The 144179-nt window shown below is 42.2% G+C and overlaps 2 pseudogenes across 1 annotated transcript; one reads left to right on the top strand and one right to left on the bottom strand.

Moving 5' to 3' along the window:
• Nucleotides 1–36890: 36890 nt before the first annotated feature.
• On the bottom strand, nt 36891–91870 carry LOC148015082 (short-chain dehydrogenase/reductase 2-like; annotated as a pseudogene). The gene is made up of 4 exons (XR_015688416.1): nt 91716–91870; nt 91308–91590; nt 90338–90511; nt 36891–37643 (listed from the first exon to the last, which is right to left on the bottom strand). The product of XR_015688416.1 is annotated as a short-chain dehydrogenase/reductase 2-like (transcript).
• On the top strand, nt 66281–67212 carry LOC148015083 (uncharacterized; annotated as a pseudogene).
• Nucleotides 91871–144179: the final 52309 nt, after the last annotated feature.

The following is a 144179-nucleotide window of genomic DNA, read 5'->3' on the forward strand; positions in this document are numbered from 1 at the left end:
GCAGCATAGTACCTGCGAAGTCCAACGTCAAGATTGAGGAAATTAATGTCACGCAGACTGAAGAGTCCGATGGTGGTGATGAGTTTATACTTGCAGCTAGTTCTTCTGATGCTTCACACTTGACTGAGACACCTAGTATGTATGCACAGTGCTGGTTATTGGATTCAGGTGCGTCCTTCCATGTGACGCCTTACCGTGAGTGGTTTCACTCTTACCGTACTGTATCTGGATCAGTCAAACTTGGAGATGACAGGTCTCTTGATATTGTGGGCTGTGGAGATATTCAGTTGCAGTTTTCCACTGGCAGTTCCTTTTTGCTCAGGGATGTACGTCATGTACCTGCGCTTACGCGTAGTCTTATGTCTGCAGGACAGTTGGATGATGCAGGATTTCATGTCTGTTTTGGGGATTCTACCTGGAAGATTACCAAAGGCAGACTTGTGCTTGCTAGAGGCGCCAAGGCTGGCAGCCTCTATCCTCTTGTTGTATCTGGGTCTTCTGTAGACCATGTTTTGGCAGTGGGCTCTATCCCACATGTATCACTTTGGCATGCCCGTTTGGGGCATATGTCTTTGAAAGGAATGAAAATGTTATCTGGTTTGCAGTATCTTCCGCCTTTGGATTATGCATGTTTTGACTCGTGTGATCATTGTCTTTATGGTAAGCAGAATAGGTCTACGCATAAGAAATCGGGTAGGCCACGCATGAGTGAGCCCTTGGCATTGGTGCATTCCGATGTTTGTGGGCCTATGCCTTGCATGTCTATGGGTGGCGCGAAGTACTTCGTTACCTTCATTGATGATTTTTCTAGGAAAGTGTGGGCTTATCCCATAAAGCAGAAGTCCGATGTCTTGGCAGTTTTTCAGAGATGGCTTGCTCTTGTTGAGAACCAGACTGGGTATAGGCTGAAATGCCTTAGGACAGATAATGGGGGAGAATATGTCTCGCATGCTTTTGAGCAGTTTTGTGATGACAGGGGTATTAAGCGTCAGTTGACCGCCCCTTACACCCCACCCCAGAATGGTTTGGCTGAGCGCATGAACAGGACTATTCAGGAGCGTGTGCGCTCTATGCTTAGCCATGCAGGCCTACCCCCAAGTTTTTGGGCTGAGGCAGTTAGTACGTCAGTGCATGTCATAAACCGATCGCCTTCCAGTGGATTGGATTTCCAGGTTGCAGATTAAGGGCAAGAAGGCTTTGCCATGCAAGTGGGTGTACAAGCTGAAAAGTACCCCTGGACACCCCAAGCCGGCATACAAGGCTAGATTGGTAGCAAAGGGTTTTAAGCAGGAACATGGTGTGGACTTTGATGAGGTCTTCTCTCCTGTGGTTAAGATGACCACCCTGCGCTTAGTCTTGGCTTTGGTTGCACAGCTTGACTTAGATCTATATCAGATGGATGTCAAGACGGCTTTTCTACATGGGGACTTGCATGATGAGATCTATATGGATCAGCCTAAGGGCTTTGCAGAACCTGGCAGGGAGCACCTAGTGTGCAAGTTGAAGAAGAGCTTGTATGGCTTGAAGCAGGCACCTAGGGAATGGTATCATAAGTTTGATGCCTTTATGCAGTCACAGGGCTACAGCAGGAGTGCTATGGATCCATGTCTTTACACGAAGAAAGCCCGTGATGGCAGTTTGCTTATCTTGGTACTCTATGTTGATGATATGCTGATAGCAGGGAAAGCTCATGATGAGCTAGATGCTCTTAAATCTCAGCTGAAGAAGAGCTTTGAGATGAAGGATTTGGGACAGGCCTCACATATACTTGGGATGCGCATTAAGCGCGATAGGCATCAGGGGCTTTTGTATCTCTCACAGCGGGAGTACATTCATAAACTCCTTGAGCGCTTCCGCATGCAGGACGTAAAGCCTATTGGCTGTCCATTACCTTCTTATGTGAAGGTATCACAGGCCGATTGTCCGCAGACAGATGAGCAGAGGGCCGAGATGGCCAAGATCCCTTATGCTTCAGCCGTGGGCAGTTTGATGTATGCCATGATAGCCACTCGTCCAGATATTGCGCATGCAGTTGGTGTTGTGGCACGCTATATGGCTACACGTGGTAGCAGACATTGGGATGCCGTGAAGGGTATCATGAGGTACCTGAAGGGCACAGCAGATATGTGTATTTGCTATAACAGCCAGGATACAGGGGTCGTGGGGTACACTGACTCCGATTATGCAGGACATGCAGATAGTAGGAAGTCCACTTCTGGCTATGTATTCACCTATGCTGGAGGGGCTATCTCTTGGATGTCCAGGGTTCAGAAGTGTACGGCTTTGTCTACCACTGAGGCCGAGTATGTTGCAGCCACTGAGGCTTGCAAGGAGGCCATATGGTTAGGCCGTCTAGTTGCTGACCTTGGGATTGATGCTACACCTACACTGCATTCGGATTCTATGAGTGCCATTCAGTTGGCTAAGAATCCGGTCTTCCATGCGAAGACGAAACACATTGAGGTGAGGTATCACTTCATATGTGGTGTCGTGGAGGACAGGTCTGTTGACCTTGTCAAGATCTCCACTGACGAGAATCCTGCAGATTTGCTCACGAAGAGCCTCACTACTGAGCGCTTTGCCTTCCTCAGGAGGTTGATGGGCGTTGGATGAGATGTCACCTTTCCTCAACTATGTACATTTGTACTGTCTTTTCTTTTTCTTTTCTCTCTCACTAGGGCAGATTCGCCTTTAAGTGGGAGGTTGTTGGGGGTAAAGGCGCCTCCGCCGTGCCGCCCCGTGTATTACTACACTGACAGTACCCGCCACTGCACACTGCAGGTGGCGGGCGCCCGTCACGTCACTTTATTCTTTATTCTTTTAGTGACAGTTTGAATAAAGGAAGGCCCGGTCACACATTGTGACTGTTGGAGTTCCCATTTCTTGTCTCTCTCTTTCTTGCTCTTGCTCTCCCGCCATAGCTCGCGTGCAAGCTTCGATCCTTCTCACCTTTCAAATCCATCTTCATTTATGTGTAACTCCTTGGTTCTTGTGTAGACTCTTACACTTGGCAGACACTTCTTTCCCCCTTCGTAACTTGTATTGCATGTACTAGATATCCCCGTCACAGTGCTCTGATCACCCCATTAAGTGATGCACTAGGAATACTGGTCTCTAAATGATCTCATGGCCATGCTAGATCATCATCAACACTTAAAGAAAAGTGAGTCATTAATTTATTGACATGAATTTATTAAATAGAGAATGCGTAATAAGCAATCAATTTAGTGACACTTAGCCATCTTGAATGCAATTCTATCTACAATAAACATCATTAACAAAAACAATGATAATGTTTGATTTTGGTGTCCAAACAAGATGATTTATGTCTTGAGACCTTGATAATATTGTCCCTACTCCTCTTTAATACTCTATTTTTTGTTAGAAAATCTTTTATTGACCCTACAATCTTTCCACAATAATCCAGACACTTGAATATGCCCTTTTTATACCTATACATACTCTTGAAATTTATCTTAAATGTACCAAATTTGAATAACCCTGAAGTACACATGTAGGGTTCCTTAGATATCTTATACCACTCCAAAAGTGGAAAAATACTTGCTAGTACCTATGTAAAACTTGAATTCCCTTATGATTTTCACTTTTTATCAGTGTTTAACTAAGAACCACACCTATAAATGGCTAAATTTCAACCCTAATCACTTTCCAAATGTCCTTTTACTCTTGTGCACACCTGTATCCTACTAATGAATGGTACAGAAGATTAGAATACCCTGTAATAAACATGTAATTCCCTATTTATGCCCTATTTTAGTGCCAATGATCCCAATGGTCTTGAAATCTTTTAGTGCCAATGGATCCCAATGGTCTTAAAATCTTTTCCACTCTATCCCAAGTGGTCCTCTGTGGTCCACCACTTGTGGTGAGGGATAAAATGGTGGACCAAGCACCTAAATGGGCTCTGAAACTTTGGAAGGTGTGCAAAGTTCCTTTCGAGCTAGGTTGTGTATCCCTACAGAGTTTTAAATATCAATGAAGAGTCGCCTCTCTTTTGTCTTGCTATCTCATCTAACTTCAACCTTTTTTCCTAATTGATATGTAGACATGGCAGTGCTAGTGTTCTAGAAAATAAGTATGCTATGCATGATTGAAATAAAGCTTTGGGCATTCAATGATATGTACAAATTTGAAAGCTCAAATAAAGTAAATGGAGTGAGAAAGGTTTACCTTTAGTAAATAGTGACTCACTAAATTCCTAAACTCGTCTTTTACAATTTCTTGGGTATTTTCACTCTAAATGTTCGCAAGACAAAATTTAGAGATTAGACAATCCCATAGGCAAGAACTCATTGAAATCTTAGATTGCAATATACTAGCATGTATGTTTCAATCATGAAGAATATCAATGATGAAAATCAAGCTGAGGGGCTAAATTATCATTCACACAATGATAGAAATTCAATCAACAATGAGTGGCCACTAAATTTCAGGACAGGTTGATTGAAATTTTGAATCAAGCAAAGAAGTTATGCCCAATTTAATATCTCCATCAGCAATAGGCTATGCTTCAATACTTGGAATTGGAGAGATTAGAAAAGGGTGAATGAAATACCTTTCTCATTGCTTGATGTTGATGAAGTATGTTGAGATTAATGGTGAATTCACTTGAAGCCTTTATCAATCTTAAACCAATGTTCCTCTTTATCTATCTTCAAGAATACCAATCTTAAGCCAATGGTCCATATACTGGTTGAAGAGTGATCAAATTCCCATAAATATGAGTCAATTCCTTGAAGTATAGTTGAAAATTAATCCAAACTTCACAAGAATACTTCAATCCTTGGTACAAGCTTGGTTGTTGAAATACTTGAAGCAATTCTTGTTAAATGCTTTTTATTATCCCTGTTCAAGAGTGTAGGACACAAGAATCTTTCATAGTTCAACAATATTTGCCAAAATTTTGTGGAATGGATCTCCTCTTATGCCCCTAAAGTATTTATAATGAAGGCCCTATGATTAAGAGCATAATAATCTAAGATTTTACAAAGATTTGATGCTCTACTATAATGGTTGTCAAGAGAGGATAAATCCCTTCAAACTTTGAAGAAATTGATGAAATATTAGATGATCCTTGAGATATATTATTGAAGAAGTACTTGAAGTGTTTAGAGGACAAAAGCCCCTTGATATGACCAATATTTAAGCAAAAGTTCAAAAGATTCCTATGTTGCCCTATTTATGGCAGCCACCATTGAAGGTGGATGAACAAGCTTTAATGGTATAGAAAGAGGGAGAAACTTAGAAGAAGGCTCAAATATGCCTTAAAGCTTGGGAGAGCAAGCTTGAGATAACTAAGGATTCTTTAGAGATGAAATTTCTTATTGCTATCTTGAATCTCAGCACAAGGAAGCAAGAGAGATCCTCCATTACTCACCTCAAGGAGCTGAAAGATGTTCAAATCTTGATGGTCCTTCAATGTAGAGCATGAAAACCTCCATTTTGAGCCTTGTGGTGAATCATATCTTTCAAGAGAAGCAGGCAGAGAGTAGTAACAACTAGTCCAAAAAATACGGTGCAATCTGTACTAAATAGCCAGTTGTCCATGTGGCACCAAAGGTAAGAGATATGGTGCTTGGTCCAATAGCAAAAGCTCTGTAAGCCTTATCATTAGCTAGAAGCAAGGCAAGAAGATTTGAGGCTCAAACCATCCATGGAGATTGAGGAAACTTGAATAAGAAGAGGGAAGTAAGGGTTTGTAGGAAAAGTAACCACAATTATCTCCTCCAAACTCTAGGAGTATCACTTTGTCCAAGCTACCTCAAAATGGGTCTTGAATGGGGTCAAAACCTACTAAATTAGCATCTCGACCACCATTCTTTCCATGTCCATGTCAATGGCCACCAAAATTACCTTTATTAAGAGTAATAAAGCTTGTCTAACTATAGATATGATGTACCACAACCAATAACCAAAAATCTAATTGCAATACCTTTCCTTGAATTGATTGTGACTAGATGTAGACATGAATTTGACCATCTAACAAGACCAAATCCATCCTTTGATACCAATGTAAAAGAGGTAGTTACTTAGTTTCAGGAAAACATATAAAATGAATAAGAAGCATAAATAAGCCATGATCAAAGCAACTATAGGTGTGATTCTTTGATTTTTATGGAAAGAAAGAAATGTAAAAAATAGCAACTCATACATTTCTTGCAATACTGGTGCAAGATACACACCCTTACAATGGTGGGAGGTCCAAGAGTAGGAGTCCTCAACAAAATTATTTGATTAATGGCAAAAAGATTATGGCCATGTAATTCCTGTGACTTTGTATACCCACCCCTCTTGAGTAGTAAGTCCTTGATGATTTATTACACAATTGTGAAAAGATATTCTTTCTGGGAAGAAGAAGTGCACTTGACTCTTTCAGAACACAAGTCTATGTTTGGAGTTGAGGAGGTTTTGTTTATGAGCCATACATGTGGACCCTATGGTAAGACGCCTTCACCAGCAAGGATATATGGTATTGGCAAGATATAGGATATTTGTGTGCTAGTGTTTCAGATCTTAGAATATTTTTGGATGCATGTGTATTTATGTTATATGGATCCCTCATTTTGCACATGTGGCTAATAATCTCTATCAGCTGAGGAAAGGACACAAGTTCCATTGGGGTCAAAATTGAAGATGTCAAGATTGTGGGAGAGAAGGAAGGAGTCTCACTTGTAGCTTTCTTGCTTGCACAATGGGGGAATACACACAAGGATGGAGGCTGAAAAACAGTTTTCCTCTTCTTAGTTGTGTAAGCCAAAAGAACTCACATACAAAGAAATAGAAGAACCCTATATATGGGTCTCAAACCAAACTCAACTAACTAAGGTGGCATACTAACTGAGCCACGAACTAGAGTAGATAAGGATAGCTGTCATGTAGCTATTATTCATGGGCAGTGTACCAACCGCATCTACAACTGACAAGTCGGTGACATAAATGCACAACGGTCACCCTGTCATATCACGAGTGGAGCTCGATATCTCAACACTCCCCCTCGAGCTCAATCCCAATTCCTGCACACCAAGCAGGTCTCTGAACTTGTGCAGCTTCTCTGCGCGCCCAATGCCTTCGTGAATATGTCAGCTACCTAATCCTCTGTGCTGACATAAACTAGATCAATAAGACCTAGTAAAACCCTCTCCCGCACATAGTGATAATGCACCTCAATGTGCTTTGTTCTAGCATGATAGACTGGGTTATTTGCCAAGTGTATACTGCTCATGTTGTCATAATAAATGACAACTGGCCCATCTGTAGGCTGATGCATATCATAAAGTAGCTTATGCAACCAAGCTACCTCACATGCAGCCATTGCTGCACCCCTGTACTCGGCCTCTGTGCTCGACAAGGCAACTGTAGGCTGTTTCTTGCTGCTCCAAGTGACTGCAGCACTCCCAAAAGAGAACACATATCCACACCGGTAGATCGTCTATCAGAAATACTACCAGCCCAATCAGCATCACTGTATCCATCCAGCTGTATCTGAACCCCAGTCTCATAAAATAGTCCATACTGCAATGTGGACTTCACATACCTGAGTATGCGTCTAGCTACATCCAAATGCGGTTTCCTTGGAGCCTGCATAAACTGACTTACCAATCCAACAGCATAGCTCAAATCTGGCCTGGTAATAGTCATATAAATCAAGCTTCCTACTATGTGTCTGTACATAGTAGGGTCTTCCAGAAGCTCACCTGCATCTGCGTTCAGCTTCACATTCTGCTCCAAAGGAACTGAAATAGGCTTACAGCCTGTCATCCCATATTTGGACAGCATGTCCAATCCATACTGCCTCTGCAAGAGCTGTATCCCACTTGGTGATCTAATCACCTCAATGCCCAAGAAATAACGCAGCTCTCCCAAATCCTTCATCTCAAACTTTTGCTTCAATAGCATTTTCACATGAAGGATATCTTCATCACTGTCACCTGTCATAATCAAATCATCAACATAAATGACAAGTAGCATAATACCTTTCTCTGTTTTTCTCACATAAAGTGAGAAATCTGCCTTGGAAATCTGAAAGCCAATAGTGACAAGATACTGTCCTATCTTGTCAGACCATGCTCTAGGTGCTTGCTTCAAGCCATACAAGGCTTTCTTCAACCTGCAAACAAACTCAGGATGAACAGCATGCACATAACCTGGTGGCTGCTCCATATAGACCTCTTTTTGCAAATCACCATGCAAGAAGGCATTCTTTACATCCATATGATGTAAAGACCATCCCTTTGATGCAGCCATAGCAATGACTACTCTTACGGTTGCCATCCTTGCAACCGGACTGAATGTTTCTTCATACTCAATGCCATATGTTTGTGCATACCCCTTGACTACTAATCTTGCCTTGTATATGTTCACAGAACCATCTGCATTGTGCTTCACCTTATCAATCCGTCAATACCAGCACGTTCCTGGCGGTGAAGAACCCCCTGTTGCGCATTCAAATCGCGAAGGACCAGCCTCTACAGGGGCAGAGGAACACTTGAGAAGTTCCTTTGCTAAGTCTTCTTCTTCTCAGAAAGAAGAGGCAAGAATTTTAATCAAGCTAGAGTTTATGAAGCTTAACAAAGCTTAAGATAAGCTTAAGCTCTATAAAGTTTGATTATCGGTGGCGGCATGTACTGAAGGTCATCATTGTCGTCAAAAATCTACCGACGTCCTCACGCAGTTGATCAGATTAAGCAAAGTTTTTTTTTTTTTAAAGCTTAAAGCTTTAAAGCTAGTAAGGCTTAAAGTTACAAAGCTTCAATCTTTCCCATAGCAGGAGTTCATACACAGCAACTCCTGAACCAGTTTTCGACCTCCCTGTAAGCCCCTATTCGCACTTGTGCTCTGATGAGATAGAGCTAAGTTCCAGCACACAGATTGCTATACACAGTCTACACGGATGTCATATCCTTTTGGAAAAAAGCCAACATTATTTTCCATAGCTAGGAAGAAGAAAGATCATCAAAAGCATTTTTTTTAAAGCCTTGTAATCCCGAACTTGAGCTATGCTCATGCCGCTAACAGGGTTTCGAGTGTGTGAGGTTGTTCGAAATTTTATAGGATAACCGATCAAAATATGGAAGATTTTATGGCCGAAGGTGATTTACCAGAACCAACGATGGAGCAAAAACTGAACCTAATTATGATGCAGCTTCAAGAGAAACGAAGAGCACGTCAAACTTTGCAAGTTCAATTGGCCAGTCTGCAACGATCTACTACCGATCATGATGGGCCACAATCTAAAGATACTATACGACGTATGATTGATACGACACCTGAAGCATAATCTATTCGAAAAGAAACAAATATAAGTAAAAGAAATTTCAAATTTCGTACTTTCAATGGGTCACGCGATGGAAAGACTGTACTTGCTTTTATCAGCTAGTTTGATGATTATTTCCATGAAGAATAGTATGCCAAAAAAGATAAAATTAAGTGTGTCACTAATCATTTAGTGGACAGAGCATCCTTATGGTGGATTTTTGTCCGCAAAATCATTGATTGTCCTACTACTTGGGAGACTTTCCAAAAGAAATTTTTGCAGAATTTTCTTCCACCCCAATTCCACAAAAAAGCAATCAAACAGTGGGATCTTCTGCAACAAAGAGATTGCAAGCCTATTTCCTAATATACCAAGTGTTTTGGGAATGCTTTATTGCAACTACGAATGCTCGAAGATGTACCTGAGGCCACTCATAAGCACAAGTTTATGTCTGGGTTACTTGGTCACTTCTATGCGGAAGTGAACATGTTTAAGCCAACGACTCTCGAAGATCCAATTTCCTTGGCCTATGATGCTGAAGATAAAATTCGAGGACGAGAGAAGCGACCACAACAATTTTCAAACAATGGTAACTTTGGTAAAAAACAATTCAATTATTATTTTTGAAGATTCAATCAAAACCGTTTCCTTCCATCTTCATTCTGTAAATCTTGGACACGACCCCTTGCTTTACCATCAAACACAAATCCAAATCCTAAGCCATCTCTTCAGCCAAATCCCTCTAATCCAAAATGATTTAAGGTGAACCAATAGGAGAGCGGTTGGTGTGGAAATTTTGTCTAATCCTTTTCCCATTATGGCCCACCAAGCCTGGTTCTTTTTTAGAATTTTCAAAAAAAAACTTCAATTGAGTTGTAGACATGCCATCAAGGACACGGTTTGAGGATGAAGATGGCATGATGATGCTAACAAAGAGGCTGATCTTCTTAGTGAAAATTATTCTATTATTGCTAAGGTTGAATTGGAAGCTACTAAAATTCCAGGTACAATTACCATTAGTGTAGGGACAACATTAGATATAGCAAGGATAATAATTGAACTGACAAGAAAAAGTGTTTGAATAGTGAATACAACAATAGATAATGTGAATGTAGTGATGGCTAAATCTTGGATAACAAAGGAAAAAAACTTTCGATGTTTTGTATTAGCTTTGTAGGTGTTTTTGGAAGACTCGTATGTAAGGGACTAGTTGAAAATAGGGCAATACCTTAGCATAGTATCAAAGAGAGAAGAATGGTTTGAAGAAGAGTATAAGAGCATTAAAAGAAAGTTTATAATGTCCCCATTACTTAGTTTATCTTAATAAAAAATGTGCATATACATTCCAAAAATTGATTTATGTTGAAAAAAAAATGGTAAAAATTGTACATTTTTAAAACTAGCTCTAACTATAATTGTTATTATTAATGAGGTATTATATGCCAATTCATGGAAGGAAGGCTTGGGAAACCCTCCTAAGACAAGCATATTAAAACTATGTTTTTATTATAGAACAACAAAAAGAACTAGCCTAGTGGATAGTCACTTGGCAATTAAGTGCACTTGGGTGATGACACTACCGTGATAGGTGACCTCCGGGAAGCTTCTCCTACAAGCTAGTGGGAGCTTCTCACGTGGAGCCACTCCATAGCCACAACGGCGCCAACGAATCCTTCATAGCCCATTGATAAGTATGCCAAGGCTAAGATGCCAAGGTCTATCCCTTGGTCGCCACCTTAGAGTGATGCCCACCCGACGACGTGACGTGCGGTGCTCGCCCATATATTCGTAAATTTTTATCTTTATGCTACAAAAATGGAGCCCCCTCTCTAATATCATCAAAAAAGTCATTGAAGAAGCTAAAAGAAAGTGTTCTCTCTTTATCATTGATGATGTCATCAAAAATCCTAAAAAGTGAGCATGCTCTCTTTACCCCCCTCCGATTACTATATAAACAGGGGTGGAGCATCACGTCAGAAAAAAAACCATGCAGAAGTCTCTCTTTTGATCGCAACAAAGCTATGCTTCTGCAATCAACCAAGCCTCTCTCTCTTCATACCTATGCGGAAGCACTGCTCAAGTCCATCAAGCTTCCTTCATGACTCCCAAGAGAAGTCAAAATGCTGAGCCAGGTCATGCTCGGAGAGCTCCCCAATGTGAGAAAGTAGTCGCTACTGAGGGAACTCAACATGAAGCTAAAGCACAAGTGAAAGTTAACCCTGAAACCATTCAACCCGAAGGACTGGTTATTCCACGATAAACCGAGGTTGTGGCCATAACCTGTAATCACGATGGATGGCTTAACGGAGATAATCAGGTTTAGTACAAAAGAAAATGATTACTTTTAAGCTATCTATAACTTCCTAATTTTTCTATTGCTTTTTTGCATCTTACGGCGATAAAATGAGGGATAAGTTAGTAATGTTAGAAAAGCCCATAGGATAAGTCTGTTACATAGATTATGATTAGTTAGAACGCACTTAAACTTACAAAAACATGTTAGTGTTATCAATTGATTTTTAAGAAAAAATATGGGAATTGATGAGGGGGATAAATTCTATGTATCGCATACATTGACAAGTGTGTTAAAAATGTTTTATGATTATAACTCCTTTTAGATTTGTGAATGATGAATTATGTCTCTTATGATTCCGTACTTGCACAACTGGACGAGTTGTGGATTGTGGTGGTTTAGGACATTGGGGTCCCCAACCCAATGCTCCCTAACACACTGCGGAGTGTGGAAAAACTCACCTACGAGTGGGGATCCTATGCTCCTAAGGGAGATAGGTATTTTTGGTTTTTGATCACTCGAGCACTTGAGAGGGCAAAGGGTCGAGTGATAAGTGCCCTTGTTATGTATGACGGCTCCTGAGGCTCAGGGAAGCTTAGAGGGACTCTGAGATAGTAAATTCCCTGTTGACCGCGACGGAGCGCAATCACATACAACCCAATCTCGAAGGATTGGAAGGTCCTATCCTAGGATGGATTGTGTATTTCTATGAAAAGATGGTTTTATACCACTCTACAGAGTGATGGTTTTGCTTGTTATTATGAAATAAAGTATCTAATTTTTGAATTGTTCATTATGTGCTAAAGATTAAGTTTAATGAACCCAATTTAAGGTAGTAATAAAACAAATTTATTTTTTATATGTCCAAACAATGTGGTAGTATGCTTTGCTAATTAAAAAACTAAAGCAAACCCAATTGAGGAAAGTGGGAGGCTTCGATCCTAACGATCGAACACCTATGACTGAGTGGACCCGATAAGTCGGTAACTTTTCAACACTAGATAGAGCTGATTAAATCATGACCCTTTCAATATAACGGTAGGATTAGTTTCCAAGTTTAACATTGTTTTAGGGAACCAAAGTTGAGATTTTATCTTATGGTGGGTAGTGGGATCGAGTTACACTCTCCCTCGTCTCTCACTCTCTTTGAACCAAGTGTGGTGTTAACTGAGCTCTTGCCTTTGATTAATTACAAATTGGTCTTTCTTAGGTGGTCATTACATTGCTATTAGGGGTGACTTGTCCATGCTTGTCAAAGTGCCCATAACCCTTGTGTTAACCCCAGTTCAAAGAAAGCAAAAAGAAAATTTAAAAGGCACAGGGCAAACGAAAAAAGGCAGCCTGGCTTAAGAAATAGAAGTGGAGCCCCAAGAGGAACACCAAGGAAAAGGGAATTCTCTTGCAAGAAAATCTATCTTGTAACATCAACAAGCTTTTTTATTAGGGTTTATATGATCACAATGAAGAAATGAACATCAAGCACAACAAATCTTCAGTCTTCTCTCTCAATCTCTCATATACAATCACAATGTTTTAGTAGAATTGGCTATCACTGACTCTCTCTCTCTCTCTCCATCAATAATACATCATATCCTCACTACAATCTCTCATAATCACTCACAATAATCCTTCTTAGGTCGTGGATACCCCTCCCAAGAGGTGTGTCTGATATGAAGAGGCACCAGAACCACTACAGTGTCCTTTCGTAGCTCACCACTGTCACTTCACTCCAGTCTTTACTTGAGTCTTCAGCAGCTACTTCTTTCACTTCTTTTAGATCTTTTGCACTTGTATTCACCTCTTTCCAAGGCTAGAAAACTTTCCCAAGCTACACTCTCATCCATCAGAACACATACAGAAGTATACAGAAGGTCTACAGAAGCTCACTAGAAGCTCATCAGAGAGTTATAGAAGGTCAACAGAAAGCATCAGAACCACATAACTCATACCAAAACCATTCCAAACCATCAAAAATAACTCAATAAGCTTTTAAAAAATCTCAAACCCTTTTAATCAATACTCCATCACTCCTTACAGAGAGAAAACAAAACAAAACAGAACAAAACAGAAGCTCAACAGAACCAATCAGGACCAATCAGAACATATCAGAACTTCATCAGAACTTCACATCTCTACTAATAAACATCATGAGCTTAATAAAACCATTCCAACCTATCCAAAACACTCTCAAACCACTTCCAAACCAATCAATCATCTCATAAAATCAACCATTCAACTCTTGAAAACAACAAAAATCAGCCAAAAAATAGGTCATTTCAACACTCAACATATCCCCACACTTAATAAGGAAGCGTCCTCGCGACCCAGGAAAAAGGGAATACAAGTTCATTCAAAAGCTCAACTTTGATCTTCAATAAATCTTCAAAAACAATCCATCCAACCACGACCCCAACTTATCACCTATATCTGATATAAAAATACAACGAAAGGAAAACCCTTTATACATTAACACTTCTTATCAAACTGGAAATCACAACAAACTTGTAAAGGATATAAGAGGTTTCTTCTTCTTCTTCATCAGTATCTTCAACTATCCAACCAGCAACACTATCACCACAATTCTCCAAAATGTAACTCGCACGAAAGCAAATCGAATAGGCAACCACCACGATCTTATTACATCAATTAACCCACAACACAAACACTACACACAACACAACCATCTGAATGACTCCTCCAAAAAGAGAGATTTATCATTAAAAATCATCCACCATACATGGCAAAGGTATCAATGAAGATGATCCCTCTTGAAAGATTGGTGATTTCGAAAACGATCCATAGACAAAGATTCATCTACAAATGTCTTGGAAGGATTCTGAAAAAACTGAAGGCAGCACATCCTTTCCAACAAGACAAGGTATCTGCTAGGCAAATAGAGGGCATGAAAGTACAATACATCTAATTGCTGGGAATCAATGCTCACATTGACATTCATGCACAACTTTGGAATAGGCTTTGAATCATTATGAGAATGCCTATGCATATACGCCAGGTACCAAGCAAAATGAGCAGTTAAGCACACAGAAGGATCTGCAAGCTGAGAATACTACTGAGCAAAATGCACATAATTCTGATAAGCCTGACTAGCACTTATCCATTCTCCTGGGATCAATGGCCAATTGATTTGAAGTCCAGTAAGGGAATCATTTGAACTCCAGCCTCTTCTTCGAAGAATCTTCTGATCAAATCCTGGATACCCACTAACCAACTGAGGAGGATTAGGAATAGAAGTGTTAGGAGACGGAAGGGGGACTAATGAAAGAGGATGAAGTGATGGATAGGAAAAATTATAAAATGAAGAATGGATTAAAGATGGATTGGCTGAAAATTGAGGAGATTCTGTTAAGAAAGGTGTTAAAAGATAAGGAGGAAAAGTTGATAGAATATCAGGGGATGGGGAAGGACAAGGATCAAGAGGTAGAAAAACTCTATCTTCAATAAAAGAACAATGCGTAAAGATAGAAATTTGAGGAGATCCTTGAGGTTGGAAAAGAAGGGGTAAAATGACTTTTGGGTTATATTGAAAAAGGGAAATATAAGCATCATACCTATGAGCCATTTGTTGATAATGAGTTAAGCATGGTAAGGATGGACCTAAAGCTGATCTACGATGATAGGCTTCAAAGAAAGAAGTATCAAATGGAGGTTGATTGGAAAGATAGGCTAAAAGATCCACCCTCAGTTGGTTAGTGTTCTGAGCATAGGTAGGGGCTGTGTTCTGTCTTTGATTCAGGACCACAGAATCAATCATGGTATGCCAGGAATTACCAGGGCAAGTAGCCACTTTGGAGGAGTAACTCTGAAACATGTCATCTATTCGCAACTCCAAATGGTTGACATAAAAAACAGCTTGTAAAACCACGTCTCCCACATACTAGGCCATATCCACTTCATCTGGAATCAACAAGTCTCCTTGTAGATACATATAGGACATCAACATGGTATCGCTCGTGGACAGAATCTTCAAATACCATACAGACCACCTCTGTTAGCAACTCAGGAGACCAAGCCCCACTCCAACCATCCTTTGGAAGAGGAAGATCCATCGTGGAAAGCTTTATATAGAAGGCCAACTTCTGTTGTTGATAATGGACAAAAAAGGAATGATCTGGTGGAACATAGTCTTGATACTGCTCAAAAGAAGACCATAGCAAACCCATGCAAGATTGCAATCTTTCCACCTTGACCTGGAATAAGGGACATAAGGTATCTTGTCTCTGAAGAGCTGCCAAGTCTGCGGGGGATAAAAAAGAAACTGGTTGCATAGGACTCTGTCTATTAGACCGAGACTGAGCCAACTGATCTTTGAGTTGTTGGATTTGAACATTGCTCTGGTCTAAAATAGCTGTGGTGGATTTCAACTGCTCTGCTTGGGCAGCTATCTCCTCCTTCATTCTTGACTCTCCTTCTGTAACTTATCCCTCTCCTCTGTTACAACAACCACTTGAGACCTAGCTTCTGCCAACTCAGCTTTCAACTTGGAAATTTCAGCTTTCTGAGTATCTACTAGCTTAATATGCTGCTCCATTTGCATACAAAGGTCAGAGAATTTCTCCTGAGCAGAGGCTAACTCAGTAGTGGTCTTATTCAGTTCCTCCTTAGACTGCTGAACTTCATCATAAAATGAAGAATATAATTGCTGGATACAGGCAGTCATCGAAAGTTCAATAGAACTCTGGATATCCTTGCACAGGAACAGAATAGCATCTCCTATTACCAGGCGGAGAACAGAAGGAATAGTAAGGTCGAGCATCCCATCTCTATGGGCTCTGAAAAGATTTGGCGTCTGAAGGAATGCAGGCAAGCTACTGCAAGACTGGGCAGGAATTATCACTGGAACTGGAGGAATAGGCACTGAATCAGCCACCCTCTGAGGCGTTTTCTCTGAATGACCAGGGGAGGAGGAGAATCATCATCCTCAATTATCACTTCATCATCTTCATTATGAGATGGAGGAGGAACTTCTGGAGGATCAACTAGAGGTAAAGGAACTTCCTTTGTAGGGGCAGCATGTAGCAAGAAGAAGAGAAAGGACCCAAATGTAACATTAGTCACATTGCCTCGAGTAGCTCGGATAAAATGGTGATCCATCTTGGAGAGGAGGTAGGTACTCCAATCAATGGTTATGCCTTTCAAAATCATTCGGGAAGCTGTAAACAACTCCTTGCAAAGATAATGAGATGGGGATTTTGCAGGCATGAACCTGTCTTGCAGGAATTGGCAAATCTGTTTCCATAAGGGATTGGAAATCATGGAAACACCCACTCCTGACGTGGTAATGACCTTCTTTGGATCAAGAACATCTTGAGTCTGCTTCTACAACAGCTTCAAAATATCATCATTGGTAAACAATTGTCTGGCAGCAGGGACAGATTCCCCACGATATGGCAGACCAAGAGCCTTGCCTAGACTCTTCGGTTTCAGAAGAACAATTGTGCCATGGACTGGACCAGACCTCTTGCTGTAAGAGGTTAGAAACTCGTCACAAAGGGAAGGATCATCTGGAACCAGCGGGAAAGACAGGCTCACGAACTTGGACAAGCCCGCTTTAACAACAATGTCCGAATCTAGTAACAAAGAATAATCATGGACAGCCAAAGGAACATACTGAATCGGGGGAGGAGTACGAGAGGGCGCCATTCAGATGGTTACACACACACCACAAACACAGACAAACAAAGAGAATGCCTGCAAAGCAACAGACAAAAACCAAGGATAAGATATCAACCAAAGTGGTAAAACGTGACTCGACCAACTATCCCCAAGCAAACCACAGCCTAGAAAAAATTCGACATGACCTCTACACATATGCGACCGAAAGCTTCATGCTATGTAACATGCAAACACCCAAATCCCCGTATCAGGCAATAAAGAAAAAAACTACACACCGTACCCTTAACCGTATCAAATAAACTGAACCAAAACATAACAACAACCCACACATATCAAGATCACAACTCTGATAATCAGGTCTGACCATGGAGACAACTCCGAAGACTTCACGTACCCATCCCACGAAACGAGTTCATTAAGAAGGGAAAATAAGTGCAGTGAGGGGGAATTAATTTAAATGAAAGGTTCATTTTAATAAATTATTAAGAAATGGGTGAATTTTTATTAAGTGATAAACCTTATCAAGAAAATGGCGGTTCCTTCTTAAAATTTTAATTACCAATTATTAGATTAAAGCGGTACTTTAATCCGAATCTCGAACTTCGATACCCAGACTGGGTCTCTAAATGCAAGTTCATTTATTAAAAATTAAGGTGATGTGAAGCGCTTTTTTGCCAACGCGTGCTCTTGTGACGGCTGGTTCATTTTTATTAAAAATGTTAAAGTGCCTCTTAGGCGCACTTAGCGCGTGTTAAGTGAACGGCGGGTTAATTTTTATTATAAAATGGTGTGTTTAGCACGAGCGCGCGTGCCATGGTGGTGTTTAGGGTTCATTTTAAAAATTAAACGTGAATTTTGGGGTAGCGAAAAAAAAAAATATATATATATATATATATATATATATATATATATATATATATATATATATATATAAGGAAAAATACCTGGTAGTGGGTGTATGTGAATGCAATGAATGCGCTCTTTTCAATCCAAAATATACGTCAGCAATCCAAAAAGAACCAAGGTATCTGGATTTTTCTAGAATTTTCAGTTTGTGTTTTGAATTAAAGAGGTTTTTTTATGAATTTAGCATTTAATGAAGTAGTTTTACCATAAAATAATCATAAAATAAAATGACACATCATTTTCAACTTAGAAAATCTTCCAAAAATAAGTAAAAATGTTAATGGAATTTTTAGGAATTTTTTGGCAATTAATTTGGAATTTTTTACCATTTTTAATGAATTTTTTCTCATTTTTGGGTATTTTTAAAAGAATTTTTAATTTTAAAATGGTCCGATTTATTTTTTTTCTGAAATGTTCAGTTTAGAAAAATAGTGCAATTTACTGCAAAAAGATTGGGAATTTTTCAAGATTTTTTGTTTTTTTTTTTTGAATTTTCAGTTATTTTTAATGTTTTTTTTTTTAATTTTCAGTGATTTTTAATTTTTATTTTATTTTTCAATGTATTTTGAAGGTTTTCGGGTTTTGGAATTAAAAATCCGGGAATATACCCAGAAATAGGCTGCGTATCAGCTGCGTGTGAACAGCCGGCTGCACACCACCACACGGACCAACTATCGCACGTCCCTGCGCGTGAACATCCACTAACGGACTCCGGCACATGAACACGAACAATCAAACTCTCACGAACAGCCACGTGTGCGTACGCACACCTTTGCGGGTGGGGTGATCGTGGACTGAAAATGGTAGCTGTAGGTTTCTGCGTGTGTCGGCGGGTAACAAGGGGGCTTATGGGGGGTTTTCTGCGGTTGTCGCGAGTGTCTGCAGTTGGCTCGGGGGGGAACAGGGGCTTGGAGGGTGGTTTCTGCGGTTCTACGGGGTGTGAGCAGTGCTTGGGTGGGGTTCTGCGGTTCTGCGGAGTGTGGGGTTCTGCGGCTCGGCGGGTGTGAACAGTGCTTGGGAAGGGGTGGTTTTCTATTGTTCTACGGGTGTGCGGGTGTGAACAGTGCTTGGGAAGGGGTGGGGGGGGATTGTGTGACTGTGGGGGAAGGGGGGCCTGTGTGGGGGTAGGGGGGGTTTGGTGTGTGTTTGGGCCTTGGGGGGGGAAGGGGGGCTTGTATGGGGGTGTTGTGGGTGGTTGTGTGTGACTGTGGGGGAAGGGGGGCTTGCAGGGGGGTAGGGTGGGGTTGTGTGCCTTGGGGGGGAAAAGGGGGCTTGGGTGGGGGTGTTGTGGGTTGTGGATAGGGGTAGGACACGTGGAGGAACTGTGGGGAGTGGGGCGGACAGCGGGCACGTGCTTGGACAGAGGGCTAGAGGGGCGGCACGGGGCCACAGGCGTCACGGCGGCCAGGCAGGGCCACGAGGGCCACAGGGCGGCGGGAGCAGCGGGCCAGAGGGGTGTGAAGAGGGCAGCGTAGAGCAGGGCGCCACGAAGGAGGCGCAGTGGCGGCGGGCCAGAGGCGCAGGGCGGCAGCAGGGACGAGCACACGGCTGTGGGCCAGAGGCGCAGGGCGGCAGCAGGGCGACACACGGCGGAACGCCAGGCGAGGGCGAGGCACCTCGTGATGTCGGCGCGGCGGACAGGAGGACCACGGCGGGGCAGGGCATCCTGGCGACGTCAGAGGCGGGCCCAACGGAGGGCACCAGAGGCGGTGGCAAGGAGTGCAGGACAGGGCGCCACGAGGAGGGGGGCAGGGAGGAGAGGAGAGGGCCACGGGCAAGGGCGAAGGAGGTGGCAGGCGAGGAGAAGAGGGAGGGGAAGGAGGGGAAGGAGAGGAGGAGGAGGGGAGAGAAGGAGGAGAGGAGGATGAAGATGGGGGGGGGGAAGAATGCACGCAAGGAGAGGGATGGAGAGAGGTAGTTGGGGGGGGGGGAAGGGGTCGGGGAGAGAGAAAGGTGGGAAGGGATAGGGGAGGGTGCCTGGGGGGTGGGGGGGTGGTCAAGATGGTGGGTGGGGGCCCATGGGAGGTGCCCAAGGGAGGAAATGGGCCGAGTGCCCATGGGTTAGAGGTGGTAAAGGGCGCCCGAGGGTGAATGGGGGGGGTGCCCGGGGGGAAGGGTAGGGGTAGGGGGGTGGGTAGGGTGAAAGGGGGTGGGGGGGTTGCCCATAGGGGTGCCCATGGGAGAGGATGGGCGGGAGGGCCATAAAAGAAAGGCATACCCCCGTCCCGCGCGCATGCGCAGGGCGGGGTAAAAAAATTTGCCATGACGGGATCGAAATAGCGTCGGGATGGCGGTACAAGGCACGCGGACGCGACCGGGGCGCGTGGAGACGTGTAAAATCGAAAACGGGCGCGTTCACGCGCGGGACGAGTCGTGCGAAACACGTATAAACAAGGAAAATTTAATATCTCCCAATCCGGGCATCGAAACGAAATGCCGTAAAAACAAAAATTGGGCAGGACGGCAGGGGGAAGACAGGGAAAAAACGCAACGGGGGTTCCGAGGGGGTAAAGGGCGTTCACATGCAAAAAACGCAAAAAACGGCCCCGAAAATGCAAACGAAAATTAATATCGAAAGATCCGTGCATCAGAACGAAGTGCAGGAAAAAGGAAAAATATGCAAAAAGACGTGCCCGACAATCCTATCACGTCAAACATAGTTCTGACTGAGATAAGACGCATTCACGTGGGAAAAACCCAAAAAACAGACCCGAAAATGGAATCGGAAATTAATATTGGATGAACCGCTCGCCGGAATGTCATGCAGTGAAAAGGAAAAATGTCCGCATGAAGGGGGGGTACAGGATGGTCATGTCAAAACGCAGTTCCGGCGGAAGTAAGAGGGGTTCACGTGCGAAAAACACCAAAAATATGTCAGAAAACACATTGAAAATTTAATAATTAAAAATCCAGAAGTCGAAAGAGGGTGGAGGAAAAAGGAAAAAGGTGGGGGAAGGCACGATGGACACGACTGTCAAATCAAACTGGAAGTCCGACGCAAACAGGGCAGGCTCACATGGAAAAATGTCAAAAAGACGCACGAATTGGACAAACCGTGCATCAAAATGACACGGAGTAAAAAGGAAAAATATTAGGGAAAAAGTGGTTGTCAGGGCTATGACGTCAGATCACGGTTCCGAAGCAAGCAAAGCACGTTCACATGGAAAACCGGCTAATGTGCGCAAAATGCTTCAAAAATTAATAACTCGAAAACTGTGCACCGGAATAGGGGTGGGTAAAAAGGAAAAATGGTCAGTTCAAAGGGAGGAACAGGGCTATAAAGTCAGATTGGAAGTGGACTCCGGTGAACGTAGGGTACGTGCACTTGGCAGAACAACAAAATCAGGGAATGAAGGAAAACTGCAAGAGAACAGTCCCAAGGGTGGGTGGAAAATGAACGAGTGGGTGGGAAGGGACCCCATTAGGGTAAAAGCAAGTCATGGCATAGAGGCATGAGCAGGTGGAGGCATATGCAGAGGGATATGCAATGTAGATGCGCAGGGACGCGTCCCCACACTTAAAACCTTAACGGATAGGGTGAACCGAGCAACAGGGACCTAGGACCACACAACAGACCATCCACTAACGTCCCCACACTTAAACATGAACGTCACTGAGAAACAGAAGGTGTAGGGTTAGAAAAACTTGGCCCATATTGGTAGAGAATCAAGGTTGATTGTCGATGGCACTTCCACTGTCGTTGTCGGCTACAGGAGGTACCAAGGCATCTTTACAGCACACGTCCTTCATGGCAGGGACCACGCGGCAGCACCCAGGGAGGTAGCTGGTTGAAGGAATCGCAAGAAATTCATCGATGGTGGCGAGGGATATTGCACTCAACTCACAGTCACTCAAATAGAATGAAAGAACTGTGACTCGCCCCATGACTAATATCACTCGAGGAAGAATGATTGAAACCCATATCTCGTACCCGGTTTAGAAATCGACAGGGGAATGGTGCAGAGGAAGTATGCCAGGGTGCACAGTTGATGGTGCATTAGTGCGTCCAACCCGTCTAGTATAAGTGCAAGGAGGAAGGCAAGGGAGCCTTATAATGCAGTGTACAGAACAGGGTGGCGTGTCCTGTGATGACGGTAAAGACCCACCCCGTGGGGGCATAGGGAAACGGGAACATACCTGACTCCAAGTGTCGTAACGTCCTTCAATCTCACCTCTCGGTAATTGATTGAAGAAACTCCAGTCACACTCAGCCCACCCTCTGTCTCATGCTCTGTTGATAGATACAGGAGGGCAGCCCTTTCTTGAAACCCATTGATGTAACCATCACGGTCACTTGTGCAAAGGTTGTATGCCTTGTGCGCATTTGATGGTGCAACTGTGCATTCCGCCGTGTGCCGGCATACGATGCGAGAAGAAAGGCCAGGGAGCCTTATAGTGCAGTGCACGGAAACAAATTGTGCTTTGTGCATTGAGAGGCACATCCCGTGCGTGCAACACTGCATTCACACTGCTCACCTCTCATTTGATTTGAAGGGAAAAGACTGGTCACTCGCCCCACCCTCTGTTTCACTCTCTGTTGATAGTTAGGGCAGCCATACTCACTTCCCCACCCAGTTAGGATGAAAGCTCGCGTCACTCGATTGTTTGTCAATGAAGATCACGTCGTCAGTTGTTGAAGAGGCATACCCAGGGAGGTAGCCATCAAATCGAACGTTGTGTTGGATAGGAACATGTCGTCTACTAGAGGACAGTTAGACGCTCTGCAGAAAGACCTAGGACACAGCGTACCAAGGGAGGCAGCTTCGGAACTGGATCCTGGGGATATCAATTGATGAATCCACTTTCTGGTGGACTGCTGGGTGTTGCCACCTTTTCCACAGCCAGCTTCCCGCCCAAGGGTGTTGACCACCTTTTCTTGGAACGAGGCCTGCTATGACAGGGAATTTCTTCCTTTTCTCCCATAATAGATTTGTTTTTCTTGGTTTTTTTTCTTCTTTTTTTTTTGTTTTTTCTTGTTTTGTTGTTGTTGTTTTTTTCCTCCTATTCCCGAGGGTGTCTCCACCTTTTCTCGAAGAATAGGTCGGCATGACAGGGACCGAAGTCCTTTTCTCCCATGACCGATATGGTTTTTTTTTTCCCTTTTTTTTGTTTCTTTTGAATTAAGCAAGGGAATGGTAGAAATACCACTTGTCAGAACCAACCTCGCCACTGCCGCTGGTGGAAAATAGAGGATAAGAGATCAAGGCTGGAAGGTGGGGCTGAGGGGACAGAGGGTTGTGTCCACTTCATCAGGAGTGGCTGAAGAACTGCTATCAGAAGTAGCATCATAAGAGTGACAGTGCCACACCAAGGGGGAAAGGATCAGGTGACCGTGATTGTCAAGATCCCCAAGGAGGGAAGTACTTCTTCAGGCGATATCCATTAATTAGGAAGGGATCATCAGAGGCATCAACGGTCTACACTTGGACAGAGCCATTAGGGTTGACAGCAAGTACCTTATATGGGCCCATCCACCGATGTTGAAGCTTGCGAGGAAACTTGCCAAATCGTGAATCATAGGCTAGGACCAAATCACCTTCTTTGAACTCCTTGTGCTTGATGAAGCTGTCATGGTAAGCCTTACGTCGAGCTTGCGTGGCTTCCATGCACTGTAGAGCCATCCTGCGAGTTTCGTCCAAACGTTCCAGGTGTAGGAGACAGCATTGCAGTGAATCATCATCCCCCAAACGCTCTTTGATAGCCACTCTCAAAGAGGGCAATTCCAGTTCAACAGGGAAAACGTCTGTACCATACACCAGCTGGAAGGGTGTTTGTCCTGTTGCTGCTTTATGGGAGGTTCTGTACGCCCAGAGGGCCTCTGTAAGTCGATCATCCCAATCACGATGATGTGCAGCAATTGTTCTTGTCAGAATTGAGCAGAGGATGCGATTCATGACTTCGACTTGGCCGTTGGCTCTGGGGTAATAAGGAGTGGACTTGTGATGGCGGATCTTATACAGCTCTATCAACCCTTCCATGACTTTATTAATGAAATGAGTGCCTCTGTCACTTACCAGCTATAGGGGACTGCCAAAACGGGTGATGATATTCTCGTACATGAACATGGCCACGCTATTACCATCGTCCCACTTTAGGGCTTTAGCTTCACACCACTTTGTGACATAATCCGTACATACAAGGATGTATCTGTTCTGCTTCCTTCTGGTAGAAGGATCGATTGGGCCTACGAAGTCGATTCTCCACTTCTCGAAAGGCTTCAAAGGAAGGATAGGTTGCAGTGGCATGGCACTTGTCTTGGTAGGTTTCCCCATTCTCTGACAAGCATCACATCTTTTACAATAATCATAGGCATCCTTGTGGATGGTAGGCCACCAGTATCCTGCTAACAAAGCCTTCCTGGCTGTGGCTTCTCCTGCAAAGTGGCCTCCACATAGCTCGCCATGGCAAGCCTTCAAAACAATCCCAATCTCATCTCCTGCAACACATCTTCTGAGCACTTCATCTTTGCCTTTCTTGTACAGTGCGTCGCCTAGCAGTGTGTAGGGGGCTGATTCTAACATAAGCTTCTTCCTTTCCCGATTAGAAATACCAGGAGGGTACTGTTGGGTTGCCAGCAGATTGGCAATGTCTGCATACCAGGGGGTTACAGTTTCGACTAGGAATAGGGAAGCATCAGGGAGGTCTAGATCATCCTGCTCCTTGTATGCAGTCTGTGGGATACGCGATAGATGATCAGCCAGAACATGGGAATGACCAGGTTTGGTAATTACCTCAAAGTCAAACTCCTGAAATAGAAGGAGCCATCTCATCATGCATCCTTTCACATCTGCTTTGTTCATCAGGAAGGACAGGGCCTCATGATCCACAAAAAATTTAAAGTGGGTAGACAGGGTATAGTGGCGAAACTTCTCCAGGGCAAACACCATTGCCAAGCACTCAAGCTCTGTCACTGTATAGTTCCGTTCCCTATCAGTGACTTTTCGGCTTGCATAATAGATGGGTTGATCCAGCTTCGAGGAACCCTTCTAGCAGAGAACTGCGCCTAAGCCTTCAATTGATGCATCAGTGTGTACATGGAACTCCTTCGTCCAATCAGGAGGTTGCAGAATGGGTGCCTCAATCAAACACTGCTTCAGAGTGTTGAAGGCTTTGTCACATTCTTTCGTCCAAGTAAACTCTGCATCTTTCCTCAGAAGCTTGTGCAAGGAGGTTGCTTTTGTTGCAAAATGGGCTATGAACCTTCTGTAGTAACCCACATGGCCTAGGAATCCCCTCAACTGTTTGAGGTTGGTGGGTGTTGTCAGAGCTGCGATCTTTTCGATCTTTGCAGGGTCTGTTGATATCCCTTGTGCAGAGACAATGTGGCCCAACAGAACTCCAGAAGAGACCCCAAAGATGCATTTGTCGAAGTTGAGGGAAATCCCATACTCCCGGCATCGGTCAAAGCATTGTTCCAAGTGTCCCCAGTGTTCTCGAATCAAACTATAGACACAGAAGTCATCCAAATATACCTCAATAAAGTCGTGCAGATGATTTTGGAATGCGGCCATCATGACTTGCTGGAAGGTAGCGGGGGCATTGCAGAGCCCAAATGGCATCACTCGATAAGCGTAGGTCCCCCATTCTGTGGTGAAGGTTGTTTTGGACTGGTCCTCTTCTGCGATTTGCACTTGGTTGTATCCACTGAATCCATCAAGAAGGGAATAAAGCTCATGTCCTGCCATTGTGTCCAACAATTGGTCTGTGAAAGGAATCGGGAAGTGATCCTTCTTCGTCTTGGAATTCAACTTACAGAAATCCACACATATACGAAGCTTTCTATTCTTCTTGGGTACTACTACGATGGGTGAGACCCATTCACTATTTGCCATGGATAGATGAACTCGGCTTCCAGAAGCTTTAGCAGCTCTGCTTTCACCAATGTGGAATAATTCAGGTTCATTCGCCTCTGTCGTTGCCGTACTGGCTTGGCATCAGGCTCCAAGTCAATATGATGCTGACATATTGTGGGATCAATCCCCTTTAGGTCTTTGTAGGACCACGCAAACACATCCAAATTCTCTTTCAACAAGTTGTACAAAGTTGACAACTCCTCTTCTGGTAGGCTGCTACCCACCTTCAAGTGGCGTTCAGTGCCATCTACATCCACAAAAGTTAACTGCCTTTCACCTTCTACTTCACGGATGAAGGTCCCGCGGACTGCTTCTGGATACAGATCCGACTCCTTCAAGAGAGAGGTGTAAACTTCTGATGTCCCACTAGACCCAACTTCTTCTTTTGGTGGAGACTTAGGTTGCTCCTTGAGATGTTGCAATGGGATTAGAGCCGTTTCGGGTTTGGTTTCAAGATTATTTACCTCTTGGCTTGAAGACTCATCTTCTGATGACACATCCAGGAACGTCACATAACAAGGACCCTCTGATGCCTGTTGGGTTTGTGAGACTGGTGCTTGTTGGCACGGTGCATCATCATCATCTTTTCTTGGCAAAGGTGGGTGAGGGCGGCATGAGCCACTACTGAAAGACGGCTTATTCTTCTTAATCCATTTCTTATAAAGATTTTGCATATGAGAAGATCCATTTACCAGACCAAATGGTACCATCGCCATTCTGTCCCACAGCATGAGCTCGTCTGTTTATGATGCTTCTGGAACTTCTACTTCATATGTATCCTCTTCAGGTGAGATAGAATCTTCCATCTCGCTTTCATAACCCTCTTCTTCCATATCATCTCCTTCCTCTCATGTCTCTCTCTCTGTCTCTGTCTTTGTCTCTGGCTCTGTCTCTGTCTCTGTCTCTGTAGGAGCTCTGTAAGAGAAGAACAGATTCTCTGTTTCATCTTCTGCCTCTGCCTCTGCCTCTGCTGTGGCCATGTAACAGGGAGAGCAGTGCATCCATGCTTCTATCTCACTGTCAGAGGTGATTTTGGAAATCATTCCTGGTTCAGGTAGGAAGTATTCACCCATTGATAATGGCTTTGCATCTTTTGGGAGTTGGCTTACAGTATCCACTGTTAAGGAACGTGCCACTGTTTTCTTGGAAAGGATCTGTTTGACAGCATCTTCGTCTGCTGATGTTCCATCTGTAGCCTCATTAGGGGAGTCAGAAGATAATTCCAAGGAGGTGGATCCATGTCCTTTTTTAGCACCATATAGCTTCAACACCACTTTATTAGGTCCTCTACCCAAGGTCAAGGTTCCTTTGAACCAATCCGTCCTTGCTCTGGCTTTAAAAAGCCATGGTTTGCCCAGTAATAGAGAGTAGGATGTACCATAAGAGTTTGGCTTCACCACCAGATAGGTTAGCCAATAATCTTTTCCAGCCACTGTAGTCTTCACATATGGGAGAATGCCCAAAGGCTTGATTCTGCTCTGATCCGCCAGTTTGATGAGCCATTGGGTTGGTTGCACACCTTGTAGGCCTAGATCCTTCATTGTCACATCCGTCATAATGTTCACTGATGAACCACCATCAATCAGTGCATTTGCAATAAAGCAGCCTTCTATCCACACGCCAGTCTCTGGGGTACCCGGATCTAGGAAGGTGTTAGCCACGTCCACTTCTTTTACAAGCTCTGGAGCTTTGTTGGACTTTGTTGCTGTTGAGGGAGCAATCCTTAAGCCACGTCTTCTTGTCAGTATACTTTTGAACCTTTTTTGGCAATTGGGAGACAATACCAATAATTGTCAGAATGTGAGGTTTGGTTTAAAGGTATCTAGATCTCTAACCAGATCGTATTCCTTAATAGGATCCACTGGCTTCTCTAACCGGTTAGGGAATGGGGCAACACCCATTTTCATTTTCTTTTTTTCTTCCAACAGGGGCATCATGGGGACTTCTTCTACCACTTGTGGCACTTCCTCCTCTTCTATCTCCTGGACCTCTGGTCCTGTCTCTGGAACTGTCTCTATGACTCTCTCTGGCACTGTGGTGCTCTGTACGGCACTGTCAGGCTCTGTTCTGTTCCATTCTTCTGGTGGAAGATTGAACTTCACTGTTCTGACAGGAGGATTATTTTCTTTCTGGATAGGTGGTTCCTTCTTCTTTGCACGCGTGATGGCAACAACTTCCAATTTCACTAAATTGGAGGTAGGCTCTTGGGCCTTGACCGGACTATCAGTAGCATTGTTTTTCACTGGGGCTGGGCTTGGACAGTCTTTTACAGTGTGGCCTTCTCCTTTGCATCGACTGCATAAGGGCTTATAATCCACTGACCTTCTGGGATTTGGACAATTTGGTGAAATGTGTCACTTTTCTCCGCATTTGTAACACTCCACTTTTGATCTCTGACCACCGCCAGACTGTCTTCCTCTGTAACTTTGAGAGGGAAACCTCCTTGGACCGAAATTAGGACCAAACTCTCTAGGCTTGGGTCCAATATCATGTGTTGTGATTTTGGATTCCAGCAAGTTGAATCTTGCGTCTTCTTCCTTCCTTCTCCTATCATGCATCTCCTTCAAAGAGTAAATATCCTCTGTATGGTTCTTCCGCAAACAGTAGGAACAGAAAGCTCCAGGAATGATTGGTTTTCGTGTACATTCAGTGGCTAAATGGCCTGCTTGATGACACTTACCACACCAAGTATTTGACTGTATCACATCTCTTCTTGCTCTTCCTGCCACATTGGATATGCTGGCGGTATTCACTTTCAGCGTCTGTAGCTGCTCTGTAATCACATCCATCAACTCCTTTTTGATATTTGCAACTGAGTTGAATAAGTAATCCTTCAAGCTTTCTCCTCCTGAGGTATTGGCAGTAGGGTTTTGAGGAGTCTCTGTAATTACTGCATAAACAGGTTGGGCTGGTGCAGAGGGATCTCTGTTCTGGTTCTAATTCAGAGCTCCTGTTTGAACTGTTGGTTGTTGGCTCCAGTTGGTAGGGTTCCACTGTTGCTGCTGATTTGGTATTGGGAAAATTGTTTGGGACCATTGTTGTTGTGGTTGAACCATCATTTGAGGCATTGATTGTGGCCACTATGGATTTGTACACTGTACTGTGACTAGGGGCATCTGTTGGTAGGGGTAGGGGACTGTCCCTGGGACTGCATTTGGTGGGTACATCATTCGTGGCATCAGAGGAGGTAGGACTCCTCTTCCTGGATTCATCGCCAATCTAGCTTCCACTTCATCGTACAGTCTTGCACCTTCGGTTGCAGCTTGCAGTGTGGCTGGTCTTTGCAGCTCCACAAACTTACGGACTTCTGGTTGTAATCCTCTGAGAAACACCCCCTTCTGAATGCCATCATCTAGATTATGGTTAGTCCATCTCTTCAGGATGGATTCCATTCGTGAGACATAAGCTTCTACTCTTTCTCCAGAGGACTGACTTAGGTTCATAAATTCCTCTCGCATCCGTTCTTCAAAACCTTCACGCCTGAATTTAGTGAGGAAGGCCAACTTCAAGTCGTCCCATGTACCAAAAGTTACTGCTGCTTGTCTCTCATGCCACTGAAACGCCGCGCCCTTGAAAGTGGCGGGGAATATTGCTAACAAATGCTCAGGGGTTCTGGCATTGTTAGCCACACATGCTACCATAAACTCTGCTACATGAAGATCAGGGTCTTCTTTGTACTCTCCCTTAAAAACTGGCAATGGGACTACATTCGCTGGCCTGTCTCATCCATATTTCCAGGACAGATCTGGCTTGGAAGTGGACCTCCAGCAGGAGGAGGAAGGGCTTGATGTGCCATTGGGACTTCTGTAAAGAGTTCTGCAAGGGCGTCAAAGGCGGCTTCTGCTGCGAGCTCGTTCTCAGCTTTGATTTTTGCTTTCTCTCTTCTCACGTACCTCTGGACTCGTTCTAATGCTTGCCTCTTTATTGTGTCATTCATCGGGGGGTTGGCTCCACTATGTTGTTAATGCTCCACAGAGGGATAACAAAAGGCTTTAGTCTCTGGAGGACTATCTTGCCAACATTTCTTCTACTTCTTCCTTTTCAACGTCTCTGAATTCTGCTTTCATGCCACTGCACAGAGGAAGGTATTTGGTTCTAAAGGTGTCAAAATGCATACATCTAAGCATTGTGGTGGTGCCATCATCATAGTAATGCCAGCTTCTGATGGTTTCAACAGTGTATGTTGTGAAAAGCACTCTATCTACCAACTTCCAGTGGGTTGCTAATTGAACAAACAGAAGATTATCAGAACACCAAGCATCCCACGTATCTTGCTGTTGAGCATCCACGAACAAATTCCAACTCTTTTCCTTCTTGTCTTTGTGAACCTCTACAGACCAAGACTCCTAAAGCTTCTTCACAATCTCCCACTTGATGATGTCTGGAAACTTCTCAATGAATGCCAAATCTTCCATGTATGGTCATTCTCTCTGTTTCTGCTCTTCAGTTTGTTCCCAAACAGTTTGCCACCAAGATACAAGTTTATGCTGCTTCAACAGGAAGATGAAACTGTCCACCACATAGAGCATGCATCATGATGGTGATGTGTTTCCGCCATTGTGGGATGAACTTCTTGTGGAAAGTGGCTTTGATTATGAGAAATTCCAACTCTTCAGTGGAAGAAGGAACTTTACAAACATCCATTGAATTATTCTCTTCTTGGCCATGCCATTTCCTTCATTTTCAGCCTCTTCTGGTGCTTGTTGATGGCAAGTTTCCCCGGCTGCGCACCAAAAACATGGAGCCCCAAGAGGAACACCAAGGATAAGGGAATTCTCTTGCAAGAAAATATATCTTGTAACATCAACAAGCTTTTTTATTAGGGTTTATATGATCACAATGAAGAAATGAACACCAGGCACAACAAATCTTCATGCCGCATCATGTAGATCTCCCACGGATTTGATAGAATCAACCATATTCTTCAATATCTTCACAAAATCCATCAATATAACAAAGAAAGCAAAGGAATACACCATCTTTGAATGGAAATACATCACATAGTATTCATCTTCAATATCTTCATAGTCTTCTCTCTCATATACAATCACAATGTTTTAGTAGAATTGGCTATCACTGACTCTCTCTCTCTCTCTCCATCAATAATACATCATATCCTCACTACAATCTCTCATAATCACTCACAATAATCCTTCTTAGGTCGTGGATACCCCTCCCAAGAGGTGTGTCTGATATGAAGAGGCACCAGAGCCACTACAGTGTCCTTTCGTAGCTCACCACTGTCACTTCACTCCAGTCTTTACTTGAGTCTTCAACAGCTACTTCTTTCACTTCGTTTAGCTCTTTTGCACTTGTATTCACCTCTTTCCAAGGCTAGAAAACTTTCCCAAGCTACACTCTCATCCATCAGAACACATACAGAAGTATACAGAAGGTCTACAGAAGCTCACTAGAAGCTCATCAGAGAGTTATAGAAGGTCAACAAAAAGCATCAGAACCACATAACTCATACCAAAACCATTCCAAACCATCAAAAATAACTCAATAAGCTTTCAAACAATCTCAAACCCTTTTAATCAATACTCCATCCCTCCTTACAGAGAGAAAACAGAACAAAACAGAACAAAACAGAAGCTCAACAGAACCAATCAGGACCAATCAGAACATATCAGAACATCATTAGAACTTCACATCTCTACTAATAAATATCATGAGCTTAATAAAACCATTCCAACCTATCCAAAACACTCTCAAACCACTTCCAAACCAATCAATCATCTCATAAAATCAACCATTCAACTCTTAAAAACAACAAAAATCAACCAAAAAATAGGTCATTTCAACACTCAACAAGAAGGAAAAAAGGCCAAAAGAATAAGGACAACCTTAAAGGTTCAAGGCAAGCACAAAAGAGAAAAGGTGCATTTTGAATATAAAATCTCACTTTAAATCCTTGTAAAAGAGTGCTTCAGACTTGAACCACCCTATTCGGACCATCCTAATCGAAGACTTGCTAATCAGACCATCTGAGGAAGATAGTTGTCCACGACTTGGACCCAAAACACTCAAACAACCAAAATCGAGACTCAACCCCTTGGACTCAGATCATCTGAGTCGACCACTCAAACAGAGCCAAAATTGGAGAGTCTGATTCTGGGAATCTGACGACTGATACACTCAGACACTAAAAATAGAACTTGAGAGCTATATCTGTTTAGTGTATCTATCTTAGTAGCAAAGCAACTCAAGCTCTTACCAAGATCGATCATGGTTTAGCTAAATTTAATTCCAAAGAAGCTCTTATCTCTATCTATAGAGACATCCAACTACTTAAACAAGCACAAGGCTTACTAGCCCTTTTGATTTCAATGTCAAAAAATAGCTAACAAAGCTCAAGATATCTCACCAAGATCACAGCAAGGGTATCTAAGTAATCTTTTGATGGACATTATTTATTATTCCTTCCCAAGTTGATATTATACTGAAATCAACAAGTGACCTATCTTCCACAATAAGTTTAAGACTAACTTAGAATTGCATTTTGCTAGATAGGAGCTCTCATCTCATTTCTATTCACAATAATCCTTAATCATTCGAGGCTTCAATCCTACCAATGAAATACAATTGATTTAGAGGTAATGCCCCTTAACATCGTTATTGTAATTGCTTAGTAGATTGAAGTTTTAGCAACCATAAGCCAGCTCTAATCTTTAATTTATGGTCCACTACCTTTTGTAGAAATTTTCCTATTGGTCTAATTTCTAGTAGTTGAACAAAAATTCCACACTTGATGGTAGTTTCTAACATTGCCAACTCATCATCATCAAAAGCTTTGACTCCTTTCAAGCCTCATAATCATGAGTTTTTTTAGGCACAAATTCAAAAAATGAGGTCATTTGCATCACAGTTAACAAGAGTGAGATCCTCTTTAATTATCACATGAACATTTGATCTTTGGATCTCCCTAAGTCTTCAGTCAAATTCCCAGAGATTACAACAAAGTTCAAGAATCTATGCATAACATATGCATAGACATCTCACATCTAGATATTCTATCCATTTCTTTACATCTAATCTAGGACAAGGATTAATTTTCCTTTGTAGGAGAAAGCATCTATTATTCTATTAGTTGAACCCATAACTATGAGCATTTTCAAATATAATTTAAAAAACAATTGTTATACATTAGACCATGTAGAAGTTCCTTGAAACTATAAAATTTGAGCACCATAGAGGAAATGTCAGATTTACTCTTTTCCAATAATTATAATACCGTCACAAAAGGTCCCCACAAAGGATCTATGCTAATGAAAAAAACATATGCATCATCCAAATGTTACTAGAGCATTCATAAGCCCAAATGGCATCACTAGAAACTTATATAAGCCAAAGGTTGTTTGAAAATATATCTTGTGCACTTGTTTCCACGTGTTTTACTGATAATGCCCACTCTTCAAATCTATCTCATCGGTAATCTAGATACCCTTCCAACCTATCAAGATATCATCTATCTCAATGGTAATCTTTCTCAAGGCATAGCAATCAATGAACATATGCCATGAACCATTCTTTTTTTGTACCGAAAGAAAATTTGAGCAACAACTAAATGAGCCATGCTAGATCAATCCATGGCCTAATAAGTCTTTCTATGTGTCATAGTTTGTTCTTCTTGGGCTACTTTCATTCCTATATGGTGGCCAGTACACTTCACAATACTATATTAATTGCATGATACTCAAGCTACTTGAGTAGAAATTCTCTAAGCAAAGAGTAAGAAAAACGTCCCTTATATTGTTACAAGAAATCGGTCCTATCTCTATCCAATTATGTTGAGAAATATGCAATCACACCCATGTGACAGCCTCTTTGTATGGAGTAGTGGGCTAGGAAAATACTAGCAGTCTAGGAAGAGGTCCTGAATCCCATAAGCAAAGTGGTGCAGAATGCTACCTATGGAGCTTCTGTAAAGCATTGTACTTGACTACCACTTTCACAATGAGTAATGTAATATCATGATGCTTTCCTCTTTCAGTTAGTGTCATTGTCATTGTTAGTCCATTACACAAGATTGAGTTCCATCTTGGAACCTAATTCACTTGTGTAACAGTTGTCTACTCATTGTCTATGTCAACATGAATCTAGCCCTCATCTTCCATACACCATAGCTCCTACCATGCTCTAGGTCCGTGCTTTCAACATGGTATCAGAGCTCAGTTGAGCATGGCATAACTCCCTTCTCTGCTCTCTGCGTCCCTCTTAACCTTAGGTCAGCTCAAATCCAACTCATGGTTCCATTTCTCACTTCCATCACTTGACCTTGTGGCAGCCATATCCAAAACAATACCTACCTACCTTGGAGCCTCTACAAGAAATCAAGTTCACAAAAAGATGAATTTTCATTACATTGGAAAGAGGGATTGATTCTCTCTTAAGATTTATGTTTAAAACAACTTTTTCCTATGATCTAAAGTAATATTCTTATTAAAGACATCCACCATCCATGAGCCTTGTGGTACCAAGACACACCCAATAGAACATCACAACCCTCTCAAGTGGCATGCTATAGAACTCCTTTGTATCCATGTTGCTCTTATTATGGATCCTTAGCTTGCTAATGATAAGCATAAGACACACCCAATAGAACATCACAACCCTCTCAAGTGGCATGCTATAGAACTCCTTTGTATCCATGTTGCTCTTATTATGGATCCTTAGCTTGCTAATGATAAGCATAACATGCTCAACATCATGAAGGCAAGTCAATCTTGCCTCACTCATGGGCCCCATCTCCTTTGTGTGAATGGCTTATTTTCCACCAACTCAGAAGGAAAAATGTATGCTCTTGCTTCTAGGTCAAAGAAATCAAAGCCCTCTAATCTCTTACTTTGCTGCAATTCATGCACAACTTTGTAGCATTGGAATTGGACTTCTCATAGACCATAACTGAAACCAAACTAATAAATTGTTTCAACTTCTTGCCTTTTTTGGTCCTGTTTCTTATCGTTTCCATGAGCTTCCCTTTTCTTATTGGGATACAATGGGACCCTCCTCTTTACAATTAAAGCACTTCTTAGTAGCCATTAAAGCATCACGCTGGTCTCATCCCTTGGAGTTTCTACCATTTCATCCATACTACTTGTTGATAATCCTGACGCTCATCTTTTTTGTGAGCTACCCTTTCTTGTCGTTGCACTCGCTGCACGCGACCCTACTCTTCATAATTAAAGCACTTGTTGGCATCCCTCGAAGCATCGCACCCTCTAGTCTCTTAGAATTTCTATTTGAAGTTCTTGCTACCATTACTAGACGTGTTGGTAACCCTCAAAGCATCACACTACTCTAGTCTTTAAGAATTGCTAGCATTTCATAAGCACTTACATGCTACAAATTTGGAGTTCTTGCCACCATTATTGGGCTTAGAGAAAAAAGAGTCTTCTGTTTGTTTTGGTCTTATAACTAATAACTACTCCATGTAGCAATTCATCAACCACATTAGCATTCTCTATCAAATAAAAGATGTTATGCACTTTGGTGTTTCTACAATAATCATAAAAGTAACCTCCTTGTGAGAAACAAGTAGCAAAGCCTCCCATAAACTTTTGTTGTAGTCCTCTAGATTTTTTCAATGGAATGTCCTCAATTGATTCATGTGGTCTTCACTTCCATCTCTTGTGGTCTTTACTACCATCTCAAAGATGCTAGTGAGCCCGGTGCTACAAAACTCTCTTGAAGCATACCCAATATCCTAAATTAGTGTATCCTACTACCTCCCCTTTATCGGGGCTAAAGAATCCAACAACAAAACAAACTTGTGATATTTAATAAGTTGAGTTAAAGTCTAATTTGTACTAGAAAGATAAGTAAACAAATCGATTGCATTAAGTAATCATACCTTAGACAAAACATCAACATTTGCATCAATCCTACCATGCCCCATACACTCTAAACCAATATCATCCATAACTGACCCCCACATACCACATGACCAAATCTAATCCCTCATGTACAACATTAGCATATTGAGATACATCTAATGCAAGAAATTCTAGTCCTTCAAAAAAAATTATTGCATCATCCATTGTGAGAAATCCTGACTGCTTTTGCCTTTTCTTCATATTTAAGACTTAAAAGTCAGAGTTGATGTCCAAACTTCAACAACACAACATTGTCCTTCAATAAATCAAAGGATAGTGGACTTTAACTTGCAAGCACTTGGTGTGATTTTTTTTAAAATTTAATCTAGAATGCCCCTACATCTAGACACAAAGAAAGATTGACCCCAAAGCTTGACACATCTTATGGTACTCCTTTCTCAATACTAAATTGCTTGTACAACTATTACTGCTCAATAATTCTTACTCCCCAACTTTCCCAACTCACCCTTGGCAGGCCAATCTAATAACTCACAAATTTGCAATGCTCAAGTATTTATCTGTAGTTGCTCACACCAACTGAGACCAAGAACACCAAATTAAAGTGAAACAACTAAGAATCCATGGTCGAAGACTGATTTGCCCAATATCAAATCTCTACCATAAAGACCATCTAGCAAAATTATATTGTGATATGTCTCTCCAAAAAGCCTCAAACCATTGCCAAACAACACAAAACTACTCCAAAACCACTTGAAAGGACCCAAAATATGTCTACTTCATGCCAAACCAAAGCATTACCCTAAGTTCTAAGGTTGGAAGGAGTTGATGTATATCAGAAGATGGTGTTGAAATATCTTGATTTCATTGTCTGCCCAACAAGTTTCATCACACCCTTCATCCTAGATTTTGCAAGGAGAACAAATGTGGCTTTTATGCCAAGATAGAGACAATTGCAGGTAACCGTTGCTGGGAAAGGTGGTTGCAAATCGAGTCGTGTCCATTATTCTTAAGACAATGTGTATTCAATGACAAGGTGGTCGCTGGGAAAGGTGGTTGCAAATGGAGTCATGTCCATTATTCTTAAGACAATGTGTATTCAATGGCAGGCAGCTATAAAAAACTAGAAATGCACCACTACTTAATTGAAAATCTTGCCAACTTGATATATGTTTTGCAATGAATTGGGAGGGACAATTCCATTGCAACTTCACATAGGTTCAGGAGTGTTGAAGACTGTAGCATGTCTCTGGCAGCTGAAGGATACTCCAGTATGTAATAATATGTAGTACGTAATACTCCGATGTTAAATTACATATCAACATATTCACAAAAACTATGTAGTACTAAAATTTGTGAGTAAGGAGTTCAGATCCTCCTGTATAAATATGCACATCAGCATATCCTCTCCCGTATGAAAATGCATATCAACATATCCACAATATGATGGACTACTAAAATTTGTAAGGACGCCTCTGGTAAAAGAACTCTCCTGTAGGTAGAGGAGCAGGCAAAAGAGCCAACCAAACAGCAGTATCTGTACCTTCTTCTACCGACAAGTGACCTCGATGGTTGTTCATGTCAGTTGCAACAAAGCCTGGATGCATACAATTCACATAGATCTTATGATCTTCATCTGGGCAATTCAACTCTTTGGCAAGCAGACGAGTGAAAGCATTCAATGCTAGTTTGGAAACACACTATGCAGCATATTCCCCTGATGGCCAACCCTTGTCACCAGGATTACCGGCCTGTACATCTTGCAAAAACTGATGTACAAATATGTCTATTTTCTCCTCTGTGAGATCACCTGGATTGGCCATTTCTTCCCTCAATGATGACCCCACCATCTGCAAAAAGAAACCAGTCAACAGTGAGTTCCTTCCTCCCCCCTCCTCCCTCCCTCCCTCCCTCCCTCCCTCCCTCCCTCTCCGCCCCACCCCTTCCCCACCCCTTCCCCACCTCCTTTTCTCCTTCCTCTTTCCTACGTTGGATAAGTTGGATGGGCCCACTTACATGGTTTAGACTCTACTGGTGGACATATCTGACCTGGCTTAAGCTTTGGGCAGAACTTAAAGCTCAACCGGAAACTTTAACAAGATTCACCAGTCACACAAATCTACACCAGTGGGAGTACATAAAAGGTATTCAATGTGGAAACGTGCCGAGGATGCTTCCAATCGGTTGCACATTCTCCCCTAATCCAGTCTTGGTCCATACATTCATGTCTACGCAATAGGTGAAGTGCATGCCACTGCTTTTTGGCAAATTAGCACATGTTTTTTACATTAGCATTTTGACATGTAGAAAGTCAACATCTGAATAGACACTCACTCTACAGATGTTTTGCTACTTTTCAGAATTCCTCATTTCTTCAGTTTGAAATGTCTGCATGTATGCATGTTTAAGTATTAGAAATCTCTGCCCAGCTTCATTGTTTTTAAAGATTATCATAATTTTGTGAAATCTTGATCCTTCAGTTTAGAATAAAGCAAAGGTCTTGTGATTCTCCGCTAGCTTTTAGGTTTAAAACTTTGGAGGTTATTACTGGTGGAGACATAAATAAATACATGGATTGTCAAAAATTTAAGAGCACAGAAAAGGCATAATTGCTACTTTGAAAGCAAATGATCAATTAGGAAATTTCAGCTAGCTATGCAGGGGCCACAAATCAGTTCATAAGATTTTCTGAATACTTTCCATTTGGGGACCGTGCGTTGAACCCCTTCAGTTGAGTGTTTAAAGAGCAAGTGCTTCTAGCCCCATCTTCCTGTACTGTGTTAAACTTCCGTAGTATGATCTCCAAAATGGCACCATCTTCATAATGCACTTGAGCACCGCACACATACACATGGTCGCAGGCCAAGAAGGCGATGGGACGGGCAAGGGAAGATGACATGGCAAGAAGCGGCATGGCTAGCGAGGCCATGGTAGGCTCTGGTCATGGCAAGCAGCTATTGTGAAAGAGAGACGAATGCATGGGCAGCCAGCAGAATCTGAAAAAGCAGATCACAGCATTTGTAGTGTGTTGGGCTGTTGTTGACTCTTTTTGGCTGATGTGAAAATTAATGATTAGAAGTCAGACCTTTTAACATTAATATTGGCACGGAAATTTTTGTAAGATGTGTGTGAAACGGAAGAGGAAACACGAACAATGAGAGAGAAGGGAAGAGAAAGACTGCAATGGAAGAAGAAAATCTGCACCAAACTCTTAAAAAATGCTGAATACAAGGAAGACTAATAAGTCCCTGCATGTGGCCCAAGGCATCAATGAGGGCACAGATCAGGCTGATAATGGAAGGCAACACTGGAAGACAAAGGAGAGTCCCAAACATCAGAGTGTGCCGAAACCTACAAGACAGAATATCTGAATGATCTGCCCCAAACTAGGAGACAGCTATAGATACCCAAAAGTGGCTAGAACTGGCCGACCAGCAGCCGGGAAATAAAATAATGCAGTCGGCCAGTCATAAACTGGCCGAGGAGCCTGCTTGGGGAGCAAAAATGCTGACATCAGCTCGGGAATAGGCCGCCCTGCTCCAGTTGCAAATATCCAAGCTCTTAACTGCTAGAAAAGTTTGAAACTGTGCAATGCACAATGTGAACACACCTGACACTCACTGAAAAAGAAATGCAACGTAATGCATGCTCTAGGAAGAGCTGCCTCCTCCATCAAAACACATGACAAACTGAATGTCAGCTCCTAATGGCCCTATCTGACAGGCAAGAGATGACTGTGCATGGCAAACATGATTGCTAACAGTTTTTGACATGCTGCAAATTTTCCCATAGGGTATAAAAGCAGCCAATTGGTAACTGGCTAGTGTGTGCTGGACGACCACCGCGCCGGGGGGGAGCAGCAAATGCAACCTTCTCCTATTCATGCCTACTACAAGGAGCAGCAAAGTGACATCTTGTTGGCAAACTGGAGTATTTTTGAGATCGAGCAATCTAGAGTGGCTGAAGACTAATTGAGGATGAGCACGCAAGCATTGAAGGGCTGTCCCACATAGGATAATGAAGTGGCTTCATGCATTTAAATTGAAGGTGTTGACTCATGCTTGAGCTCTAGGAGCCATACCTATACAAATCTCTACCTACTATGTAACACTTTTAATAAAGATTTGAGGATCTTATCAACCATGTTTGGGTTCTCTCATAAGTGGTAAACAACCTAATTAAGTACTAGTTACAGCAAGCATAAAATACACAAATTTAGAAATACACACTTTACCGCTTAACCTTAGACAATGGACACATTGTTGGGCCAAAATTTGGTGCCCCTTGCAGTATTTCTTTAACTTGTATTGCTAAAGATTGAAGTACACAGATACAGCTTGATGTCCTTCAATCTTCAATACATCTCATGGAAGTGAGAAACGCCCTGAAACACCTCTTGGCAGAACCCGAAATAACATAAGGAGATGGACCCAAAACCCATTTCCCCAATGGAAATATTTTCCCTTCAAGAAAACAATTGCCACATGGCGTTTCAACTTGGGGAAACATTTTGGGTTCACCCATTTTCCCACATGCTCCAAAGGGTTTTTTTTAATGTGTTAAGCATTAATGTTTAATGTTTTTTGAATTTTCGTTTTACGTTCTTAGCATCTGGCAGGGCAGCAAAAGCTGACAAACACTAGAAATGCACACAAAACAGAGAAGAAAACATGGTCAGAGCTCCAAATCTCCCTGTCAAACTCTAACTAGGGGTCACCACCAAGAGATGACAGACTAACAAAATAAGGCAGGCTAACACCCCCTCTCAGATCCTGGGAGTGTCTGAAGACCCAACAATCTTATGTGATGAAGCATAGAAGCCATGGGCAAAAGGATTCATGAAGAGATATGTCGCATTGTCTGCCATGGGACAGTAGACCACCGCTAACTCGAAATCCACGATCCACTCTCGCACTTAATGATATTAAACCTCTGTGTGCTTTATGCGAGTATGAAACACAAGTTCTTTGCCAAAGCTAAGGCACTTTGGTTATCCATGCACAATTGAGTGGTGCCTATCTGCGAAAATCCAATCTCCGTCAACATCCGATAGAGCCAAATCGCCTCCATAGCTATACAACAAAGGAAATGATACTCAACCTCCATAGAAGTGCCACATTAGGCTACTTCACGAGATAGCTCCTGGTCCAAGGGAGAGAACATAACCTATAGTGGATCATCTTTAATCCGCATCACTTGTCCAATCCTTATCACTCCATCCAAAAAGAGTAGTCCCCCTCTCCATACATGATCCCATAGGATCAAGTCCCCTATAAATAGCGCAAAACATGAAAAGCGGCTCTCCATTGAGCCTCTGTAGGAGTCTTCATGAAAGAAGACAACAATGCCAACCCAAAGAAAATGTCTAGTGAAGTGTGAATAAGCCAGATCAATAAACCAACAAGGCACCTATAATGAGTGCATCTAGAAAGGAATCTTCAGTCGTCAAAAGCTTGGACTTTGGGTCCATGGGGCAAGAAATGGACCGACACTCAACCATACCAAACTCTAAAAGTAACTCGAAGATGTACCTATGCTGGGATATGAAGATGCCTTGTGCCATCTAATAGATCTCCAAGCCAAGGAAGAAGTGTAGGATCCCTAGATCCATCATGTCAAACTTTTATCTCAAGATCTTCCAAGTCTGATCAACCTCTTGTGAGTCACTCTCGGTAATAATCAAGTCACCCACATACAAGATGATAAGCACACACATGTCACCCTCAACGTTATAATAAAGGTTGAGGCCATAATCTAGTTGATGGCAATCCTCCAATACCTTGCGCGAGGAGCTTACTTCAGGCCATAAAGGCCTTCCAAAACCTATAAACATGGTCCTCCTTTCCTTGCACAAGAAAACTAGGAGACTGTGAGACATAAATCTCGTCCTCTAGGATGCCATTCAGAATGGTAGGCTTTACATCCATCTAGAAAACTAGCTCATGATAATGAGCTACAAGAGCCAAGATAGCTCGAATAGTAGACATCCGCGCTATAGGTGCGAACATAGTTGTCAAGTACGAAAGGTATGATACAGTACTGTACAATAAAATACAGTACTAAATGGTACCTTAAGATTTTATAAAGTACGGTACGATACTAGTATGAAAATAAAAATAACTTGATCATTTTGGACTAAATATAATAGAATGGATATTTCAAGTCTAAATAGCAATGCTATTAGAGTATAAATAGCAATGCTATTAGAGTATATAAGATGAGTACATGAGGATAACATGACAAAACCTAATGCTGCATGGGCAACATGCGCTACTGCTACCTACAACTTATAACTACATAGATGGGAGTGGGCACATCATATATGCATGATCATACAAATAAGAGAAGTGTGGGCTTGAGAGAGAGAAGGTTGAGAGAAATTGTTTGAATCTCAAATAACCTAATCTCATGGAAGAATCATATTAATATGAGGAGCATTTAGCTAGTCCCAAAGTGCAGTTCGAATGGGAAATATGTATCCATTAAGTTGGTACCTTATGATACCAATATGTAAGGTATGGTACCTAAAGTATGGTATAGTATGAAACCTTTCGTATATGGTACTAGTGCAACTATGGTTGAGAGAGGAAGAGGCTAGAGAGAAAGAGAGAGAGAGAGAGGCTTGGGGGAGAGAAATAAGAAAGAAAAAAAAAAGAGAAAGAAAAAAAGAAAGTTTAAGGCTTGAAGGAGAGTGGCCAAAAAGTGCCTATTTTTTCGTACTACATTGTACGGATACATGCCGTACTGTACCATACGGATCAGTCCGTACTACGTACGGAGACAACCCTGGGTGCAAAGGTCTCAGAGTAATCAAACCGTGCCCTTTGAGCAAATCCCTTGGCAGCAAGCCTAGCCTTACACTTGTCTAAGGATCAATATGCAAGATATTTGGTCTTTTAGTCCCACTTCATACCAATCACCTTTTACTTCTTTAGATGCGGAATCAACTCCCAAGTTTGGTTACGCTAGATAGAATCAAGCTCCTTCTGCATAGCACGATAGCAAATATCCTGTGCAAGAGCCTCATCAACTGAAGTAGGCTCACGATCCTAAAGAATGTGTGACATAAGGACATAGTTCACGCAGAGTGAACCATCCCGCTAGGCTTGCAATCTATTTGTATCTATGTAGGCCTATAGGAGTGGCAAGAAAGTAGAAAACTCCTAAGTCCTACATAAGCTGCCAATACCACCATGGAATGGTGATAGACTCATTCTACCACGAAGAAGATTGAGTAGCCTTCGATACTTGTAATGCACCTATTTGGGATAGATCACTAGGTAAAGCTAAATCCCCCTCATCCGAAGAGGAAGGCTCTCCTTCTAACGCCTCAATACCCCTAGAAGAAACGTGAGGGGATAGGGATGCAAGAGGAATACTCTTAAGACAAAGTAGTAGAAAAGAAGGAGTCGTCAAAGGACGAAGGAAAGCATAGGGAGAGGGAGAGGGAGATGGAGAAGGAGGAGTCGCAAAGAAAGAAGTACAGATAGGTAACCTAGAAGGAAGGGGAGGGGCTGATGGTGGGGAGGGAGGGGGAAGATCAGTCAATGACGAAGAATGACCTACAAAAGAAGAACCATAAACAAGATCGTCAGAGGCCGAAGCCTCATCAAAGATCACATCCCTACTCACCTCAATCTTTTGTTTCTTTGGGTCGTAGAGCCAATAGCACTTTGTGGTTGTGCTATAACCCACGAAGATAAGCTTCTTTGACTTGGAGCCAGGTTTGCTCCCTCTCTTCTTCTTGTTCACATGGACAAAAGCATCGCACCCAAAGATGCAAAAGGGAAAAATGGACGCCTCAAAGCTTGAAAGATGTTTGCATTTCCACAAACACCTTCCAATTGCAGAAGTTGAAGTATGCCTCGCTTTTGTACTCCAAAAAAAGGCCACACATAACAATTGAAGTCATCAATGATCAATATCAAAATATTTGGCCTTCCCAATGAAGACCGTGCTCATAGTACTGCATAGGTTAGTCTAAACCAACTCTAGCCATGTAGAAGCCTTGCAAGAGGCAACCTGTGGATGGGGCTACCTATGTTGCTTGCCCCTTAGACAGCTAGGACATAGAGTGTGAATGGGATGGAAATCAATAAGTCCCTCCACTATCCTCTTCCAAGAAGCTCGCCCCTGATAGCATCAAAGTTTAGGTGCCTAAATTGGACATGCCAAAGCAATCCTAGCTCGTGGAAACTCCTCGCCATAACTGCATCCTGCATGAACACAAACCTAGATACCTAGCGTCACAAGTGGATGCAACAATGGAAGCATAGAAGAATACTGCAATAAATTGCTTAACACGAGAAAGAAGAGAAAGACAAAAAACAACGCAAGAATACTACAAAGAGAACTCACAAATATGCTCGAAAAATGGAATCCATATACTAAACACGAGACAGTCACATACAATACTAAGTCACTAACTGTGTGGGCATAGGCACTAGCTTCCTCTCTCCAATAGGACCTTGCACTGGAATCTGCAAGTGGTGAACAACTAACTATGGAGGAGGGAGCCTATATATATAAAGGCAAAAAATATGCCAATAATGTGATTAGGTTGGTCAGCATTTAATGTTGGTTGGTGAGCAATAAATGCCAAAATAATGATCATGATGACTTAAAAATACCTAAAATATTCAATAATAACTATCCCACTAAGGCACATCCCAAACTCCCTCATGAGCTAACTACTCTACTAACAACCTCTCTCAGATCATGGGTGATCTAATACAATACAAGGATACAAGGATAATGACCCAAAATAGGACCATGTGTTGGGAATAAAGGCCCTCATGTCTTTTAAATGTGCTCGGGTGTGAACACACCCTTAGCACTTGTACTTTCATATATATATATCTATCTAAAAACCTAAAGTGGTATACTCGTCATTGTACCCAAAAAGATCGTGCTCACTCTTACTCTGTCTCTCTCTCTACTGCTAGCAGCCACTGATTGTCTCAATCCTCGCGCTCCCAACCACTACAAACTGGTATCAGAGCTTCGGCTAAGGCGTTCGTACTCCTCGAAGTCCATGCGAGACATCTCTAGTGTTTCCCTCGCGCGAAATCATCAGGTCACCATTGATCTCATGGACGTGTGTGTGTTGCACTGTCAGTGGACAATCTAGAAACCCCAACAGGTCATTTCTTAACCAGGCGACAGCAGGCGTTGACCTGGCAGGTAGTTGGCAACAGTAGGTGTGACAGGTAGCAGCGGGCAACAGCCGCAAGCAACTGGACTTTGTGACTGGCAGCAACAGACGTGACGGGCAGCCGCGACCAGGCCCCAGAAGGCGCACGTGGCCAGACGCGATACGCCACCTACCAGCTAGGCACGCGACGGACAGGACAAGCGGGGCTCACGGACGCCAACTAACGGGTCAATAAACACGTCATCCTTTTTTTTCTCTCTTCAAAACTTTTTTTTGGAAATTCCTCTTTCCCTACCGAGGGTTCACGCATGGAGACACAACTTCCAATTTTCGTGCAATCTAAGCCTAGAAATTTGGGGCTTCTCCAAACTGAGTACTATTCATGCAAAATTGTGGCATCCATGTCAGAAATTGCAGACATTGTGTCCATTTCAATTGGGAATTTCGCCAAAAATATTGAAATTTTGCTCATTTGAGTGAAATTTCTCAACATTGGACCCAGAAAATTTGGGGCTTTTACTGTATTCGTGAATTTCTGTTCAACTGAGTCAGATTGTGATGCCAGGAGGCATATTCCACGATGGATTCCGTAAGGTTTTCGGTGGATTTCGTAAAACTAGAGCCATATTCCACTGTGGATTCCGTGAGGTTTTTCGGTGGATTCCCTCAGGTTTTTCAATGGATTCCGTAAAACTATATGTATTTTCCGGGGCTCGTACACAAGGTGGATTCCTTGTGCGAGAAGTTGATTTGCAGCTGAAGACTACTAGGTATTCACTATTGTTTGTTTATTTTATTTATAAACAATTGTGAATGCTTCAGTTGATGTGTAGAGCAAGTAGCAGTGGCTTTGGGTAGCACTGGGCATTAGTCTAAGTCCAAGCGTAAATTTCATAATTGTGATTAGTTACCTTAAGTATAATATATAATATTATGTATTTATATGATATTATTACTCTATTTGTAAGTTATAAGTTTAAACTTCTTTAGTAATAATTAGATCATTGTCATTAGTATTATTAATTTATTTATTTTTTATATATATTATTTTAAAATATGAGATTTAAGATATGCTTTTATTGAAATAAGCTTTCTTTATGGAATACCTTGCTATTTTCTTAATGTGGCTAAGTTTAGAAGGCTTTTCTAGCTTTCTTTATAAAAGCAACAGGATCGCACGCAAAGCAAGAGAAGAGGGGCGAAAACTTGGTTTTTTCGTTTCTCCCTTATGCGGAATCGAAATTCAAAGCTTCAAGAGTCGTTTTGGGGGTTTTGGCACGCTCCGGATACGATGGTGATGTCAAAACATCAAGATTCAGAGCACAGAATTTTCTGCAGCAATTGTGACATGTTACAGGATACCTCTTGACTCTTAAAACTCTGTATTTCAATTTATATTTGTACTTTCTTTGTAATTATATGTAAGATATGTATGCAAATATCCATGTAAAACTATAATATATAATTAAGGATGGCAAACCATGGCTTTTGCCATGGGGGAGGTTGGGCCCAATCGTGTGTTTTTCTCTTGTCTTTCTCAATCTATTGAGTTATTCAAAACCTCTTATGTATTATAATGTTGTTTGTATTTAATAGTTGAGATGTTTGATTTATTAGTTTTTTCTACTAAATTCTTTGTTTATGATTGAGATTTGATTTGCTAGATTTGCCATGAGCTCCACTTTGCAGCATGGGTATCAGAGCTTGGCTACACTCCGAGTTTTCAATTGTATGATATCAGTATATAAAGGCGAACACCGTGGAACAATCGCAATCTACAAGACAAATCACTACAGATGAACACTGTAGCTGCATTTCTCGTGTTTTGGATAGCCTTATATCCACAGTTTATTGACTCGAATTGATCCAATTTGTTCTTCTCTGAATTTGGATTATAGCATGGACTTGGCTATGCAAACATGATGTTATAGCCAAAAAGCTTTTGAAGTTTATTTCACAGCTTTGTTTTATTTTATAAAAGTTTCAAGTTTAAGCATACTAAGTCTTTATTTATGTTGCAGCCTATATAGAAGAGGCACTTGAAAGTAGTCTAGCTATTGCATATGCTTCACCATAAAAATCCTATCGAACAACTATTTTTCAGGTAATGTAACTTTTTGTTGATTCATATTTTGAGGATGGTGTAAAAACAAAAGTTTTAGTCCTTAGAAAAATCTACAATTGTTATTAGATATATATTTTATAAATTTTCAATATTTAGCGAGTTATTTAAGTCCTAAAGTGACCTTGAATGCAAATTTCACAACAGTATGCAGAAAACTGTGTAGTAGTCAACTTTGAGCCCTATTTTTTATGACCTTACCTTCAAATTTAGTAATCCATCACAAGGACATGAATTGTAGAACTTTTTGTTGTCTACAACTCTCTAGTTATCATCTTGACTTGATTCTATCTAGAAAGAAAGTTATTTATCTTGAAAGTAGGTCTCGCAGTTAACCTAGACTTGGTAAAATTTGTAAATTTTAACCTATACAAGCATCTAATTTCCTAGTAGGATAGCTTTTAATCCATTTGGAATTTGAGTATACTCCCAAGAGAAAAAGTTTAGCTTATACAAAGATCTAAAACTTATATTAGACATGGTTTTTTCTAAATATACATATATTAAAAGATAATCATATCTAAATATACCATAAAACTTAAATATTACAATTTTTTACAAAGAGACTAGTATTTTATCCAACTTTAGTCTTATCTTTAATATGTTTCTTTTTAAATTTTAGTCTTAGTCATAAGTAAATGTTTTGTAAAATTCCTTATAAGCTCCAACTCTCTAGTTATAGACTAACTTGATTCACAAGAAGATATAAGTTGTTTTTTATTCAAACGCCTTCCATATGATTCTCACTCTAATTTTTGACGATTATAGTATGCCTTTAATGTTGTTATCTTTTGATTGACAAATAAATTTTTCTTAAAAGTACTTTGGAAAATTCTTCAACTTCCTAATTCTGTTGCGAATTCACGCTTTCTAATAAAGATAGAGATCTCCAATCAAGGTAAGATAGGTAAGTCTTTTATTTTTTTTCTAAAATTCTTAGTTAAATTTTTACTTACTACTAAACTAGAATAATAATTTTATTTGTTATTATCGATGCTTTGAGTATGAGACCTAGCATTCATAATATTTATGTATTATATTTTGACTCTCTTACTCCCATGAAAGACATCTATAGCACTAACACTAGTTTTTAATCTTATTAGAATGAATTGTTTGCTAATAATTAGACTCCAATTGATTCATTGTCATATACTAGATACTTGGTAAAATTCGAAAAAAAAAACCCTCATTCAGTTAAAGACGTCCAACGGATGACCGCCCACGCCCTTAGTGCTTACCCTACACTACAAACTCCACGTTGAGCAACTAATAGCAATTGAGGACAATTGCTATCCCACCCCGAGGGTATGATGCTAGGAGGCATATTCCACGGTGAATTCCGTGAGGTTTTTCGATGGATTTCGTAAAACTAGAGGCATATTCTATTGTGGATTCCATGAGGTTTTTCGGTGGATTCCCTCAGGTTTTTCAATGGATTCCGTAAAACTAGATGTATTTGTCGAGGCTCCTACACAAGGTGGATTCCTTGTGCGAGAAATTGATTTGTAGTTGAAGACGGCTAGGTATCCCACCCCGGGGGTATGATACCAGGAGACATATTTCACGCTGGATTCCGTGAGACCACGATGGATTCCGTGAGTTTTTTATTCCATGGTGGATTTCGTGAGGTTTTGCTGTGGATTCCGTAAAACTGTATTTATTTGCCCGAGCTCGTACACAAGGTGGATTCCTTGTGCGAGAAGTTGACGGGGACGCTTGTCCCTTTCGTGTGTCATGTTAATTTAATGTGCACGTGGGTGACTCCACAGCGGGTGATTCCGTACAATACATATTTAAATTAATGGACGTTTATGAGTTTAGAGTGCACTCATATTAAATTAAGATTATGACAAAATTCCAACCAATTTATTTATTTTGTAGCTGAAGACTGCTAGGTATTCACTATTGTTTGTTTATTTTATTTATAAACAATTGTGAATGCTTCAGTTGATATGTAGAGCAAGCAACGGTAGCTTTGGGTAGCATTGGACATTAACGTAAGTCCAAGCATACCTGGCACATCATAGTGAGACATTAGCCCCTCTGCAGCCCGACATTGCCGAAATTCAATGTCGCTCTTTAAACCTACGCCACTCTTTATTCATACAGATTGATCTGTGGGTACAGGCCATGAAGCATCCTTTGGTCACAGGGCTTTTAAAGTACACCCTATAGCCTCACTTGTCATCCAATATTTCACCGAATGATCTATTGTACGAACTACAACAAACAAAAAACCAATCGCCTGTTTCTAAAACCCTAAACCACCATAGCCTTGAGCTTCAAACTCAAAAATCTCTTCACTTTTTCACCTCTCTCAACTCAAAGAAGTCCATGCTACTCTGATTCACTCAGTCATTGAAGTTCCCAACAAGATTTTCCCTCCAAGTCAGCAAGAAAAAGATTCAAGAGAAAACCAAGCATCCATAGCCACCAAGCCCAAGCTCTTCTCCCACTTCAATTTCTCATCCTTCTCAATCAACTGGAGTTCCTATCATTCAGATCTGATCAATTTCCAAAAAGTTAACCCTCAAGAAGAAGATTTGGAGCAGTCCACCTGAAGATCAACCATCATCAAGCTTGACATCAAGTATTTCACATCTAGTATCTTTTGATACTAATCTAGTGCTTCTTGGCACTTGTGTTTTTTGGACACATTCAAGATCATCTGGTTTGTTGGTTATTCTCGGTCATTTGAAGCTGATTTCCTAACACAGAATGCCAAGCATGAAAAATTTTAAATGGATGCTTCTCATGAAGGGTAACATGACTCTTGTTGCTCATTTCTACTACATGGAAGAATTGGTTGATCTACTTACAGGAAGGCACGGAGCTCCCTACATCAAAGAGCTATCAATGAATCTATTAGAAGATTTTAAAGACATTCCAACTACCTTGGACATCATGCAAAGCTTAAAGATGATGGTACCTTTGCTTGAGGGGCACCATGAAGAAGAGGACCAAAAGATCAAAGCAAGCAAAGTAGTGGAGAAAAAGAAGAAGAAGATCAACCATAAAGACCAAAAGAGCAAAGTGGACTACATCAATGTGAAGAAGGACAAGAAGATTTGTTATGCTCATAATGACATATCTAAAGATGAAGAAAAGCACAAGGGCCTGCCAGTCCTTGACCCAAAAGTTAACTAGATCTTTCTTTTTGTATGTATTTGCCTCTAATGCTCCTTTCATAAGCCATGAAAAACTCCTCATGTAACCTATGCATAACAGCCTCTATACACCTAGTGAGGCCTTGTAACAGCCCCCAGATGTCAGCCATATTTTTGGTACCCACACTTAGCATTTTCTGCAAAAGCCTCTGGATGATTACCATGTTTATGGCATACCCACACTTAGCAAGGCTATACTCATGACAGCCTCTATACACTTAGTGCCTTTTCATGGTTGTGACTGAGGAGAGGTGTTGAGAGTTTGGCAATCACACCCATTTGTATGCCTCTTTGTATGGAGCTGTAAGACAAGAGACATGTAACCAATCTTGAATCCCATAGGCACAATGAGGGAGAATGCTACTATTCAACTACTATAAAGCATTGTACTTGACTATCACTTTCATGAAGTTGAATGCAATATATCATGATACTTTCTACTTTCAGTTAGTATCATTGTCATTGTCAATCTCTTACACAAGATTGTGTTTATGAGTCCAAGCTTCCATCTTGGAACCTAATTCACTTGTGTAACAGTCTGTCTATGTCATCATGAGTCGTGTCTTCATCTTCCACCTGCCATAGCTGCCATGCTCTAGATCTGTGTTTTTAACAAGGCTCACTTGCTCCACCTCACTACCTTCTCACACTTTCTCTCTAGCACTAGAGTCGTAAGGGATGTCCAGATCATGTATACTAGAAAGCAACAGAAGAAGGGATTGCCAAGCCCTTTTCTAGGTGAAAAAAAGATGAGCACTTTCACACCTTGACCTTGGCCTTGGCTGAAGGATGCAAGTCGGAGTCAAAGAAGGTAAATGACTCACTTGGAGAGCTTCATTATATAGATTCACCGGTTCATGGTTTGTTTCTTCAATCGTGAGCATCTGGTTTCACTTTCAGAAACCACTCATTATATAGCCTTCTAGCCAATGTGACTATCTAAGTGAAAGTCTTAATCATCTGAGCTTTCTGGTCAATCTAATCACTCGACCAAACTTTTAATTTCTCTTAGGTATCTCATCAATGACGACCCAAGTATAATTATAGGGCGTTCTCACCATTCGTCATCCTTAAATAGAAGGATGAATATTTAATCATATTTTACAAATCACCTTTCAAAATACATGAGCATCAAATTAATTTGGAATCATTGAGTCAATATGTCTTCGTAACAATTGATATACAAAAGATTTATTACATCCCTTCGTCTTGAAATCCGCCTTGTCCTCAAGACGTTTCTTGAAGTATTTCTAATCCTACAGCTTCTTCATAAGTTATAAGTATTGTTTGATAGTCTTTAAAGGACTCTTATAGCATCCATTTAGAATCTAAATGAGAGTAATTTTTTAATTTCAAAATGAATTTTCTAAAAATGTTTCTTTCTCGTTTCCTAATCATATGAAAGACTATTTGCTCTAGTTGAAGTATCTCCTCCTGGTTATCTACTTCAAGTGGATGGGTCTATTGCAGGTCCCAATGGTGAAGGCTCTTCATAAGGCTTTGAAAGATGGATATCAAAAGCATTGTGAATTCTTCAATGCTCTGGAAGTTGAAAAATGTAACAAACATCATTAATCTTTTCAGTGGCTTGAAATGGCCCATAATTTCTTGCTACGAGCTTAGTAACTTGGAACAAAGGCTTGTTAGAGCTTCTTAGACGAGCTTTATCAAATTTCAGCCACACCCGGTCTCTTTCTTGTAAAATCAAATGACTTCGATGCTTATCTGCTATTTTCTTTTGTTTTCCTTGAGATCTTTGGATAGCTTGTCTAACTTGGGCGAAAGTTGTATCTATATCACTCACAAACTCATCAACATGAAATATCTCCTCCTTGATTTTGAGAATAGACAATAATAGTGGTTTTTCATGTATAATCTCAAATGGTGCTTTATCTATAAAAATATGAACTATGTTATTATAGGCATATTCTACCAAAAGCAAATACTTTTTCCATTATTGGTTGGCTTCATGGCAATAGCACTTCAACATATCCAATATTATAAGATTGGCTATCTCACTTTGACTATCTATTTGAGGATGATAAAAAGAAGAAAATGTAAGCTATATACCAAAATTTTTAAAAAGAGCTCGCCAAAAGAGACTAGTGGTTTGTGGATCTCTATTATCCATAGTGGATTGTGGTAACCCATGATACTTAAAGATTTGTTGAGTCAATAATCTAGCCATATATTGAGACTTAATAGTCTTCTTGACTGAAATGAAATGAGCATGTTTGCTAAACCTATCAATAATAGTCAATTTACCATTTGTTGATTTTGACAAGCCAAAAATAAAATCCATAGCAATGCTTTCCCAAGGTTGGCTCGGAATTAGTAATGGTTGCAAAAGCCTTGCAGGCTTTTGGCGATCAAACTTAATCTTTTGGCACACAAGACATTCTTTAATAAATTGCTCAATGTCTTATCGAAGACTTGGCCAAAAGAAATCCATTTCAAGTGCCTTGGTTGTGGCCAAAATACCACGATAAGGCATGTAAGATGTCGCATGACATTTTTCCATTACTTTAAGCTTGAAATCTTTAGTAACACATAACTTATTCTCCATCATAAGAAATCCATCTTTAATAACATAAGAGTTTTACCCTTTTACCAAGTTGTAAATTCTTTACAAAATTATTTTAAAATCTTCATCGGAAGCATACATGTCTCTCATACTAGTGAAATATGTATAATGAATTATGGACACTGCATGGATCTAAGCTCTTCTTGACACGACATTTGCTACCTTTGGATTTTTCATGAAAAAGAAAGATTGGTGAAATCGCGCACGTTGCAATCACAGTTGATAAGTAGTAAACAGCACTGTGAACTAGGAGAAGAAGGAGTGATCTGGAAAACATCTGAGTAGATGTCTCGAAGATTTTACCCCCCTTTCAGAGCTGACAGAGCCATCAGATTTGGGTTCCGAGCAACAAAGAAAAAGCTGTTGTTTTAATGCACGTTTTTTGTCTACAAGGAAGCTCCAGGAGATCTAACACTTAGAGATTGCTTCTATGTAGTGTTAGACAAGGGATTCCAAGTTCTATCAATACATATTGGTTCAATTCATTGTGCTTTGTCTTTATCGTGTTTACTTCTTGTCTATTCTTTTTCTTCTCTTCCATCTCCTATCTCTACTTCCTTCTATCTTTGATCCCCGATGGATACGACCTTTCAACAAAGACCCCTCCAACATTGATGGGCCCGACGTGAAAGGTCATCAAAAGGAAAGACAAAATGGGAGAACCTTTGAGCACAATTTCCAGTTATGTTTTGCAGCACTTAGTGCAGAATATGAACATGCTTATGCAGGTACAACAACAATAAGTGATGTAGGCTTCTGCTCAAACAGAAACTGTTGTGATGAATGCTCTGCAAGCAGTTGAGAGTGAGATGAAGTTGTTCAATGGCAGGAATGTATCTGCATATGTACATACCTATGCTTAAAAGATGGAATTCTTTGGGATGGCTCAACTTACATGGAATCAGTATTTTGCTCGGATCACTGTACATGAACTGAAAGCACGAATTACTGAATTATACATACAAGATGCTAACTGGGTAGCTTTCAAGAAGACACTCAAGGAAGAATTTTATATTGAAGACACCAATTTGATTACGCGCAAGACTTTTCATGAGTCGGTTTTACAATCCAATAAGGGTCTTGTGGCTATAGAATTGTTAAGAGAATTTGAAAGTCGATTTGAGCAATTAGATCTTGTAGAACAGCATGCTCTTGCAAGTCAGAAAATTGAATTGTTTCTATAAGCAACAGATCCTGAGCTTCAAGAGAAGCTTGATGATTTGCTAGAGAATCAGACTACAGAGACAAGTCTTAAATCAAAGTGGAGACATGTCAAAGAAGTTATTACTGCACTTGTGAAAAAGCATAGAAGAAAAAAAAGATTGCGTGTCTCTAGCTTGCCCACTGTTACGGACAAAACAATTGATGTATCCAGTGAGCCACCCACTTTTGTGGCTAACCCTATGGTTGTACGTACTATTGTTCCCACTGTTAGGGAAGATGTATTAGATGAATTGGTCAAAGGCATGTGGGATCTTCAATTGAAGGTCGCAAAATTGGATGAAAAGAGACAAGAGAAAAGGGGACGGGCAGCAACCCCTAAGCCAGGAAAAAGATGTATGCGGTGTCATAGTTTGCAACATGAGAGAAAGAATTGTGCTGCCTATCAGGAGGCCTTGGTACAACAGCTCATCTATTGAAAAGACGGCAAGATCCATGCACAAGAAACGGGATTGCCTCTTGCTTTGAATTTTGAAAAGGGAGGTATGTGAAAGTTGTTGGAAGACTTAGCTGTTCGAAATGCTTATGCAGCTATACATGCTTCTACTTTTGGTCTACAATTGGATAGAATGCATGGCCAAGTGATGGTTAGTCTGAAGGCTGAATTATGGACATATGCTTTACATGCAATTGAAAAAAGAGAAAAGTTATTGATAGTGAAATGTCTCATGCAAGGCAAGACATTCGTGACATTATTGGTTGGGAATCACCGGTAGATGCATATTTTGTGTATGCATATTTAGCAAAGATATAAAATACGGATGTACTTGTGGAAGAGAAACGAAAGAGAGATGAAGATAATGCCGGGACATCTAAAAGAGTGACAAGAAGAAGTGTGGATCAGTCTAAAGCTACAAATCAGCCACCTCCCGAGTATGTTATGGAAGAGGTCAGTCAGGAACAAAAATAGGATAGCAAACAAGAGGGCAAAAAGAAGGGTAAGTAGCCAAGATATAAGTTGCAATCTGACATTGAGACAGCCACAGATCTTAAGAAGGTTCTTGAGGAACGGATCTTAAACAGTCGGGTGGAATTCACCTTGGAAAAGATACTTGGCATCGCCAAGTGAGAATTTCATGATGAGATCATTAACATAATTAAGAGGAAGCATCAGTTTCTTGGTGATACTACTAGTGCATTGCTGCAATTTGAAGAGGAAACTGGTTTGTTGGGAATTCGGGCTAAATATGAGCATGAAGTAAGTATTGGATTATCTATGCAGGATGCTACTAATCAGTGGACAGCATGTGGAAATAAGAAGAAAGTGACTGAAAATGCATTGTCTTGTAGCAATATGCATGGTGGAGTAAGGTAGATGCAACAACATGGAAAGAGACTCTAGGATTTATTTCTCGAAGTCATTACACAAGAAATCATTAGGCCAGGGCTATCACTGAAACGGTAGTGAAAATAGGGGAACGTGAAACTCCTTGTGTTGCTTTGCTTAACCATGGGTCTGAGATTGATGTCATTGAGCGTGGATTGTATAAAAATGGTGCATGGCTTGTGGACATTGATCATGGTTGGCGTATGAGGGCTGCAAATAATTCTTCAGGGGAGCTCTATACTACATGTCCTAATGTAAAAGTGACGATTGGTGATGTACAAGAAGAGCAACACTTCTTTGCGCAAGATAACTCCTCATATGCGATAATTTTGGGACACCCCTATATTACAAGAGTGCGTATGAAAACAAAGGTACTTGATGACGGTTCTGCTTATGCAAGAGTCAGAAGCAAGGATGGAAGGAAAGCAATCCAATTTCTTACTATTTGTGTTAATCATCCTAGAAATCGGGATACGCTTCAAGAGTCTCCTTTGCCTCCAAATACAAGGGAATTCAAAGGTATAGATTTTCATTAAGCACTGTTGTAATACGGGGCTACAGTAGTGCTATTCAGAGGATGTACTCGCCTCTTGATGGAATGACGCATGTATTTACTATTGGTTATTCTTAGTTTACAGCAAACAATTCATGTTGGTTTAAGCCTATGGAAGCTATATGCAAGGCTGAACGCATATCTATGAAACAGGATACTAAGAACTGAGAGCATTGGGGCTATTAGCTGAAAATGAAGGCATTTTGAGCATCTTTTATGGGCTGAATATTAATGACACTATGGCTCAAATTTAAGCAACTACACATGCAGAAAATAAGGATGAAAACAGAGTGTTGGCAGTATGTTATTGGACATGTATGATGTTATAGCATTGTTTACTCAGCAAGAAGGATTACAATGGGCTGAAGCACTTGTGGAGACAAAGTATACGACAGTTGACAAAAAGGTGAAACCAATTGCTTTGCCACTTCCACCAAAAAGTGAGGGTCTGTATGAAAAAGTGTCAAGGCAGCCAAGTTTACGAGATCCTAAAGATATAGGTCATCAGTTTACATCTAAAACATTACAGGAATTGAAAGTTGATGCAGAAGGGTTTCTTTTGCTTGTTGAAAGAGACTGTTTTATCCAGATGTTGGCTAGGCATGAAAAGGCATTTGCATTTCAGCCAACTAAAAAAAGGCTATGTAGATCCAAATGTTGTCTCTCCTATGGTAATATTTATTGTGCCACATATACCATGGAACTTGAGACCTATTCCAGTGCCTAAAGCTTACTTGCCAAAGCTAATGGATTTGCTAAATGAAAAGATTTGCATGAAGATCTCGGAGCCCTCTTCAGCCCCGTACTCAAATCGTTGGTTTACTATGCCCAAAAAGAATAGGGCTTTGAGATTTATTCAAGACATTCAACCGGTTAATAAAGTGACCATAAGAAATGTGGGTGCATGTCCTGTGGTTGACGAATTTGCAGAGGCTTTTGCAGGCAGAGCGATCTATTCTTTGGGTGATCTTTACTCGGGGTATGATCAGTTTCAGCTTACAATTAAGAGCAGCGATATCACAACCATGATGACTTCTTTGGGGTTAGTATGGATGTGTAATCTCCCACAAGGTGCAACAAACTCAGTGGCACACATGACAAATGCTATGAATAGAGTACTCATGGATTTTATACCACAATTGACAATGCCCTTCTTGGATGATGTTCCAATCAAATGGTGTGCAGTGGATGAAAAGAATGAAGAGATGGATGCTCATGGATGCAGACAGTTTGTTGCAGACCATATTGTGGATTGTGAGAGGATTTTGACGCATCTAGAAGAGGTGCATTTAACTCTTTCTGGACAAAAGTCTGTCTTTGGAGTTCAAGAGGTTTTGATTGTTGGACATATGTGTGGGCCCTATGGGCGAAGACCATCACCAGCAAAAATAGATGGGATTGATAGAATGCAAGATGTATGCACGAATGTATCAAAGGTGCGTAGATTCTTGGGAGCATGTGTATTCTATTTGATTTGGATCTCTCACTTTGCACATATAGCCGATGCTCTATATCAGCTCTTGAGGAAAGGTCAAAGGTTTCACTGGGAAAAAAAGCATCAGAAAGCAATGAAGAAATTGAAGCAGCTCTTGAAATCTGCTCCTACATTGAGAAAGGCTAATTATTCACATGGAAAGCCTATCATTATTACTGTTGATACAAGCCCAATTGGGATTGGATGGGCAATTGGGCAAGATGATGAGAAAGGGCAAAGATATGCAATTTGCTTTGGTGCTAAAGTATTGATTGACCGACAGAGAAGGTATCCACAAGTAAAAAGAGAATTATGGAGAATTGTGACAACACTTAAATGTGATAAGGAGTATTTTATGGGTGCTCGTGTAGTCATAAAGACCAATTGTTTGCCGGTATTGGATATGATTTCTACTTGTGCTACCGTGGACATTGCTATGCTCCGGTGGGTTGCATACATCAAATCTTTGAACCTTGAATTTCAGCACATTGCAAGCATAGCAACCAGAAACATCAAAAACGTTTAGAAACGAAACGTCAGAAACGTGTTTCGTAAGTTTCTTTCAAGAAGGGATAAAATAACAAACGCGGGTTTTTTTATATAGGGATTTTTAATAGTTTTGACTAGGGAAAGAAGTTCTAAACCTCTATGGAACTCTCTCTTAAACAAAGAATGGCCAATTGAGCTTGAGTGATAATAGAGTCAATTGAGAATAATACGTTACATATCCATGATCCATTATTGACTTGTCACTTATGTCAAAGTGAGTCGTTGGACAAGCTATACTATGGTTTAAAACTCAAACATTATGATTCATACATATCATACGAAGAAATTTGAAATTAACATGTAAATAGCCTATCTACAATATGGACTGAGTCAAGTTGCAACATCATGATTCTCATTTCAAAACAAATTGACAAAATATCAAAATCGAGAATGAATCATAATATATCATAAATGACTCATAAATGAGGCTAAAGTCGTATAATATTCAACTCTCAAGACAAGAATAGATACTAGATTGACAAAGGCCAATAACTAAGCAAAATCACAAGAAAACCAGTCCCTTGTCCAAAATCTTGAGCCCTCACGAGTCATTACACATCATCATTATCATGTTTAACATTGCCCAATAGTTTTGGTCAAAAAAACCATGTTTTGGGTTCCAACTTACAAAAAAAAAAAAACGCCCACGTTTTTTACTCTCAAAAACGTTTCATAAGTTTCAAATTCAAAGAAGCGTGTTTCTTAGCTGCTATGATTGTAGGAAGAGATAACCCAGTGGCAGACATGTTATCTCGGGCACGCTATGAGAATGAAGATGGAATGATGGATGAGGAGGAAGAAGATGACTTTCTTGCAGCTAAAAATGATGTTGTAAGAGTGAATATGGTACAAGCTATCTCGATCACACTACAATTCTTCCCCTCCAATATGACAAGGGTGTTTGTATTGGTAAACTCTTGGTGAATACCAGGATCTGCACAAAAACGAGCAAGCTCATTAGAAATGAATTCTCCGCCCTTATCCGATCATAAGGTCTTCAGTTTCCGACCCAAATGGTTCTCCTCAAAGAGCAACCAATTCGTAAAGTTGGAGAAAGCCTCTGACTTCAACTTCAAGAAATAAACCCATGTCATCCTATTCTAATCATCCACAATTAGCATGAAATATAAGCTCCCTCTAAGGGACTTCGTTCTCATCGATCCACAAAGATCAGTAGAAACAAGCTCCAAGGGTGGTAAAGACCGCCTCAAAGCCTTTTTGGGAATAGCATCACAAGTTTGCTTTCCACAGATGCACGATACACAAGGCTGCTAGCTCACCACAATATCCAGCAAGCCTCGAACAAGTTGTCCCTTAGATGCCTTGTGAAGGTAATCATAGTTAAGATGGACAAACCAAGCATGCCAAAGCTCAGACTGAGTTTGAGAGGTAAGAAAAAGAAAAGTCAAGGCAGAAGAAGACTGCAATTTATAGACTCCATTCTCCTCATAACCTGAAGCATGGACACCACCTCACCCATCTGAAATAAGATGCATGTCAGCTCGTCCCTGAATAGGAATAGAAGAACTATCACCAATCAGAATCTCGCCATTTGAAGACCGCAAATAAGCAACACCTGCTGAAGAAGGGGTCGTGTGTCATGAGGCACCATTGTCAACAATCCACTCCCAAGTGCATGGGGCCGTCAATGCACCATTAGAGGCCTTCAGGGTTAATGCCTCAACCACCTCCAAGTAAAGGAAAGCCGCTGATGAGGGAGCAATCCCCGCTCTGGAATCCTTTGAAGATTTCTCCTTCTTCTCCTTGTCGGGGCAATCCTTCTTCCAATGACCTGTCTGGCCATAGATGTGACAAGTGGACTCCTTTCCTTGTCCTTCTTTGATTTGTCCTCCTTCTTCTTTAGATCCTTCCCCTTCTTTAAGAGAACTGATATGACCTACCAAGGCCTCAGATTTACAAGCATTGATCCCTTTCAACTGCTCCGCTTGGTCCAAGACCGTAGAAACCAACTCCTCCCACTGAAGAGTCTCAAATCGCCTTAAAGCAATCAAGGCGGAATAAAAACCACTGAAATGGAGCGGTAACTATGAAAAAAGAGTTATCGCCATGTCTTCAGAAGTGATCACCTTCCCTACATTTTGCACTTGCATCTGAAGCTGCCTCAACTTGTTAATATGCTCTTGCAAAGAAGACGACTTGTTCACACTTGTGATCCTAATCTACACTTCCAAAGAAACTCATTTCATGACGGTCATACAATTATACATCTGATCAAGCTCCAGCCATATCTCCCGAAGAGAGTCTGGACTTATCACTCACAGAGATTCTGGACTCATCTCGCGAAGGACGATAAAGAGTCTCCGTAACAAGCTCTGCCAAATCATAGGACTCCAAAATGACAAACATCATAACCCGCCACATGCGGTAGTTCTCACCATCGAGCTTTTGATCTAAGAGCCAATAACACGGGCACCTTCTAGTCCATGATCGCCAAAAACTCTGTCTCGGCCTCAAAAGACATTCACCTACAATGCTTGCACAAAACACAAAAAGCAGTCCCCCTCTAACTGTGTGAATGCAGTCTGCTAGGGCTCTTCGCCGCTTGTCTTGCTCCTTCTTCACCCGTCAGAGCGATGAAAAAGTAAAATCTGCACTTGAAGGCCCAAGATGCAACATTCTTCCTTCTTTAATAGCAAAATCAGCAACAATTTTAGCAAATCTGCTGCTTTCTCGCACGCCCACACTCACCTCAGCCCGTCGTGCTGAAATCTCCTCTTTAAGTAGGTTCACCACTGCCAGATCAAGCTGAAAACAAGGGGTACTGACCAAGTAATGTACTGTCCACAAACTCAATGCAAAGAACTGTCAAATGGAGGTGACTACTTGTATAAACAATGCAATAAACTGCAATTACAGCATGCTAAAGATGAAGTACATCACTAAGAAATCAATGCAAAAGAGGGGCAATCATTGATATAAGACAAACTGCAACTGCCAAGGAATAGCTCCAACTAGCAGTGAGTGAATATACAATTGGCATCGAGAACTATCAAAGAATCAATGCGTCGGACTGAGACACATCCCATAGGCATAACCATCATGCATAGAGTGGGTCTCACGGGTAACAAAAGAAACCAACTAGAGACACAATGGACTGAGCAATGTAATGGAAGCTCAGTACATAACCAACCAAGATGCATATCACTAACAACGTCGTGACAGAGACAGGTGCCGGCCCAAAAGTAATGTCAGATCAAACCACTAAGCATCAATTGCGTACATAAAGCATGACAAGAGCATGTACATGTCACCAAGTCCCGTGGTCTCACTGTAAGACCCTCAAGCTCAATTGCATTACCAAATGCTCAATGTAACATCCAAGTGTTAAGTAGTGGCTCCCACTAGAACAAAAGTCGAATGCAAGATGAGCAAACAAAGCTCAGAACATCATGTGGAAGACATCCATACATCCAAGATCCAAGTAGCATATATCTGGGAGCATCCGACCCAAGTAACGTACAAAGCTCTTACTGGAGCATCAAATAGCCATACTTAACAGTGAATGACAACCAATGTCAAGATGCAAAACTCCAATCTCAGCTCAAAAGCAACCCGGGAGCATAACCAAGCATGTAACATGAACCATAAGCATTGGTACATCACCTCGAATAATCAATAAGCACTCAGGAGCAATAGGCATATGCTTTTAGTAATAAAATAGCATTCATCTCTACTTATTACAACAATAAAAAACCTCTGTGAAACCAAGCAAAAGAGTGCTCAAATCAGTTACATAGTATTAATACATTGGCATAACATCCCCAAATGATCCGGTATCAAATAGACATCTCAAGAAGCATAAGTGACCTCCAAACAATGAATGAAGTGCTGTTTTGAACTGTATGACAGCAAATTGTCACAAACTGTGAATCAATGGTCCCAAGAGCTCCAACTAATGCCCAATGCCGAATACAAGTGTTGGAAGGTGTTGCCAAAGATCATCAGGGATGCCAAGAGTGCCAGGAGCCTATTAGAGAGCTGGAGGAGTGCTTGGGCTTAGTACAGGAGATTAGGCAAGGAACAGGCATAAATCATGCAACTTGTCTTGGGGGTGCGACAAGGTGTACTGAGGCAAATGGGGGCCAAGGCAAGCTCCGAGAGTTGCCAAGAAAGGCCTAGAAGAGGTCCAACACAGCTAGAAGTAGCTTGGGAGATACGGAGTATCAAAAGCATACCTTCAAATAAGAAGCTATGGCTGCCAATGAAGAAACCTTTAAATGTAAGCTGAAGCATTGTCGGCTTGAGCTCCTCAATGCCGGTGCAATGGCTCTCATACTAGTTGAAGGGAGTGAGCCCTAAACTACAAGTATGGAGCAGAAGCAAGAGCTATGGTGAAAGGAGCAAGAGCAAGAGAGAGAGACACAAGATGTGGGAACTCCAACAGTCACAATGTGTGGCTGGCCTTCAATATGTGGGTATTATGGGAGCACTAGATTATGCTCGAGAGACAAGACTAGATGCAAGATTTGTTACAAGAATTCTAATTACAAAAGAATCCCACATAGGGGCACAAGATAAAATGATAACTTAACAAAATACAAAAAATCCCACAACCCAAGACCATAGGTATAAACAACAGGACTCGATAGGATATGAAGGATTCCACAACCCGAGACTGTAGGTATGGATATAAGATATCAAAATTACAAGATCTCCCTCTACGGGGATGAACGAGATACAAGACACTACTAGACAAGATCTCGTACTACAAGATTACAAGGTGACAAGACAACACGACTATAATGGAAGACAAGACAAGACTAGATACCATGACTAGACAAGAACTAGAACTAGAACTCGAAGTTACTTACTTGGAGGTCTCGACTTCTTGAGCTCCCAAGTCTGGCATTGGCAAGACTAAGGAGCTCTTTAGCGAGCCCCTCCTTTTATAGGTGTTGAAGGGCAACTAAAGATCTAAAATGTTTCATAATGACATCATCGATGAAGCAAGTGATGACATGGCATATCTTCTAGAAGGTTCTATGATGATGTGGCAAGGGTGGGTTCGCATGGTTGGCTCGAGGATGCCCTATTAAGAGTGCATTTGCATGGGGTGTGGATTCATATGGCATGAGCAAGAATTAAATCCATACACTCGATCATGGCATGTCCGTGACAGCGAGTACTATCAGTGTAACTAAGACACAGGCGGCTAGGCACAGGTGCTGAAACCAGGCTTCCTTTTGTAAATGGGTGGTAATTCCCTAATTACAACTTAGTTACAACAGTAACATTTATTACAAAACTGAGAAATGCAAATTAACTTATAATCTTGGACAATGGACACCCTATTGGCCCCAAAATTAGCGCCCCTTTCTATACTTATTTAACTTAATTGAAGAAAAAGGTGATATACATTGGGATTCTCCCAATCCCTTTCAGTATTCCAACTCCCCTTGTTGTCCAAAATGACCACCAAGTCTTCAATCTGATTTGCCCCTTAACTCAGGCAGTCCATTGGTCTTCACCGCTTTTATGGAGATGGAAAAATCCCAAATTCATTGATTTGCTAGTCCCTCCGCCTAAATTTGACTAAAAACAGCTTCATCCCTATTGAATCCAAGTCTTGGAACTTCCAATTTCTGGCACGCTTCCCGAGTCTGCTGCTAAACCCTAATTTCTACTTACAGATTAGGGTTTATAGCAGAGAAACCTAAAATTTCTCAGCCTCTGGTGATCTCAATGATGTAATCTTTGGACCAAGACTATAGAAAGACTAGGAGATGAGAGAGATTGTTGAGAAAAGAGAAAATTCAGACTTTCTTCGTAAAGAACTGAAGAAAATCTGTGATTTCCTACCGCTGCCTTGTCTCAACAGCTTGTAGATGCAAAGAACTGAAGAAAATCAATCATTCACTACTACTGCTCTATCTCAACAGCCTGTAGATGCTGTCATCTGCTGTTGATTTATCTTCTCCTACCCCTAGCTGCCTCAAAAGATCCTCCAATGGCTATAGATTAAGCCAGCAATATCTTCTCTCTCTCTCTTGCAGGCTAAATACACTAAAATGTCTCTCTCCAACCTCTAAAGACGTTTTTCAGCCTTGCATGGGCATTTTTAACAAGTGATAACCTTCCCAAATGGCTTTTTCAACATTATCCATAATTAAATACTAATTTTCAATCTTTAAATACTGAAAATTCATCTAATAATTATTTCAATGTCCAAAAAAATCATCTAACTGACCAATAATTAAATTGGTTAGGCAACTTCCATTCCCAAGTGTCTCTACACCATCTTTGACCATCAGATTGGTGTTAGATAACATTAAACGCCACTTCTCTAATGTCAATTGACACTTATGGCCAAATGAGCGACCTAGGCCAACAACTGGCACCAGATACCACCAAGTACCTGTGCGGCATAACTTATAGCAACTTTTGCCTTTGACATCCTGTGATTTCCTCAGGTCTCAAGCTCGTTAATTTACTCTAACCCCAGTTACACCTCACATTGCAACATTTACTTAATCATGTGATTAAAAATTAATCCACATGTTAAGTGAGGTTTCAAAAATAAATATCCTCATGACAACCCTCCCCCTTAAAATCCTTGCAATCGTCCTCGATTGCACTGTCAAATGCATCAAAAGCAAAATAGTGGATCGGAATTTTCACAAGGCATCATAGTTAACACAACATTGCGCACTGTTGCTCAACCATTCCATATGCCCAACACATGTTGAAAATTACGAGCCAACGTAACATAACATAAAACTCACAAAGAATCTCAAAAACATTGCCAGTTTATCATATGAAATGTCTATTTCTCACGAGCTCAACTCATCTAGCAAAACCAAACCATAGCATAACCAAGCATAAACCATGGCTAAAACATCAATGGCATCATAACATATGCTGTTGTCCATGAAACTAGATGTAAACCATTGAAAACTAAGCATAATCTGATCAAAAATTGAACACTTGTTGGTCTGAGAACTAATCACAAACTGCTACAAATGTGATCCCAAACTGATCACAAACTCATTGCAAAAACTGATGCAAAAGTGATCCCAAAAGTGACCATAAACGGTTCTCAAGCTGATCAAAAACTGAGCTGAAACTTATCAAAATTTTTGTCTCAAAATTGAGGCAAAATTCATGCCAAATTGATCATAAGTTGATACAAAAGTATAGTTCCGGTGCCCGGGTGAAACTCATACTCATTGACATACATCTCACAGTGACTAGTACACTAAGTGGTGACCTCATGGCCGTTTGTAAACAAACTCTCAACGCAGTACCTTGGATGCATGCTGAATACATCTACGATTCACTACATACGAGAGCTATTCATAACTGGAGGAGTGTAAGTGCTACATTCCCCTTGAGTATTAGGCAATACTCTCCGAACCCTTGCTCTGCTAAACCTAACAAGCTTGAACTAAAGTCGGCTCTAACTGAAAGGCATCTAGGTAAAGCTGCAACAACTGAGGATGTCCTGCCGAGTCATCCTATTCCATCCATTTGGCATCCATTGGTGAATAATTCTGAAATTTCACCAAGTATCTCCTGGAAACTTTACCTTTAACCTTTCTTTCCTTATGTGTCAAAATCACCTCAGGTACCAAAATCCATAGTTGCCTTTGTACATCATACAAACATATTCGTACAGTACGAACCGTACGGTACGTATCCATACAAATTTGTACGTTATTTTTGGCATATTTCGGCCACGTCACATGTTTCTTGCGCCCCCGCTTTTACTCCACCTGCTTGCGTGGCACTTTTTGGGGGGTGGGAAGCCTTGGATACCTCACCCCACCCTCTTTTCTAGCCATACACTCCCCTCTCCAACCCTCTTTGGATTCCTTCTAGCTGGCAACCCTCTCTTTGACCGTTAATCCCTCTTTAACCCTTCTCTCATCTACCAAAGGTGCTCCTCTCCTCCATGCTTCCACACCAATTCAGCAAGCACTTGTGACTTACCATTCTCATCTTCCTCTCTTAGATCTTGATTCTTGAATGGACTTATGATTTGTCATTCTCGAATCTCACCTCCCATCCCCTCTTTCCCACACCCGGGTACCCTATCGAAACATCTGCCATTCTCAAATCTCATCTCCCATCCCCTATCAAAGCATTTGCCATTCTCATCTCCCATCCCCTCTCTCTCACTCTTGCTCTTTTAACTTTACCCCAATCCTTGGGCCTCTCAAGTCTCCCTCTCAACTTTCAAGAGTCGAGACTCAAGCATCTCTCTCTCTCTCTCTCTCTCTCTCTCTCTCTCTCTCTCTCTCTCTCTCTCTCTCTCTCTCTCTCTCTCTCTCTCTCTCTCTCTCTCTGTGCGTGGCCTCTTTATCCGTATCGGCACCATGACTCGTGAGAAGCATGAGGCCTTCAATTAAATGTGATCCATGTGGAGAGGGACACAAAGAAGTCCAACTCCCACCATTGGACATGCAAGTATTGCAGGAAGCACTATACAAGTGGTGCAACTCGACTTCTCCAACATCTTTCCAAGACGGGGGGGCAAGTTGCTCCATGCAAGGAGATCCCTCAAAACATTCCGGATGAGATTCTCGCCAAGATGAGAGGGGGATCCACAAGAGGAGGAGCAAGTGGCTTATTAGCACCAACTCCTATGCCTACTAACGAGGAAGCATCCAATGTGGGCGTATCTTCAACTGATGTGGGAGAGGCCTCTACCATTGGTGGTGGGGGCTCCACATCCGCATCCGGCTCCGACAAAAGACAAAGAGTGAAGGCTCATGCAGTGCTAGAGAGACAATCGTCTCTCTCTCAAGCTCCCGGTCATGTGTATGGATCGGTTGCCTTTCTTAGAGAAAGGCAACGACTTGCAGACATTGAAATTACATGCACGGTGATTGAGTGCAATCTTGCATTCAATGTTCTAAAGCAAGAGCAATGGAAGAAGATGATAAAAGCCATTGCCAATGTGGGTCCATGTGAAGGATGGACCGGTATCACATACAACGACATAAGGACGAGAAAGATTGATGAAGAGAAGGAGAGGATTGATAGAGCCCTTAATCCTATTCGGGCCGCATGGATAAAATATGGTTGCTCCATTCTCACCGATGGATGGAGTGATCGTAAGAAACGGGACATCATCAGCATACTCATCTCATGTCCACTCAGCACTTACTTTTTGTGGGCCATAGATACCGGCAAGAGGGGGAGAAAAACGACGGGCGCATTCATCTACCGCCACATTCGACAAGCTATCATTGAGGTATACATTGCAATTTGCGTTTTAAACTTGTTTCACTTTCTTTCATTATGATAATAATAAATATCATCTTGTAATTTGTAAATTGTGGTTGTAGGTAGGCCCCTCAAATGTGGTGCAAGTTGTTACCGACAATGCATCGAATTGTCGGCGCATGGGCCGTTTGCTTGAGGCCGAGTTCCCTACCATTGTGTGGACTCCATGTGCAAGCCATTGTTTGGACTTGCTCATGGAGGACATTGGGAACCTCAAGTGGGTGAAGAGGATGGTCCGCAAAGCTACATCAATTGTCACATTCTTCATGGTAAAGGTAAAGGTGCTTGCGATGTATCGTGAGCATAGCACACTGGAGTTGAAGAAGCCTTCTTCAACTCGCTTTGCTTACATGTGGTTATTGTTGGAGCACCTTTATGAGGTGCAGTCTGCCTTGCGCCAGACAGTGGTGTTCACTCTATGGAATGAGTGGGATGAGCATGAGACAAAGAAGGCCAAAGCCATGCAGTGCTTGTGCCTTAATGAGCAGTTTTGGCAAAAAGTTCGTGCCGTTGTCATTGTCGTGACTCCCTTTTATAGGGTGTTACGTATGAGTGATTGCAAGGGGTCCACCATGGGCCTTCTCGTTCACTTCTTTAGAGCGGCATTGACGGAGACACGTGCTTGTACAATGATCACAGAGACACAGTGTGCACATGTTTTAGAGATAGCAGAGAGGAGATGGGGTGGATGCATAAGCCCATCCATGATTTTGCCGCATTGGTACATCCAGCCTACAAGTCACTAGCGGTCATGGATGATAGAGAGTTCCGTTCAGACCAGCTGGCTTATTTAACTTGTGTGGTCCCTATGGATGACCACAATGCAGTGCTAGAGGAGCTAGGATACTATGCAGATCAGAGAGGGTATGTGGCTTTTGCTTTTCCCACTTGTTGGCTGAGGGTCCTTGCCCAGAATTGCTTTTCGGGTACATGTGAGAGAAACTGGAGTGTCTATTCTCTCATTCACACAAAGATTCGTAATAGGCTTAGCAAACGACAGTTAGAGCGGCTAGTCTATTGCCCACTAACTTATGCATGATGAGGGCTATGATGAGCATAGGTAGTCCAAAGCAAGTAAAGTTTAAACACTTAACCATAACATTCAAAATTTGTTGTTTTAACTTTTAAACTTTGAACTTTGAAGTTTAAACTTTATACTTTACAATTTAGACTTTAGCATTTACAATTATCAATCTTACGTGCATCACTGCATTGTGTAAGTGAATGTTGATACATTCAAGTTGACGGGCGACACTCTTCCGAGTATACATAAGGAGGTGGATGAGGAGGAGGAGAAGATTTTTGCAAAGCTCTATAGAGAGCTTATAGCAACAAATACTCGTGACACTCACAGTCAGCGTGCTCATCGGCGAGGAGTTCGAGTAGGTGTGGTAGCAAGGGCATGGTCATTCGACGCTCTCCATCATCGAGGAGGGGTGGTTCGAGTGGCTTGCAGACATATGTAAGGCGGAGCTCTAGTAGCTCACATCCTGTGCCTCATGATGACATCCCCCCCTTGCCTACACAACCACCACCTAGGGAGCCATCATTTGATGATGATGGTAACCTCATCAATGAAGATGAGTATGAGTGTGTCTCATCATCGGATGCTGGGGAGTCATCTTCAGACTCTCTTGATGAGCACTCAAATGGTTCTGATGATGATGATGATGATGATGATAGTGATGTCTCATCATAGATTCATATGACATAGGTCTCTCTTTTTTTTTTGTATCAGATATACTAGACCGTAGTTGTATCGCATGTTTTGCATAGCCTATGCGACCCGATGGTCACCCTCATGTATTCATCTTATTCTGTAATGAAATGGCTATTTCCACTTTAAACATGTATTCTATTATCTATCATTTAATGATTTATAATTTTTGTTATTTAAAAAATCATCTTAATGTTTTTTCGTACTAATATCGTACCCTACCTTATAAAATCATAAGGTACCAATTAGTACCGTAATCATAAGGTACCAATTAGTACCGTATTTTATCGTACCGTATCTTTCGTACCTGACAGCTATGCCAAAATCTCATCCAACTCCTCAATGTCGAGCTGAATTTCAACAGACATATCCTCTACCACATCACCATGAAAAGGCCTCAACAAACTGACATGAAAGACATTGTGTATTCACCAATGTGGAGGTAATTTCAGCCAATACGCCACGTCGTTGATCTTCTCCAATACCTAGAAGAGCCCGTAGTATCTCATACTCAACTTCAGATACAATCTTTCTCTTCCTTTCATCTTTTTCAGCCTTGCCTTTTCAAAACCAACAATACATAATCACCCTCTGCAAACTGCAAAGCACATATGTGGCGATCAACTGCCCTCTTTTGCTTTTCTTGCGATCTCTAAAGTGCATATTTTATCTTTGCATAGGCTACATCCAAGTTTTCCACATAACGATCAACCTCAAAGATCTTATCCTTAGTTTGCAAAATAGGTGGTACCTTCTTACCACCCTCAACCACTTCAAATGGAGCTTTGCCCGTAGAACTATGCATTGTGTTGTTGTAAGCGAACTCAACCAAGAACAAATATTGCTCCCACTATGTCTTGTGGTCTGAAACATAGCACCTCAAAAGATCTAACACTGTGAATTTGCTTCCTCAGACTAACCATCTGTCTGCAGATGGAAGGATGATGAGAATTTCAATGTGGTACCCATATCCTCAAACAAGCCCTTTCAAAATAAATTGGTCATCGAGGGTCTCGACCACTGATGATCAACTCTGACATACCATGATACTTAAAGATGTGTTGTAAAAACAACCGTACCATATGATCAGCCTTTATTTTCTTCCTCACCGGAATCAAATGGGCTTGTTCGCTAAACTTACAAATGATAGTCCATATCCCATCATTCCCTCTAGGTGTCTTAGGAAGCTAAAAAATAAAGTCCACTGCAATGCTCTGTCAAGGCCTATTTGGAATAGGCAAGGGCTCCAACAAACCCGGCATCTTTTGCCTTCACACTTTACCTTCTGGCATACGATGCATGTTTTAACAAATTGTTCTACATCATGCCTCAAAGCTTGCCAGTAAAAGAAATGTTCCACTGCCTTGACCGCGGCATCAATACCTTTGTGTCCTACATATAGAGGAGTATGACTTTCAGTGATAACTCTAGGCCTTAACTGCTTTGTGACACACAATCATCCATACATCATCAGAAATCCATCTCTTAGCATAAAGTATTCATACCTTTGGATATTGCAAAGTTGATCATAAACATTAGCAAAGTCCGAATCAACAATATATTGCTCTTTCATGGCATCCAACTCAATGTGATAAACCATGATAACAGCTGAAATTTGTGGCTTACGTGATAGTGCATCAACCACAACATTTTTTTACCATCAATATGTACAATCTGAAAATGAGACATAGAGAGAAAATTTACCCATATCATATGCTTCTCTGACAACTTTGTCTGCATTAGAAAGTATCTCAAAGTTTGAGGGTCTGTCTACATTGTAAAATCAGCCCCCAACAAATAATGTTTTCACGTAGATAGTGCATGAATTATGGCCAATAGCTCTTTCTCATAGACCTACAAATTCTTTTTTGCACAGTGGAGAATTCGGCTCTCATAAGCCACAACTCAACTATCCTGCATAAGAACAACCCCAATGTTGTTACCACATGCATCACATTGAACTATGAACGACTTCCTTAGATCATGCAACACAAGCACAAGATTTGAAGTCATCTTTTCCTTCAACTTTTCAAATGCTGAAATTTCCACTATTGTCCATCTAAATGGCACATTCTTCTTCTGCAAGGCATGCAATGGAGATGTAATTTCAGCAAATCCGCACACATACTTCCTGTAGTAAGAACATAGACCCAAGAAGCTGCAAATCTCATGCACATTCCTCAAAGGTGACCATGATCATATTGCCTCAACCTTTGCACAGTCCATGCGAATACCATCAGCCGATACAATATGCCCCAAAAAGTGGATTTCATGCAAGAAAAATTCACTTTTCTTGTCATTGATAACTAGCCTATGCTCACACTGTTCATTGAACACAATGTCTAAGTGTTTTCTATGCTATGCCACCTCATTCTTTGAATAGACAATCATGTCATCAAAGAAAATGCCCATAAATCCTCTATGTGGCCTGAAGATATGATCCATCATCCAATTAAAAGTGAAAGGAGCATTCATGAGTTCAAAAGGCATAACAAGAAACTCATGCAATCCAAAATATGTCCTAAAAACTATCTTAGGCACATCTTCCAATCTAATGCGTATCTAATGATATCCACTTTTCAAATCTATACGGCTAAATATGGCTACCCCTTGCAATCTATCCATAACATCATCGATCCGAAGAATTGGAAAGCAATTCTTTATTGTGTTCTTGTTCAAAGCACGATAATCAATACATGTATGCCATGAACCATCATTTTTCTACACCAAAAGCACTGGAGAATAAAAAAGATGAGCTGTGTTGAATCAACCCTTTTTCTAATAGCTCATTTACCTTACTCATAATCTCCTCCTGTTGGGCTACACCAACTCCGTGGGGTGGCTTATTAGGTGGGCTACTTCCAAGGATAAGATCTATGCCATGATCTTCTAACCTTTCAGGCAGTAATTGCCCTAGAAGTGACTGAGAGAAGCAATCAACATACATTTTCAAAAATGACATGTGATCCTTCTCTTACTTAAGATATGTTCCCAACATTCTCACTATCATCTTTATCCTTAGTAAAAACCAAGTATGCTGAAAGATGAGTTTTCATTATTTTAGAAATGGCAACTGCAAATACGACAAGGACAGATTCACATTTCAACTTTACATCAAGTGTGAGTACATTTCTCTTATGCTGAATAGTGATCTTTTTGCACGAGATTCAATCATTGCATGCATACGGTGACACCATGGCATACCAAGCAATATATCACAACCCTCAAGTGAAACAATGAAGAACTCTTCGCTGTCCACATATCCCTGTATATGCAACCGAAGCTTTCCAATGAGTAGTGTGACGGGCTTTGCATGGCCTTTACATGCCATTCCAACTTCCACCATGGGTCCCATCTCATCCTCTCTAATGCTTAGACAGGTGGTCATGTCAACAAGAATGAAGTTGGCTCGTGCACCATTATCAAAGAAAATCAATGCATGCTGATCCCTAATTTTGCCCCATGCTCTGCACAACTCAGTAGCATCATCATTGGGTTGATCACTAACATCATGGGACACCAATCCCACTAATGTTTTGGGCTTCTTTACTTTAGAATCTCCCTGATTTTCTAATTTTCCAGCTTGCTGCCTATTGGAACAATCCCTTGCAATGTGACCCTCCTATTCACAAATAAAACATTTATTTGCCGCCATCAATTCCCTACATTGTGCCAATGTTTTCGAGCCCTTTATTTACTGTCTTGGCCACTTTTCAGGCTGTTTTTCAGATCTATCCCTTTTCTCAACCTTAAATAACTTTTTATTCGGCTTCTCCCCACTCTCTAGGAAGCCCGAATCCTTCCCACGCAGCAAAGCATCGACTGTAGCAGTAGTCTCTATGAGCTAAGACATGCTAGACGCGGTGGATTTAATGCAAAAATCCCCGATTCCTTTGGGCAGCCCACAAACATATTTTTCCTCTTGCTCATGAAGGGGTACGGAGTGATAAGAAGTAATAGGCAACAATGCATCCCAAAACTTCTTATTATATTACTCCAAATTCTTGCATTCCTTAGTATCCAGCTTATTCCAAGCTGTCATGATGCCCACCTCAAAGGTACTTGTGAACCAATTCGATGCAAATATTTGCTTGAATTGTACTCACGTTGACGGTGCTTTACCTTGCATCAAAAGAGTAGACCACCACTATAATGCATTCCCTTTCAAGAAAGTGGCTGCCTTTCAAATCTTCGAGAACTCCGTGAAGTTCCCCCACTGAATAGGCTGTATCAAACTGCTGAATGAAAGTCAAAGCTTTCAGCCTATTTTGTACACCACTGAATAACTCAAACTTCACTGCTCTTCCACCCTCATCATAATCTTTTGCTGCCCCTTTGGGTGTCAAGTTGCCATACACTAGTTGCTGCAAAAAGGATGCATTTGCTGAATTTACATCAAAACCAACGCCAACACCAAATGGAGCATTTGAATTACCAGCATTCATTCCTTGACCTCCATAAGCATTCGGGGGTATTGATATAGTACCAAGCATGCTACTTTGTGCCTCAAGCATCAAGCCAATGCTGCCATACATAGGTTTTGCATATTTTCAGTCATACCCAAATACATTGGGTCTTGCACACCATGCATTGGTTGCTGCATACCATAGGGATTTGTGCCATACATTCCCATATGCGGTCCTTGTCCAACCATAGCATGAAAAATCGTGCTTCCACCAAAATATCCAAGCTGTCCCATCATAGCATGCATACCCGGCCGTCCAAAATCCATTGGATTGGCACTTCCGTGATGGCCTTGCATTTGCATTCCTTGTCCCAAAGGTGCCAACTGTTTTATTTCATTAGCATCTTTGGGCACGTCAAATAAAGGGTTTGGCATTATCTTCGGTGCATCATGCTGTCCCGAAGGTGTAAAAGACGTTTTCTTCTTCTTGCCTTTGCTGTCCTTCTTTGGAGCATTCAAAAATCGGGTAGATTGAGAATCCTTTGTCGCTGAGAATAGAAATCAGCACTAGCACAAAGCTTTGGCTTGCAATCAGGTGCCTCGAGCATAATTACCAGAAATGGGGAACGGGAATGGGACCCCGTAGAACAGGGGGAACGCCCAAAGTTAGAGAACGGGAACAGAGGGAACGGCATTCTATATATATGTGTGTGTGTGTGTGTGTGTGTGTGTGTAGAGAGAGAGAGAGAGAGAGAATCAACACGTAAGTCTTAGAATCTAGAGGAATATATCATATCAACCATAATTCGTGAAATTATAGGCAGGCGGGAGTCGGGAGTCGGGCCTGGCAATCGGGCGGCCAAACAGTCGGGCCTGGCAGTCAAGAAAGATGCAAGAGACGGGAGGTAGGTTACGCAAGCAAGAGAGGTGGGAGAGATGAGAGTCGGGCCAGCTGGCGCGAGGCGAAGCAAGAGTCGTGATAGGTGAGCCGCGACAGTAATCACGAGAGCCAGGAGTCGAGCCATCTCGCGCAAGGGAGAACAGGACAGGATCGACGTCTTTTTTTTTTAAATGCCCCGCTGCTAGAACGGCCGTTCCAAATAGGGAACGGCCCGGAACGGGCGGGAACGTGACAGGGAACGGACTGGAACATTCCGCCAATGTTTCCTAGGCTCGGACCTCCCGAAATGGGCGTTCCCTATTTCTATGGCCTCAAGCCCACCAAATCAAGGGATTGAGTGGTAATCCTAGCAATAGAATCATGAAACTAGGCTTCCTTCTGTGGATGGGTGGTAATTCCCTAATTATAACTTAGTTACAATAGTAACATTTATTACAAAACTAAGAAATGTAAATTAACGTATAATCTTGGACAATGGATACCCTGTTGGCCCCAAAACTAGCGCCCCTTTCAGTATTTATTTAACTTAATTGAAGAAGAAGTTGATGTACAAGGAGATTCTCCCAATCCCTTTCAGTATTCCAACTCCCCTTGCTGTGTCCAAAATGACCAGCAAGTCTTCAATCTGATTTGCCCCTTGATTCAGGCAATCAATTGGCCTTCATTGCTTTGATAAAGATGGAAAATGCCCCAAATTCATTGATTTGCTAATCCCTCTGTTGAGATGTAGAGAGAGAAGATATGTAAAGACGCGATAGAGAGAGAAGAGACACACCATATACGCTCCCAAAGACTATATCATATTGATCACAATCTACATATATATCGATGAGACCTAGTCTAGATAGGGTGAGCTATATATAGCTCCGACACCCCCACTCAAACAAAGGTCTCTAGCTCCGAATGAAAAAACCCTTGGGGAGAACAAGGGAAAAACCCGAGCTCCTATATACAAATGTATAAACATGATCAAGAAGGATTATTGTGTGTATGTAAAGTGAATCTGTACATGTGAAGTGAAACTGAATATGTTTATACAAAGATGACCAAGAGATCTGAGGTGTATGTGGATATGTGAAGTGTATGGTGCCTACAAGGAGTATGTACAATGGCACTACAACGTCATAGTAGATTAATTCTCAAAGATTGAAGTTGAGACAACTCCAAGTTTCGAGCGCAGTAGAGTGAAGCGTGCTTCATTGAGTCCTTTGGTGAATATATCTGCAATCATCTAATCACTTGGACAATGTTCGATTACGATCGTGCCTTTCTTTACTTCATATCGAACATAATAAAAATGCAATACAATATTTTTAGACTTGTTATGTTGAACATAGTCTTTAGCAAGACTAATAGCACTTTGGTTATCACATCGAAGTGGTGTGTTGGAGAGAGAAGGATGACAAATATCTGATAGAACTTATTAAAGCCATACTAACTCTCAAGCTACTAAAGATGCAGCTACATATTCAGCCTCTGTAGTGGAAACAACAATACAAGGTTGTTTCTTGCTAGTCCAAGAAACAAGACAACCATTGATAAAGAAACAATTTCCACTTATAGAACGCATAGATAAGTGAGAGCTTGCCCAATCTGCATCTTTATAACCCAAAAGTTGAAGTGAATGTAGAGAATCCGAGTTTTGCTAGCACCGATAAACCAACCAAAATCTTTAGTGCCTTTCAAATACTTCAAAACTCGTTTAGTTGCAGTCTAATGTTTAAGGCATGGAAAACTAAGATATTGTCCAAGAAAATTTACAGCAAAAATAATATCAAGGCAAGAATTTAAGCCAACAAATTGAAGACATCCAACAAGATTAGCATACAGAAAGTATGAGTTTTTTGTAGAGCTCACAAGACAAGGAGTACTAGCAAGATGTGCAGAACCCAAACCAAACTTCTAAATAATATCTTCAATGAACTTTGTTTGACACAATAATAAAACACCCTTTTCTCAATAGCATTGAATCTAAATACCAAGACATGAGTGTATGTCTCCAAGATCGACCATGTCAAACACAAAAGATAAAACCTTCTTTACTTATTGAAGGAAGTTGAGATTGTTAGAAACGAGTATGGTATCATCCACATATAGAGCAAGAATAACAAAACTATCGTTGCAGTGTTTGACATATAAGTTAGGATCTGAAGAACAAGAGATAAAACCTTGTTTCGTAAGGAAGAGATCAATCTTTTGATACCAGGCTCGTAAAGATTGTTTGAGACCATAGAGTGCCCAATGAAGTCTGCCAACAAGATTTTTCTTATGTTTGACTACAAATCGCTGTGGTATATCTCTTCCTTTAAATCGCCATTGAGAAAAGCAATTCTCACATCCATTTGGTAAACCTCCAAGTCAAACTCAACAACAAAAACTAACAAGACTCGAATAATGGTAATACGAATAACAAATGAAAAAGTTTCTTGATAATCAACGCTTGCAATTTGTGAGAAACCTTTGGCAACTAGGCTTGCTTTGAATTTGTCAAATGTTTCATCTGTTTTTGTTTTAGTCTTATAAACCTACTTGCATTTAATAGAAGTACGTCCAGGTGGTAACTCAGTTAGAACCCATGTACCTTGAGAGAGAAGAGATTCATGCTCAGCTTCCATGGCCTCCTGCCATTGTTCCTTTTGTGGGGATGACATAGCATCACTATAAGAGACAGGGTCTTCACAAATATTGAGAGCATTCTCAAGAATATCAGCATCATAAACATGGCAAGTATCATGCTCATTATCAATTGGAAGATCAATACAAAGATCAACACCAAGGTCATTATTAGCAATAATAGGTACAGGTTGTGAATCCTGATTTGAAGAGTCAATATTATCCCGTGAAGAAGGTTCATCATCATACAGAAAAGGAAAACAAGTGAGTAATGACTTTGTATCATCAACGTCCTCTAGTGACCGTCCGCCTGGCATCCTCTTGAGACCATGTGCTGCCCATAAGTTCCTCATTGAAAATAGCATCACAACTTGCGATTACCTTCTTGGAAGATGAATTATAAAACTTGTATCCCTTAGAAAAAGTTAAATATCCAATGAAAATAACTTTCAAACCGAGAGGATCAAGTTTTCTACGAGTCTCTTTGGGTACATGAATATAAGCAATGCATCCAAAAGTTTGAAAATATGAAACAGAAGGAGTTTCACATGTCCAAGTAGTAATCGGTATTTTACCAGAAGGAGCAATTGTAGGAAGATGATTTTGCACAAATACTATTATTAAGACTACTTCAGCCCAAAAACATCAAGACAAGCCAGAATGAATAAGCATACATCACATGGCATTGAGAATAGTCATGTTTTTACGTTCATCAATACCATTCTATTGAGGTAAGCAAGGAGCCGTATATTCATGATGAATACCCTAATTATTACAATAATCATCAAAACCATTTGAAATGTATTCTCCACCATTATCACTGCGAAGTTTCTTGATGCGATGACCACTGTGAAGTTTTGCAGCTTTTTAATATTGCTTAAAAGATAATAAAGCTTCTAATTTGTGTTGCAAGAGAAAAACACTGGTATATCTTGAGAAGTCATCAATAAAAGTCATGAAATATTGATATTGAGATTTTAATGGAGGAAAAGATCCACAATATCAGTGTGAATAAGATCAAGCAAATCTCTAGAGTGAGTTGTGGTGGAAATGGAAAAGGGTTTGCGAAAATGCTTTTCAAGTGCACAATATTCACAAATGCCCATATGAGGACGAGCTTTGAATTCCATACCTTGAACAAGGTCACATCGATAAAGATCAACAAGCTTAGAAAAATTAGAGTGAACAAAGCGATGATGCCATATTTTGTTGTTAAGATCGCCAGAAGCTATAACAACATTTGCAACATCTTCATTTAAAAATAACTCAAAAAGATTACCATTTCAAAGAGCAACAACTATGGTTTGGCCATCTTTCTCAATGTGATACTTGGTATGGTCAAAACCAACAAAGAGACGAAGATCCACAAGTCTTGCAACTGAAAGAAGATTCCTTTGTAAATCTGGGACATGTAAAACTCCACGCAGAATTCTTGTTGAAGAAAGAGTACCAAGATATAAATCACCTATATCTTTGACTTGACAGGTTGTATCATCAGTAAGATAAACCAATTTCTTGACAGGAATAGAATGATAACTATATAACCATTGGGATTGATATGTCATGCTTCTCGTAGCACCAGAATCATTAATAAAAAGAGATCCATCACGAGTATAAAGTATCCTTTCCGGAGAGAGAGAATAACTCACACAATTTGCTTCTTCAGTAGTGTTGTCATGTGTAGCAGCATATGCTCTATTACGATCTGAATCAAAACATCTCTTGAAACATAGATGGGTTGGATGATCACTCTTTTTGCAGTAGTCACAAGGAGAATAATCTCTAGATAAACGTGGTTATTTATTTGTAATACTATGTTCTTCATCATATTGTTTTGCCTAGCAATCATCTGTAGTGTGACCATTTCTATTGCAATAAGAACAATGTCCGTTAGGAAACTTGAGACGAGAGAAGTTACCACCACCACGACTCCTACGTATAGAGCATGGAAAAGAACGCCTTCGAGCAAGTAAAGCTTGGTCGATTTGTTCTGACTGTGTGTCCTCTTGTGAGGTCATAACTGTTTCTTGACTTGTGTATCGCCGTTCATGTCGTTGTGAATATTCAATTAAAGATATACAAGCTTAATCAAAATTGATCCCATCTTTGTTAGATAATATGGTAACAATATTATCATAAGTAGGATCCTTTACAGTGTCAAGAAGCTCTGTTACCAATTGCTTTCATGGAATAGCATCACCAACAGCAACAAGCTGATTGATATTGTTCTGAAATGATTTGATATGTGTTGTCATGGAAGTTCCAATATTGTATTGTAACTCAATGAGCTGACTACGAAGATAAAGTATTTCTATAATAGATTTCTTCTCAAAATTTGCTATCACATACTCCCATATAGCTTGTGAGGTTGAAAGATTACATACATCAAGCATAAAAGATTCTTGAAGAGCCGAAAGAATGTACCCACGAGCTACTTTATCACATTTGACCCACTCATTATAAATAGTTTGTCATTCTTCAAAGATAGGTCCTTCAATTACAAGGGTATTATCATGAGCCTAATCAATTGGTTGAGGCGGACATTCATAATTACCAAGGACAGTATCATGCAAGTCATCGCCTTCAAGAATTAGAAGCATCTTTACTTTCCATCTAAGGAATCCTTGTCCTTGAAAGTGAGGAACGGAGCATTGTCCAGAAGAAAATCCGTTGACCATTATAGTATTCGACATAGCTGGCTGAGAGAATACGTACAATATGAGATCACAAAATCTGCACACCATATACAAAACGACGAGACGAAAGCGCAGCACAACAAATCATACGCAAAAGCTATGCTATAAGGAAAGACATTTAGTTCAAAAAGCATACTCCAAAAGAAAGATACCCAAGATAGACAAAACGTGAGCAAGAATAAAGCGATCCAAAATAGACAAAACATGTGAGAGAAGAAATCGATCCAACATAGACGAGAAATATAAACAACCCTCAAAACATTATCGCTTTAGTTTTTGGCCAAGAATAGATGATGATCTGGCTAATTTTCGTAAAAACACAGAAACGCAAGAGTGAGTAATCGTGATGATGAGTACTCGTGACAAAACCTATGTCATAGAAGCCTGCATGAAAAGCTATTGTCCTATTTGTTTTCCTATTTCAAATCCAGTTTACCTGAACGGACATAACTTTTGACACAGAACTCCAAATTGAGCACAAATTTGATAGGAAGAAAGCTTGTAAACCCTAGCACATCACAAAAACTAGTTTTCTTGAAAAATGCATTTTCTTAAGAGTTCCCCAAATAGAACCTTTTAGGGTGTCCAAGCAAGACAAACCTACAATTCAACATATTTACAATCTAAATTATGATCAAGTGAACTTTTTCTATGCTTAAAATTCAAAACATAATATGCTCATAACATACACAATACATCAAATTTAATCATGAAAAGAACATGAATCAAGAATTGAAGAGATACTACATAGATATATTTCTTAATTGTCTTCTTCATGAAATTGGTTCTAATACCATGTTGAGATGTAGAGAGAAGATATATAAAGGCACGATAGAGAGAGAAGACACACCATATACACTCCCAAAGACTATATCATATTGATCACAATCTACATATATATAAGTTAGACATAGTCTAGATAGGGTGAGCTATATATAGCTTCAACACCCTCCACCTAGATTTGACTGAAAACAAATTCAACCTTGTTGAATCCAAGTCTTGGAACTTCCAATTTCTGGCACACTTCCCGAGTCTGCTACTAAACCCTGATTTCTACTTACAGATTAGGGTTTACAACAGAGAAACCTGAAATTTCTCAGCCTCTAGTTATCTCAATGTTGAAATCTTCGGAGCAAGGCTGTAGAAAGGCTGGGAGATGAGAGAGACTACTAAGAAGAGAGAAAATTCAGACTTTCTTCATGAAGATTTGAAGAAAATCTGTCATTTACTGCTGCTGCCTTATCTCAACAGCTTGTAGATGCAAAGAACTGAAGAAAATCTGTCATTTACTACTATTGCTTTATCTCAACAGCTTGTAGATGCTATCAGTTGCTATTGATTTGTCTTCTCCTACCCCTGGCTGCCTCAAAAGATCCTTCGATGACTGTAGACTAAACTAGCAACATCTTCTCTCTCTTTTGCAAGCTGAATACACTAAAATGTCTCTCTCCAACCTCTAAAGACGTTTTTCAATCTTGCATGGGCATTTTTAAAAAGTGGCAACCATCTCGAATGGTTTTTTCAACATTATCCATAATTAAATATTAATTTCAATCTTTAAATACTGAAAATTAATATAATAATTATTTCAATGCCCAAAAAAATAATCCAACTGGCCAATAATTGAATTGGCTAGGCAACTTCCATTCCTGAGTGTCTCTACACCATCTTTGACCATTATTGACAAATGAATGACCTAGGCCAACAACTGGCACTAGATACCACCAAATACCTGTGCGGCATAACTTATAGCAACTTTTACCTTTGATATCCTGTGATTTCCTCAGGTCCCGGGCTTGTAAATTTACTCTATCCCCAATTATACCTCACATGTGCAACATTTACTTAACCATGTGATTAAAATTTAATCCACATGTTAAGTGAGATTTCAAAAATACATGTCCTCATGGCAGGTGCCTTTACCCCCAACAATAAGGAAATCTTCAATGACCTTCGCTTTAGCCTGTGCTTTAGGCATTCTCTCCATCAAAGCTTGAATTTCTAGATCCGCTTCCAACTCCTTGTATCTTTGTATCTTTTCATAATCACAGAAGCATATAGATACAGAGTGTCGAGAGCCTTCTAGTTGTTCACTACAATTCTTCTCTTCGCCTATTGACATGGTGAGAAAGTTAGGCCCAAAGATCTTGTCACCCAAAAAAGTTCTTGCAAAGAAAAAGTCCATGCTCTAATACCAATGTAAGTGTAGGGAAGAACGTGAGAATGACAACACTTTCAACTTAACCAACTTGATCAATTATCACCATGAAAATTAGAAGAGAGAGAGAGAGAGAAAAAAAAAAGAGTTGACACCATGTTAAGAGGGGAACTGGCCCCTCCCCCTTTTCAAGAATTTATTGAAACAAAACCATGGGCACCAAGTACTTGAACTATATACAAAAGGGTTGATTTCCTGCAATTCTGAAAATTAGAATTTTGAAAACCTAATTTTTTCAAACTGCGGGCAGCAAGTTGATTTTCTTCTTTAGTGTTTGGATTAGATCGAGCTAAGTAGAAAGTGCTTCTCGGATAAGAGATAGATAGGAGAGTACAAAGCAAGCGGCTGAAATTTCAGCATGAGAGCTTGTTTTAAATGAAGAGAGAGACTTCCAATATATAGGTGTGGGGCTTGGGTGCTCAAAAGTGAAAAGTAGAGAGACTACAAATGACTAAGTATTTGCTAAAAATGACAAGTGTAGGGACACTTGTCTCTTCAAAATGACACATGTCCTCTTCTAAATGCCACATGTCACTTTCCTAAAGAAAGAAGCTTCCAAACCTTCTACTCTAAAAATCTCTCAAATGGTTAAGAATTTGAGATAGTTGCTGAAGACAAAATTGTTCGTTGCGAAGTTCCGAAGCCTTTGCCGTGATCAAAATTTTCATATGAGCAACTTTCAAAAATAGTAACCTCTTAAATTTTAGGAGTTGTCAAATTTAGCTTTTGAAGAGCTTCATTATATAGGTTCACTGGTTCATGGTTTGTTTCTTCAATTGTGAGCACGGCTTCACTTTCTGAAACCACTCAATATATAGGCTTCTAGTCAATGTGACTATCTGAGTGTAAAAGTCTTAGTCATCTAAGCTTTCTGATCAATATGACCGCCTGACTAAACTTTTAATTTCTCTTGGGCATCTCGTCAATGACAACCCAAGTATAATTATAGGGCGTTCTGGCCACTAGCTCTTAAATAGAAAGATGAACATTTAATCATATTTTAAAATACTTAAATAATATAAATCGTCTTTCAAAGTACATGAGCATCAAATTAATTTGGAATCATTAAGCCAATATGTCTTGGTAACAATTGATATACAAATATTTGTTACAAGAAATCTTTAATAAAAAGGAAAAATCAACCAACCAAAGACGGGACAAAGACTTAAAATCCCGTCGCTCAACCTTCAAGAGTCCAAGAGGTTGCAAACACAAATGTTGCAAGGTAAAAACACAAACAAATAAGCATTAAATGCTGTCACTAGCATTAAAATAAAAAGGAAAAATCAGCCAACCAAAGACGGGACAAAGACTTAAAATCCCATCGCTCAAGCTTCAAGAGTCCAAGAGGTTGCAAACACAAATGTTGCAAGGTAAAAACACAAACAAAGAAGCATTAAATGCTGTCACTAGCATTAAAATAATGCAAAAAAACAATAAACAAGCAACAATAGTATTAAATGCAATTAACACTAAGTGCAAGAGAATCACAGCAGTAAAACGCAGAGGTTGGAAGCCTGAAAATCCCCAAAATCTGGTCGCCCGGCTGTAGCAATCACAGATGATCAATAATCAGTAGGAGATAGCAACACAAATGTAGATCCTAAAAACTGATTCCATCAAAAGTGGATGGAACAATGGAAGCATAGAAGAATGCTGCAACACAAAAAAAGGGAGAAAAAAGAAAACACAAGAACATTGCAAAGGAGAACTTGAAGATATGCTCAAGTAATGGAATCCATATACCAAACATAAGACAGTTGCGTACAACAGTGAGTCTTTGGCTACAAGGGCACTTGCAATAGCTCCCTCTCGCTAACTAGACCCTACACTGAAATCTCCAAGTGGTGAATAACTAACTATGGAGCAACGAGTCAAAATATAAAGGCAAAAAATATGTCAATAATGTGATCAAGTGGGCTAACATTTAATGCTAGCTAGCCAACAATAAATGCTAAAATAATCATCATAATGACAATTTAAAATACCTAAAATATTCGGTAATACCTATTCTACTAGACACATCCCAAACTCACTCATGGGCTAACTATAGCTAACACCTAGTTATGTAAGACCATGAATAGATAGTAGGTTAAAGCCCAACTCTAGTACATAAAGAACTCTGGTGAAAGAATGTTGCCAATCCAGCAATAGGGAAATGATCCCCACTCCACGAACAAGCACAGAAAATTTGTCACAGATGGTGACAGATCGCCCTCTAGAACCCATGTTCTGAAAGCAATCCTATCGATAAGCCACGTGGAAAGAAGCCCTACTATCCACAAGCCAAGGCTACTCCGTGGTGGAAGAAGCAAGAGCAATATATGCTGGGGTAGCCTTTGAATCCTTGGACCCCTCCTTGGGTTTCAAATGGGGGCACTTCTGCCAACACTTCTTCTTTGGATGAGTATCCTTTTCATAGTGTGGGCACTTGGACCTCTTTTTATCATCCTTTTCCTTTTTTATGTCATCTTGTTTCTTTCCCTTTGGCTTCACCTTCTTCCTCCCTCCATCTGAACCTGCTATGAAAGCCTTCATGGAGCGGATCCGCTGGCTTCTACCTCTGAGCAACTTACCATACTCCAAGACTAGCAGGGCTAGCTCCTCCCAAAGAATAGTCTCATGGGTCCTTGATGTAAGAAGGCTAATGTAGAACGCATCAAACTTTGGAGATAGCAATTGGAGAACCATTGCCATATCTTCCAAAGATATAGTCCTCCCGAGGGATGCAAGATCATCCCTCGTGTCCTCCAATTTGTTGATGTCATCCTTCATGGAAGAAGAGTCATCAAAACTGTGCATCCAAAGTTTCTTCTCATACGAGAAATCCCATAGGCAAATATCTTCTGATGGTACAAAGACAAAAGCTTCTTCCATAATTCTACCGCTATCTTCAACCTACAAACATGCATTTAGACATAAACTTGTAGGCTTGTGAAAAGAAAGGATCGAGCTTAAGGATGGGCCTGCATAATCCATCCATATCCCCTCATGAGGATCCTCAATAAGATGAGGTATAGGTAGGGTAACAAGCTCCCAAAGATCAAAGGTGTTAAGGATGCATTCCACCTTATGGATAAAGAAGGGAAAACAGGTACCTGGAATGATCTGCCCAGCCAACCTAATTGCTGTAAATAGTAGTAAAATTCAAAAACTGGCCAACTGCAACAACTGGCACACTGCATTGCAGTCTAACAGCATTTAATGCAGTCACGAATGCTGACATGGCAGATCACATGCTGATGTAGCAAATCACAAGTAGTCTGAGCTGAATAGCATCCCGCAGAGCAGCACAGGCTGACAAACATTGGAAATGCACACAAAACTAAGAAGAAAACAGAGTCAAAGCTCCAAATGTCCCTGTTTGACTCTGACTAGGGCTCACAACAAGGAGTTAATAGACTAACAAAATAAGGCAGGCTAACAAAAATTCCCTGAAATTCCAAATTTCAGCTGCTGAAATCCAAGTACTAGGCCCTAAATTCTATGCACTCTTCCCAGGGACACTGGTAAACCCTAATTTCTATTGTAAGTTACGATTTAGCAGTAGAGATTCTTTGATTGCACCCTCTTGGGACTGAATTTGGCTAAGATCTCTTGAGGGACGATATGAATTGGCTCAAAGAATAAAGAGGAAGCTATGATAGACTAACAAAATAAGGCACGCTAACAAAAATTCCATGATTCCAAATTTCAGCTGCTGAAATCCAAGTACCAGGCCCTGAACTCTATGCACTCTTCCTAGGGTGGCTAGTAAACCCTAATTTCTATAGTAAGTTAGGCCTTAGCAATAGAGATTATTTCATTGCACCGTCTTGGGCCTGAATTTGGCTAAGATCTCTTGAGGATGCTGTGAATTGGATGAGAGACTAAAGAGGAAGCTAGAGAGAGAGGAGAGAGAGAGAGAGAGAGATTTCAAAGTCTCATTGCCAAATTTGGCTGAAATTTAATGCTGCCCTACTAAGAATGGCTGATTCATTGCAGCCCACCATCAGCATGAGCCCCACATGCAGTCACCTGCCCTTCTAGGCCCCAAACTTGTTGCCTACTTGTAGACGATCTACAAGGGCTGTCACTTGCCTCCAATGGCCTCCTAATCAACTAGGGGGCAGCTCTTTCATAGCCTCCAATGGTTGGGTTGATCACCAATGGCTGCGAAATTGCAACATTAGCTCTCTCTCCTCCTCTACTAACCTCCATAGTGCTAGAATGACGCTCCACCAGCCTCTAATAGCCTTTCCCTCACTTGCATGGGCAAGTTTTGCCAAGTGGCAGCCTTCTAAATGCATTTTCCAGTAATTTTCAACCCAATTAAATTAATTTTTAGAATATTAATTTCAACACTTAATTTAATTAATAATCCTTACTCAAAAAATTAAATATACCAACCAACAACTAAATTGGCTGGGCCAATTTGTCATCCAAGCAATCTTGAGCATTTATCAGTCCTTGAACTAGCATTAATTAACTAATTAATGCCTAGTTCCTAATGTCACCACTAAAAATATTCTAGGCCAAAATCTATCAACAAGCACCACCTCGTACTTGACTGATACAACTTATCACAAGTTTTGCCTTTGACACCCAATGGCATCTCAAGGTTCTTAGCCCATCATTGTCAAATAACTAACTTGCACATCACATGTGCATGTCACACTTGCACATTTGATTAACACTTAATCAAATACTAAGCAAAGCATCAAAATTTCACTTCCTCGTGACAAAAACACTCTTTACTTTTTTTGGGAAGTGACTCTATCTGCCTTGCCAGGTCCTGGTAGGCCACTAGGCTGGCAGGCCAACGAGCACCCTTTGTCTGATACCTTGGCCCCTCTAGGATGACCCTTGGGGCTCCCTTGGTAAGTTGACCAATGATTACAGGCTTGAGTAATCTTGACAATCCCTTCCTCATTCCAATTTTGGGCCTAAGAGGGAGTGTTGAGCTTTAAAAATGCATTATAAACTAATTAGCTCTTTAAAACAGCCCCAAAATGTGTTATTACTTCCTAGAAAGTGTCTATGTCCCATAAGCCAAACCCTAATTTGGGAGGACCCACACATCTATAAATAAACACGCTGCTCACTCTTGTTTTGAGGATTCCTGACACCTATCTCTGCTATCCACATCCTGTTCTACGGAGCATATTTCAGTTTGAGCGGCTCTCCACTACAGGTGCCTGCTTCCAAACACTCCCCTACAAGTGGTGATTGCTGTTCAGCCTGTTTCCACTCCAGATTTGGCTGTTTTTTGCCGTTGTCGCCCTGTTTCAGCCTACATTTGACTTTCTCCACCTGTCTCTTGCTGCTGTTCACTCCAGATCTGCCTGCATTTACAGCTGACATCATCAATTGATCTGCCTTTGCTGTTCAGGCTGCCATCTCAGCCTGCCACATCATCATTGCAGGCTGCATTTTCGCTCCAGCTGCTGTCACCTGCATCATCAGGTACTTTTTCAGCCAGCTCAGCTCCATTCAGTACTGATCCAAACTTCCCTCATTTGTGTTTCCTGCTGCCAAACACATTCGAAGACTGTATGCAGCGTTTTGGGTTCTATCAAAGTACGACATTCTCCAGCTCATACTCTGTAACTTGTTCCTAGAGACCAGAGTTCGAGGTTCAATATTCACCTTCCATAGTGTGTTTGCTACATTGAGAATTGTATTTATTCATTCATTCATTCATCTTCAATATTCATTGTCTTTGAGTTACCCTAACCCTCCTGAGTTCTTTTATCAATCTATGCTCTGTCATATGATTGTGTTTGTTATCCGTAGATACACCTGACCACCAAGGTTCTACTTGAGATAAGCTAGAGGAATGCTACAATAAGATTGGAGAGTGATCATGTGTGCTTGACAAAGTGAGAGCTAACTTCCACTAGAAGAGCTTTAATTACAGCATCAAGTTCCTATTACAAATATAGAGGATAGCTAAATTCCACTAGAAGATATATTTACTTCTGGAGAAGTGGGATACAAAAATCCCTAACAATTGTTTTTCCTCATCAATACACTGCCCACTTATCATTTCTTCATGCCTCTCTGACTTTGACTAATTCTGTTGATCAATTTTTGAGCTGGAGTGGCATAGTCAACTTGTTGCTATCCACACTTTTGTCCCTTGTAGGTACTTAGTTTGCTTCATCATTGCAATCTTCTCTTTCATATCCATGTACATGACCTTTGCTTGTGTGCTTGTTGGGATAATGCTAATGGACTCTCCCAAATCTATAAAGGGGATGACCCTATTTAATTGTGCTCATAAAACATCTATATCCAAGATTAAATCTTGTTCAGAATCTGGAGCAAGATTCTCCCTCCGATCCAAGGGGGAGACCACCAATCCTGATCTCTATCTTATTACTTTCAATCCTTTCATTCTCCTTTACACTAACATAACCTCTTCAGAAAAACGTGTTGAATTGGATGAATTCACTTTTTGTATCCAATTGGCCAATTCTACTTGTAATGACTCTATTATGGGTTCTTCCTTTGATTTCTATTGTTCCTTCCTCATACTTTGACTTGTTAGCAGTCATGTTTGTCATGCCTTGTCATCTCCTGCCTGTGAGCCTCAGTCTGAGTCAGATGAGGACTTTAGGAGCTCTGACTTGTCTCACTTGTTTTGACTTTTCCCGGGGCAGTTTCTGCATTCTTCAGCCTGCCTCACCTGCCGGACATTGTCCACCCTTTCCGGGATTTTTCTGAGCATTCCTGGCATTTTTACCAGCATTAAATGCTGGTCGGACATATTTATGGCCTCAAATTTCAGGTCGGCCAGTTTTTGGGTTTTTTGGCTATTTATAGCCATTTCCCACTTGCCAGTCAGTTGTATTATCATCTTCCCTCCTTCTTTGGCAGGTGCACACTCCGACTCCGTCATCTTCCTCCGTCTTCGGTGCTGCCGTCATCATCAGCCTGATCTGGTGCCCTCACTGACGCTTCGGGCTGCGTGCAGGGACTGATCAGTCCACAGTTTTGTATTCAGCATTCATTACAGTCAGTGCAGATTTTCTTCCTTCATTTTCTGCTATCTCTCTCTCCTCCTCTGTGTTCGTGTTCTTCTTCCGTTCCGCACTCTCACATGACTTTGCAACTATTCTTGCAATTCTTTGGTGTTTCTACTTCTAACGTCCATCATGACTCTATAAAGTTTGCAACAGAGTAGCAGCTACTATGGTTGCTAGAGTAAGCATGCTACCAAATTTGCTTGGAACAACCGCTTCTGCCAATGATGCAAAGTGGCTGCCTAAAAAACATAGATTCTCATATGAGCTCAGGCCTCAGAAAGTAGAGGTAAAAGGGGCTGCAAAGTAAAAGAGAAAGGCCTTGTTCCCACATTTTCTTCTATGGCTTTGCTAGAGCTTATCCATGTCATCACTGAGGCAACACTCTACCCACTCAGCTGCCACTAGAGCTCATCTGCAGCATTGCTAGAGTGGCACTCTGGCACGCTACAACCTCCACCCTTGTCATACCATATCCCATTTGCTGCTTTTACTTTTAGTGCGTTTCTCCACACTAGCCATGACCACGAGTGGCATGTCCATAACCTTTCGATGGCATACCAAATATAACATATCCCTAAACTCTAGCATATGATAAATGTTGTGTCAACCATGCTCCTAACACGACTCCTTAGGATTCTCTTATTATGTACTTGAGTTTAACAGCCACCTTCCCTAATTCTCCATCACCATTGTTGTGAGTAAGTGCACTTGCATGTTTGTTTTGTTGCGAGTAAATTTCAACTTAGGACTTTGCAACTACTAGTAGCACGTACATTAACAACAACTTGATGCCCTGGTCAATGAAACTTTCATTTATGCTTTACATGTTGAAGCTCAAAGATTTAAGCGATAACCCCTAGCAATAATGAATACAAGTTGGCATATATTCACCCTATCACCCATAATCGACTGTCAAGATCACTTGGCCAAACTCTAAAGTCCTATACACATAAACACCCTCTAAGAACCCCAAAGTATTCTGTATGTACATTAATGAACAATCAAATAAATATCAAGCACCTGTTCAAGCGGATTTCTTCCTTCTTCTAGTGACAATAGAAGGTCACCCACCCATATGATAAGTGCATTTATTCATACACTCATGAATCTAAGGACATTTGGATATTGGTCCATTTAGAAGCCTAATCCTCGCAATCAAGGACTCTATTACAAAATTAGTAGTACATAAAAATTGAAATATTCATTAACATGGTTATATACATGTTTCATGATTAGCCCTGGATGATCAAACAGTCCAAGCATTTATTCTTTATATCTGATATGAACTCTACTGCAGAAGTTCTTTAAAGAAATGCACTGACAATAAGGAATTAACCAGAACAATAGGGGGAGATTTTGAAAATTCTATTGAGTGTTCAGCATTTCTTTTTAGTTTTTATGTCAACTGATAAAATAGAAGCATGCTAATATTCCATGTCAGCAAGAAATACCACAGTATCTCACTTGTTTTTTAAACTCAATGTGTTCATGTTCAAATTATATATATCCTGATATGCCAAGAATGGGTCCTGTACGTTTGATCTCTTATTTTCCAGAGCCTTATATATACAGAGTAAAACTGACCTCAAGCTGTCCAAGGCGTGAGCTCACATTCACAATCCGAGCTCCTGACTCTGATGCCTTCATAATTGGCAACAGTTCTTTGGTCACTCTCTTCACCCCATTGTAGTTAGTATCCACCACAGCTTTTGCATCCTCATAACTTGAATTGGAATCAATCACTGCTGCATTATTCACCTGCATGATGGTTTCCACAACACCTGAGAGGTGTCATTAGAACTTCAAAAATGTAGAAAGCATGAGTAGATCCACAAATACACATATGCACTTATGAACACTCTTTTTTGATAATAGCAATGTCTCTATTATTTCAATCGAGGAGAATATCCTACAATTTGACAGATCCTCTAGTTATTTACAATCCAGAATAGTGAAAATAATATTAATAAATCTACTTGTTGAACCAGATAGCTCACTTTTCTGCCTGTTCGTCAGATTTTGCTTCCAGCGGTCAATTCTCCAAATAACATTCAAATGTTCACACTCAAGCCCTTGCACACTTTTCTTTTATGTGAAACCACGTTTGCATTTTTATTAATGTAAAAATGGGATAGAGTCCACAACACAAATTCTATAATTACAAATCCTGAAGAGTCACTCACAATCTACCCCCAACAAACACACACACCCCTTTTTTTTTCCTAATACTTCACATTACCATGAGGAACCCAGATGGGATGAGTACTCACTATGAATTACAAATATAATAATAAAAAGAGTATAAAACTCATTTGATAGGATTGAAATTTTCATTTGATTGCAAATTTTTCAAAAAGACTTTCAAAATGTAAAGAATAAGGTTTAAAACCTTGCGGGCTACGAAATTTGTAGCTATAAAAATGACACATACATGGAAATTAATTCAAGAATCCCTCCAAAAATTCGAGTTAAAGGTGTTTTGTATCTGCTGCCAAATGCATTTTTCAAGAGCATTGGGCACCTGGCTACTGCATAACCCAAGAAGAGGGCTTACCAAGATGTCCAGCCTGTTGTAGGTCTGCTTGAGCCAAGAGGAGAATTTGGTGACCGAGTCCGGGCTCTGCACATCCAGAGGGTGGAAGGCTACGTTAATAACACCCCCTTCTACAGCTTCTGCTGCTTCTTGCTTGAGCCGCTGGAGGGCTGCGCGTCCTCTCTGCTCGTTGCGGGCAGTGAGCACCACGGTGAGGCTCTTCCGGGCGAGTTGTCTTGCAATCTCCAGTCCAATCCCTTTGTTGGCTCCCGTAACCACCGCCACTGTGTCCTTCGTCCACCACCTGCCATAACACACGGACGTACGCGCGTGTGGAAGGGGGCACGGCGGGTCGTTCAGGAAACTGATGCACACACACATACACAGAGGAAGGAGAGAGAGAGAGAGAGAGAGAGCAAGCTAGCTTACCTGCTGGTCGCCATGGATTACTTTTACCATCTAATTCATGCATCTTGTTTATGGGCGTTGCACACGCTGATGAACGTCACACAACGAAACCATAACAAGCTCATTAAAAGTCCCAACATAAGTTTGTAACAAAGCCATGTCTTTAAAATCTTAAATCACAGCGGCCTCCATAAAACTACTATGCCATTATAGTTGCAAAGCTCATAAGGTTGAGTCTTGCTCACTTTGTATTTTTGCAAGTCTCGCAAACGAGACACACGAAATATGCTCCACATGTAATGTTGTTAGGTATGGGGACCAAAAGTTGCATGTGTCAATAGTAAAACCATTTCTTAACATTACTAAAACTAGCTATAAAATGTTTTGTTTTTACTAATAGTAACAACTAAGAAGCACTTTGTTCATTAACAACATGGATAGTCTCTTCCACTTGGAACTTGAGTTCAAGTCCTTTTCTACAATTAGAAAGTTACTTCAATTGTATTTAAAGTCTCCTCCTTATGATCCATTTCAAGGTACTTTTTTTTAACAAAGAAACTCCTCCTTCTTATGCATTACAAGGTGCTATTATTTACAAAGAAATTAGTGGCACAAGTTTTCTGGCTAAAATTGTGAGCTACATTGGAAATGCATTGATACTTGCAAACTTTATCTCCAGGGTGAATTCCAATGCTTAAATCCTTAGGTGTTCTACTACTAACTCTCTTAATCAAGATTCAACAAATAACAACTTACATGCACACACATAAAAGCTTGCAACAAGCACACAGCTAGAAGTAGACAACATGAAAGGTACTTTGCCCTCAATGCATTGATGCTTAGGACTCCATCAAAGATTATGTTGGAGAGAGAGAGAGAGAGAGACAGAGAGAGAGAGAGAGAGAGAGAGAGAGAAAGAGAGAGCACCCTTTAAGATTCCATCAAGCCTCCCATTGGGGAGTGTGCATACACAGAGTGTGTGTGTGTGTGTGTGAGAGAGAGCACCCTTTAAGATTCCATCAAGCCTCCCATTGGGGAGTGTGCATACACAGAGTGTGTGTGTGTGTGTGTGTGTGAGCGAGAAATAAAACATGAGAAAATAATATTGAGACACTAAGTTCAAGTTCCACATAACATCACAAGGTGATCCCATTATATTAATACTTGATTACTTGAATCACCTTAAAATGATTAACATTGCTAAGTGAAATATATGAAAGGAAAAAATGCAAAAGTTGAAGGGGTCTATCTTGGTACTTGTAAACCAAACAGGAACCTGATTAGTAAGAACTAAGATGGGATTCTTACATTTTATGCATCAACAAATGGGGAGGTTGTTATCCCTTTCATCAACAACACACGATGACCTTAAAAAACTCCATGCAATAGTGTTAAGCTGAGAAGAAGTTGTTTTTTTAAGAGATGCTTGCTCCAGTAGGTATGTTGTAATTGCAAGTTAGTAGGAGTGGAAGGTAAAACACATATTCCTAGTAGTTTACTTAATAACAAGGCCCATAGAATGAGAGTTATGCTCACATGTAAAGGATTTCATATTGTCATTGTCATTAAAAATGTAATATGGACTAAGTATTTATCATGAAAATGGTAAGGAGGAAACTAAAGCGAGATCATTTTTATGAAAGGAGCATGTCACTACAAACCAATTTTATTTGATTACGTTGAAACAATACTACATTTGCAATATACGCAAGCTACATGGCCAAATACCATGTTATAGTCCTTCTGTACCACTTAAGGTTTATTGTAGAGAATGTGCTCGTAATATCGACTTGGGGCTCGAGAAAGAGAGTGGGTAATATTGTAACGAGTGGGATACGTAGGAACTAGGGGTTAGACACCTAATCACACTAACCGGGGTATATAAGGTGGTGTAAGAGTCCCAGTTTAGGGCAACCGGTTATTATCAAGAACATACTCTTAACCTTCATCTTCAACTTCCATGGTTTCCTCCTTCCTTCTCCCCTCTTTCATGTCTTTCTCTCTCCTCTTCTAGTCTTTCTTTCTCTTCTTCCTTCTCTCTTTCTCTATCTTCAGTTCATTCTCCTCTCTCCTCTCAGCTTCATTCATTACAAGTGGTATGTTACAAGTGGTATGAGAGCATCAAGCTTTGGTCCTTTTCTTCTTTTTTCTTTCTCCCTTTTCAAATCCCAAAACCCTAGTTACTCATGTTATAGGTACAAGTACAACAAGAAGGACCACAGTTAGTCTCAGCTTTTTGGAGCAAGTAGGAGCTATGGCTGGAGACTCAAACACATCTAGAGGTAAAATGGTTAACTTAACAAGTTATCACATATTTTCATATAAATTTTAGGAGTCCCAGGCCAACTTTAGAGATCCAAGAGTTAGAAGAGGGCAAAAATCTCAGTTATTTTTTGCTCCAACCCTCCTTATCTCTCTCATGTACAAGCTGCCATGGCTGTCAGCCCCAAAAATCCCCAAGAACTTGCTTAAGCCTGCCCCAAGCCTCCATTTAGCATCGAAACCTTTCCCCTAGCACCATCAGCTTGAGATCAAGCAATGGAGTGGGGGGTTGCTGCCCTAGAGGCTTGCAGGGCAACCCTTGCAATTTTTGATGCATTTTGCACTGGCTACCTTAGCCTGCCCCAGCCCTCATGTTCCCCTCCTATTTCCCTTTGGCACTCTTGGCCACCCCAGGGCACTCTTTCAGCACTCCCCCCTTTCCCCTTTTGGCACTCTTGACCTTGGAACAAACTCGGGAAGATGAACAACAGTTGGATAGTTTAGGCAACCATGGATTCTTCATATGAAGCTATCTAAGCTATTGAAGCTCAGCCCAAGCCCTCCCATCTTTGAGAGCTCAGCCCCTACAAGCTTGTTCAGTCCTTTTTGCCTCTTCTACTCGGATTAGAGTCATGGAGCTCAACATGCACAGGATTCTTGTGGGTAGCCTTGAAAGCTCCATTTAAAGCTCTCCATCCTTGAGATTTAAGCTCGCAGTAAACGTAGGAGCCCCATCATTAGTGAAAGCATTCGAATGCTTGGAGGTTTCATCCATTGAAGTGCTCCAACCAATGGGGCTTGCTTGATGGAGCAATTGGCATCACGGTGGATCATACTTCAACTATTTTCACCAAACACTAAAGGGATATGTCAATCAGATCTTAATCTCTCATCTTAATCCACTTGCTAAGCTTGATGTCCTTTGTTGGAGAGATTTAGGTTACAAACATCTTATTAGTTCACTCCTTCACTGTATGCATGTGCCTCTTAAAACCAATCCTACCTCAATTGCATTTGCTGACATTAACCCCTTCTTGCTCTTGTGTGCTTGGATACATCCCAAGTGAGTAATAAGCCTTTATAAATGGGTAAGTAACAAGGAGTGAGTCATTGGACTGCCAAGGTAATCCCTATCCAAGCTCTTGTTCATCCTTGCATCTCATGAAATGATCCAACGTTTCCTTTCTAATGCATTTCATGTTGATTGCTTTATAAAAATGTATGCCTTGTATACTCCAACTGAGGAAAACGGCTGATGCCAAGTGAGGTGGTAAGCCAAAAGAGAGGTGACCCTCCCTTACTACTTAAGACCATGAAGGGGTGCACAATGCCTGGGGGGAAGTTTACCCACCTCTCAGTGATCCAAAGCATGATACTTGTATGTAGGTGCATGTACTCTCCTATGGTTGCCACCTCTCCCAATGAAATAATCCCCCTTGGACATCCTTTCAGTGCTTAGGGTACCTATGTATGACACTTGAAGTGTATGCAGTCAGAAGAGATGTATGGCATTAAGCTTCCCTTATGTAGTGTGATGATAGAGCAAAGGGACATGAAAATGTGGTTGGAATGTTGATTAGTATGATCAATATGTTATTTACGATGTTGCTCAGGCCCCTCAGTCTATGAGCCATTCATAAAGTGCTTTTGCATTAAGGGATAGATAGTGTTTTTAGTCATAGCCAATCAAGATTATCATAAAGATTTAATTATAGAAAAAAATTTATTACACATGGGAGTAAACGCTATAGCTTCTCTCAAAGAGGGCTTCATCCCCTCTAGTTTGAATAGAAAATCTCCCCAATCGGAGCTACGGTTTAAAAGTTATGGCCATTTTGGTGCATTGAGGCCAATGTGGACATGGTGTAGACCACTCCAGGACAGACACAGAAATCCAATTGCACAAAATTGTGATCATTTTCTATCACAAAAGTTAATAGCTCATCTCAAAGAGGGCTTGCTCCCCTCTAATTTGAATAAAAAATCTCACCAATCGGAGTTTCTCACCAAAAGTTACACTGCATTTACTCACAATGGGTCCTGTGGACTGCATTCAGATGATTGATTGAAAGAAAATTGGGTACTTTTGGGATAGCATTTTGGCTCTAACGGTGAGAGTAATTATGTTGAAAATAAATAGTCCATTGCATCACCCTCCAATGGCTGCAGTGGCTAATGGTTCATTTCATCGAATGTTGTGAAGGAACATAAGGAAAAAGGCTTATTTTTCAAATGTGAGAATAAGTACACTGTTGACTATGCCTCCAAGTGCCCTTACAAGACAACCAAGGTCAAGGTGCATAACATGTATGTAATGGAAGATTGACACAATGATGATGATGACTTACATGTTGACCATGTTGAGTATGTGGATCACGAGCAATTTTGTGACCCAGAGGATGGGTTCCCTTTTGACCCAGGGGGTTGTCTATCCTAGGCACTTGATTTGACATCCCACCTGACTACCATCTCCCTTTCCTCCATCTCCTTGGATGCTTGGATAGTTTCTCCTAACACCCTGCTCATTCAAGGCAGTATTCATGGGAAGTATGTATTTATCCTTATGGACAGTGGTAGTACTCATAGTTTTGTCAATAAATCGGCCATCAACAGGTTGAAACACCCCTATGGAATTACAATGCCTCCTACAAGTTCAAGTAGCAAATGGAGAGGAAGAAATCAACACACATCTATGTCACGTAGTGCCCATATGCTTGGTTGAAAATCATTTAGCATTGGTTGACCTCATTGCTTTGGGGATATGACTGTGATTAGCTAAAACAATTAGGGAAAATTGTTATGCATTTCTCTCAGCTCTACATGGAGTTTATGATGCATGAATAGCTCATCTGCTTGGAGGGAATTGAAGATAATGCTGATTTTTAGCTTATTACAACAAAGCAACTCAAATGGGAGTTTAAGAAATGCTCACAGATCTTTGTCTTGCAATTGAATAATAAAAATTCAAGTCAACTCTCTGAAGTATTTAAGGATTCAACCTTGCAGGCCCTACTTGAGGAGTATAATGATTTAATTCAGATGCCTACAACCCTTCCCCTTAAGAGGCAAGTAGACCACTCACTTGATTTAGAGCCCCATTCCAAGCTAGTCAACAAGCCACCTTACTATAGACTCTCCAAGTGTGAATGTGAAGAGATTGCAAGGCAAGTCAAGGAGTTGTTAGAGATGGGTTTCATTGAACTAAGTTATAGAGCCGATCAATTGCTAAGACCCACGGACTGCTTATTGTTCAAGCATTTCAAGCGAGCACCTATGGCTATCTCTCACCTAGCCAACGTGCCTTCGATCCTATCAGGGTGTGGTGAGCTTACCTCAATGCCCGAATGAGTTGCCTCCTCCCTTAAGTACATTGGCAGCTCCACGATTCTTGATGCAAGCTCAAGCATCCTCTAGCCTCCACCTCCAAGCTCCATCCTCCATAGCCATGCGTGAGACAAGAGAAGAAGAAGAGAGGCGATGGTGGAGAGCTTCACCTCCTTGATCCCTCACCCTCACACACTCACTCCCTCACACTCTCACACTCCCTCTCTCAAGCACACACAAGCAAGTAAAGAGAAGATAAGAATAGAGGAAGAAGAGTCTCTTGTTGCCACACACCAAAGAATGAGCTCTCATTCACTTTTTGAACTTTATATACATGCCCTAAAATCCCATGGGCACCCACCCCTTTTTTATATGATCGGACATTGTGGCAAGTTTCTCTTTTCCATTCCCTTTTACTTGGCCTATTTCTTTAGCCTATGCCCATCTACCCTTTTACAATTTGCACAGGAGGGAGCTTGGTGCTCTTTTACAAAAGTTTCAGCGTGCCTTTCAATTAAAAATACACTTTTGTCTTTAACTTGATTTTAGAGGCTGCCCTTGTGTCTTTGCTTGTTCTCTGTCTTACTTCTTCCCTTTCATCCGCATTTCACTTCTTTTGCTTCCATGTCGAGCTAGGGTTAATAGCTCACCCTCAACCACCAAGACCCACGGTCCACTTATTGTTCAAGCGTTTCAAGCGAGCACCTATGGCTATCTCTCACCTAGCCAACATACCTTCGGTCCTATCGGGGTGTAGTGAGCTTACCTCAATGCCCAAATGAGTTGCCTCCTCCCTCACGCACACCGATAGCTCCATAATTCTCGATGCAAGCTCAAGTATCCTCAAGCCTCCACCTCCAAGCTCCATCTTCCATAGCCTCGTGCGAGACAAGAGAAGATAAGAAGAAGAGAGGAGATGGTGGAGAGCTTCACCTCCTTGATCCCTCACCATCACACACTCACTCCCTCACACTCTCACACTCCCTCTCTCAAGCACACATAAGCAAGCAAAGAGAAGAGAAGAAGAGAGAAAGAAGAGTTTCTTGTTGCCACACACCAAAGAATGAGCTCTCATTCACTTTTTGAACTTTATATACTTGCCCTAAAATCCCATGGGCACCCATCCCATTTTTACATGATCGGCCATTGTGGGAAGGTCCTCTTTTCCATTTTCTTTTACTTGGCCTATTTCTTTAGCTTATGCTTGTCTACCCTTTTACAATTTGCATAGGAGGGAGCCTACCATTCTTTTACAAAAGTTTCAGGGTGCCTTTCACTTAAAAATGCGCTTTTGCTTTTAACTTGATTTTAGAGGCCGCCCTTGCACCTTTGCTTGTTCTATGTCCTACTTCTTTCCTTTCATTTGCATTTCACTTCTTTTGCTTTCATCTCGAGCTGGGGTTAACATTACTCCCCTCCTAGATGAGTGCCAGTCCCATGGCACTTGTGGGGCTTTGTTGTTGAGGGTTTGATGCTTCGAAGGGTGGTTGCCTAAGTGGATGATGGGGCCTTGTGTTGATTGGTAGTGGTTGAGGAGCTTGGCATTGATTGCGTTGTTGGAGACCGCATGTATGATGAGTGGATAGTGGGGCCTCCACCGATGTTGGTGGTTGTAGCATCTGGGAGTACCTAAAAAGAGAAGATGTGCTCTACCTAGGGGGACTATCTACCTCACCCTGTAGTGCATCGTGCTTGTGCTAGTGGAATGGGGAGCTGGTTCTGACTAAGCTTGGGTGATGTCCCACGCTTGAGGACCCCGTGCGTACAAAAGTGAGGTGCGGTAGTTGTAGCTCAAGGAGATAGGTCTAATTGTAGGAGTGTTACATCCCTAGGTATGTCCTGCCCTTGAGGTGCCCTAAGTGTGTGTAGTGGGGGATAAAAAAGGGCTAGGGGGTTAGACACAAAGTCAACTGACTGAGGCCACCGGGCGCGCCTAACTTGAGAACCCCTAGGTGCAGTGTCTATGGTCTATGTGCAGTTCGTCATGTCTTCGCGTGATTTCTCTTTCCATTTCCATTCTCTTTGTTTTGCACTTTCTTGCCTTTTCTTTCCTTCTCTCTCTCTCTCTCTCTCTCTCTCTCTCTCTCTCTTTTGAGTTACATAGTCATGACAAAAGTTAGTCTTTGTCATCAGAGTGGGGGGGGGGGGGGGAGGCTTAATAGATTTGCTAAGGAATTGGCAACTTTGGACATACCCCTTGAGGTCTAGGCGGACTTGAAGGGTGGTGGTGGAGAGGAATGGATGATTGCAGCAGAGGTGAAGCGGCTATCATTCATATCCTCTAGAAGAGCTAAGCAAAATGAAGGTAGTAGTGCAGCTCATATCATTAGTTGAGCCATTGCGCAACTATCTATAGCATTAGGATCAAAATAGAGGGTTGGGAGGCAGCGCTCCTACGGAGTGGGGTCTTGCCTAAGGAGTATCCCAAGCAATCTAAGGTAATTACAGGTGGTAATAAAGGCGGGGTCAGGGCATGAAGAGAATTCGTCGATGAACTGGACCATGGTATCATACAAACTTTTTGATGTGAAAATAAGGGCATCTTCATATGTAGTACAATGCGGATTGTAGATTATCGAGAAATCGTATCGACCGTATACATTGGGATCAAAATCCACTCCTACCTTTTGAGGGTATGGCATGAACGTTAGGTTGTTCCGCTCGAAGGTTTGAGTGTTGCAAAAGGCCATCCAAGTGCCTATGTTGACATCACAAATCCACCTTCTCCATGTAGGTTGGCATTTGTAACCAGGCACATACCTTGGCACTTCAAAAACTTTGTTTTGCCAAAATTCAGCATCTTCAGTGCTCCATAGAGTGGGGTTCTATTCTCTCTCCTTCAGCCACTTCTCCTCGAGCTTGCCTCCGATATTAATCACCTCCTCCACCACCTTGATGGGCAAAACTCTATGTAGGATAGTGGGGGATTGGAAATTAAAATCGAAGAGGTTTTTGGCTATTTCTTGTCATTCCCAGATCACAAGGTCAGAATGGAAGCTTGCTGGGGACTCGTCCTTACATGATGGGATAGGTACAGGTGGTAATATTACTCCTCTGGCATTCCATCTTCTTCTTATTTCCTCCACCATTTTTTTTCTCCTTTCTCTCAGTGTTGCCTTTCTTTTTGTGGAGGTATCTGCTTGTTCTACTCATCTGGTCGTGGGGGAGGAGGCGGTGGGACAAGCTCTTCCTCCTATGGTCCCATTTCAAAATTCATTTTAGCCTCCTCCTCCTCTTGACTTGGCCCTTGTTATGCTCCTTCTGTGAAGCCAAGTGCTTCAACCTCTTGTGGGTTTAGGCTTGCCCAACATGAGATAGTGGCGCTACTCTTCAAGGCTAATGCCAACTCCCATAGGTTGTGGTGGCATTTGCAGGCCTGCTCTCAAGGCCTTGCATGCTATTCCTAGCTTCTTCTTCACGGCTTCTATGGATTCTCCTTCCTCTAGTTGTGTGACATCCAGTAAGGTATTCAAGAAGGCACATTGCTGAGTTTGAAAGCCCACTTGGGCAGACTCTGCTCTCTACTTTCAACGAGTACTTTGTCTTTCTCCACTTGAGCCAAATGGCATGCCAAGGTTTTCACCCTCCTTTCATTGCAGGTAGCCCACTCTTCTACTCCCTTCATCATCTCCCAGAACCTTTCCCCTTGCCTTTGTGTTAAGGCTGTTATTACCAATTCCTGTTCTTCCCACTTCTGAGTCATCATCTCCTTCTCCTTTTCCAGATGCTCAACCTCTCGGTGATGCTCTTCCTGTTCCTACTCTCTTTCTACATCTCTTGAAGCAAGCACATCCATGCCTAGTTGGACTCTCTTCAGCTGAGCTTCCAGGTCCTCATGCTGTATTATTAAGAGTTTATATTCTCATTGGAGTCCAACTAGCTCCTGGTTCTCATCTTCAAGCTATTTTCTCCAGGTTTTCTCCTTTTCTTCCTTGGTACTGAGCTTTGCTTTTAAATCACTAATATCTTTTTGGCACATGGGCACCTGTCGCGGGTTTTTTCTAGCTAGAAGGTCGCCACTGACTCTTTCTCTGACTCTTTCTCGGCTTTCAACTTAGCCACCTCTATTCTCTTTTCCTCTTTGGCTTTCTCTAGTTGAGAGAGTAGCTCTACAACATACTTGTCATAGTTAGCGGGTGGTGTCACAATTGTGGGGATGGGAGTTGTGGAAGTTCCCACCTTTTGCTGCTTAGGGTCCTGCCTTGATATTGACATTTGCTGTTGTTGCCAAAACTTTTGGCCCTATTGTTGGGGTTTCCATGCTCTTTACTTAAGCTAGTCCTTTGTTAACAAAATATTGCACCTAGACCATAAGATTATTGGCATCGACCATGGCTAGGGTGCCTTGAGTGGGCATTTCTGGGGCCTTCATCTCTTTGCGGACTCAAGGCACCTAGCTCATCTAGCCTACTTTGTTGTTCGATGGGCAAGCGCGTGGCTAGCGCGATGTCCTCCTCTTCCTTCCTCTTCAATTCCTCCTCCTTTTCAACGGCCTTTCTCTTCCTCTTTTCTTCGGCTCTTTTTGACTCTACCTCCAATCTCTCAAACTCTTCTCTATCTTTCTTCTTCCTTTCCTTCGCCTCTTGCTTCGACTCTTTCTTGGATTTTTGTAAATCAGCTTTCTCCTTTTTTTTCCCTTCTTCCTCTTGCTTGTCTTGTGTTGTCTTCTTCTTAGATTTCTTTGATTCCCTTCTACTGGACTGAGCTTCTTGCTCTCCCTCCTCTTCACTAACTGTCTTCTCACTCGATTGTTCTCTGTTATGACGAGGAGGTGACATGGCATGTGTTTTATCCACTCCCTCCTCTCCATCATGTGCCTCCTTTATCGCTTCCTGGATAAGAGTGATTAAGATTCCTCCATACCCAATGAACGAGGCTTTGGCTGAAGGCTTCTTCCTCTCCGCTCCTTTTGATGTTAGGGACTCTCCACCCACCCGGTCTGCTTCCAAGGGCTAGTGGTTTAGCGGATTGGTCAATGGTTTTCCGCACATAGCCATTCCAATCCATCTCCTCCAATGAGTGGGCCACCACTCTCTCCAGCACAGCCACACTGATCTTGTGCATGAGCAAGTTGTACCTTTGGTTGGAGAAGAGGGAGTGGATCACCTTAGGCCCCCATTTCTCGAAGGGTTGTCATGCAATGATAGGGGTTAGCTCCATGTGATCCTTACAAATAGGGACTTTAGTCCTTTGGCACTCATCACAATGCTTGACGAATTGTGCTGCATCTTGAAAAAGAGTGAGCCACCACAGCTGGGATTACAGCACCTTGCGGGTTGTCATGTCTCCACTGAAGTGTCCTCTTGCAATTCCACCGTGTGCCTCTATGAGTACATTGTGCATTTCATGCTCACACACACATCTGCGCAACAACTTGTCTTACCCAACCTATAGAGTTGGCCTGCTATCAACTGATAGGGTTGGATCTTCAGGATGAGTTGCCTAAGTCAGGCATTTTCTATTACTCGTTTAGGTAGTCCACACTCAAGAACTTGGACTATGTCATTTGCCCAATACATCGTCATGTCAGCTCTAAACAAATTTCTTTCGCTGGATAAGTTGAATAGATGCATGTATGGCAATTCATCTACAATGCCTTGTCCAACATATTCTCCTATGGGGATGTGAGACCTATGGTTAGCCATGTAGTGCTACTTACCTTTACGTACCACCACAAAGAAGTCAAATTCTAAAAGTAGAAGTAGCTATCGAGTGATGCGTCTTGTAGCATGAGGTTTTTTCACAAGATATAACAAGGCTTGATGGTCAACAAAGAAGGTAAAAGGCGTAGCCAAAAGATAATGCTGAAATTTCTTTATAGTAAATACCATGGCCAAACCCTCTCTCTCCATTGTTGAGTAATTCATTTCGGTCTCAAAGAGTTGTCTGCTAGTAAAGTTCACTGGACATGGGATATACTTGGTTAAGGGCCTGTAGGATTTCCTAATCTGGTCGTCACCCTTCAGCATGGTGGAGATGGCATCTAGGTCAACCGACATAGTCTTTCAGTTGTCGATCTTTACTCTTATAGCCTCTGTTGGATTGTCTAGGAAGATGAGACCGTTGCCCCAGTCTTCTATGACTCTCATGTTGTGTATCCAGGGTTGGCTTAGTAGGATGTCGTAGTCTACTCCCTTCATGACTATAAAGTCAATAGAGAATTGGACTCATGCAATCTTTACCAGCCAATTCTTTAACACGCCGAATGGTTTCACCTTCATTCCGTTAGCTAGTGTGACATTAAACCTAGCACTTTGGACCGGTGGGTTACCCCAAGTTTGGAGTACTGTATGGCTTAGCGCACTAACTCCTACTCCCATGTCTAAGAATCCCTTTCTTGTGATATCTCCGAGAGCTAAGAGATGCATGACTGCATGTATCTCTATGCCTTCCCATACGGTATTGACGTGCAAGGACTTAGGCATAGAGTGCAGCATCAGGCTTGGTATTTGCGTTTCTGCATCGTGCTCGTACAAGCCTATGGTAGCTTGCTCATTTGATTCTTCGACCCATTGTTTCATCTCTTGCCATAGCATTGGATTTTGCCTAAGTAGGTCTCCTAATCTTAGAGTCACAGGGGTGGTCACCAATGCATTAAGGAGGTTGCTAGCTGCTTGTATCTCTCCTAACTCTGTGGTTTTTGGCCATTGACCTTGACTAATTTGGTGGTCCATAGCATTTAGACTTTGTCTAAGCGGTGCTGCTTGTGGTGCCATCGCATGCCTCGATTTTGGTCGTGGGGGTGAGACTGGCATGCTTATGCTTGAGAGATCATCGATCTCGTCTTCTAGTATGGGCTCATCATCTTTTAGATGCTCTTGGGATTCTTTCACCCACTCCTTCACTTTCTTGATGGCTTCGAGTTGGCACTTCGGGTTGGGGTACTCCCTGACCTTAGTACTTTCCTCTTTGGCCGTCTTTGGAGCTAACGTTTCTGCCTCTGTGTTAGTGAATTTCTTTCTAGCAGGTAGTGTCGTGGCACTTTCGGTGGATGTGATCTTGGCATCTGGTCTCTTCTTCCTCAATCTTCGACTCTTCTTTTTGATTAAGATCGAGTCAAGATTGCTAGGCCCTAGTAATGATATGTTAGCCTGCTTTGTCTGTGTGCGGGACATGACATACAATGGGATAGGTGTGGCCTCCCCATCAAGTATCTCGACACTGAATAACCCCAATGGGACTGATGGCTCATTTGTCAAACTAGGGGATGGATTCCTTCTAGGGAAATCGACAAAGAGATGAGTGATTTCACACTCAGCACATATTAGGTCAGCCTTGTCTCTATTTGCTTGCTCCCTCTCGGGGCAGCATGAAGAAACATGTCATGGGTGACCACAAGTCCAACATTGGCTCTCGGATTTGCCCTCTTAGGCCTTCGCCTCTCCCTCTACCTGAGCCACCACCGATACTAGGTGAAGTCCATAAGGACTGCATTGCCTTCTTTGTTGTATGATACACGTAAGGTTGTACATAAAGCTCTTCACCATTCGACTCCTCCACATAGTGGACTAGAGTGTCACTTGGTGGATGGGTTACGTAGGGTCCAAGTGGTCTAGGGATACCCATAGGGTTTATCTACATCCTAGGGATGGCCAGCTTAGTGTCATTAGGTATTGGGAGGGCCAATGGGGCTCCCGTTCCAAAGAAGTTCAGCGGCCTATTCGCAAAGTAGAGTTGATCAAAAGGTTGCGAGTATGGGAGTCTCCGAGGTAATCGACAATGCATGGCGTCATGGCCAAACCTACCACAATTAGTGCAAGGTCATGACCTAGGTCCCTAACACTCGCTTGCCAGGTGGTTTCTGCCACAATATATGCATTAGACGTGTGGGCGTATTGTTCGTCTCATCTGTTGGAAGAGAGGGAGAGAAACAGAGTGGAGTGGAAGATGAGCCTCAGTTCATTGTTGTTCTTCTTCCATTATTCTTCCATCATACAAATTGAAAGAGACTTACACACATAGGTATGACTAACCAAGACTAATTGTGGTTAAGTCATTGACTACACCGACTTATTGAATGTTACACACATGTACAATTGTATCCAGCTAATGTCGATCACACACATAAATATAGATTGACTAAAGAGTAACAAAAGCTTGATATTCTAACACTCCCCCTCAAGCTCAAACCATCTAATAAACTCCAAGTAGCTGTTTGAAGTATATGAACTTTTCTTTACCAAGAGACTTGGTAAATATGTATACTACTTGGTCTTCAGTCTTCACATGAATCAAGTCAATCTGCCCTGTAAGAACCATTTCTCTGATGAAATGGTAGTGAACCTCAATATGTTTGGACCTAGCATGCTAGACAGGACTGCTAGCCAACATAACACTACTGAGGTTATCACAATGCAATCTCACTCTGCTTTCCAGCTGTATTCCCAAGTCTTTCAACAGTTTCATCAACCAAACTGCTTTGCAAGCTACTATTGCCCAATCCAAATGCATAACCACTGGTTGACCTCCTGTCATAGGCACAACCAGCCCAATCAGCATCAGTAAACCTTGTCAAGTCAAGAGATTTTCCACATGCATAAAACAACCCATAATCTGTAGTACCCTTTATATATCTCATGATCCTCTTGACTGCATCTAAATGTGGTTTGCGAGGCTTTTGCATGAATTGACTAATTAGCCCCACTATATAACATAAGTCAGGACGTGTAATAGTCAAGTATATCAAGTTGCCCACCATTTTTCGATACATGGTCACATTATCTAGTGTCATTCCCAACATCAATTTGTAGCTTGACATTTTGATCAAGAGGTGTCTCTATAGGCTTGCATTCAGCCATACCATACTTTTGTAACATGTCATGAGCATACTGCTTCTGTAGTAGCCATATACCTTGAGGCGTAGAGACTATCTCAATCCCAAGAAAATACTTTAGTTCACCAAGGTCTTTGACTCTGAATTCAGCTTGTAAACATGATTTAATTTCAGTAATGCCCTCTTCATCATCTCTAGTGATGATAAGATCATCTACATAAACCATTAGAAACACACATCCATGATCTGTCTTCTTCATGAACAGACTGTGATCTGCATCACTCAATCTAAATCCATGTTGTTGTAAATAAGTGCTGATCCGAGCATTCCATGCTTTAGGTGCCTGTTTCAATCCAAATAAAGCCTTTTTCAGCTTACATACATGTGCAGGAAAGTCTGGGTGAACATAGCCTTCAAGCTCCATATACTTCCTTAACCAAATCACCGTTCAAGAAAGCATTCTTGATGTCCACTTGCCATAATTTCTAGCCTTTGCATGCTGCCAAAGCAATGATAGTTCTGACTGTGGCCATTTTAGCCACCGGACTGAAAGTCTCCTCATAGTCAAGGCCATATTGCTATGCATACCCTTTTACAACCAGCTTAGCCTTATAGCATTCTAACAAACCATCTGACTTACACTTAACCTTGTACACCCATTTGCAACCAATGGGGACTTTGCCTTCAGGAAACTCAACCAATTCCCATGTCTCATTTTCAGCAGCAAGGTTGCATACTCCTCATCCATGGCAACACACCAGTTATCATATGTAAAAAACTGCACCATCAAACTTTGTAGGTTATGTGTAACATGTCACACTAGCCATATATGCATAATGGCGGGCTGAATAACCAGTGTATGTAAACCTATAAACTAGTTTTCTCACTCTCTTAGATCTCCGTAACTATGACTCACTCTGAGCTTGCCTCTCATGAGGCGGTACATAATGACTCTGCCTTGCTCCAGGCGTCATAATAGATGGAATGCCCAACTCACTGTCCAAACTGTCGCTGTTAGATGAATCATAACCTACTGTAAGTGGATCTGTCACATCCTCAAGCATTTTTTCTTTTCCCTTATCCAATCTTTCCCTCACTGACATATCTGTGTCAGTGGACATAGGAGTATGACTTTGCAAGTGTCCTAACCAAGGACTTACTGTAGGTGACCCATCACCTATAGGACCACTCATAGATGTATGCATCGTAGGTGTATTTTCAGCATTACTAGTGCTAGCTGATCCATCAGTAGCCACTGCAACAGGATTACCATACCACGATACCAGCTCATCAAAAACAACATCTCTACTAATCAATGTCTCATGTGTAGATGGTACATAACACTTGTAAGCTTTTTGGTTTTGTGCATAACCAAGGAACACAATCTTGACAGCTTTATGATCCAATTTCTTCCTCTTTTCATTAGGAACATGCACATATGCAATGCTACCAAATATCTTCAAGTGTGAAATGTCAGGCTTATGACCATACAACCTCTCATACGGAGTTACATCATGAATCCCTGGTTTAGGGGTTCTATTCAGCACATAGACAACAATCACTATTGCTTCAGCCCAATAACCATTTAGCAAACTCTTCTCATTTAACATAGCTCTTGTCGATTCCATCTATACCCTATCTTTCCTTTCTACTACACCATTTTACTGCGGTGTATAGTTGCAAGTTACCTGTCTTCTGATCCCATATTTAGCAAGGTACCTGTCAAAGTAATTAGAGACATATTCTCCACCTCCATCTGATCTAAGACATGAAATTTTACAGCTCAACTCATTTTCAGCATGCTTCTTGAAGTCCTTGAATGCATCAAACACATCATCCTTATGTTTCAGTATGTAAAGCCAAGTATACCCGCTGAAATCATCAATGAAGGATACATAGTAACGAGCACCACCAAACGAAGCATTATGAGATGGACCCCATACATCTGAATGTACCAACTGTAAGGGTCGTGAGCTATTATGTACATGTCTCATAAATGGAAATCGTGCTTGCTTTCCAAACTGACATGCATTACATACATGCCCAAAGTTATGATACTTGAACTTAGGCAGTCCAAGCACAATCTCCTTCTGTTGCATAGATTTCAGCTTTTGTACATTCACATGGCCAATCCGCTTATGACATATCTCAACATCCCGTATAACACCATCATCATGTGCAAACATGGATCCTTTCAATTTTGGAATTGATGTATCAAGAGTAAACATTCTGCCATCTCTTCGGCCTCTAGCAATCAATTTGTAGCCATTACCATATTCTTCAACAAAGCATCCATCTCTATTAAATATCACATGCAAATTCTATTCTACCATCTGTCCAACTAATAAAAGATACTTGATTATTGTAGGTACATGTGTCGTACATCATGCAGGCTCTTTTTCTTGCCATCATGCATTAACAACGAAACAATTCCTGTGTGCTGAATGTGATGTTGGCTGTCATCCCTAATACACACATAACCACGTGAACATGCAACCATCTCATCAAACCATTCTCCATGGGTGGTCATATGATTTGAAGCCCTTGAATCAATGTACCATATCTCATCTCTGTTTTGCCTAGATGCATTCTTAGACACATGTTGCATGGCAAACAATCTGTTAACCTACTCATCATGAGCACCGCTAGAAGATGTATAATGCCCATGTTGTTTGTCCTTTGCCTTCATATCTCCCTGCTTCTTGTAACAATCCTTTGCAATATGTCCATATCTACTGCAGTAATGACAATCCTTATCTCTGTTTGATTGATCATTTGACTGCCATGAACTAGATCCACCACCTCTACCATGGGGTGATCTCCCCCTGCCTCTAAAGCTACCAGATCCATGCTGGCCCTGTGTATTTGTGCCATGCCAACCATTTTGCTGATGCTGTCCATAAGTGTTTCGAGTGTCTCCTTGACCTCGAAAAGAGCCACGGCCTCTGCCGCCTCTACCACGCTAGCTAGAGTAAAAAACAATGTCTCTACTTTGAGACATACTAGAACCTGTATTCAGTCCAAGCTTAACTTCCTCATGCAACAACAAAGCAATCAACTCATCCCAATTAAGGGATTCAGCTCTCACAGAAATAGACATATCAAATGCTTTATATTCTTTGCCAAGTCCATTCAATGTCACTGCAATCATATCATTCTCAGACACTGAAGATCCAATGGTGGCAAGATGATTTGGTATGTTCTTCATCTCTGTAGTGTAGGCTTGAATGATTCTGCCATTCCTAGACATGTTATTGAACTGTTGCTTTAGCTGAATCTTTCTTGCATGTGTTGCATTTCCATAATTCTTTATGAGTATGTCCCATGCATCCTTTGGGCAACTACATCTAGTAATCTGTATAACCATAGTAACTGATATGCATAAGAAAAACCAATGTAACATCTTGCATGCTCTCTCACTCCATAGCTTATGAGTCCTTTTTTGATCATTTATCAGATTCCTTTCATGTATTTCAAGTTCAACCTCATTACCTGTACATAAGTCCCAATAACCTCTGCCAACTAAAAAATTCTTCATATGGAACTTTCATAAAGCAAATTTTTTGTTGTCCAACTTTTCTCCCACAATTTGATTGATATTATCAATGCCTTGATCATTTGCCATAGTTTCAGCTTAGGTATTCAGTGATGTATACAACATATAAGTATCTAACTCATTTTCCTACAGTTGAGGACCAGTTTCTTGCTATTCAGGATAGTTTCTTGCAATTCAAGACAGTTTTCCTGACAACCTACTTGGTGTAAAATATATTCCAACAATGAAAAAACACAGTCAACTGAGCATAAACCAAGCTCAAATCAGTTCAAAACATTCTATGGTAGTGGCAAAACATCTCAGCAATAAAGTATATCCATACAAGTATCAATATTTGTATTGTATGCAAGTAGCAGTACCAAATATAGCCAACCCATTGCTATAACCATCAAAATTTTCTCTGTTAAAACAAGAGTATTCAAACCTCAAAATAGCCCCAAAACATCTCATTTAGTTGCCACTCTATGTAGGAGTTGATACATGTCCAATCGGTCATAATATATTGCATGTATGTCAAGTGAAGATGATACTAGGTATCCTTCCTGCAGACAATAACCAGTCAATACCCTGGTATAACCAACAACAAACCAATCCAAACTTTGAACTTTCGGCACTCACAATATCCCAAAAAGCATCTATCACTCAAGCGGTATGATCCAAGCATTTGTTACTAGCAAATAAGCATCACATATACTTCAACCCTATAGATATATTGTTTCCAAATTCAGGACAGCAACCAGTTCACTGTTTCTAGCCTGCAAATAAGCTCAAAAATTAATCATTTAACACTCCAATATCATGCTTAAATGCATGATAATAAGGGCATATACATTGTTAGGATGAAAGCCACCCGTGCCTTGGAATCATCTGCTGTTTAGTGTAGTAAACAACCAATCTGCATAGGTTTGTGCTAAAAATCTCAAAATCTAAGGAATTTGAAAAAACTTTCTTCTGTAAAGTTGTAGACCACGTCGAAACAATCAGATATTGCAGGCCATTTCTCCAAAAACCATTTCTGTAGCAAGATATAGCTTCTGCAAAAAAAAAAGAGGATGCAGGCACAGTCTCCTTTGATGATGTTTTCTTCAAATCTAATGTCTTGATGCCAAATGGCCACTGCCAAGCCTTCAGGCTTTAGGTGTTTAGCTCTGATACCATGTTGGAAGAGAGGGAAAGAGATAGAGTGGAGCGAAAGATGAGCCTCAGCTCATTGTTGTTCTTCTTCCATTATTCTTTCATCATATAAACTGAAAGAGACTTACACACATAGGTATGACTAACCAAGACTTATTGTGGTTAAGTCAATGACTACACCAACTTATTGAATGTCATACACATGTATAATTGTATCCAACTAATGTCAGCGGTCACACACATAAAGATAGACTGACTAAAGAGTAACGGGAGCTTGATATTCTAACATCATCATCTCCTGCAATTTGGCTATGTCCATCTTCATCTCTGCTAGCTCTTGTCTTGAATCAATGCCCTTCCCTTTATCATCGTGAGCACTTGGACATGATCTCTCAATTATTGTTGAAGCTCTCTCAGAATTCCTAGCACTAAACTCTTCTTGATTCGAGCTCCTGGAGCTTCTCTCGTTGAGCTGGTTGTCCACTCTAATTGCTTCCTGGAGGGGAGCTTCAAGCTCTACCCCGAGACCTACGGACCACTTATTGCTCAAGTGTTTCGAACTGAGAAGCCATGGCTACCTCTCACATAGCCGATGCGCAATGCCTACCTTACGGGTGTAGTGAGCTTACCTTGATGTTTGATCGATGGTGGTCGATGCCTCCAGCCTTTGTCATTTGGGGTCTTGCCGTGACTCTGCATCTGCGGGGCGGTGGGCCTTTTCAATCTAGTTTCAGGGACGATTTCGGCCACCTTGCTCACGAGAATCTGCACCATGGTCATGAGCTATGCCGTGTCGAGGGGAGGCGTGGGTTGTGCAGTAGTTGCAGTCGTAGTTTCAGCCCATTGTCAGCACAAAGGAGGGAGGGAGTGGATGTAGGAGGGACTTGCCCTTGCCACCGGTGCTGCTTCCACACTTGCGCTGGCTTCGGCTTTATGGCCAGGGCTTGCGGGTTCGAGTTCTCCGCCCCCATGGGTCTCTTCCACCGACCTTCGTGTAGCTTCTGCCAGTTCGGCCAGTTCCTTTAGTCGCTGCTCCTCGGCTTCTTCCTCCGCCCTCCTTTTCCTGTCCTCTTCTGCCTTCTTCGACTCCTCTCCTATTCTGGCAAGCTCCTCCTCCTCTTTCCTCCTCCTTTCTTCCTCAGCCCTTCGAGACTCTTTTTGAGCCCTTTTGATGTCAGCCTGTTCTTCCTTACTCAATTTCTCTTTCTTCTCCTTCGGTCTCCTATCACTTTTGCTTCGTTCTTCGGGTTTGCTCGCTCGTGGAGGCGGCACCTCCTGCTCTCCCTTGTCAGTTACTGTTCTTTCGCTTGATTCCCCTCCTTTGTGGTGAGGCGGGCTTTGATGCACAGCTTCCTCATCCATGACGCCCTCATTCTTTATTGCTTCGTCTATGATGGCTGTCAGGATGCCCCCGTATCTGATTGTAGCTGCTTTTGAAGCAAGTTTCTTCCTTGCGGAGCGCGCGGTTGAGGCAGGGGATTCTCCTCCTCCTGCTGCTTGTGCTTCCGCCGGAGTGAGGAGGGCAGCTGAACTTTGAATGGTCTTCTATACGAATCCATTCCAGTCTATCTCTTCAAGAACTCTTGCTGCTATGCTTTCCAACAGTGGGACCCCGATCCTGTTCATCAGCGCATTGTAACGTTGGCCCGAGAAGAGGGTATGGATCATCTTTGCTTGTAATTTCACCGCTGGGTCCGGGATGTCAACTAAGCTAATTCCATCCATGGTATGCACCGCTTCTTTCTTGACCCCTAGCATGGTGTAAACATCTCGTCTCGGCCTTCTCTCTTTCTTCGGCGAAGCCCCAGGGCCTTTTCTATGATTGTTGCATTGAGAGGCACTTGGATTCTTCTTTCTTGCTCCCCTGTCCTTACTGTGACAGTGCCACAGTTTCGGCTCTTGTCGAAGTTCCTCAGGAAATCCACACACATGCTGTAATCCACAGCCTGCCCCACCTTCTCCACGTACTTGTGGAGGTGGCATCTATCCACCAAGTCTTTGATCGCGGGTTCCTCCAGGATGGCCTCATCCTGATTCAGTGTGTGCTTAAAGGTGAATTGACTGAATCCGCGCGTCTCGATGCTGATGCCGAATTTGGTCATTTCCTCTTCAGAGAATGGGAGTTTGCCTCCTTTGGCCTGTCTTGCCATGGCGGTGACCTGTCAACACACCATGCCAACATTAATGCCTAACAATCAGCTTATTTCTAATCAGAACTCAGTTTGAGAGAAAAATATATGTGCTCAAAATGGGTACACTTGCTTAGAGGCTTGACCATTGCTTAGAAGCTTGGATTGTATTCGAGTTGGGCATGACAATCTAGAGTAGATGGTTGGATGGAGACTTGGGAAATGTAGGTCAAAACGTCGTGGAAGAGATCTCCAGTATTGAGGCGACTGGCAACATGTAATTCCTATTCGGTGAGGAATTGGTCAATGTAGGGATGGGCGAGCACATGGTCGTCCAAAGTTGTGACTTCCTCATTAGTGTCACGGGTTGGGCCTTGCATTCTGAAGCACTTTGAGATGTTGCAGGAAGCTCCGGAGGCATGGGGGTTGTACTAGGTTCTGAGTGAGCAGTCATAGTGGTTTGTAAGTTCTCAGGATTAGGTAGGTTTAAGGCCTGTGGCATTTGCTTTGGCCGATAGATGAGCTAAGGCTTGCTAGCCACTTGTGCAAGCCTCTCTCATTAGGGTGAGATTTCTTGTAGATGAGCTTCTTAGCTGGCCATTTTTAGGCACCCAAATCCAGGGATTGCCCTTGTAGTATCCTTGTGCCCGTAAGAGATCTTTGGGAATCCAGCGCGGCGTGGTTGTGTGTCTACGGCGATAGCACCTAGACTGCCTTTTAGGTCGGGACGGTTGATAATTTTAACGTTTAGGATCATACTTGGTTGGTCTCCTCGTATGTGGTTTTTGCCGTTTTGGCACCCATAGAAACTTGGACTCTTTGGCCTTGTGAGTGCTCTTGGTGGGTTTGGGCCTAGGGTTGGGAGCCCGACTCGAGGCCGTAGCTTCCGTTTGTTCAGACTCGGTCTGAAGCGTGGTCGTAGGGGTTTCTACCCGTGGCTTCGTAAAGGTGGGGGAATTAAGACAGCCCTTGCTGAAAGTCGTCACTATGAGCACATTGCCGATAGCAAGATGTATGCAGTTTAGGTTGTAATCCACATTACAGTTGGTTTGCTTCTTGAAAGTGCAACCCAATAGCGACATATTACCAGCTCCTTTATTGTCAGGTAGCACATGGAAGAAGGCTGGTAAACTTTCAGACTCGATGGAAACGACCACCTTGCACTTCCCTAGGAGTGGGTAAGCGGTACCCCCAAACGGGGTGAGTTTAGCGTTAGTGGGATGTAGTTGCAGTTGACCAATGCGTGTCCAATGGTCATCCATCAAGATGTTGTAGTCGGCACCTTCATCAATCAAGGCCTCGAAAGAATACACCGCTCCTACTGCGACTGTGATCCGCAGGTACGCTGGTGCCACCGCTTCTTCGTCCTGATCTGTAAGGTCAGTTACAGTAGCCATGCGGACGTTCAGTGGGGGTTGTAGCATGGGTGGCTCATGTAATGGATGTGAAGAAGGATAGTACTTCTTAATGTGGCTGCCGTTAAAAAAGCCTATTCCTTCACCATCAAGTGTCTCCAACTCGACATTCCCGGTCCTACCGATCATGCGTACTCTGAAAGGCCCTAGCCCCCGAAACTTCATCTTCTGTTTATGTCCTTTTACCAAGTACAATAGAACAAGGTCCCCTTGTTGGAAGTCTCACTACTTGACATGCTTGTCAAACCACATCTTTCATCGAGCCTTTTCACAAATCAGAGAGTGAGTGGCGAGGAGTCGGGTCTCTGTTAAACGCTCGAGTTCCACCAAGCAGTTGGTCCAAGCCTCTCTTCCCTCCCAACGCTCCTGGACTGCTAGCCTCAAGCTAGGGATAAAGAATTCTAAGGGTAAAATGGCTTGAGTTCCGTACGTCAGCCTAAAGGGCGTCTATCCTATAGCCATTTTATAAGCTGTGCGATAGGCCCACAAGGCCGCCATTAGCTTGTTGTCCCAGTCACTTCTCGAAGTAGACACGACTTTTGTAAGCACATTGACTAGGATTTTATTTGTGGATTCGGCTTGGCCATTAGCCTGAGGGTAATAGGGAGAGGACTTCCGATGAATTATTAGGAAGGTAGAGAGCAAGTGGGCAATCACTTCATTAATGAAGTGTGTGCCTTGGTCGCTTACAAGTTCGATTGGACAGCCAAACCGTGAAATGACCTACTCCCACAAGAACTTTGCGGTGGTCCTAGCGTCGTTCTTCCTCATGGCTCATGCCTCTACCCATTTCGTTAGATAGTCGGCCGGTCGCCACTATGATGTATCGAGCTTGGGAATACTGTGCTGCAGGACTGATAGGTCCAATAAAATCGATGCCCCATTTTTCAAAGGGTTGTCGGGCTATGACAGGGGTCAACTCCATCTTGTCCTTTCGCATAGGCACTTTGATTATTTGGCACTCATCGCAGTGCTTTACAAATTTAGCTGCGTCGTGGAATAGGGTGGGCCACCATAGCTGGGATTGTAGCACCTTTCGGGCTGTTGTATCCCCACTAAAGTGTCCTCCAGCGATTCCGCCATGTGCTTCGTTTAATACGTCGTGCATCTTGTGCTCACACATGCATCTGCACAATAAGCCGTCTTGTCCCAACCTGTAGAGTTTGGCCAGCTATCAGTTGATATGGCTGGATTTTCAAGATAAGTCTTTTTAGCCTCGCCTTCTCAATGGGTCGCTTTGGTAATCCATTTTCTAGTACTTGCACTATGTCATTGGCCCAATACGGCATCAGATCCGCTTTAAATAATTCTCGCTCACTAGATAAGTTAAAAAGATGGGCGTCTGGCAAATTGTCAGGCACCCCTTGTCCAACGGCTTCTCCTATGGGTATGCGGGACATGTGGTCAGCCATGTAGTGCTGCTTCCCTTTGCGTACAACCACAGAGAAGTCAAACTCCAGTAAAAGGAGTAACCATCTAGCTACGTGCCCCATAGTGCAAGGCTTGTTCACAAGATACAGTAGGGCTTGATGGTCAACAAAGAAGACAAAGGGTGTGGCTAACAGGTAATGCCTAAATTTCTTTACCGCAAATACCATGGCCAACCCCTCCCTTTCCGTCGTGGAATAGTTCATCTCGGTTTCTGTGAGCTGCCTACTGGCAAAACTCACCAGGTAATCCAAGTTATGCTCACCAGGCTGGCATAGCACGGCTCCAATAGCGAACTTAGAGGCGTTTATGTGCACATGGAATGTTACGTTCCAGTCTGGGGCTCGCAAGATTGGTGCAGTCGTAAGAGCCTTTTTCAACTCCTCATATGCGCACTGGCATTCCTCTGTCCACTCAAACACTATCAATAGCTTGTACAAAGTCTAGCTATTAATGCATAATTTAGCATAAATCGTCGATAATATCCCAAGAAGCACTGAACTCCCTTGCAGTTGTCGGGTGGCGGTAGATCAACAATGACTCTGACTTTGGAAAAGTTAGTAGCAATGCCGTTCCTTGACACTACGTGCCCCAAGATGCATCTGTGTTTTACCCAGAACTGGCACTTCAAGGGGTTTAGCGAGAGGTGGTACATCCTATACCTTTCAAAGACAGCTCTCAATTTCTCCAAGTGTTCGGCCCAACTAGAGTGTAAACATAGGTCGTCTATGAACACTTCCAGTTCATGCCTAAGCATGTCCTTAAAGATAGTGCACATTAGGTGTTGGAAAGTTGCAGGTGCGTTCATTAGCCCAAAAGGCATGACAATGTAGGCGAATACGCCCCATTTCGTGGCAAAGGCAGTCTTGTGCCTATCATCGGGGTGCACTTGCACTTAATTGTAACTCGGGAAACCATCCAGAAAACTGTAGGCTTCCTTCTCTGCTACCCTCTCCAGCATGTGCTCGGTGTAAGGTAAAGGATAGTTATCCCTTTTCGTAGCGGCATTCACCTTTTTGTAGTTTACGCACACTCGGATTTTTCCATTTTTCTTCATGACAATCACGATAAGTGATACCCAGTCCATGTGGTCGATCTCATATATGAAACCTGCCCTCATGAGTTTATCAATCTCCTCCTTCACTGCATGGGCGTGCTTGGGATTCATGGGGTAAGGTCATTGTTTTGTTGGCACTGCATCTGGAACCATTGGGGTGTTATGAGTCACGACCCTGGGGTCGACTCCCTTAAGTTCGTCCAATGTCCAGGCAAACACATCAATGTACTCTTGCAGGAGTGCAACAAGTTTGGTCTCTTCCTCCTCCCCCAAGTCATCTGCAACGAACACTGGTCTTGGTTTTTCGCCTTTCCCAGCCAAGTTAACCTCTTTGACTTTGGCAGGTCCCTCGATCGGTTCACTAGTTTGACCTTGTCTTTTTGCACCTAACAGAACCACCACTCTGTCACCTTTTTTAAATTTTGTAAACCGTTTGGGTAGATCCTGTGGTTTTCTCTGCCTTTCCGCTTCTGAGTCCCTTGCTTGCTTCCCGGCCTCCTCTTTTAGCCTCCCGCGCCTCAGGTGGACTGGCAAGTCTCCCTTGGTGCGTTTGACCTTAGAGGGTTGTGGTATCTCGGGATCACTCTCAGTGCTAATTTCCGACTCTGTGTTGAACTCGCATCCCTCACTTGAGGAAGGTGTTTCCCCAGGGGGTCGTAGTTCTGAAGGTGAATCTGTCTTGAGCACTGGGATTACCCATGGTTGTGCTACTCCGGCTTGCTCATAATCTACGGCTCCTATTCGTTCTAGCCAGGATCTGTCACACTCCATTAGCATGACTCCTTTTTCGTTCCGACTGATCCCTTCTCTCCTAGGCCTCAAGTCTGCCCTGATTTGTTCTATCGCTTTTCCCTCCGTGTCGTACTCTATTGTGTCTACCTCTTCTTCACTCTCTTTTCCCGTAGAGTGACAGTCCTCATACTCCTCATCATCCGGGTCCTGTCCTTCTGACTGCTCATCATCCCCTAAGCTTCCCTCTTCAATCTCCTTGTCGTCAGCTAGAGCCCAGTTATATAACAAGTTCAGGTCGTGGACCTTGGTCCATTTCCATTCTGATTTAGCTAAAAGGTCACGTAGAGGTTTTAAGTTAGCAGCCAAATTGCCGTCCAATTTATCGGTCAGATACTCTACGATTTCCTGAAGCTCTAATTTGTTGTTGGGGATGCGAGACGAGGCCGGTTTGCCTGGGTTGAGTGAGCTTTCCGCCATCATGCAGAGTGGCACCACTAGCTCCTCAGTCGGGCATGGTTGCGGCTTTAGTAGCCTGCTAACGTGGTCCTTCCTCATCCGAGAAGTTTGAGTATCGCCTTTTAGCATAGCCGAGATGGCAGCTAGGTTGACAGGTGTCGTCGTCCAAGTGTCCATCTCTACCCTCACTGCACTAGTTCTGTTCCCTAGGAAAATCAATCCATTGCCCCAATCCTCTATGACTCGTGCGTTCCTCATCCAAGGTCGGCCTAATAGTATGTCGTAATCCACTCCCTTCATGACAATGAAGTTTACCGAGAATTGCACACCGGCAATCTTTACCGGCCAATTCTTTAAGACCCCAAATGGTCTTACCCTCATTCCGTTTGCTAGCGTGACATTGAATGTCTACAATGTCACGCTAGGACCGCATGAGGGTTTCCCCATGCCTCTAGGACCGCATGGTTTAGCACACTAACACCAGCGCCTGTGTCTACAATTCCTTTCCGAGTCATGTCTCCTAAGGCTAGGATGGGCAAAACTGCGTGCATTTTATTGCCTTCCCAAAAAGCATTGACGTGCAAAGACTTAGGATCTGAGTGTAGAGTTAGACTTGGGATCCGTGTAACTGCATCATGGTCTTGCAGATCAGTACCCGCAAGCCCTGCATGTCCCTCGATCGAGTCTTTTATCTCCTGCCACAAGGAGTGATTTTGCCTAAGCAGATCCTCCAAGCTTAGAGTTACTGGAGTGGACAGCAAAGTTGTGAGGAGGCTATTGGACCCTTGTCTTCCTTCGAGGCTAGCAGTTCTAGGCCATGCATTCTGTCTGCCCTGGTAAGCTTTCCCCCGGCCTTACTGCTGAGTTGCTCCTAGTGGTGTGGGTATGCTCCCAGTCTGTGGTTTTGAGGGTGAGACTGGTGTACTAACACTGGAGAAGTCGTCCATAGGGTCTTCCAATATGGGTTCAACATCTTCGAGGTGCTTTTGGGCGTCCTTGACCCACTCCTTGACCTTGGCTATAGCTTCGAGTTGCCGGTTGGGGTGGAGATATTCCCCTACCTTAGCACTCCCTAGCTCTGCTGTCTTAGGAGCCGAGGTCTCTGCCTCTGCGTCTGTGTCCTTCTTTCCCGTTACCAGCGTAGTTGTTTCCCCGGTTTTAAGGGATATCTTCGCATCGGTTCTCTTTTTCCGTCTCCTCCGACTTTTCTTCCCTATTGAGGTTGCATCAAGGTTACTTGGCCCTTGCAAGGAGATGCCTACTTGTTTCGTCTGAGCTCGCATCATAGCATGTAGCGGGATGGGCGTATCCTCACTACCAAAATTTTCCACTCCAAAGAGCCCCAAAGGCACCGATGGCATGTTGGCAGCGCTCGTTGATGGCTTACGCCTAGGACAGTCAGGAAACAGATGTGTGATTCCACACTCTATGCATCGGAGATCCACTTTGTCTTTGTTAGCTTGTTCTCGCTCTGGGCAGCGTGATGAAATGCGGCCTGGGTGGCCGCAAGTCCAGCATGTGGTTGGATCCTGGCTAGGCCCTCCAAAGCCTCTGCCTCGTCCTCTTCCTAAAGCCATCACCGGCACTGGCTGATAGTCCATCAGGACTGGGTTGCCCTCCTCGTCGTAGGATACATACGGATTGACATATGCCTCTTCCTCATTAGGCTTCTCCACAAAGTGAACAGGAGCATCGCTAGGTGGGTGAGTCACAAAAGGCCCTGGTGGCCTGGGTATACCAGTTGGGTTCATCTCCAGCCTAGGCACAATAGGTCTTGGGCCAGTTGGTGCTAGAAGAGCTAACTGGGTTCCCCTGCTGCCAAAGAAATTAGGTGGCCTATTACCTAAGTATGGAGGGTTGTACTGCTGTGTGTATGGGAATCTCCTCGGCATTCTGCAATGCACTGCATCATGTCCGAATCTACCGCAGTTTGAGCACGGCCGAGATCTAGGATCTTGGCACTCCACTGGGAGGTGATTGCCGCCGCAGTACACACATTGTACATGCGATCTCACAGGCTTTCTAATGAGCTCTTGCAACCGCGCAATCTCCATTCTCATCTCTGCCATCCCTTGGTCGTGGTCTACACTCTTTCCCTTGTCCTGCGTGCTAGCAGTTGCTTTTTCCCCTAAGGTGGTTGATCTCTCAGGGTCCCTCTGGCTTGCACTATCTCGGTTGGTAGTCCTCATGCTACGTTCCCTAAGTTGATCATCTATGCGCATTGCCTCCTCGAAGACTCGAGCTAGCACGTCTCGTTGTAAGGTGGAGTTACTGGCCAAAGCCTTGTAGAGCTCCTTACTCCGAATCCCGTTCATGAACATTGTAGACACTGCCCTCTCGGTAGGTCACTCATTGGCAGGGATTCTCTTGTAGAGACTGTGCACCTGAGTGATGTAATCTCTAACGTCCTCCTTCTCCCTTTGACTGATATTCATCAACCTAACAAGGAGGTTATCTGAATACCCTGCCTCGAAAACCTCTTGATGAAGAGGCCTTTAAGGCGAGCGAAGTTTGTACGTTCTACGTCATCCAAACTAGAGTACCAGGTCCTCCCCTTGTCGCCTAAGCACAGGCCAAAGGCTTGAGCTCGCTGCGCAGGGTCAGTAAGACCATTCCCCTCACATACTTGCTCGAACTGCTCCATGAAGCTGTACGGGTCACTGCTAGGTTCGTATCGAGCTAGTTGTTTTGCTACTACGGGGATTCTAGCCTACCCTTTTGCCCCTTGTGTGACTCCCAATCCTAGTAGTAGCGCGGTGGCTAGGGCTGTAGCACTCTGTTCCACGGATGTATTGTCCATGAGTCGCTTTGCCACTAGTTCACTCAACGTCATGCCAGCCTCTGCTGCTCGTTCCCTCTCTACGTTCGGTCTGGACTTGGCTGCCCTAGCTAGGTCTAGTACTCGTCTAGCCTTGTACATATCCACGTCTTGCTGCAGCCTTCTAGCCCTTTGCTCATGGTTGTAGGCAATTATGCCTTCCAGCGCTCTCTTGATAGCTCTTCTCTCTTCTTCCAGGTTAGCTACTACTTCCTCTATAGGTCTACCTTGGATCACGGTCCTGGTGAGTAGATCGTAGTCGTGGACCAGTTCCTGGACCGAAGTTGGAAATTCTCCTAAGTCTAATTGGTCTTCCCCTTGGTCGCCTCTTGATCCCGACATTGTTTTTGCTTCCAGCTCCACGAGATTGTCGATGAATCCAATCAGCTCCGGCAGCTTCCACTCCGCTATCTTGTTGCTTCCCGTGTCTTTGTGTTTTCTCCAGGTACTACTAGTAGGGCACTCAGGCACCTGTCTAAGTCTTGGGGTATCCTCCTACTAGTGGGTTCCTTAATGTTATTAGGTATCCAGATGTGTTCCTTGTTATTTGAAAGCAGCGGCGATCCTTACTCACACATTGTGCTTGGTGTGTTCGTGGTGCTTGGTGTGAAAACATGCTTTTCTCTTTTCTTGCTGTGCAAGTTTAGTGGAGCACAAGAGTGAAATGCCGATGCAGAAAGTGTTTAATGCAAACTCCACCTTGTTTCTACCCACGTTCTTAGCCTAATTTAAGTTTTCAACTCGGTTTCCGGCTATCCTATGCTCTTTCCGCACCCCAAGTTCGATTAGTCTCTGTGGTCCTAATGGTCAAACTGGGTCTTGGGGGTGCTCAGGGTTGCGTCCTGGGGTCAGGTCTGTGGCAAGGTCAGCAAAAGATCCTTATCTTTTTGTTCTGGCAAGATGGTCTGATTCTGGGAATCGGACAGGGCTGGTCCGACTCTGGGAGTCGAACGGTCCGATTCTGGCAATTGGACTGGTCTGGTCCGACTCTAACAGTCGGGCAGGGTTGGTCCGATTCTGGGAATCGGACCAAGAGGGTGGTCCTATTTTCGAAGTGGTCCGACTATGGACTGGTCCGAGTCCGGCTCCAATGGTCCGACTACGATGGTCCGATTCTAATGGGCAGTCTGAGTGCCACGTGGCGCGTCTGATCGGGTTGGTCCGATTCTAGCAATCGGACCAGTCTGGTCCGACTCTCTCTCAGTCAGACGGTCCGATTCTGGGAGTCGGATGGTCCGACTCTAGAACTTGGGTGGTCCGATTCTAGGGATCGAACCACTGCGGGTTGGTCCGACTGCGTTGGCGGGGCGGGCGCGATTCTAGCGCGTTTGAATCCTTCCTAATGCTTGCTGCACTCAATCACCACAGACTTCCCACAACTGATTAGAGCACTAATGGAACACACCGGACTCACCTGAAGCAGCACGAATCAAATGCGCCTAGAATCGGGGTCGCGTTTCCTTGTCCTGTGAACCAGAAGCTGTCTCTCTCTCTCTCTCTCTCACACACACAAGGCCAACTAAAGAAATGAGGTCTGTCCTGGCCTCCTAAGCCTCTTAAGGTCCTTTCCCAGCACTCCAGAACCTTACAGCCAGTCCCCTGTCCCTGTTTCACCCAAAAACTTAAATCTGGGCCCCTGTTTTCCTGTTTCTAGCAGCAACTAGAACAACTATTTTCTCTTTTCTTACCCTAATCTAACCTTAATCTAGTGCAGGCAATATGAAAAATAGAAATGCAGAACAATAGTCCTAATCTAATGCTTCCAACAAACCCAAATACTTACCTGTTCCACGGATTAAAACCTCCTAAATCTCCTAGTTATCTCGAGCACTAGTTCAGGCTGCAAACCCTACTGCCATGCTCGATCTGATGCATGCGGTGCTCAAGGCTCAATTCCATCTATCCTGGCAACGGAACCAAAATGGAGGGGAGCTTCAAGCTCTACCCTGAGACCTACGGACCACTTATTGCTCAAGTGTTTCGAACCGAGCAGCCATGGCTACCTCTCACATAGCCGACTCGCAATGCCTACCTTACGAGTGTAGTGAGCTTACCTTGATGCTCGATCGAGTACCCTCCTCTTTCTTGCACAACGGTAGCTCCACGATCCTTGAGGCAAGCTCAAGTAACCTCAATCCCTCTCCCATGAGCTTCATCCTCCATAGCCACGCGCGCGACAAGAGAAGAGAAGAGAGGAGGAGAAGATGAAGAGAGAAGATGGAGAGCTTCTTCTCCAAGATCCCTCACTCTCACACAATCACTCCCTCACTCCCTCACACTCTCTCAATCCCTCTCTCAAGCACAAGCAAGAAGGCAAGGAACAAGAGAAGAAGAAGAAGAAGCTTTTGCCACACACTAGAATGAGCTTCCCATTCACTTTCCAACTTTATATACATGCCCTGATTTCCATGGGCGGTCATCCCCCTTTTTTACATGGCCGGCCGTTAGCCTAGGCCCATTTCCTCCTTTCCCACCGTTCTAGTCTCCTATCCCCAACTAGTGCATACAATTTGCACAGGAGTGAGCCTGGTGCTCTTTTACAAGGTTTTGGAAGTGTTTTCGCACTTAATGGTGCGCTTTTTATTCTTTTACTCTCCTTGGATAACTCCAAGACTTCTTGAGGATCGTGCCCGTGCATTTAATTTTTTCACGGGTCTAGTTGCCATTTAAGGCGCCTTTTCTTTTTCTCTTTTTCCATTTCCCGCTCCTCTGTGCTGCGGTAAACACTTCCTCAAAGATCCTTGCCAGTGCGTCTTGCTGCAGACTCGAGTTGCCTGCCAAGGCTTTGTAGAGCTCTTCACTTCATAGTCCGTTAATGAATACTGTGGACACCGCTTTTTTGATTGGTCTCTCACCCATAGGGATTCTCTTGAAGAGGCTCCTCACATGGGTCACGTAATCTCGGATGTCCTCTTTCTCTCTTTGATTGACATTCATGAGTCGCATTAGCAGGTTATTGGAGTATCCTGGTTCAAAGAATCTCTTAATGAAGAGATTTTTCAAGCCATTGAAATTGGCTCACTCAACAACATCTAAACTCGTGTACCAGGTTCTACCCTTATCGCCTAGGCACAGACTAAAAGCTTGCGAGCGTTGAGTGAGATCAGTGAGGCCATTGGCCTCGTAGACCTACTTGAACTGCTCTACGAAGCTATATGGGTCCTCGTTCAGTTGGTATTTGTCACGCTACTTTGCTACTACAGGACTTTCGATTGGCTCTTAGAGCCTTGGCTGACATGAGGTCTCCTTTTAACGCTCTCTCGTTCTCTGTTCAATTTCTATCTATTAGGGCTAGAACTCTCTGGATCTCTCGAATTTCCATGCTCTGGCGTAAGCTCCTAGTCTATTGATCCTAGTTGTAAGTGACTATGACTTGCAGAGCTTCACATGCTAGTTTTCTCTCCTCCTCAAGGTCCTTTATGATGTCCTTTGCAGGTTTGCTGCGGTATTCTAATCGAGTTTGTTTGAGCATCATATTTTCTCACTAATTGTTGGATCATCTCAGGAAAGTCTCCTAGGTCAAGTTCTTTGTTGCTTTTATAATCTGAGTTGCCTTTTGCCGCCATGTCTAAGATTTCCTGTTCTACCAAGTCGTCGATCAGGTTGATAAGGTTGGGTAGATCCACTTCCCTGATAGTATCGATCCTTGATGCATCTGGCTTTCAATTGCGTTCTTTGCTTGGTCCTACACTTGGGGGATTCGATCACCCATCTATGTCTTGGGATTTTCTCTTAGTGGTGGGTTCTTTCAAGTTTTTATGTTTGAGTGAGTTCCTTGTTAATTATAAACAGTCCTCAACTTACCTTCACTCTGTGTGTGCGTGTGTGTACTCTTTTTTCATGCACTGTGTGCAATCAGGCTTTTACCTTTTCTTAAGTGCATTTCAAGTGTTGGAAATCAGAGTGAATGAGAAAACAAAGTGTCTAAGCAGCTCTTGCACTCTCGTTTATGGGTTTGGCCTGATAGGCTTGTATATTCAATTTTTGGCCATCCTCGTTGGTTTATAGGGATTTTGTTACGCCTTTTGCTCAGTCAAGATTCTTTTGGGGGTTTACGAATTTGCTTGATATCGCTAATGGGCTGGGTCGCTAGATAGTCGATAGAGTCACCTCTATATCTGCGTCTTGCTGATTCTTCTATTCCTTGCGCTAGAAAGGTGTTTTAAGTGTTTGTATGGCTGTCGAAGGTTTGTATGGCTGGGGTCTAGGTGGGTCTGGTCCATAATTTAGAAATTTTGGAAAAAATCGAATTTGGCTCAACAGGGATGAATTGCAGGGGTTGAGTGTATAACTCGGACGGGCCGAATGTCTGAGGGCTGAGTGTAATTGGGCCGATTTTGGGCCAAGGTCGAATATAGAGTTCGAACGTTCGAGGGCTGAGTGGCCAAGTGGGGATTGTGGGACCGAGGCCGAATTGGGTAGACCGAGTACCTAGTATATCCAAATGTGGAGGTTGAGTCTAGGTGGGCTGAGTGACTGTGCATCCGAGTGAGCAAGGCCGAATAGGCCCGGCCAAATAGGCCAAAGACAAGTAGTTGAGGGATGATTCTAGGACTCAACCCTTCTTCGATTTCATCCGCATTTCACTTCTTTTGCTTCCATCTCGATCTAGGGTTAACAGAGTTATTCCCCTTATTCATCCCCTATCTTGTTAGTAAAAAAAAAAAGATGGTTCTTTCCACATGTGCATCGACTATAAAGACTTGAACAAAATCATAGTGAAGAACCACTACCCCATCCCACAAATTGATGACTTGTTGGATGAGTTGAAAGGGGCATGCTCTTTCACTAAGATTGATATGTGATCTGGCTATCATCAGATCCGTATGAGGAAGAGTGATGAGATCAAAATGGCTTTTAGGACTAATCGTGGGCTTTATCATTTTCTAGTGATGCCTTTTGGGTTGACTAACCCCCTAGTCACATTTCAGAGCCTCACAAATAAATTCCTTCAACCCTTCCTATTCAAGTTTGTGCTCATTTTCTTTGATGATATCCTCATTTATAGCAAGTCACATGAGGAGCACTTAATAGATGTCAGAAGGGTGTTTGATATATTGAGAGAGCATCAACTCTTTGCTAAGGAACGTAAATGTATCTTCATGTAGACATTTGTCGAGTACTTGGCACACATTGTTAGCAAAAATGGCATACTGAATGACCCTAAGAAGATGCAATGTGTTAAGGACAGGTCCACTCCATCCAACACTACTTCATTACGTGGTTTCCTTGGTCTCTCTTCATTTTATAGACGCTTCATTAAGCATTATGCCACCATTGCAGCACCTTTAACTAATCGATTAAAAAGGGAATCATTCTTTTGGGATGCCACTGTTGATCATAGCTTCAAATAATTGAAGGACATGCTTACTTTTGCCCCTATCCTCATTTGTCCTAATTTCTCCAAGATGTTTACCATTCAATATGATGCCAGTGGCAGGGGTATTGGTGCGGTATTATTGTAAGAGCATGGTGTGATTGCATTTGAGAGCCACAACCTTGATGATAAGGAGATGCAAATGGATTTGTATGACTAGGAGATGTTGGCCACCCTCCATGCTATCAAGAAATGGCACCACTATTTTTATGGCAACTGCTTTTAAGTAAAAAGTGATCATCAAGTCCTCTGGTACTTCCTAACTCAGTCTACTTTGACCCCTAAGCAAAGGAGATGGGTGATGACATTGCAAAACTATGAATTTGACATTTTTCATGCTTGGAGCAAATATAATATAGTGGCTAATTCACTCTCTCAGATGTGGGCATGCAAAATATCCTCCATTTTAGAGTTGCATAACGATGGATTGAAGATATTCAAGAAGCTTATTTGTTGGATAATAACTTTAGCCACATCTTCAAGAAATTACAACATGGGGTAAAGGCTGAAAACTCTTAATATTAGCTCAAGCATGGCCTTATTTGGTTCCATGGCAAGATTGTCATCCCACACACTTCTCCCTTCACATAGAAGATCATGGAAGAGATGCATTCTTGCCCCAGTGTTGGTCACTTGGGTGTTTTCAAAACATATGACAAGATTGACAAGAGCTTTCATTGGATAGGCTTATAGAGGGATGTCAAGGATTTTGTGGCCAAATGTGTTCCATGCCAATAGAACAAGGAAAACACAAAAAGAAAGGATGGAATAGTATATACATGGTAGTTGATCACCTCACCAAAGCTGCCCACTTTATCCCCACTAAGACACAATACACTGCCTCTTAGGTGGCCACTCAGTTTATGGAATATGTCTTCAAGTTGCATAGCTTACTACAAGTCATAGTGCATGATCGGGATGCTAAGTTTATGAGCAACTTTTGGTAGATAGTTTTCACATCCATGGGCATCAAGCTTGCTCCATCCATTGCATACCACCCCTGACATATGGCTAGATTGAAAGAGTAAATAAATGGCTTGAGACATACTTGCGGCACTTTTGCCATGATGTACAACACAGTTGGGATATGTGGCTGCACTTGACTGAGTTTTCCTATAATACCTCCACCCACTCTAGCATTGGGGTTTCCCCTTTTGAGACATTATATTGGTATAAGGCTCCCCTCCCTATAGTCTTATTCAATGATAAGATCAACCCTCTCAGAGTAAAGATGAGTGGGATCGCATGTAGGCCCTGCTTCAACAATGGAAAGTGAATAATCAAAAGACACAAACTCACATGAAACTCTATGCTGATGAGAAAAGAAGGCATTTGGAATTCCAGGAAGAGGAACTGGTTCTCTTGAAAGTGCATAAGTCCATTACTCTACTCTTAAAGAGGGCAACAATAACAAGCTGGCTCACTATTTTCCTAGCTCCTAATGGATCCTTAAGAGTGTTGGTGAATTGGCCTACTGATTAGAGCTTCCCCCTACTGCCAAGATTCACAATGTGTTTCATGTTAGCTAGCTGAAGCCCTTCATTGGCACCTCAATGGACTATCGAATGGCAAGGCCTACCCCTAGAAGAAGCCTCATGGTGCCCAACCACTATTGTCAATGAATTTCCTCACCTCCAAGATGCCCAATGGACTGAAGACTTGAACTGAAGACCAGCCAGTTATGCCCCTCTTTGACCATCCCCTGCTTGCAGACTGCACACAATTTTAGAACAATTTTGCACTTGCCCAAATCTTAGGAGTGTGCCTCCTATATAGGCTGAAGGTACACATCATAAGCTCCGTTTTGACATGTGGCATGTCCCATTTGGAGTAGTCTATCAAAAGTTATGACAATTTTACCTCAGCAGGCCTGTCATGGATAACATGCTGTCCCTAGTCTTTACCCATCCATTTTCATTGTAATGTGGCTCAGAGTAGTATTATGTACCCACTCCTTAAGTCCATCTATAAATTCCCTCCAATTTTCTTAATTTTTGAGGGCGAAAACCTTCAGGGTGGGGATGGATTGTAACAAGCGGGATACATAGGAACTAGAGGTTAGACACCCACTCACACTCATCGGGGTATATAAGGTGTAAGAATCCCAATTTAGGGCAACTAGTTATGATCAAGAACATACTCTTGCTTTCATCTTCAGCTTCCATGGCTTCCTCCTCCCTTAGAACACAACAGTTTAGATCTACTATGAGGTGTGATTAGTCCACCAATAAGATGGAGATGGTGGTGAACTTACTCATGGAGGATGGACCAATACCATAGCCTATGGTAAAGGTTGAGCAACCATAGACTAATGGTGGAGAAAGAAGGGTGTCTATGCTCATGAAATGGGTGAAAAAAAGGGAGGGAGGGGAAAATTTATACATTATAAGAACCCTTAAAAAGAAGGATCTACCACACTCCCCCCTTTTTTTAATGAAAAGAATCCAATGTAACTTGGTTAAGGTGGACCACGTTTTTTTGGTTTGTCAAAATATTGGAAAGCATAGACTTTTGTATAGCCTATGATATTTAAGAATAAGGAAAACCTTGTAACATTACTACACTTTGAGAATAAGATGCAAGAAATCTGGAATAATACAAGCAAGCTAAAGAGAGTGCTAGCCACTTTCCCATACCTACAAGATTGTTGAACAAGTGATAGTATCCAAGGGACCAACACCCATTCAATAGTGGGGTCCCAAGGTATACTCCATACTAAATCTTTAGTAGTGATCATAGTTCTTGTATGTCTAGCTTCAAGGGTGGACGTTCCTACACAAGGTATATCCAAACAAGCCTCCATAGACAAACTCTTTTGAAGTTGTTATGGGAGAAGCCTCTTATTAATAGGTGACTACACCATGTGGCTAAGACCACTTTATTATTGGAGTAGAGGATAGGGCCTATTTGTGAGAAGATCACTTAATGAGACCAAGAACTAGGTCAATTACCACACCTTTGAATGCATCTTATGCATTTGAACGGTCGATGATCCTTCTTATCAAAGGATTGGATGATGGGATGTTAAGAGTCACAAAAAATTTCTATATTTAGGAGCTTGGTGGATCAATATGATGTGAAGTGACCCATGTCATGGAAGATAATGGAGTTGTCCTTCTAGTCTAGTCTAGCTATATTATTCATAGTTGGAAACCCCCCTTCCAACGCATTTTCTCTCTCCCTTGTTGTTGCATGTCACATAGCTAGAAACCCCCCAAACCTCTCTATTTCTCAATCCTTGTCATCCCTTCTCTCCCTCTCAATGTGTAACCCTCTCTCTCTTGATTAGTGTGATACACTTTTTTTAATATAATAAGTTCTTATATTATATCATGCCACAAATCAAAAGAAAAGGTACAAAGGTCAAGGGAGGGTCACCGAAGAGACTAACCAACACTAAGAAACAAAATCATATTTGGTTAAGATATCAGCATGCTAGATAAGATCAAGCTGCTCACGAAAGACATCCTTTAAGCTTTTCCACATGACATTGGATGCCCCAAGTGGCATAAAAAATGAATGCATTGGGAGTGACCCAAATATGCAACCCTAGAATTGAAGAAAGTGAAATGAAATCTTCATATGAGGTTATGTTGAACCATGATATTTAGCCATACCAAACACCAATCAAAAAGATGTATGCTAGTCCCCACCATTGCATGCCACCTCTAAAAAAATAAGGGCCAAGCCTTTCGAGAAAAAGGACAAGAAATGAATATGTGATGGGGAGACTCAATTGCGATGGTACAGAAGAAACAATTCCCATGGGGGGGATACCCCTACTGTGAACAACTGATGCAAGGGGAAGGCCACCCACCAACATTCTCCAAATCAATATCTTACATTTGAATAGTGGCTTGTTGATCAATCCCTCCATCACTATCAATTTCCACAAAGATTTAGATTTGTGAAATCCCCAAAGCACATTGGTGCGCATCCACTATGGTAGACTTAAATGGGGTACCTTTGCAGGCCACCCCTTCTCTTATGACAAGCTTGGTCGCTTCATGATCGAGTGTGGGAGCTTTCGCTCAACCGCCAAAAGACCCACGGACCGCTTATTGTTCAAGCGTTACAAGCCGAGCACTAATGGCTACCTCTCATGTAGCTGACGCACCATCCATATCTACGGGTGTAGTGAGCTTACCTCCATGCATATCGAGTTACCTCCTCTCCTGCGCGCTCCTGTAGCTCCACGATCCAAGTGCAAGCTTCAAGCAAGCTCCATCCTAAAGCTCCATGCTCCAAGCTCCATCGCCGCGAGTAAGACAAGAGAAGAGAAGAGAAGAGAAGAAGAGAGGAGAAGATGGAGAGCTTCTCCTCCTCGGTCCCTCACCCTCACATACTCACTCCCTCACACTCTCACACTCCCTCTCTCAAGCACAAGCTCAAGCAAGCAAGAAGAAGAAGAAGAAGAAGAAGAAGAGGAGAGCCACTTTTGGCCACACACAAGAATGAGCTTCTCATTCACTTTTCAACTTTATATACAAAACCCTAAATCCCTTTTGGTCGGTCATCCCCTTATCCCCTTTTTTACATGGCCGACCGTAGCCTAGGTCCTTTTTCCCATTGCCCTTCTATCTTCCTAGCTTCCTTCCTACTGCCCATCTACCTTTACAAATTGCATGGGTGAGAGCCTGGCGCTCTTTAAATTAAACCATGATGCGCTTGTGCTCTTTTACAAAAGTATTGATTCATGCTTTTTCTTGTGCGCCCTTTTCCTTTATTTAGGACTTTTCTACATTTCTTGTGCTTCCATATTTTTCTTGGCGCGCCTTCGTCTTCCGTTTCACTTTTGCCTTGGCCTTTGTCTTCTGGTTTAGCTTTTTTAGATTTTTCACCTTGTTCGTCTAACGGTTAACATTACCCCCCCCTAGACGAGTGCTAGTCCCATGGCACTCACCGTCGTAGGTAGCAGGCTTTAGCATGACCCGAAGACGTGGGTGGCAGGGACATTGGTGACTGCCATGGAGGAGTGTTGGTGGTGGTGTGGAGGAAGGTCGTTGGGGGCACGTTGGTGGCCTAGGTGGCTGGTGGTAGGGTTGTTGGAGTTGGTGGTAGGGCTGTTCTTTGTTGGGGGTTCGATTCTTGGCGGGCCTGCAGGACGATAAAGGATAAGAATTCAGAGTTGGGTGTCGATGAAGAGCGAATGATGTTGTTGTTGGAGTCTTCAATACCTGCAATTGAAAACCTCTCATAGGTGGTCTCTTCCTAGGGGTAGTGCTAGTCTTCTCTATTGTGTACAAGACATAGTGCAATTAGTTTGGAAGATAGGTCAAACTCTAAGCAAGCTGAGAGTATTGTCCTGCACTTGAGGACCCAAACTGTGTATATACTTCGGTGCAGATATTATGTGAGTGCTCGTGCATACTTAGATATTACGTAGTTAGAAGACCGCGGGCTAGTTTCTCGTAACAATGTATGGATGAAGCAAAGTTGTCCATGTTGAGAAGAAGTACACGTGAAGGTATATGAGACATCCTTTGCATTGTGACTGCACAACGTAGCATAATTGAATACAGGGACACCGCACTTTTGGTAGCTGGAAGCTATTGGGCTTGCTTGATGAGGACGGTGTACTTTTCATGGCCAATCGTGCGGTGCTTACCACAATTGATTGCAATTGTATTAAGGCAGAGTGCAAGAGGGAATTGTGCAAGTGGGTCAGGGTGATAGGTCTAACCATAGGCGAGACAAGCTCCCTAGGTATGTCCTGCCCTTGATGTGCCTTGAACAATTGTGGGTGATGCTAAAGGGCTAGGGGACTAGGGATGGAGCTAGTCAGCCAAGGTCACTGGACGTACCTAATTTGAGGACCCCTAGGTGCTGTGCTGTGATTGTGGGTGCTTCTTATCTTTTTGTTCGTTTCTGTTTTTTTTCTTTTCTGTTTTTTTTTGTTTCTTTTTCTTGTGCTTTTTTCTTTCTTTCTTTCTTTCTCTTTTCTTTTCTCCTCTTTTTTTTTTTTTGGACTTGCCTGAGTACAACCATTGCAATATATTGAGGCTTTCAGCCTTTCAATGGGTTGGAAAATATCAAGCTTCGAAGGCTCAGGAAATGGATATTACAGTGATGATTGTGCCCCAGCCTCGTTGTTAGAGAAGCAATTGTTGAGATGGGGAGATACACTTGAGATATTGCAAACCTCTTTGTGACACACGATGTTGGTACAATTGAGGTAACAACTGCCGTGAGCCAACTATAGAGCTTGACCCAGAAAGAGAGCGTAGCTCATGAATATGCTTTGGGCCATGCGATGTGGGCGGTTGGCAAGGGTGATTTTTGCTTTCAGCAGCATGGCTTTGTCGCGGCTCTTTGTGGGGTCGATGGTCTTGCGGTGATCGGGCATTGAATACTTTCGCACAAAGACCTGTATCATCCTGCATCCACTTGTCACTTCATGAGAGTACATGCATGGTATATGCCGCAACTATAATAAACAAGTGCAATGCAAGGAGACATCACTTATCTGAATTCCATGGTGTTGACTTAGATACTTATCACCTGCGCTTGATTAGTTTTTTCTTTTGCTAAAGACGTGAAATATATTAAATGAAGATATGAAAAGTTTGTACAATTGGGAAACATGTCAACACTTAATCATTTAAAGACAAAAAGTCATGGCCATGTAGCATTTGATAAGCCTTTTATACAACATGGGGCTACTCTATTTGTACGAGGCAGGGCGAGTCTGGGTGGTCGAGCAACTGAGGCTGTGCTGGTGAGGGGCTCCTGTGAGATTGGGAGGGAAAAATGTCGGCTGGGACCCAGATGGTGTAGTCCCTGGCCGCAACTGTTTCCAGAATGCTTTTAAACAATGTGTCAAATTCTTGCTTGTCTCGAGCTTCCCTCTCCTCTTTTGAGCACCTGGTGCTCAAGCGTCTGGTAGGAGCCTGCATGGCTGGTGTTGCCATGCCGTGTGTGCTCCCTTGAGCTTCTATTCCCCTGGCCTAGGGATCTTTTGGCCTACGTCCAGGCCGGTGTCGCTTCGTTTCTTTGCATACCTTTTAAGGGTAAGTACGTAGCGTTCCGACGGAGGCGCTTTTGCTGCATGCTTCCTTCGACGGTGGATAGCGTCCTTGCAAGCCAATTGCACTGGGTGCTCCATGTCGGCTATTGTAGGGGGACCTACAAAATGCGAACCAAGGATTAGGCCTCGAGGCAGGATAAAACTATTTGCATGGAAGGGATTATACAGTGGGTTATCAAGCGCATATGATGAGGAGGGGAGAGGTGAGGCATGCAGTGTTTGTTGTAGAGGGATGGCCCCCATGATGATGTTTGTTTTGCCTCCAACCATTAGCAAATATTGGCTTATGCTAAGTTGTGTGGACTGGTTGTCATGGAGTGGGGCAGGGCTCATCCTTGGAAGGATAGACCGGAAAGGGAGAAAGGTGTATAGAAAGGGACGGTACCCCGTCTACACCATTAGAGTTGTTGGTCAAGGCTTCCTATGGCGGTAATGAGGGTTGCATGCCCTTCACTTGGAGGTGGGAATGGTCACACGACTTTTAAATGTGTGATGAGAGGAGGACCTGAGGAGCTTAGCCTCTTAAACCCAACTCTTCTCCCTGCGCTTGACTATCATTGCTTGTGTGTGTTGATATTGTCTATATAGGGTCACACAAAAATCATTGTTTATTTATATACATATCTACGAATCCATGTCACTTCACGAGAATAAAAGACAATTGTAGAACTCTGAATTGTATTGAAGTGTGGCACATGCATCTAGTACTCATGGCAGCTTACTCAATATTGATAGATATTTTGCAACATCGAGTAGCATTGAACCTTGTCTGAGTCTACTGGCAACATTAGCTCCTCCTCAGTGAGAAACTTATCAACCAAAGAGTTTTCTTGCCTAGTTCCAGCTAAGTTCGTATCCCGAATGGCAGTTAGCACTCGAAAGGAAGTTGATGCCACATAGGTTGGGTCTCTTTGAGATCGCCATTTGGCCAATCGCTCTTCTGAGACTGTCATGATTTGGGCTCCTAGTTCGGCCATTGCAACATGGTTTTCAAACCAACGTTTCTCAAATTGTCTTTGACCCTTCGATTGTCGCTTTAGTTGCTCTATCTCTAAGAGATTTGGTTGGTAGGGCACATCATTGAATGTTACAGTTAAGCATAGTTCGTCAGCTTCCTCGTCAGAGATGAGTCGCATGCGTTCATGCAGGAGCCTATCATAGTGCTCGTTAAGATGTTCTCGCTCTTCCCAGGATAGGAAAAATGGCAAGTATTCTCCAAGCCGCTCCTTCGGGAATGTGCCCATGTCCGCAAGGACGTAGACACGTGCGAACACATTGAGGTTAGCATCTAACTCAGTTAAGCATTCTGCGACACTTCTATGTTCAACAAGGGCTTGCTCGGTTGCTATCTCATGCAAGGTTCTAGGAGTTTGCCTAGGATTTAGCATAGCTGGGGGCTCAGGCCTAGATGAGCAAGATTGGTCAACGCTAGGATTGCTTATGCTCTCGGGGATTGTGCATTTTTCCTGAGGTTTTGCTACTACTTTGTCATGGTTCTCCTCGGATGTGACTGGTATAGATTTGTCACCCTGTTGTGACAGCATTGTATCCACTCTTGATTGGTCGATGTGAGTTCTATTGTCGGTGGATTGAGTGTTGAAAGCAACTGTTGATGGCAACGGCTGCTTTGATTTTTCAGAGCACACGGATATGTCTGAGGTTTCACCGCTATTAGGAGAGACATCAATGGATTCATTGGTGGATGGACTTGATGCTTTATTCCCCAGCTCTCCAGCGCTCTTGGTCTCAATGCTCTTGGGTTCCACAACCACCTGTAGCTGCTGTTGTTTTCGCTGTTAATGACTCAAGACCCTAAACTAGGTCAGCCGCCGTTGATGTGCTTGGTTGGGCCTCAACTTTCCCCTACTCTGGTGTGTCCTCATGGGACATAGTCGTGGCCTGCTGAATAGCCTTGCTAGGTTGTGAGGGTACAACTACCTCCCTTTTTGGAGAGTGTAGCTCTTCCCTTCTGTTTAACTCCTCCAGTCTAGGCTTTAGGCGCTTTGGAAGTGCTGGAGTTGTTAATGAAGTTGGTTGCGACACCTCCTCCACAAGTAAACTACTAAGGACACGTTCCGCAAGGGGCATTGTCACGGCCAAGGGCTGTGACTGCTGTGATCCCTGATTTGAAGTAGTAGCAGGTAGTTCAGTGGACTTGCTACTATTGGTGGATTGTGGTGTCAAGTCCTTAGGGCAATTGGAAGTGGTCGTGTCTTTTTTTGCCCTTAGAGCATTCACTTGCGTAGATCGAGTATCAGTTGAGCTAGCCACGGTGGATTGCACAGGCATATCCTTAGGTTGAGAGCTAAGGGTGGTGTCGTGTCCTGCCTCTTGGACATTTGGAAGCTCTGATGTAGGTAGAGATTGGGATTGAGTAGCCGCACTTGATGAGTGTTGTGCTTCCTGTGTCCGTTTAGGGGAAGAGGGTGTAGGAGACTTGGGACTCCTAAGTGGCTTTGACACTGGCTGGGAGATTTGCTCGTGGCTATTAGATGATTTTGCTATTTGCTTTGTTGAGCATTTAACCTTGCCATGAGCAATGTTCTGCCTATGATGCCTGCTATCCTCTTGGGGAATCAAAGGCTCCTTGGGCACTAGTGGCTTTTGCGTATCCTCAACGATTACATCTGATGTCTGCTTGTCAAGCATGCTAGGCTGAGGATCTACCCTCCAATTGGTCCCGTTGGGTTTCTTGATTTCGACCATGAGGGGCTTGGTCACTCCACTGTTTTTTACTTGAGACTTGGTTTTTCGTTTAGATCTCCTCCTACGCTTCTTTGCTCTTGATAAGATCTGGCCTTCAGTAGACAAAGGACGTTTAATAGGGGGTTTTGGTACCCAAATCCATCGGTTACCTGCATAATACACTTTGGATATCCATCGCGGCGTTGTATTGGCTCTCCATCGATGCCTTCGTCTACAAGGCTTGGGCTTCTTTTGGGATCTTCTACGATATTTGTAAGTCCAAAGGCCGTCCTTGGCATTGTCTCCTGACCTTCTTGTTTCAGGCATGGCCTCACTCATCACTGGTTCTTGTTGTTCGACCTGTGCTCGTATTAACTCTTCCAACAAGTCCTTGCTCTCGTTAGCAGGCTTGACTGTTATGTCAGCACCTTGCTTGCCTTTCCCTCGAGGTTCGATGAGGTCACCCTTGCTAAAGGTCGTGACTATCCTTACGGTAGTGTCAGGTGTATCCTCTGTGCATGATTGGGAGGACCTCTGGTAGCTAATTTTTGAACTATTTGATGTGGATTTTAGCCTAGTGATAGATCTATGATGTGCCTTTGGCTCTATACGATTTCTAGAGTCTATTTTGGTGGTGACAACTCAGTTTCTGGCCAAAATGGAATTCTAGAAAAATTGCAGTTTTTGGGCCGAGTCCCAAATTTGGCTAGCCGAGAGCCGAGGGCAGAGTGGGCCGAGGGCCGAATGGGTGTGGGCCGAGAGCCGAGTGGGCGGAGGGCCGAATCTGGATGTCTGAGGGCCGAATGGGTGTGGGTAGAGTGGGCCGAGTTGGCCAGGCCGAGTGGATCGCTCGGACGGGCCGAGTTGTCCGGGTCGAGGGCCGAATGTGAATGGGCGGAGTCAGCCGACCGGGCCAAATGAGTTTTTAGGCCGAGTTGGCCGGGCCGAGGGCGGGGCCGAGGGCCGAATGGGAGAGGACCGAGGGCCGATTCTGGGATTTGGCCCAGAATGGCCGTCACTTGGACGGGCCAAACGCGACGCAATTTTGGCAGATTTGACGAATAATGCTTCATTTTTTATGATTTTGGTCTTGAGGGGTCACACAAACTTCCAGAATGCAAGAATAGACATGAATGAAGGATTCTATACCCCTGGAATAGCAAATAACCTCCAAAGTACAAATTGGCAAGCAAATCAAACCCTCTTTTCCTATTTTGATAGCGAAAACCCTAATGCTTATTTTCTTTATTTTTCTTTGTTTTCTCCTACTCTAATGCATTCAAATCACAAAGTAGATACCTACACTACTCCGTCTCACAACATAAATCTCAAAAAAACAAAAAACCTACTTGCCAAGGAGATCGAATACCATCTTCAACCCCCTCACTTCCTACCTATCTCAATAACCGGTTCGGGGAAAACCCTACTTCAATGCTCAATTCGAAGCATGCAAGCGCTCAAGACTTGAATCCGTTGTCCCGGCAATGGAACCAAAATGTGGGAGCTTTCGCTCAACCGCCAATACCCACGGACCGCTTATTGTTCAAGCATTCCAAGCCGAGCACTAATAGCTACCTCTCACATAGCCGACGCACCATCCATATCTACGGGTGTAGTGAGCTTACCTCCATGCCGATCGAGTTACCTCCTCTCCCGCACACTCCGGTAGCTCCACGATCCAAGTGCAAGCTTCAAGCAAGCTCCATCCTAAAGCTCCATGCTCCAAGCTCCATCGCCGCGAGTAAGACAAGAGAAGAGAAGAGAAGAGAATAAGAGAGGAGAAGATGGAGAGCTTCTCCTCCTCCCTCACCCTCACACACTCACTCCCTCACACTCTCACACTCCCTCTCTCAAGCACAAGCTCAAGCAAGCAAGAAGAAGAAGAAGAAGAGAGCCACTTTTGGCCACACACAAGAATGAGCTTCTCATTCACTTTTCAACTTTATATACAAAACCCTAAATCCCTTTTGGGCGGTCATCCCCTTATCCCCTTTTTTACATGGCCGACCGTGGCCTAGGTCCTTTTTCCCATTGCCCTTCTATCTTCCTAGCTTCCTTCCTACCGCCCATCTACCTTTACAAATTGCATGGGTGAGAGCCCAACACTCTTTAAATTAAACCATGATGCGCTTGTGCTCTTTTACAAAAGTATCGATTCGTGCTTTTTCTTGTGCGCCCTTTTCCTTTATTTAGGTTTTTTCTGCATTTCTTGGGCTTCCATATTCTTCTTGGCACGCCTTCGTCTTTCATTTCACTTTTGCCTTGGCCTTTGTCTTCTGCTTTAGCTTTTTCAGATTTTTCACCTTGTTCATCTAATGGTTAACACTGAGTGTCCATTAAAAAAGCACATTGGCACTCGTCGGTCCATTCGAATACAATAAGCAACTTGTAGAGTGGTCTAGCAATCAATGCATAGTTCAGAACGAAGTGCCGATAGTACCCTATGTGTCCTAGGAAGCACTAAACTCCCTTATAGTTGGTTGGTGGTGGTTAGTCAAGATAATAACCCTGACCTTCGAGAAGTCAGTGGCTATGTTATTCTTGGACACCACATGCCCTAAGATGCATCCATGTTTCACCTAGAATTGACACTTTAGGGTGTTCAAGGAGAGACTTTAGAGCTTACATCGTTCAAAGATTGCACGAAGATTATCTAGGTGTTCTTTCCAACTAAAGTACATGCACAAATCATCAACATATAGCTCTAACTTGTGTCTAAGCATGTCCTTGAAGATGGTACACATTTAACATTGAAAGGTAGCAAGAGCATTCATCAGGCAAAATGGCATGAGCATGTATGCGAATACACCCCACTCCTTGGTGAACACTATCTTATGCCTGTCATCGGGGTCTCCTTGAACTTGGTTGTAACTTGAGAAGCTGTAGGCCTGTTTTCCTACTACTCTCTCAAGTATGTGTTCCATGTAAGGCAACATGTAATTATCTCTCTTAGTTATAGTGTTGACTTTCTTGTAGTTCACGCACACTCAGTTTTTTATGTTCTTCTACAAGACGATCACAATGGGTGGCACCCAATATGTGTGCTCGATCTCATAAATGAATCCTGCCTTCAATAGGTTATTAATCTCTTCCTTCATGGCGTGAGCATGCTTTGGATTCATTGGGTAAGGTCATTGCTTTACTAGCGTTGCATTCGAAGTCATTGGGATGTTATGTGTTACGACCCTTGGATCAACTCCTTTGAGGCAGCAAACATGTCTATGTACTCTTGCAAGGGAGCAATAATATCAATACCTACCAAAGAGTTTCACTAAATTCAAAAAAGGAGATAGGTTAGTGATCTTATTGGGTGCAAAAAGACAAGGATAGATGAATGAACCAATAGAAGGACCTACCAAAGTCAAGGAAGTCGACTTAGTAAGGGAAGGGGAAAAGCCTCGACTCGTGTCCATAGTTGATGACCTGGCTGAGCAAGAAAACTCTTTTAGTTATAATTGCATTGGTTCTCTACAGCTTGGAATCTACTTTTATTTATTCAATCACTTGGCTATCAGTGTCGTACTCTATCATCTCGGCCTCTTCTTCATTGCTTTTGGTTGAGAGATAGCAATCCTCATACTCATTCTCTAAATTGTTGCTCTCTGACTGCTTGTTTTCACCTAGGTCTCCATTCTCGACTCTCTTTTCATTCGTGATCAATGCCCAATTGTATCTAAGGTTTAGGTCGTGCACTTTTGTGTATCGCCATTTAGGTTCATCCTTGAGATCCTGGAGCGGCTTGAGATTAGTAGCTGGCTGACCAGCTAGCTCCCTTGTTAGGTACTCAAGAATCCCCTAGAGTTCACACCTACTAAACATGACATGAAAAGGAGTTGGCATTTGTTGCCTACTAGGGTTTTTGGCCATTACATAGAGTGGCACTGATGATAGGGTCTTGCCCTTTGGAATTTGTGGTGCGGCGGCTATGTGGGGCTCACCATCTATCCTTGCAGCAGCCTGCTTATAATCTTCTTCGTCATTCAAAAATGGAAGACTAATGGTGGCCAGTACGTGCATCATGTCTTACTCATCTTCGAGGTAGGGAATGCACATCATCAATGGTCCACACGAATTCCTGACTTCAGTGTCTCCTTTCAAGATAGAGGAGATGGTATCTAAGTCGACCGACGTGATCGTCCAAGTGTCCATCTCAACCCTCACTGCCTCCGATCTATTGCCCAAGAATATAAGTCTTCGATTACTTACGCATTCCTCATCCACGACCGGGCCTAGCAAGATGTCGTAGTCTACTCCCTTCATAACAATGAAGTTCACGAAGAATTGGACACTTGCTATCTTCAAGGGCCAGTCCTTCAACACTTTGTATGGATTAACTTTCATGTCATTAGCTAGGATGACATTAAACCTTGCAGTTTCCATTGCTGGGTTACCCCAAACCTGCAAAACTACATGGCTAAGTACATTGACTCTCGCTCCCATGTCTACAATCCCCTTTCTCGTGATATCTCCTAATGCTACCACTAGCAGGACCTTATTCATCTTTGTGCCCTTCTAGAAAGCATTCACGTGCAAGGACTTAGTCACTGAGTTCAATGTGAGACTGGGTATTTGCGTGGCTGTGTTGTCAGAGGGGTTTTTGTCGAAAGGTCGAATCCACCGGGGATCAGTGGTAGAAGGAAGTAGAGATAGGAGATGGAAGAGAAGAAAGAGAATAGACGAGGTAAACACGAAAAAGACAAAGCACAATGAACTGAATCAATATGTATTGAAAGAACCTGGAATCTTTGCACTACTCAGAAGCAATCTCCAGGCATTAGATCTCCTGGAGCTTTTTTGTAGAACAAAACGTGTATCAAAATTACAACTCCTTCTTTGCTGCTCGGAACCCAAATCTGATGGCTCTGTTGGCTCCGAAAGGAGGGGTAATACTGTAGGACACCCGGTCACGAATCTCCCAGTTCACTTCTTCTTCCTCTTTCAGTTCAAAGTGCAGTTTTCAGCCTGTACGATCGCGACGCGTGCGATTTTGCTAATCTGTCTTTTTTATGAAAAATCTCATAATTGACTGAAAAAGCATCTATAAGCTTTTTTAACTTTTTTGGATTTTTACAATAAATAATATAAAAAATAGGCTAAAATTATCCAAAAATCTAATATTTTTGAATAATCCATGTAACTCACACTAATACTAATGACTCAGATCACATTGACTCTCTTGATCAATAAGAAGTCAGATGATGATGCATTCCATGCTTTTTCACACTGTGTCCACATAGCATCACGACATCCATCCCCTCTGAACCTACACATCCTCCGGTATGTGCCACCAATGCACCACCCAGATCAAACACCCATAGCATCAACTTGTTGCTCATCATGCATATAAAAAAGCATCCCCTTGGATCATAGATCAAAATACTCGGCATTTGTATAACTCTTGAGCCATACTTTGTATCCCCTCTAGGGTAATAAGGCCTTGGTGCATATTATACATTAGAGGTTGTTGAATCTCCATATACATGCTATCAATACACCCATCAACAAATACATAACAACATGCCTGCTCTTTCAAAGTCCATCGCATGGGAAGTTGCTTCTGATAACATTTTTGCTCCTTATCCAACATAAACTGAGTCTCACTTGCATTCAACACATTCTCACCATCATCGAAAATAGTGAAACAATCCATATCTTGAAGCATCTTTGATTTATCTATCAAAGCCTTTGATAAAGCATCTGAAATAGTTTCCAACTGTGGAGCATCATATCTAACGTCCTCTAATACAAGCATATCCTCAAGCTTATGAGTTGTCTCATAGGTAATAACTTTATCCTGCAAATCATGTGCACCCAACAAGTCATCAATCTCCCTTTGACTCCCTGCATTAAGTTAAACATGATCTTCGTAAATCTCTTTAGATAAATTAAGAAAATCTATAGATGTGATGACTGAATCTTCTAGTACAGGGTCTTCCAAGGTATCCATAACTGTCTCAATATTAGACTGTAGCTTATATCCCTGTTGTTTGTCCTCTTGCTTGCTATCATGTTTCTGCCCCTGCAAAACTTCTTCCATAACATGCTCGAGAGATGGTTGATTTGTAGCTTTAGACAAATCCATACTTCTTCTTATCACTTCCTTAGATATCCTTGCATTATCTTCATCTCTTATCTATTTCTCTTCAACAACTGCACCATATTTTTCCCTTTTTCCAAATATGCATCTATCGGTGATTCCCAACCAGTTATGTCAAGAATATCTTGCCCTGCATGAGACATTTCACTATCAGTAACCTTTCTCTTTTCAACTACATGTAAAGCATGTGTCCATATTTCATCCTTTGGTCTTGGCCATGCATTCTTTCCAATTGTAGACCAAAAGTAGAAGCATGTACCGCCGCATAAGCATTTTGAACTGCCAAGTCTTCCAACAACTTCTCCATATCTCCCTTCCCGAAATTCAAAGCAAGAGGCAATCCAGTTTCTTGTGCATGGATCTTGCCATCTTTCCAAAAGATGAGCTATTGTGCCAAGGCCTCTTGATAGGCAGCACAATCCTTTCTCTCATGCTGCAAACTATCACACCACATACATCTTTTTTCTGGCTTAGGGGCTGCTGCCTATCCCCTTTCCTCTTGTCCTTTTTCATCCAATTTTGCAACCAACATAGTATTAGTGAGTTTGGGAATCTCCCAATTCCCATTTTTTGAATACTAAAAAGGTGGCATCTGGATAACATGCCCATAAGTTTCTCAAAACCATATGATGTGACCTATCATTGGAAAGCGCTTGAAAAATGGAATCTATTTAGCTATAGAGCACTCGATTTGGAGTTATAGTGTTCAAGTAATGACAAATACAAAGATTTGACCACATGTCCCAAACTTATGGGAAATTCCCATATTTCCCAATATGGTGTTACCTTCAATTGAAGATCTTGCATGCCTTTGACCAATTCATCTAAGACATCTTCCCTAATAGAGGGAACAATAGCAGGTATAACCATAGGGTTAGCCACAAAAGCGGGTGGCTTACTGGATACTTCAACTCTCTTGCTCGTAACAATGGGCAAGCTAGAGACATTGCAATCTTTCTCTTCTTCTATGCTTCTTCACAAGTGTAGTAACAGCTTCCTTGACATGTTTCCACTATGTTTTCAAACTTGTCTCTGTAGTTTGATCCTCCAGCAAATCATCAAGCTTCTCTTGAAGCTCAGGATCAATTGCATGTAGAAACAATTCAATATTCTGACTTACAAGAGCTTGCTGTTCTGCAAGATCCAACTGCTCAAATCGACTTTCAAATTCTCTTAATAATTCTGTAGCCACACAAGACCCTTATTGGGTTGTAAAACCCACTCCTGAAAAGTCTTGTGCGTAATTAAACTGGTGTCCTTAATGTAAAATTCTTTCCTGAGTGTCTTCTTAAAGGCTACCTAGTCAACATCCTGCAAGTATAATTCAATAATGCTTTGAATTCATAAACAGTAACACGTACAAAATATCGGCTCCATGCAGATTGAGCCACCCCAAAGAATTCCATCTTTTGAACATAGGTATGTACATATGCAGATACATTCCTGCCATTGAATAACTTCACCTCACATTCAACTGCTTGCAAAGCATTCATCACAACACTTTCTGTTTGAGCTGAAGCTTGCATCACCTGTTGTTGTTGTTGTACCTGCATAAGCATATTCATATTTTGCACCAACTCTTGCAAAACATCACTGGAGATTGTATTCGAAGGTTCTCCCATCTTGTCTTTCCTTCTTTTGACAACCTTTCATATCGAGTTCACCAATGTCGGAGGGGTTTTTGTCGAAAGGTCGAATCCACCGGGGATCAGTGGTAGAAGGAAGTAGAGATAGGAGATGGAAGAGAAGAAAGAGAATAGACAAGAGGTAAACACAACAAAGACAAAGCACAATGAACTGAATCAATATGTATTGAAAGAACCTAGAATCTTTGCACTACTCAGAAGCAATCTCCAGGCATTAGATCTCCTGGAGCTTCTTCATAGAACAAAACGTGTATCAAAATTACAGCTCCTTCTTTGCTGCTCGGAACCCAAATCTGATGGCTCCGTTGGCTCCGAAAGGAGGGGTAAAACCGTAGGACACCTAGTCATGAATCTCCCAATTCACTTCTTCTTCCTCTTTCAGTTCAAAGTGCAGTTTTCAGCCTGTTTACAACGATCGCGACGTGTGCGATTTCGCCAATCTGTCTTTTTTATGAAAAATCTCATAATTGGCTGAAAAAGCAACTTACTTTTTGCATGCCATCATAATCTAGACGCTTTTCTAACTTTTTTGGATTTTTACAATAAATAATATAAAAATAGGTTAAAAT

This window comes from Lygodium microphyllum, chromosome 24 (assembly GCF_053477565.2).
Source record: "Lygodium microphyllum isolate KBCC chromosome 24, Lygodium_microphyllum_v1.1.10, whole genome shotgun sequence".
NCBI classification, from domain to species: Eukaryota; Viridiplantae; Streptophyta; class Polypodiopsida; order Schizaeales; family Lygodiaceae; genus Lygodium; species Lygodium microphyllum.